Genomic DNA, 144,179 nt, shown 5'->3' with positions numbered 1-144,179 from the left:
AGGGTTAACAAACAGGGACCCAAACACCTGACCAGAGGACCAATAAGGAAACAAGATACTTTCAAATCTGGGTGGAGGGAAGCCTTTGTTTGTGGGTTTTGGATTTGTGCGTTGTTCTCTTGGGGTCCTGGACAGGACTAGAGGTGCAACCAGGTTTCTGCCAATCTCCCTGCTACAGTCTCTTTTCTATTCAGAATAGTTAGTAAGTAAAAAAGGCGGTTATAGTCTTTTAACTTGTTTTCTTATTTGCAGATGTGTACTTGCTGGAAGTAGCTTAAATTGTGTTTCTGCTGGAGAAAGCTTCTTTCTATTGTCTATAAGCTAGAAGAACCCTGTATATTTACCATCTTGATTACAGAGACAGTTTTTATGTTTTTCCTTCTTTATTAAAGTTTTCCTCTTTTTTTTAGATTCTAATTGATTTTTTTTTTTTGGTTATCTTTTGTAAGACTCCAGGGAAGGCAGTCTGCACTCACCAGGGAATTGGTGGGAGAAAGGAAAGGGAGCAGGGAAGAAAAACCTGCTCTTGGCGTTTATCTCTGTATCTCTCTCTGGGGAAGAAGGGAGGGGGAAGGGGTGATTCAAGGAATTGAATCACGGTGGTCTCCTAGGGTACCCAGGGTGGGAAAGAGCTGGGAGAAAGAAAGGAGGGGGAAGGAAAATGGTTTATTCCCCTTTGTTTTGAGACACAAGGAATCTGGGTCTTGGGGGTCCCCAGGGAAGGGTTTGGGGAGACCAGAGTCTATCAGGCACTCTACCTAAGTCCTGATTGGTGGCAGCCTATCAGATCTAAGCTGGTAATTAAGCTTAGAGGGATTCATGCTAGTACCCATATTTTGGACGCTAAGGTTCAGATTTGGGAATTATACTATGACTGCACCCTACCATCAGCCCCTTCTTCCTCTCTCCCCTCCCCCCGCAGAGCAGACAGGAGAATACTCCCTGTCGGAAGTGGCCAGGGGCGACGCCAGGGAGAAAGGCGGGGGTGGAGGATAGGAACAGCACCGGCTGCACAGGTGGAGCAGGGCGGAGGAGGAGCACCCCTGCAATGGAGGAATCACCTAGCTCCAATGGCTGGTTGTCCAACTGCCCCCTGCAGCTCAGCTCTCTCCTTCTCCCCCATGCTGCTGCTCACCTTCCTGCTGTGCTGCCTCCATCAGCCCAGCTGGCCTCTCAGGAGCAGGTCAGGTGGCAATCCAAACCCTGCACATAGTGCCCTTCGGCAGGCTGCCCTCAGTGAGGGCCCATACAGCTCACCCCAAAGGCTGGCCCTGAACAGACGGATGTGAGTCTGCACAGTCAATTACCCCAGCCCTTCCTCCTCCCATTCATCTGTGCAATCTGGCCTGGCAAAATACCCCGGGAGCCAGAAGGGGGTGTTTTGAGGGTGTGCTAGAGAGCGATGCCCCAGTCACCTCCCCAGATCTGCCGCATCTTTTCCTCAACTGTCTCCATCCCTACCCACTGAGTCTGATCAAGAGTCACCTTGGACCGTTGGATGCTAGAGATTGTGTCACTGTGCTACATCCTTCAGTTTATGGCCATCCCATCCTCTCACCACGCCCTTCTCCGTCCCTTTTCAGGGACCCTTCTCAGGAGCAACTCCTCATTCAGGAGGTGGATGACCTCCTACAACTGGAGGGGGTGGAGTTAGGTCCCTTAGGAAATGAGGGGGAAAGGTTTCTACTCCTGCTATTTCCTGATCCCAAAAGCAAAAGAGGGCCTACAATCCATTCTCGACCTGCAGTGGCTCAAGCACCTCAAGAAGTTAAAGTTTTGCATGGTATCCCTGACCTCCATTATCCCGTCCCTGGATCCAGGAGACTGGTACGCCACTCTCAACTTGAAAGACGATTATTTCCATATCTCCCAATGACTCAGACAGTTCCTCCATTTTATGGTGGGACAGTGCCATTTCTAGTTCACAGTGCTTCCCTTTGGCCTCTCCCAGGCCCTATGGGTCTTTACAAAATGTCTGGCCACTTACCTGAGGTGTTGTGGGGTCCAGATCTATCCTTATCTTGACAATTGGCTCATCAAGAACAGATCATGGGATCAGGTGCAGAGCAGCCTCAATCTGATGCACATGCTGGAACCTGGACCTGTTAATGAATGTAAAAAAACAACCCTCGTACCAGTGCAGCTGAAAGAGGGATAGAGTTCATCAGGGCTTTCCTCAACTCCACGTGGGCCAAGGCATTCCTTCCGGAGACCCATTTCTGATCCATGTTGGGACGTAATCTCCCATGTGAGGGGCCACTCACCCACCACCGCCTGCACTTGCCTAAGGCTGCTAGGCCACATGGCTGCCTGTACTTACATGGTCTGTCATGTCCAGCTTCACCTCTGGCTATCAATTAAAGTCCACTTGGCTGCTATATCAGCCTTCAATCCTCCATTCCAGGGCAGGTCGGTCTTTACGCATAACATGACGGTCCAGTTCTTAAAAGGTCTGGAGTGGCTTTACCCCCAAATATGAGACCCAGCTCCTCTATGAGACCTGAATCTGGTGCTTGTGCAACTCATGAAAGCCCCCTTCGAGCCCTTGGCATCCTGCTCTCTTCTTCTGCTCTCCAGGAAGGTGTCATTCCTGGTGGCGATAACTTTTGCCCTGTGGGGGGAACCAGGGTTTGCAGCTCCCAGTGGCTCCACTCCTGGTTTTAGTGGGGATTTCTACTATGGGTACCAGATAAGGGTTTTGTTCCAGTATTGGCACCTATTCAGTGTATTTTAGAGTATTTGCTCTTCCTAAAGAATAAGGGAATATCCATTCCATCTCCTAGGTTACGTCTGACAGTGAAAGGCTCTGGCAGCAGGGAGGCACAAGTGAAGGCCCCAGCAGCTCCCTCTGCAGCAAGGCGGCACTGGAACAGTACACTGCTAAAAATAGCAATGTAGATATGTAGAGAGTCCATGTAAGTGTTATACCCTTGGGGGCTTCAGACATGTAGGGCACTCTGCTCACCTAACCCATACCTCACCAGCAGCTACACTGCTATTTATACCCTTGGTACAGCGCATGCGGTGTCTGTACTCTACACACTTCTGTAAATGTAGACATACCTTTAGACTGCATTTAGCTGCAATAGCAGCTTTTCACAATCCTGTGGATGAAAAAAATCAATATTTTCTCATTATATTGTCAAAATGTTTTTAAAAGGTCTATTAAGAGTAAGAAGTCCACTAAGAGCCCCTATTTCTCCATGGGACTTAAGCTTTATGTTAATGTAACTCATGTGTCCACCATTTGAACATTTATCAGTTTGTTCTTTACTTCATATTTCCATTACAACAGCCTTTATTATAGCAGTTACATCACCTATAAGAATTATTGTATTTTATGCCTTGATGGAAGCTATAGTAGTGTGACCGTATGCAAAATGTTTACCTGAAATCATTTCTGATTTTTCGGTGTATTCGGTGCCAGTATTCATTCCAAAACCTCACACTCATAAGAATGAATCAAAGTTGCATTGTTTGGATGCTAAAAGAGTTTTATCTTGCTACTTAGGCCTGGTCTACACTACGCTTTTATACCGAATTTAGCAGCATTAAACCGAATTAACCCTGCACTCGTCCACACAACGAAGCCCTTAATATCGATATAAAGGGCTCTTAATACTGATATCTGTAATCCTCTCCAACAAGGGGAGTAGCGCTGAAATCGGTATTGCCATGTCAGATTAGGGTTAGTATGGCCGCAATTCGATGGTATTGGCCTCTGGGCGCTATCCCACAGAGCACCATTGTGACCGCTTTGGACAGCAATCTGAACTCAGATGCACTAGCCAGGTAGACAGGAAAAGTCCTGTGAACTTTTGAATTTTATTTCCTGTTTGCCCAGAGTGGAGAGCTAATCAGCACAGGTGACCACGCAGAGCTCATCAGCACAGGTAAGCATGCCTGAGAATCGAAAAAGAGCTCCAGCATTGACCGTACGGGAGGTACTGGATCTGATCGCTATATGTGGAGAGGATTCAGTGCTAACAGAACTCCGTTCCAAAAGACAAAATGAAAAAACATTTGAAAAAATCTCCAAGGCAATGATGGAGAGAGGCCACACCAGGGACTCAGTACAGTGCCGTGTGAAAGTTAAGGAGCTCAGACAAGCCTACCAGAAAACCCGTCACCACTACCCCACCCCTGACTGTGGATTCCGAGGCGGGGGTAATCTCAGCCAGGCCTGAGGATTCTGCGGATGGGGAACATGAGGAGGAGGACGAGCTTGCAGAGAGCACACAGCACACCGTTTCCCCCAACAGCCAGGACCTTTTCCTCAGCCTGACAGAATTACCCTCCCAAGCTACTATCCCAGACAATGAAGCCATGGAAGGGACCTCTGGTGAGTGTACCTTTGTAAATATAAAACATGGTTTAAAAGCAAGCGTTTTTAAATGATTAATTTGCCCTGAGGACTTGGGATGCATTCGCAGCCAGTACAGTTACTGGAAAAGTCTGTTAACATGTCTGGGGATGGAGCGGAAATTCTCCAGGGACATCTCCATGAAGCTCTCCTGAAGGTACTCTAAAAGCCTTTACAGAAGATTTCTGGGCAGCGCAGCCTTATTTCGTCCTCCATGGTAGGACACTTGACCACGCCATGCATGTAGCAAGTAATCTGGTATCATTTCATGACAAAGTCTAGCAGCGTATGGTCCTGGTATTTGCTGGCATTCAAGCAACATCTGTTCTTTATCCTGCTGTGTTATCCTCAGGAAAGTGATATCGTTCATGGTAACCTGGTTGAAACACAGAAATTTAATTAAGGGGACAGAGGTGGCCATTCCTACTGGGCTGTTTTCCTATGGCTGAAAAAAAACTCCTTCCCTGCGGTTAGCCAAGCAGGCAGAGAGGGGACGAGTGATTGGCGCTGAGCGTTTTTGCATTTGGCTAGCAGGGATCTTGCCTGATACCAGCCACGCGGTGTGGGGAGGGGTAAAGCGATCATCCCAGAGAACTGGATGGGGGTGGGGAGTTGGTTCTGCTGCTGCACGTTAACAGGAAAGACACAGCACTCAACGGGCTTTGCTTGCTATTTGGGAAAGGAGGGCACTGGATATATGAAGGCTGCAGAAACCAAAAGACAATGGCTTACCATGGCTGCATGCAAGCCGAATTCTGTTGCCCGGACCTGCGTTTGTGATCTCTAACACCAAAGCCACAGGCACTCAATATTAAAAAGATGCAAAATGCGACCTTGTACTGAAATCACATGTGCAATGTAATGTGAATAGTGTTGTTCACCGTGAAAGAGTGTAACCATTGTTCTGTAAAATGTATCTTTTTAAATACTTCTCTCCCTTTTTTCCCTCCCTCCTGCAGCTGCAAATTTTTCAAGCCTCCCTACTCCATTCCGAAGGCTATCTTTGATAAGGCGGCGGAAAAAAAATACGTGAGACAAAATGTTCTCGGAAATCATGGAAGTGACCCGCAATGAAAGAGCTTATCTGAATGAGTGGAAGGACGTGGTATCAAAGTACAGGAAAGATGCCAGTGACCATGAGGACAGGAGGGACGAATGGGAGGAGACAAGAGACAAACGGGAGGAGAGGAGAGACGCTTGAGATGAGAGGTGGCGGCAGGAAGATCGGAGGAGGCATAATGCAACACTGGGGCTGCTGCGTGATCAAACCGACATGCTCTGGTGTCTGGTGGAGCTTCAGGAACGGCAGCAGGATCACAGAGTGCCGCTGCAGCCCCTGTATAACCACCCTCCCCCCTCACCATGTTCCTTAGCCGCCTCACCCACCAGACGTGTAAGAAAGCGTGGGAAGGAGGCTCCGTGCACCCGCCCACTCCACCCTAATGGACAGCCCAACTAAAAGGCTGTCATTATTTTGAAATTTTTTTAGTGGCCTTTTCCTTCCCTCCTATCCTCCTCCCAAACCCCACCCAGACTACCTTGTCAGTTCTCTCCCTCTTTTATAATCAATTAATAAAGAACACATGTTTTTTAAATGATGGTGACTTTATTTCCTTAGAAAGCAAGCTGTGATTAAAGGGTGAGGGTGGGTTGCTTACAGGGAATGAGTCAATCAAAGGGGTGGGTTTTCATCAAGGAGAAACAAACACAATAGTCACACCATACCCTGGCCAGTGATTAAACTGGTTTTCAAAGCTTCTCTGATGCTCACTGCTTCCTGGTGTGCTCTTCTAATCCCCCTGGTGTCTGGCTGTGCGTAATCAGCAGCCAGGTGATTTGCCTCAGCCTCCCACCCCATCATAAAGGTCTCCCCCTTACTCTCACAGAGATTGTGGAGCACACAGCAAGCAGCAACAACAATGGGGATACTGGTTTGGCTGAGGTGTGAGCGGGTCAGTAATGTGTGCCAGTGTCCCTTTAAATGGCCAAATGCACATTCTACCACCATGCTGCACTTGCTCAGCCTGTAGTTGAACAGCTCCTGACTACTGTCCAGGCTGCCTGTGTATGGCTTCATGAGCCTTGGCATCAAGGGGTAGGCTGGGTCCCCCAGGATAACTACAGGCATTTCAACATCTCCCACTGTTATTTTCTGGTCTGGGAAATAATTAAACGGCTGCAGCCGTTTAAACAGAGTAGTGTTCCTGAAGATGCGAGTGTCATGAACCCTTCCCGGCCATCCCATATTGATGTTGGTGAAACGTCCCTTGTGATCCACCAGTGCTTGCAGCACCATTGAAAAGTACCCTTTGTGGTTTATGTACTGGGTGCCCTGGTGCTCTGGTGCCAAGATAGAGATATGGGTTCCATCTATCGTCCCACCACAGTTAGGGAATCCCATTGCAGCAAAGCCATCCACTATGACCTACATATTTCCCAGAGTCACTACCTTTCATAGCAGCAGCTTAGTGATTGCTTTGGCTTCTTGCATCACAGCAGCCCCCACAGTAGATTTGCCCACTCCCGACTGACCGGTAGCTGTCTGGCATTGCAAGCTTTCAGAGGGCTATTGCCACTCGCTTCTCCACTGTGAGGGCTGCTCTCATCTTGGTATTCTAGCGCTTCAGGGCAGGGGAAAGCAAGTCACAAAGTTCCATGAAAGTGCCCTTACGCATGCGAAAGCTTCACAGCCACTGGGAATCATCCCAAACCTGCACCACTATGCGGTCCCACCAGTCTGTGCTTGTTTCCCGGGCCCAAAATTGGTGTTCAATGGCTAGAACCTGCCACATTTCCAGCTTAATCTCCAATGCACCGGGACCTGCGGTTTGAGAGAATTCTGTGTCCATGTCCGCAAGAGGCTCGTTGTGGGCCGTTGGGAGCGAGTAACGCCCCCTCCCTCCGCGCCAACCGACCGACAGCCGCGCCGTTACTCTCTTGCTCGCTCTCTCACAGCACCCCAGGGGGCGGGGCTTGTTGCCAGGCGCGCTCGCGAGGCCGCGCAGGGCAACTAGGGCAAAGCCGCCGCCATTTTGGGTTCCGTGCGGGGCAGCTTCCGCTGCCGTGAAATAAACAAGGGGGCGGAGGGAGCGAAGGAACAGAGTGGGCGCCGCCGCGGGAAGCCTGTTTGGCGGGGGGGACGCTGCTCGCCGGAGCCGCCGATGTGGTGGGAGCGTGGGCGCCAGTGTGGCCCGGGCCCAGGTTAGCCTGAAACGCAGCAGGGAGCCGCCGCCAGGTGAGGGGCTGGCGGGCAGGCGATGGGGTGATGGAGCGGGCTTTTCTCCGCGCTGCCCGGGGTAGTGAAGCGGGTAGAGCGAGCCAGACCTCGGTGCTGGCAGCAGCCGCCTCTTCCCCGCGGGGCCGGGCAGTGTGAGTCCGCACAGAGCGGAGGCGCAGCGCTTGGCGCAGCGTAACTGGGACCCCCCCGGGCTCCCGTCCGTCCGTCCTGCCTTCAGCCAGAGGGACTGCGCGGGGCACTTGGCCGTACCCAGCGCGCATCCCGGTGGTGCACACGGACACCTGTGGGCGGCCAGCCCGGCGAGAAGAGGCGGGGCCCCTTTTCTGCTTATTTGCAAAGGCTCCCGTACGCTGATGCTGCTTCCTATTGAAGAACAACAATAAACTTCCTTAGCTGTAGTTGCAGGAGCTCTAAGAGATGAAGCCGCGGCGGCTTGTCGCGCGCGGACCCAGACGTTAGCGCGCCAGCCCTTCTGTGTCTCTTCCACGCACTCCTAATGCTTCGTCCCAAATGCAGGCAAAACAGCCAGCTCAGCCTCTGCTCGGTTTGTTGGTGTGAAAGAAGCAGTCGGGCATTTAAAATGTTAACAATCATTGGTAGACTTGTATTGTGTCCGTACCTTTCCCAACGTTCAAAACGTGAAAGTTTAAACATCTACTTATTTCTCATCTGAATTAATGACTGAACTGCATAATTGTTTTACATTTGCTTGCGTTGTAAGCAAGCCATTGTAGGATACCCCCAAACTTGACGTTTGGGAAAATCGGGGGTGCCAAATTAATCTGTATTAAGAAATCTCTTGAGAAAATATCTTGAATCAGATAAGCAGAAAGTATTAAATGAAGTTAAATCTCTTCTATAGCTGCACTTCGTTGTGGCTGGTTTTATACTGTATATCTTTTTCTGCCAAGTTCATTACAGGCTATGATTTGGAAAGAACTTGTCAGTGAGATATTGTGTTCTAGGCAAGCTGGAGAGTATTATTAGTAGGGTTTGGTACTTTAAGCATATGGAAAATGTTTATCTATTAATGTCTAGTCAAATGGTGACACCCATGTTGTGTTTTTTTTTTCATTGTGAAAATGTTGTCCTCTGTGTCCAGTGTTACCTTTCACTGTTTGCTGTTGTCTGTAACTGTGTCGGGATTCAATATGGTGGAATGTTTGGTATTTCAGAAACACAAGGCTGAGTTCGGTTAATTACCTATTTCAATTTTTTGTTCTTAAATTTAGTCTGCAGGAAGAATGGCCCCGTATTCTTTACTAGCATCCTCTTCGGATCTTTTTGTGGACAAATGACTTGTGTTGGGTTTTTTTGTTTTTTGTTTTGTTTTTTAAACTATTTTTTTTGTTGGAACTGGTCTCAATATTGCAGCCTACACTTAATAATAATAATAATAATTATAATTATTATTATTATTATTATTATTATTATTATTATTATTTATTAAGTCTTTATCTTGTGTAAAATGAAAATTATATCAGTTCCTGCATTCTATTGTTTCAAAAAATTATTCTTTTAATGAACTGTGTGCTCAAGTGCAAAATCATGATTACTGGCTATGTTCAGTTCTGTGTGTACCATAGATTTCAGTAATTGAGAGTTTTCAGAATTTAACTCATTTCCTTCTGCCACTCCTGTCTGTTGCATATAGATTCAAGGGTACACTTGTGGCTGGAAAATAGAGAACCAGAGCACCGTCAGCCCCTCCAGGGAGCAGATTGGCACTCAACAGCATTCTCTATATAGAGATACTGGGCAATCTAGTGGAAGTGCCCTGTTAACTATGTGATGCTTCTGTGGCAGTTAATCTAACCTTGATTGGACCTGAATTTTAATGAACCTGCCTATACAGTTGCAGAATGTAAGTTTTTGCTCCCCTATGGATTGGATGCAAATACGTTATTCATTACTATGCTGGTCCCTTTGCTTCCTTCTGTACAAATAAAAAGCCATCTGCAGCTTGGTCAGAAATTTCAGGTGAATAGCCTATTGCAGCATAATAGTAATAACTTTCTGCATGCTTATGTTCTTGAGTTTATGGATCATTATGGATAAATTTAAATAAGTACACACAATATTCTCATGCAGCGAGGCTTTGTCAAAATAAGCTTGTGCTGTGAATGCTGCCAGTTCTGGGCTAGAACAGGGACATTGAAAGGATAAGGATGTAGAAACGCTACTTGTCAGTCTGTGTTCAAATTTGATTATTTCATATTACAGACAGTGTCTGACCATACCTTCTCTCTGTTACTTTGACTCATGCTCAAAAATAACTATATGAATAATAGGGTTGTGATGGGGAGGGGAGATTAGCTAGGAAATGTAGTTAAGGGAGCAATGAATATTCCATAGAACAAAAGGATTCATAAAGTAAAATATGGCATCTAGCAACTATGTGAGATAAATGTTTCACTTTTTTGTCAGCTATAATGCTCTTCTATAATGCAGTTTGGTGAAATATTTAGCAAATGAAAGTGTGTTGGGAATTGCACAAGTAACTTTCCAAGCTTCAAACTGGCAATACATTATTGACCTTAGCCATATTACCTGAATATTCATTTTCTGAATGAAGATGTCCGTCTTTTTACAGAAAGTTTTGGGTTTGGGGTTTTTTTAGGTTATCAATACCAAGTTCTTCCTGTAGGGCTGCCCCTGTATTTGAAGGACTCGGAATGAGATATTATACGAGGCTGTGTCAGTTTACTGTGATCTCATGTTCCAAGTCTTTGAAAGACTGCTGAAGTCAGGACTTGATGTTTGTGACAAATGCTTGGTGTGGTTTTTTTCCCCCCAAACTTCGTTATGCTACCTTAATACATCAGAGCACTAAAGTAAAAGTAAAGGATTTATGGGCACAAACAGTTTTAATTTTGGTTTTGATGCTGACATCTCTAACTCATAGAAACATCCTAAATGTTATCTTCATTTTAAAATCTGACCCTGAATTTTATCCCTGTCCATAACAACTTATTTTCTTAATTTATTATTTTCTCCCCAGTAATAGGCAAAGTAGAACTTGCATAACACCATGTTTTAGAAGAAATGCATACTGTTGAGAATTGGGTACCTGTTTACCATATCACATTTATTCAACTTAATAGAATAACATTTTGAAGATCTAATTAGAATGTAAACTGTGATGCTCATCCAGATATTTAGCCCAAGAATTAAAGTTCACTACTATTCATGAAATTTAGCTATTTTGCAGTTTAGAAGTTATCACTAATTGTCACCCTTCTTAGTCTCAGCAAAGAAGGTGCCAATTGTATGGACCTGGTACCAGAACTATTTTTTTTCCCCACCCTAAAATGTGATGGTGAATTCAGGATTGAGACTCATTGATGTGGGAGGGGATCTGCAATAGCAGGAGCAATAGCTGTTGCTGATAGTCTCTTGTAGGATCTGAGGAAGAGTGCACACATGTCTTCATACTATTAGTGAGACAGAAAGTGCCACTTATCTTTCACAGAATAGGGAAATTGGCTATCAAACCCAGAATTAAACACTTGGAAAAGTTTTTTTCTTTTTCTCTAATCTTTTCATTACTCTTACATTTTACTTATAACAGTAGAAGGTACAATGCTTTCATATGGTAAGAGAATATCCAAGATGACTGCTCTTTCAGACTTACAAGAGAAAAGCATAGAAATAAGCTGTCACAGGATTGATAGCTCCTATTTTGAAAAAAAAAATTCAGTTTCACCTTTAGAATTTTCCACTTTCTTCAGTTTTGTCTTGGTATTGATGTGGGAGGAAACTATTCTCTTCTGAAAATTATATCCTGTGTTTTGTATTTTCATGGTGCCTGGGACCAGGACCCCATTGTGCTGTAAGTACTTAATGTCTTTATATTCTGTGGATGTATGTAGGGTAATACATTTTTCTTATTTTGATAGAATGAAACGAGGAAGGAAAAATAGTGAGGCCAACAATAGTTCATCAGAGGAGGAGGTTGGAGGAGAATTTAAGAAACAGAAGATTACAGATGAATCCACTGAAATCTCTCTGAGTCCTGATTGGGGTAACCTCCTTCCAGACATTATCCTACAAGTGTTTCAGTATTTGTCTCTTCTTGATCGTGCTCATGCATCACAAGTCTGCCGAAGATGGAATCAGGTGTTTCATATGCCTGACCTCTGGAGATGTTTTGAGTTTGAACTGAATCAGCCAGCTACATCTTACTTGAGGGCTACACATCCTGAGCTTATCAATCAGATTATTAAAAGACATTCCAATCATCTACAGTATGTTAGCTTCAAGGTAACACCTTTTACATTCTTATCTTTGAAAATGAGTAATTAAAAAAAATTGATTTGCATTTCAAGTAAGGTTTGACATTGAACAAGTTTACTGCAGTTCTGTTTAATTTAAAGCATTCTTAAAATTCCTTTTTATTTTTATGACATGGCTGAAGATAACAAAGTAGTATTTCTTTAATACTCCAAGATAGCTTTCACATTCTTGATAGCTTTCATAGTTATCCAGATAAAATTTATAGTATGAGTTGTAAGAGATTTCATTTATCCAAGGAGCAGTAATTGAAAAAACTTAGCATTATTAAGTGAACAATATATAGATAGTTGTGAACGAAGCATTTTAGCATAATGACGTTTCCTAACTCACTTAAAATAGAAGTTGCTCTTTTAAGTGCCTGTAAGTGCAAAGTTAAAAGACCATCCTAATCATTAATATAGTCAGTATAAAGTGATATGAGTTGTTGTAGAACAGACACAAAAATCACAAGGAAATGTTCTGAAGAAAGGAACATAATGAGTGGAAAGAGATTAATAATATAAAGTACATACTGACTTGTCAAATGAAAGATGTATTTTCTGTAGTGGTATTACAGGGAGGAGATTTGGTGTGGAGAATTGGCAAGGAATGATTGGTGGATTTATCAGAATTATGTATTTCCCCCCCCCCCCCTTTATTTTCTGGCCTTGCGGCCTCAGAAAATCACACTTGAGTTCCTGCATATGTTTCTTCTGGGACCCAGCCCAAGCAGGAAATGCTTGGACAGTAACAGAGATGCTGACCTATTGAGGTGGATGAACAGATGAACAGGGAAAGGAAGAAGCATATGACAGAATGTGAAAAGGAGGGTGGCTGAAACAGAAAGAAAAATCAGAATGGAAAAAGGAACAGAGTGAAATAGGAGATGTGGTGATAAAATGCAAAAATGAGTGAGAGACTGGCAGAAAAGGTGTCAGGAATGAAATATAAAAGAAAGGGGAAGACCTAGAAATTGGAGAAGTGAATCAAAAACAGGAATTACTTGGGGCTAATCGACACTGAAACCTTATATTATCATGGCTTAGTGTGAGAGATATGGAAAATCCACCTCCCCGAGACATAGCAATGCTGACCAAACCCCCACTGTAGACCACAGTAGGTCAACAGAAGAATTCTTCCATCAGCCTAGTTACCGCTCTCTGGGAGGTGGATTAACTACAGCAATGGGAGAACCCCCTGCTGTTGCTGTAGTGAGCGTCTACACCAGGGGTCAGCAACCTCTGGCATGCGGCTCGCCAGGATAAGCACCCTAGAGGGCCGGGCCAGTTTGTTTACCTGCTGCGTCGGCAGGTTCAGCCGACCATGGCTCCCACTGGCCGTGGTTCGCTGTCCCAGGCCAATGGGGGCGGTGGGAAGTGCTGCAGGCCAAGGAACGTACCGGCCATGGCTTCCCGCTGCCCCTCTTGGCCTGGGACAGCGAACCATGGCCAGTGGGAGCTATGATCGGCTGAACCTGCTGACATGGCAGGTAAACAAACTGGCCCGCCCCGCCAGGGTGCTTACCCTGTGAGCCCTGTGCCAGAGGTTGCCGACCCCTGGTCTACACAGCAGCATTACAGCAGTGCCACTGTAGGTCATGTCTACGCTACAACTTTTGTTGGTGTAACTTATGTTGCCTAGAGTGTGAAAAAACACTCTGCTGAGCACCATTAGTTATACCAACAGAAGTGCTGGTGTGGACAGTGCTGTGTTGACAGGAGAGCTTCTCTCGCCAACATAGCTACTGCTGCTCAGGGAGATTTTTATTATGTTGATGGGCAAACTCTCTCCTGTCGGCATAGAGCAACTAAACGAGTGATCTTACAGTGGCGCAGCTGCAGAAGTATAGCTGTGCCGCTGTAAGTTTGCTAATGTAGATATGTCCTAAGAGTGCAGCCTTAGTTTAGGGACGGAGATGCTATGGTTACTAAAGGAAAACTATCAACAGAAGACTAGCTGGGTTGGTAGCCACAAGAAACTCAAATCTTTTGCCTAAAATTTTGGCATATTTCTCTTCCTCAGTCCCATTCAAAAGGGCATGTGGATGTGTTTGTGTGTAGCTCTCCTTCTGTCCAAACAAATAAAATTAAAAACTTTGGCACTGAGTAAATTTTGATTTAGATTGGGGTAGTACCCAAAACACCAAAATCGGCTCAGTTCAATATTTGCAGTTTCTGCTATGGTATATGAATTGGAACATAGCACGGTTCCAAGTCAAAATTGTGATGTATTGGCAGAGTACCAGGAGGAAACTTGCTCAAACTTTGGCCATGTATCCCTGCTCTAGCCTGTATAACGAATTTATTACTACATATTTGGTCTGTAGTTTGTCACCAAAATGACAATTAACAGCCCCTCATATCTGAGTTTAATTTAAGTGGGGAAAAGCAACAGCCAGTGTTTTTAACTTGCGCCACTAATGTAGTCCATGATTATTTTATCTTGTGAGAGCCCAAGCTCTGAATCCATGGGAGATGCTGTTTTTCTTGCCTGCCTGCATTCCTTCTAAATAAGGCTAAGAAGAATTAAGGAAGACTAGCTAGCCTGTTGGACTGTGTTTGAAGCTGTGGCAGTAGCTTTGTTAAAGACTACTAACAGTCAAACAGTGAATGCAGAAGGGTCATCTAAGTGATATTCCAAAAAACAAAAATGTGAGATTAGTTGGAAAACTAGACAACTGGTGATTAGAATAGTTGCATTTTCAATAGACTTTTAAAAAAAAAAAAGGGTAGTGGGGGGAGTAGGCAATTCCTGTTTAGTTTTCCATTGTGTATCAATCTTGTCAGGCAAACCCAGCTATATCTTTGCTACGCTTCTCCAATTTAGAAGTAGCTAATCAGTCATGCTGAGTTAAAGTGACATTAGTCAATTTCAAGAAATTTGAGCCAATATTTAAAAAGTACTGAATGTGATAACCTTTAAATAGCACATGCTCATTTTGTTAGAATATTCTTTATGAAAAGCTAGTAAGAGCTTTTTTTTTTTTTTTGCTTCCCTAGCTATTTTTACAAGGTTATTGTATTGAACTGAATAACATTCAGGTCTCCCTATTCTTCTCCCTTCCCTCTGTTTACATGCTGCTGTGCTATTGGTTAAATATCAGTTTTATGGTTGCTGGTTAACACTACTTATATGGTCTTTCCCAGACCATATACAGTTCTTCTGAGAGTCGTGTATTAGCATCCTGGCAGGAAGTGCAGTTAACAATCGGCAAAAATAAAGGTAACTCTCCTCCAGTCATAGGGAGGAGACAGGTTGGGGAGTAGTAGTAGTTTGTAGATGGGATTTATGGCTTACTACAACATTAGACACTAAAAATCATGGACTGAATAGAGACAAAGTTATGAATTTAAGCTCCCAGGCTTGTCTTTCCTTTTGAGAATGAGGACTGAGAGATCAGATATAGAATGGTCTATGGCCGTGTCTGCACTACACAGTTTTGACAAAACAATGAAGGTGTATTGCAGTGCTTCTCCTGCTGATTTAACACTCCTGCTATGCTGACATTAAAAAAAACACCTGGACAAGTTTTCCCTGATTGTGCTGCAGGTAGAACTCATCTTTGCTCACCCCTCCCTCTGCAGCCCATGCAAAACTGCTTTCCATGCCCTCCCCAAATCACCACACATACTCCTTGCATATTTTAGGGCTGTTGCAGTACCCCATGCACTCCACCCTTAGGGACACGTTTCAGAACTACAACTGGACATATACCCAGCTGTGAGACCCTCATTTCAAAAAATGCTCTTCATTTTCATGTCCCTTGTAGAAAATAGAAATATTTGTATAGCTGTTATATTTTTATTAACTTAGAAAAAGAAAATGAATCTTTTTCTCTTACACATTGTGGTTGCCACTGTATATGAATTTCAGTAGCAATCGGTGTATTTGCAGAGTAAAATTAACACACATACAGCAGTCATTACAAGGGTCGTACTACAGTGCAAGAAAGCAATGCCTGGATTAATGCATTATAGAAAGACACATTACTGGGGCTCATTGTCAGAATGCTCCTTCAAAGCCTCCCTGATTCGAATAGCCCCCTGTTGAGGCCCACTAACAGCCATGGGATCTATCTGCTCAAAAATAGCCGCTAACCAATCTACCTTGACACTCCACCCCGTGAAACTTTTTTTTCCCCCTTAGCTTCACAATGTTATGTAACAGGCCTCTGTCAAAACCTGTCAAAAAGGCAGCACCAGTGACCCTTTAGTCTGCAAAAGGCCCATTTGACGGTAATTCTGGACCTGTTGAACCTGTTGAAGTGCTGCTTGTTGCAGTCAAGGTTTCTGATGTAAGGCTTCATGAGCCACGGAAGCAAGGAGTAGACTGGGTCTCATAGCATCACAATTAGAATCTTTTGGTCTGGAAAGTTCCTGCTTGCAGCTTTCTGTACGGGCCAGTGTTCCTGAAGATGCGTGTGTCGTGCATCTTCCTTGACCACCCCGCATTGATGTCAGCAAAATGACTATGGTCATCCACCAGCGCTTGCAATATCATAGAAAAGTAGCTCTTTCTGTGTAGCAAGGTGGTCTGGGGCCAAAATTGGGATCTGTGTGCCATCTATTGCATTCCTGCAGTTAGGGAATCCCATTGCCACAAAGCCATCCACTATTTCCTGTACATTGCTCAGAGTCACAGTCCTTCATAGCAGGAGGCAATTAATGGCCCTGCATACTTGCATCACTGCAACCCTCATGGTGGACTTCAAGTGATCAGTAACAGTCTGGAGTTGCCAGCTTCCACACAGTGATTGCCACTCGCTTCTCCACAGTGAGGGCAGCTCTCATTTTGGTGTCCTTGGGCCAGAGGGCAAGGGTGAGCTCGGCATACAGTTCCCGGAAGGTAGTTTTGCACATCTGAAAGTTCTGCAGCCACTGCTAATCATCCCATATCTGCATTATGATGCAATCCCACCAGTCAGAGCTTATTTTCCAAGCCCCATACCAATGGTCCACCATGTGCATCTGCTCCTTGAATTGTTTCTTTCCATTGCATGCAGCAAGGTAGATACCACTGTGTTGTCGTTGTAAGATTTGCAGCTCATGAAATAATGCAGGATCAGCTGCGTTGTGTTCATAATGCTCATCACAAGATAGGAGAGCTGTGCGGGATCCATGCTTTCAGACAGATAATGGGCATGCAATTTACTGGGGCTGTTGAAAAACAGCGCAAAACATAGACCCCCATAGAATGATGGGATGGAGAAAACTGCATCACAGAATGGTAAGCCTGCCCCCATGAGGCACTGTGATCCCTTCCCAGAGCATCCAGCAGCAGATGGTGGTGAATTGCGCAATGGGATAGCTACCAACAGTGCACTGCTCTCTCGATGCAAGGGCGCCAATGGTGGATGTACTCTGCCATCACAAAGAGCATTGTGTGGACATACAAAAGTAGTTTAATTACAGTGGTGGATGATCAAATTAAGTTGACTGAACTGTAGACATAACCTGTATCTAAAATCTTTGTTTGTTAAGGGAGAGGTTTAATGGTTATGCATCTCTTCTCTTTGTATTGGGGGAGAGGTTCAATGAGTGGGAACCCTCCTCATCTTTCTGTGTTTCTGTATGTTTTTCTAGTCAGTTTAAATTGCAAGCTCTTTGGGGAAGGACTGTGTCTTTTAACTTGTTTAATGTGCTTTGTAAACTGCCATGTAGGTTGGTGGCCTGGTATGCAAATAAAGATAAGTATGTATGTATGGATATATTTGTTGACCATCTTTGTTCAAAACTAGAACATAATAAAGTGATAGGGAATAGCCAACATGGATTTGTTAAAAACAAATCATTCCAAAAACCCTAGTTTAATTCTGAGCTGTATTAACAGGAATGTTGTATGTAAGACATAAGAGGCAATTGTTGCCACTCTGCTTGGCACTAGTGAGGATTCAGGTGGAGTACTACATCCAGTTTTTGACACCATGCTGTAAGAAAAGTGAACAAACTGAAGAGTCCAAAAATAAGAAGTTAAGAAAATATCTGAGGAAAAGTTGAGAGAGAACTGAGCATTTTAAGGCGGGGGTGTAGATAGGGGTTGGGGCAGTCGGGACAGGGGTTGGATAGGGGGTGGGAGTCCCAGGACAAGAAGCAGTGGGGGGTGTTGGATGGGTTGGAGGTTCTGAGAGGGGGCAGTCAGGGGGCAGGAAGTAGGAGAGGGTGGGGGGCCAGGCTGTTTGGGGAGGCACAGCTTTCCCTTCCTGGCCCTACATACAGTTGCGCAACCTCGATGTGGCCCTCAGGCCAAAAAGTTTGCCCAACTCTGGTCTAGGGTGCAGTAAGGGAGATTTAGGCTGGATGTTAGGAAAAATTTTCCAACTATAAGAATAGTTAAGCATTGCAACAGGTTACATGGGGTGAAGTCTCTGTCTTTGGAGGTTTTTAAGAACAGTTTAGGCAAACATCTGTCTGGAACAGTCTAGGTATAGTATCAGAGGGGTAGCCGTGTTAGTCTGGATCTGTAAAAGCAGCAAAGAATCCTGTGGCACCTTATAGACTAACAGACGTTTTGGAGCATGAGCTTTCGTGGATGAATACGAATACATGCATCTGAGGAAGTGGGTATTCACCCACAAAAGCTCATGCTCCAAAACTTCTGTTAGTCTATAAGGTGCCACAGGATTCTTTGCTGCTAGTCTAGGTATACTTGATCCTGCCTCAGCTGAGGCGGGTAGACTAAATGAATTGTCCTTTCCCTGATTCTATATTCTCCTAGCTATGAATAATGAAGATGCGTCTGATGTAATTACTTCTTTGATACTATTGCTTGGTGGGTGTAGCTGACTTAGCTCAGGCAACATGCAGGGATGGATAGGTCAGCACTTGTTTTTGGCTTGGTTCCTTCATGGCTGAGAGGTCCCAGGTGGTTGTATTGGGTAAATGTATGAGGGCCCTCTCACCAGAGGTGCCACAATTTTATCTTGTTACCACTCTTTTTTTAAAGTGTGTGTGTGTGTTTATATATTAAAAAAAATATAGGGCTGTTGAGAAGCTGAAGTATGGGTTAGTGTTTATACTCAACTTTGTCTCCATCTTGCTTGATCTCAGACGAAGGGGACTGAGTCTCTTACCCAGTGTCTGATGGCATGCATAAGAACAAAATGGGACTAATTCATTTTTTCTCCCCCAACCTATCCACATCAATATCTTATCTGAAAGCTATAGCTATAGTCTTATCGGCTTGTTTAATTTGAGGATGTGTGCCCATTGTTTTCCGAATTCTTAATTTTAAGAATTTGGTGAGAACAGCAGCTGCATTTAGATAATCCAATAGCAGTTGTGGCCAGGAGAGCTTTTTCCTATCTGCACTTGATCAGAGGATCCACTCTTCTTTCACACGCAGTTCTTGATATTATCTCTGTCACTTGGAAGTAAGATTACTGTAGTGTTCTCTAGATTGGTCTTACAATATGACAGTGTTTTTTCAAAGTTTGGGTCACGACCCAGTACTGGGTTGCGGCATGTAAGGCACTGGTTCGCTCTGGTCATCATCTCCAACTGGGACGTTAAAAGTCCCGTTGGTGGTGCTGCCTAGCTAAGCCAGGCTAGTGCCTACCTGTTCCAATACTGCACTATGCCCCGGAAGAAGCCAGCAGCAGGTCTGGCTTCTTGGTAGGGGGGCCATGGGGTTCCACATGCTGCCCCCACCCCGAATACCAGCTCTACGCTCCCATTGGCCGGTTCCCAGCCCATGGGAGCTGGGGGGCAGTGCCTACAGGCGAGAGATGCGCAGAGCCACTTGTGCACCTCCACCTAGGCGCCAGACCTGGTGCTGGCCACTTCAGGTGCAGCACAGTCCGAGTTGTCAGGACAGGCAGGAAGCCTGCCTCTGCGCCACTAACAAAGAGCTGCCGGAGGTAAGTCTGTGCCCCAATCCCCTGCCCCAGCCCTGAGTCCACCCCAAATCCCTCCATCCCTGGCCCCACGCTAGAGCCTGCACTCCTACTCCGCAGCCCGCACCCCCTCCTGTGCCTCAACCCCCTGACTCAGCTCAGAGCCCCCTCCCGCACCCCAAACTCCTCATCCCCAGCTCCGTTGGGTCATGGTTATCAACAGTTTTCTCCAGGAAAAAAAAGTTTGAAAACCACTACAATATAATTCTCTCCTTTGGAAGATGAAACTGTTACAGAATACAACTACCCACTTCCTGAATGGTGGTGTTGGCAGGAGGATTTGACAAGTATTATCCACACTACTTGCTAGCTGACTTTCAAGTATAATTTAAGTGTTGGATTTCATCCTGCAAGGTCCTAACTGACCCTGATATCTGCCCAATTGAAAGGAAGTCTTTTCCCAAAGCAATACTCCCACAGATGAGATCAGGAGAGGTGCTCAGACTGAGCACGGCGGGTTAAAATCGATTGCTCGGGGATCGATATATCGCATCTAGTCTGGACGCGATGTATCGATCCCCGAGCGCGCTTACATCGATTCAGGAACTCCATCAACCCGAACGGAGTTCCGGAATCGACACGGAGAGCCGCGGACATCGATGCCGCGCCATCCAGACGGGTGAGTACCTCGATTTTAGAAATTCGACTTCAGCTACGTTATTCACGTAGCTGAAGTTGCGTATCTAAAATCGATTTTAATACCCTAGTCTGGACGTGGCCTCACTCTCCTTTTGTAATCATGGGAGAGAGCTACCAGTAGGATATTCACGATGAGGCACGCCTTCAGGTTTGTAATTATTTTCCCTTTTTTGTGGCTCTAATCCCTGGATATGAAATAGCCCACATCTGTTGGACTTTGTGGCATGCTGTCAGGTGCATATGTTTTCTAGGAATTTCCATGAGGAGGAGAATATAAAGGAAATGGGATAGGATTTGAGGCTATATGGGTATTGGCTTGTTTATTACTTGATGCAAGTTGGATTTTGTAAGAGAATAGACTGGCTAGGGTGCTTTATTGTATTGAGTAACTTTGTATGTAATTTTTAAGTGATCAGTGGTTCAGTCATGCTGGAAGGGCATAATGAGTGGGGTCCCACAGGGATCAGTTCTGGGTCCTGTTCTGTTCAATATCTTCATCAGTGATTTAGATGATGTCATAGAGAGTACACTTTTATAAAGTTTGCAGATGATACCTAGCTGGGAGGGGTTGTAAGTGCTTTGGAGCATAGGATTTTAATTCAAAATCATCTGGACAAATGATCTGAATTAAATAGGATGAAATTCAATAAGGACAAATGCAATGTACTCCACTTAGGATGGAACAATCAGTTGCACACATAGAAAATGGGAAATGACTACCTAGGAAGTACTACTGCGGAAAGGGATCTGGGAGTCATAGTGGACCACAAGCTAGATATGAGTCAACAGTGTAATACTGTTGCCAAAAAAAGCAAACATCATTCTGGGACAGGGTTTCTCAAACAGGGGTCATCACTTCTGTAGGGAAAGCCCCTGGCGGGCCAGGCTGGCATGTTTACCTGCCCTATCCGCAGGTCCGGCTGATCGTGGCTCCCACTGTCTGCAAATCGCTGCTCCGGGCCAATGAGAGCTGCTGGAAGTGGCGCAGGCTGAGGGACTTACTGCCACCACGTTCAGCAACTTCTCCCATTGGCCTGGAGCAGCAGTTTGCGGCCAGTGGGAGCTGCGATCGGCTGGACCTGTGGACGGGGCAGGTAAATACCCCGGCCTGCCAGGGGCTTTACCTACGGAAGCGGCGACCCCTGTTTGAGAAATCCTGTTCTGGGATGTATTAGCAGGAGTGTTGTAATCAAGACACGAGAAGTAATTATTCCGCTTATTCCACGCTGATTAAGTCTCAACTGGAGTATTGTGTCCACCACATTTCAGGAAAGATGTGAACAAATTGGAGAATATCCAGAGAAGAGCAACAAAAATGATTTAAAGCTCTAGAAACACGACCTATGAGGGAAGATTGAAAAAATTGGGCTTGTATTGTCTGGAAAAGAGAAGGCTGAGAGGGGACATAATAGTTTAAGTACATAAAAAGTTGTTACAAGGAGGAGAGAAAAGAATTATTCCTCTTAATCTGAGGATAGGACAAGAAACAATGGGCTTAACTTGTGGCAAGGGAGGTTTAGGTTGGGCGTTAGGAAAAACTTTAACTGTCAGGGTGGTTAAGCACTGGAATAAATTGCCTAGGGAGGTTGTGAAATCTCCATCATTGGAGATTTTTAAGAGCAGGTTAGACAAACACCTGTCAGGAATGGTCTGATAATACTTAGCCCTGCCACTAGTCCAGTCCGCCTGCCATAAGTGCAGGGGACTGGACTAGATAACCTCTCGAGGTCCCTTCCAGTCTTATGATTCTATGACTGAACTTTTGATAAGCACCTTTTTTAAGAAATTGAGAACATTCAGTGTAGAATTAATGACACAAATGGGACCCCACACTGAGATTTTTACACTTTGCAGAGTAGAATTGCAATTAAAGGAAAGCTGTTCTGTTTGACCTCTTTATTGCAAAGTTTATTGGCTTGGTGTGGTATTTTCCTGGACTAATAAATGGTTTGTTTCCATTTAAGGTGGATAGCAGCAAGGAATCAGCAGAAGCAGCTTGTGATATTTTATCACAACTTGTCAATTGCTCTTTAAAAACACTTGGACTAATTTCAACTGCTCGACCAAGCTTCATGGATTTACCTAAGGTAGCTTGTGCATGTTTTGTTTTATTTATTGAATGATTGTAGTGGTATGTATGTTACTGATATAATTTAGAATGTATGTAGATTTAAAGCAGTAGGTTCTCTGTGGCTTCATCTGTTCCTGGGAGCTCTTAAAATGCAGGCACTGAGACACAGTACTTAAATTTGGCCAGAACTTTATTGATTATATCTGCATCATGTGGGTGTTTTCAGTACTTGCTTAACTTCCCAGATCTTTTCCCAACATACATTGGCTTCAGTGTAAAAATCTGTGAAATATTGTGTGTGCGCACAGTCTGTATATAAAATAGATCTAAGACCAGCAAGGAGCATTCTGATCATCTAGTTTGACCACCTGCATAATACAGGAGATAGAATTTCACCCAGTAATTCCTGCATCAAGCCAATAACTTCTGATTGAGCTAGAACATACTTTGTAGAAATAGATCTGATTTTTGATGTAACGTGAAACAATGGAGAATCCATTGCATCCCTAAGTAAGTTGTTCCAATGATTAATGGTCATCACTGTTAAAACTTTTCACCTTAGTTCTAGTGTGACTTGGTCTAGCTTCAGTTTCCAGCTACTGGATTTTGTTGTGCCTCTGCTAGATTAAAGAATGTCCATTATCGGAAATCTCCTCATCCATAGGGAGATGAGGGAGGGCAAACTACGGCCTGCGGGCCAGATAGGTCCCGTCAGGGCTTTCAATCCAGTCCACGGTATTGTCAGCCTAATGGTGCAGCGGGACTAAGGCAAGCTCCCTGGCCCTGTGCCGCTCCCACAAGTGGCCAGCACCCACATCCCTGCGGCCCTGGGTAGGGGTGGGCGGAGGGCTCTGTGCACTGCCCTTTCCTGCAGGCACCACCCCCGACAGCTCCCATTGGCTGGGAATGGGGAACCTTGCGCCCCTGCCCCCCCACACCCCTCTTACACACAACCCCTTGCCCTGAGCCTCTTCCTGCACTCCCTCCTACACCCCAGCCCTCTGCCCCAGCCTTACGTTCCTGGCCCTGCATACAATTTCCCCACCCAGGTGTGACCCTTGGGCCAAAAAGTTTGCCCACCCCTCATATAGACAATGGTCAGAATCACATCTTGGCCTTTTCTGAGAGAAACTCTTTAGTATGTCACTATAAAGTGGATTTTCAAGACCTTGAATCTTTTTTATGGTTCTTTTCTGACCCCTTTCCAGATTTTCAGCACCCTTTTTGAAGGGTGAACACCAGAAGAAGTGGACATAGTATTGCAGTGACCGTGTCACTAATACTTAAGGCTAAAATTTAGTCATGGGTATTTTTAGTAAAACTTATGGACAGTTTACAGGCAATAAATGCAAATTCATGGCCTGTGACCTGTCCATGACTTTTACTATAAATATCCCAACTAAGGTGCTGCTGCCCCTGTGGGGCCTGAATAGCAGCCGGTGCTGGACTGGTCCTGGGGTCAGCTGCGGCAGCCATGGAAGTCACGGCATCCATGACCTCCATCGCAGACTCGCAGCCTTATTAATGCCATATATAGTGATAATAACTTGTCCTTTCATCCACTCTTTATTCTCCTGCTGATACATTCACAGATCACCACCTATTTTTACCGGGAGCTTGTGTTGGCACCATTCAGTCTCATTCATTACCTAGATACAATCCCCCATCTTTGGGACCTACAATCTTTGGTTCCTAGATGTATAACTTTACATTTGGCTGTATTAAAACACGTGTTGCTCAGATGAGCCCAGTTTACCACTCAGTCCAGATAGCTATATAGAATCAACCTGTCCTTATCATTATTTACCCTCCCACACTAATTTTTGTTACTTGCGAACTTCATCAGCAATGGTTTTATAAATTTTCCAAACTGTTGATTGCTATTGAATAGCATGGGCCAACTACAGATCCTTGTGGGACATCGCGAGAAATAGCCCCATTGGCAGATGATTCTCCATATACAGTTACTACTTGATCTATCAGCAATTTTTTAATCCAGTATATATGGGTTGCAGTAGTAGTACTAACTTTTTTTTTTTAAATTGGAATGTTGTGTGTGACTTTACAGAAGTCTAAATATGTTATGCCAACTTTATCAACCAAATTTCTAACATCAAGTGGTATTAAGTTTAACAAAAGTAACTTTTATTTAAAAAATAAGTTTGGCATTTATTATGCAATCATTCTTTAATTCTCTGATTATGTACTTCATCAGGCTTTCTGTGACTTTGCCCAGGACTAACTGGCCTTTTTTGTTTTTACTGGAGCCATCCATCCTGTACACATTTTATAAAATACTGGCATTAGACTAGCTTGTCTCAGTTCCTCTGGAATTTTGCAAGAGTTTCAAGACTTGTTAAATATCAGCATCAATGAGCTGGAAGCGCCTCTGCCTAATCTTTTTAAAACTCTCTTGTGTCAAAGAAAAGTTAAATGTTTAACTTTGGTAGTTCCTTCCTACTTGCTTTCGGCAAAGAAAGTACTACTTTCTGACTGGTAGATGCGTGTACATCATCCTTCTCTTCTCTCCCCTCTCCCAAAACAAACATAACATAAAAAACAAAAAAAAACCCATATTCACATTATATACATGCATAAAAGGCAGAGGTGTTCAGTAGCTAAGTGGAGCTGATAATGATTCCTACATATAAAGTTGCCTAACACTTCTTTGTTTTGAACTACTATGTTTATTTACTTATAACTTTTGCCAAACTCATTGTTTGTTTTGGGATGAAAATATCCATGCTTGCTCTTCAACTGAATCTCTTTTTGAAAGATTCAACAAAAAAACTGTCCTAAGAAAGTTAAGGAAAAATACATAGTTTGGCTAAAGCTAATTTTTTTTTCCCCTGGCAGTTTCATTGTATGGGGTGTTAGCTAATCTATCCTTCCTCAGTGTCAGGTAGGTCTTCCTCTTCTGCATTATTATCTGGTTGTGGTGGTGCAACAGCATACTAAAAGTGATCTGAATCTCTCTTCCCCCCCCCCCCCCCGGCTGCTCAATAACAGCAGTGAAAACTGAGAAGATTAGTCAGTTTTCATCTGCTGCTTGATAACCAAAGGTACTGGAGCTGTCTGTCTGCAGATTTAGCAATACAGCACTCTTTGGATTATACCTGGTTCTTCAAGTGATTGCACATGTCCATTACACTTCAGGTCTGTGTGCATATAGTACACTGGAGCTGGAGATGTTTTTCACATTGATGTGTCCGAGTGGCACGTGTGCACTCAACACTGTTGTGTTACTAGCTGCAGCATAATGGAGTGTGGCCACCCCAACTTCCCTTAGTTCCTTTTAACCGCCCTTGATCATTAATTGGACTGCCTCTTCTTGTGTGCACAAGTTTCTCTCTCTGAACAGCTAATTTATATTTGTTAGTATAGTGGTACTCATAGTTTATTGTATAGTTTTTGTTTCCTGTCTTTGGACTTAGTGTCAGATCTCTTCTTACGAAATAAGGCACAAACACTTGGTACTGTTGGGGTATGCATCAGTCACCAGGTTTTAAGCCCTGTGCTGAAAGCAAGAAGTCCAAAGTTGGTTGGTGATACTCATTCTCTGTGTCTGGGTGAGGGCCTCTTTCTGACTAGTGCCAAGTTTGTAGCGATTTCAAGCCCCATACTAAAAAGGACAGAGGTAAGCCTTCACCACATCATAATGGAGGCTGTTTTGCATCCTCCCTCTGAGCCCATCCATTGATACACCCACTGGGTGGATCAACCTCATCCACGAGTGCTCCTGCAGACCATGCCATCTCTTCTCCTAGAATAATTTCTGGGAGGGGAAAACAGTTACCATTCCTTGGTGCCCATAAGAAATTAAATGACCACTGATCTTTAAAAGCTGGAAGACCTCCTTCTCTTAGATCTAGGGTCTCAGGTGGCATCTTTGAGCAGGAGGGAGCATACTGGGGTGTATAGTTCTAGCCTTTGCTTGGCACTCCCCAGCACCACATACCATAGTCACTGATTCCAGCAACTACCATCAAGACTTGCTCCTATGAACGTTCATGCTTCCTCAGTACAGCAGGATGAAACCAAGGATGCCTCTCTGTACCACAACTCCAGAGACTCTCTACCGCGCAATACTGGACTCTCCTTGTTCAGGATGTAAATTTATTAGTACTAGTCACCTCACAAGCTTTGGTCCAGCCTGTGTCAATTGGGGCATTCCATTCCACTCTGGCTATTGAGCATTAGCTCTCAATACTGATAGCAATCAAGGCTTTTTAGCACAGACAGCCCCTGGACATGCGGTGCCATCACAGATTAAACAGTGTACCAACTACATCAAATCAGAGATCCTAATTACTGGCACCAAGCGGTATCGCACAGCCTTGGCCATCGGACTACTCCATGTTTTCCTGGGAGTACCTAAGTCTGCGACAAGAGGCCTTACGTTCCTTTGCCCTCATCAGGAAGATTAAGATCTCACTACCCATATGGGTATGGAAGCAGATCTAGAGAAAGGAACCATGGAACAGTCTTAATTGAGATCCTATGTTGTATCAGTGGCCTTTCTGTAACCCAGGGATGATGCCACCCACATCATGTTCGATGCCAGTTTCCTCAGCTAACAGCTTATCTCAGGGGCAACATTGGAGGTCACCACACAAGGTGAACCCTGTTCCTGGGACTCGTCTCAATACCAGTTGAGATTCAGAGGTCCCTCACCAGGACTCTGTCCATCAGCTTCGCGTTCACATCCAAGAGATCCAGATTCAGTCTCCCATGAGTGTGTCCTCTCTGCCTCCATATGAGGTGACAGTGTTGGAGGCATCCTGTCTTGTCCAAGATGATTATAAATCTTAAGACTTGTTAGCTCTCTTGATATTCAAATCAAAATAGTTCAGGGGAGTTTGCGTAGATCAGTGGACATCTTGAATATAGCTGGGCCCTCTGAAAAGGCTCCTCTTATAAATGAGGAAATTCAAGCTGCCCTAGATGGGACTGACTCTGCAGCTAGAGTTATGGCATTTTGTGTTTCTTCCAGAGATGGCAGCACAGAATTCAGGCCCTGTGTTGTTTTATGGGAAGACAGATGTATCTGTCTTAACCTTTTGGGAATCCCACTTCTTAGGTGCCTAGACCCATATTACAGCTGATAACTGGATTCTAAGCACCGTGGAACTGAGATATACCTTGTAATTTCCTTCTTTCCCTTCCTCATCCCTCTTCAGGGTCCATTCTTGAGGCTACTCTTCTACAAGAGGTACAATCTCTTAAACAACTGAGAGCCACAGAAGAGGTTCCTCCTCCTCCTTATAGAGGGAAGGGTTTTTATTCCAATTATCTTCTGGTTCCAAGTCAAAAGGCAGACTCAGACCTATTCTGGACCTGGAAAACCTAAACAAACACACATTTTCTGTTCTTTAAGTATGGTCACTCTGGCCTCTGTCATTCCTTCCCTAGATCCTGGCAATTGGTACACTGCCCTAAGGCTGTTTACTTCCACATGGCCATCCATCAGAACCATGGGTAGATCCTAAGACTTGTGGCCATGATCCTTTATCAGTTTGCAGTCCTGCCATTTGACCTGTCTTAAGCCCCAGAAGTCTTCATAAAGTGCATGGTGGTGGTAGTACATTTTTCTCAGAAAAGCAGATGTAGAGGTGTTCCCATATCTGGATGACTGGCAGATCCACAGTCACTCCAAAAATGACTGGACATCAGTTTGGTCAGGGTTCAGTCTCTTTCATTCCTTGGGCCTGTTAATCAACAAGGACAAGTCAATTCTTGGTCCTGTTCAGAAAATAGAGTTCCTAGGAGTTGTACTCACTGTACAGCGTCAAGGGCAGCCCTGCCTCAGCTGAGATTCAAAGAAATTCGGGATCTCTCCGTGGACCTCAAGGCATATCCTCGCACAAAGGTAAGAAATTGACAGAGACTTTTAGGACACCTAGCATCATGCATGTACATGACTTAGCATGCCAGACTTCACCTCAGGAAGCTGCAGTGGTGGCTGAAGTTTGTTTATACTCTCTCATCATCTACTGGACATCCTGATTCATGTACCTGCAAGGACTTTATATTCTCCCTGGACTGGAGGATGGATCCTGCCAATGTATGTACAGGAGTCCCCTTCTCCCTATCTTTACCTTCAGTGACTTTTATTTAGAGCTGCTTCATCTTGGTTGGGAAGCACACATGGGGAACCTCTACAGACTCAGAACCTGTGAGCAGACCAAAAATCTTTCTCTCCACATAAATGTCTGGGAATTGTGGGGTAATTCACCTGGTGTTAGGCTTTCCTGTAGCACATCAAAAGAAGTGTGGTTTAAGTCCTCACAGACAATACAGCTGCGATATTCTGTTTGAACAGACAGAGTGACGCCAGGTCAGATTTGCCTTTGCCAAGAAGCTGTGGATCTGTGGGACTTTTGTATCGGCAATGCATTAACATTCAAAGCCTCCTACCTCCCAGGTGTTCAGATCTGCCAGCCAGTTTCTCAGCTGATCTTTCTTTCAGCAAAAATTCCAAATGGTCTCAGACTGGATGTCATCAAATTAATCTTTCAAACTGTTGTTGGGGTGAGGTTACCAGAGTTAGATCTTTTCACCCCTGGACTGATCAGAAAGTGCCACCGATTTGTGTACAAGTGTGAGTTCCTTGACAGATGTTTTCCTTCTATCTTGGGGAAGCAAGCTACTGTAGGCCTACCCCGATTCCAAAGGTGCTATACAAGCTCAGACAGGATCATGCCCACACAAGGTTCATAGTGCCAGGCTGCCCTTGTCAACATTGGTTCTCAGAAATATTGAGCCCTTCTGTCAAGAAAATGATAATACCTCAGGAATCTGACTTACTATCTCAAAGTCAAGGTTGGATGTTGCATCCCAACCCATCCATTCCATATGTGAGAGCATGAATGCTCAGTGGTTAATGTCTCAGGAAGCAGAGTTCTGTCTGGGTTCAAAACATCCTTTAAATAGCAGAAAACTGTCCACTAGATACTTAATTGATGATGTGGAAGCATTTTTCAGTGTGGTCTCAGCATATTTAGTTAACTTTTGCATTCTTCCATACAGTGTATTCTGGGCTTTTACCTAGAAGATCACCTGGCAGCCATGCTTTCTGCCTCTGGAGGGGGATGGTCTAGTTTTTGTTTTTGTCTTTCTTCTAACCCTATGATTATCCATTTTTGGAAGGTTTGGACGGGCTATATTCACGTCACAGAGCTCTCGCTTCTCTGGGATTTAATTTGGCTCCCATTAGAGTTGCCAGCACCAGTGTTGTTGGTAGCTGTTTCCTCAGCTGGGAGGATAAAGGCATTGAACGTGTTGGTTGCTGCCACCGCCCCCAAATACCTTATGTTTTATAAGGACAAGGACTATTTACACCCTCACTGTAAATTCCTGACTAAACTTAACTGACTTTTTTTTCCCCCTTAATTAAGCTATCTATTTGCCTTCCTCTTTTCCGAAGCCACATTCCCATAAGGAGGCAGAGACACTGCATACATTGGATGTTAGTGTTTTCCGTTTGGACAGAACCAGCCTCTTTCAGAGATCTCCTTAGCTGTTTCCTTTGCTGACAGGATGGAAGGGCCTTCCTTTAGGATTTCATCTTCTATTTGCATATGCGATGACATTGCCAAAGTCCCTGTGCTGAGCAGTTTTAGTGCACTCTACAAGAGCGCAAGATGCTTCGGCTGCATCGAATCATATCAATAAAGGAAATCTGTAAAGCTGCAACCTAGTGATCGATACATACTCTCACAAAACATTTATACTATCAGCATTAAAGGTTTGATGCCAAATTCAGACGTGTAGTTTTACATTCATTGTTCAGGTAGACTCTGAAACCCTTTTCTGGGCTGAATTGTTTGTGACTAACTGGAAGTGGAAAATCCCTTTTAAGAATCAAAAACTGTTACTAACCTGTTCTGTAACTATTGTACTTCAAGGCAGGTCCATTCCATGACCCACTCTCCTTTCCCTCTCTATCAGTGTTATCCAATAAGAAGGAACTGAGGAGGGCCAAATCCACCCCTTTAGACCATTGGCTGGCAGCATAAGAGTGTTAAGGGTTCATGTGCCACCTCAGTGAGTATCACTATGGGAAGAACATATCTGGCTCTAGCACACCGAGTGCACACGCACCTGAAGTGGAATGGATTTGTGAAACACATTTCAAAGAACAGTTACAAAACAGGTTAACTCTTTTTTTTTAAACATTTTGTAAGACTGTCTTCACAATTATAAGAGTGGCCTGTGATGCACAGGAGGTCAGACTATGTGACCTGGTGTTCTCTTCTGGTCTTAAACTTTGGCATTTTATTTTAATAATTTTTATTAAATTTCAGACTTGCGTTTTTTGCTAAACTTAGTCTTTGTATGTAGATAGTGTTTAGAACAGATTTTACATATTGCAGTTTACCCTCATGTCTGAGTCTGGAGGATGTTGCCTTGGAAGTGCACTTTGCAAGTAATCTTCAGAGCTTACTTTTAGGTTCACTAGTCAATTTGTGCACTTGTATAGGATATTTTGAATGTTAGAGCACTGCATTTTTTGTCCCAGTTCCTGAGTTTCTGTTAATGTTGGATATTGTCAATGACCGACCATAGACAAGGATTTATAACAAAAACTAAATACTTGATCTTTGCTTTTAAAAGACAAAAAAACCCCTGGGTCAAATGTTTTACTGTCTAGCTGAGATAAAATGGATGCAGTAGTGTTAACTATTGCAGTAGGTGTTAGACTAAAGGAAGGTATAGACCAGAGATCGGCAACCTTTGGCACGTGGCTCACCAGAGTAAGCACCTTGGTGGGCCAGGCCGGTTTGTTTACCTGCCGCATCCACAGGTTCGGATGATCGCGGCTCCTACTGGCCGCGGTTCACCACCCCAAATGAATGGGAGCGGCGGGAAGCGGCACGGACTGAGGGATGTGCTGGCTGCCGCTTCCTGCCATCCCCATTGGCCTGGGGTGGTGAACTGTGGCCCGTGGAGCCGCGATTGGCCGAACCTGCGGACACAGCAGGTAAACAAAGCGGCCTGGCCCACCAGGGGGCTTACCCTGGCAAGCTGTGTGCCAAAGGTTGCCGATCCCTGGGGTAGACTATCTATATGTGAAGATGTAAGGAAACACTGGTTTTGAAAATATATTTGGAATATTTCACATCCCTGTTTCACTGTTTACTGTTTTTCTCCTTTCTGCAGTCACATTTTATCTCTGCACTGACAGTGGTGTTTGTAAACTCCAAATCCCTCTCTTCACTTAAAATAGATGATACGCCAGTAGATGATCCGTCCCTCAAAGTACTAGTGGCTAACAACAGTGATACGCTCAAGCTATTAAAAATGAGCAGTTGTCCTCATGTTTCTCCTGCAGGTGAGCTACCCTGTGTGTGTGTTTAAAAATGTGTGGTGAATGTGTGTGTTGTGGGTGTGTTTTTGGTTTCACAGTGTGAACTTTCCAGCAAGCTTCTGAAAAATTGGGGGTTTTGGCTAGTATTTACAGCCTCTGACATCTTAATACTTGTTCCATTGTTTTTGTTTCATAAGAATATTAAAACTGTATGCCTAGAATTATTTTGACTAGTACTGAAACATATTTGACCATCATGGACAAATTAATTTTGAGCTGGGGGGAGGATGAAAATTGATTTTAAATTTTTTTTTAAACATAAGCAGTATCTGTTTGTTGCTGCAGCTTTAAAGAAAGTTAAACTGTCTAAGCACCTAAAACCAGAGTGTGTTGAAGTGCTAAACTGGCTTTTGACAGCGGTATCTTCTTCTGCAAGTGCAGAATAAATATTTTGTTTGTTCCAGTTTGTTCAGTTCAATGATTAGTTCATTCAGAGTTGAAAAAGCCAGAATTGTTTTCCTTTTCTAGTCTAAGAATAAAAACAAGGTGTGAGAGAATGAGATTGACTAATTCTAAAATCTTAAGACATGGTGACCAGAAACAGTTTAGTTCGTTGACTACAGATGATGCATTCTTTTGTTTAATAAATCAGTTTTTATCAAAAATATTTTGCATTTAACTTTATTTGTGTATCCATCACATTAAAGGCAGTTTCATTTAACCAATACAAATTTAAAATGCTTTTTAGTGCATTTTTAAAATAAATTCCAATTCCCATCCAAATAGAGCATGATACAAATAAAAAGTTAATCTAGTAAATAAGTGCATCGTTCACCATTTTCTACCATAAAGTAAAAATTAAGAATCTATATATGCTATATAATTGCTGAAATAAATGTGCATAGCTATAGGATCCTCCTGATAATCAAAAGTACCAAATTCATTGTAAAGTTTTATATAGTTGCAAATCAACATCTTTTAATGCCTACCAACTAATGAGAATAAACTTTTCTTTAGAAAAATAACAAGTATAAATACACAACAAAATTAAAACCAGTGATTTAAATCGAAGTTTTCTACTTGTTGATTTAAATCAGTCCACTCTGGAGGAGGCTGGGTGGGGGTGGGGGTAGGGTGTGTGTGGAAGAATCCTTTTTAAAGGCTGAATCCAATCTGAAGGCTTAAAATGGGTTGACAGCTCTCTCTTGTGCTTCACTGGAAGTAGAATACATTCTCAGGTATTTCAGAATGTAAGTTTCTCCAGAGCATTTCATTATGACTATGACTTGAATTATGGAGTGCCATGAATAATGGAGTGGCTGATTTCCTTGTTCTGAAAGAGCAATTTTATACTTTACTGGAATTGAAAACAAAAATATAGACAACACAACATCAAAGGGGTGGAGGACCTGAGCTGTACAACACATCTTCTGTCACTGACAGTCTACTTCTCTAACACAACGCAAGGGTGAAGCTAGTTTGTGCAGTAGACAGAGCAGTCTCAAGCTGGTTCAAGACTGTAGAACTTTCTCCTGCAGGAACTAAGAACTACCTTACATTTCACTGTTCCAAAAGCAATGCACGATTTGAGCTTGCTTTCACAAATAACAGCGCATCAGCTTAAAAATTACCCATTTTCCCAGAGGAAAAGAGAATTGCAGAACCCAAACATGAGATGCTATTCATTTTCTTTAATTTATCTTTGGAAGATAGATGGACACCAGGGTGATACATATAATGTAAAAACCTGAATGAAACAGTAATTTTAATAATGACATAAAATTTAGCAACACAATGCTAAGTGAAGATGTAAGGGAAACAGGATAGTCCACCTAGAATGACAAGAACTCACACTCTAATAAATTTACGTGGTGATACTTGGATATGTAGCTTTTCACAAATAAGGGTGTATATTGTTTTAACATGGAGAAATCTGTGGAGTGCTGGTATCTTTTTTTAAAAATTTTTAATCACAATTACTTTCAACAAGACATTGACTTGTACACTATCATAGCACTAAAATAACTGTTTTTCTTCCCTTCCCTCCCCCGGTTTACTGCTTAAGCACTGCTTAAGTATGTAATAGTTGGTATTTGACAATACTTTGCTTTCATGAACATAGAAAATCATCTTGTGTCAATTTATATTATAATGGCCTGGTTTAAATTTAAAGATTTTAGGCGGAAAATGGCATTTCCTTTTTAAGAAATAGAGCAAAACTACTGTTGTCCTTTTTTGTGAGACGGTGGAATGGAGCAAAATGAAATAGTGACAAAACAATGGGAAAAGAACTCAGCTGAGAGCCATAACTGAAGTCTGGTGTGGCTGGTTAGAGAGAAGAAAGACTGGAAATGAGCTAGCATGTAGACCAGGGGTCCCCAATATAGTGCGCGCAGGCGCCATGGTGCCCACAGGGGCATCTAAATGCACCCACATCCTGGCTGGCGGTCAAGAATCTGCCGAAATTTGGCAGCATTTCAGCAGCGACGCCTCTGGATGATGATGCTTGTCGGCGGCAAGCGGCGTTATCCAGAGATGTTGCTGCTGAAGTGCTGCCAAAAAAAGGTTGGGGACCACTTATGCAGACAGTTGGCCTCATGTTATGTTTGAGCTCCAAAGCAGGGAAACTACAATAGAAGCAAGAATATCTGGAAGAAAATAAGGAAACTTTGAGTACTCAGGCTTACTACTTTTTTGTGTGGTTGGTTGGGGTGTTTTGTTTTGTTGTTGTTTTTTGCATGGAAGTGTTCCACTTACCAGATTGCTATAAACTGTTGAAAAAACTTGAATTCACAGTGCCAAATTCCTTTTGAGCGTTCAATCCTAAGTGACTTGCCTAGAATCGCACAGGATGTTTGTGGCAGAGTAGGGATCTCCTACGTTGCAGGCTAGTGCTCTAGTCCCTGGACATTCCTTCCTCTCTGATTTTATTATGGAGGCACCAGTCACAGCTCTTCAGTTGAGTTCTGCAGTTTATATTGTTTGAATTACAGTGAGTTACCTGACCATCATAGTTACTAGTCACCTAGAGTTTTTATTATGATTTTCATATTTTCTTTTCAAAAATAATACTTCAGAAAGGATTACATTTCACTCAGTGCTGTTTTAGGAAACATTTTCCCTTTTTAAAAAAAATATGAACGTTTCTAATGTTACCAAGAACAATTCTTACTCCCGAGTCTTGCAGTATCTCTGTATGTATCACTTTAGTTTTTCCAAAAGGTTACTGGGGAAGAGGACACCTGACAACCTCTATTTCGGTGTGTAAATTGCATAATATTCTGGGATTCAGTAACTAAGCTTTTGGGTTTCTTTACTTTATACTCCAGTCTTTATGAAGCTGAAGAATTTCACTCAAGTTTGTCTTTAATCTCAAAATCAATTTTAAAATTAATGTTCATATTTACATTATTTTTACAGGAAATTAAATAGAAAAGACACTTTAGTTATGCAACACAAAGAATTAAATGGTAGGATATTGAAATGAATAACTGGTATGCAGTATTAAAGTGACAGATTGGAGAATATTGATATAATGAAAACAGTTTTACATTTAATGTTTCTGATCCTGAGGTAGAAAACACTTAAGTGTTTGTTGTTTTGTTGAAGAAATCATTACATTTTTAGGATCAATGTTTTGAGTAAGTAGAGCTTAAGTGAAAAAATTTTTAGAAGTTTGACATTTTTTCCAATTATTGCAAATTTGTGGCTTAATTTTTCCAGCTGAAATTTTCAGTTCTAAATCAAATGTGTTGTTTCTTGTAGGTAAACAAAATTGGACCATACCCAGCCTAAACTTTAGGCTACATTCTGTGGCATGCAAAACCCAGAAGGCTGTATATAGTGGGAATTAAAACAAAAAAAACCTTTACCAACTGTAGTAGTTTAAATTTACCATAGAATGGGACAGCAAATACAAAGTATAGGGAATACATCATATATCATGTGTTGGTGATAAAGATGTTTTCTATTGGCACTGTCTGCATGCAATTTAACCACTAGGCAAGGCTGCTGCTTTATAGGAAGAAGTGAGAACTCTGCAGGCACCCATCCCACCCCCCCCAAAAAAAAACAGTAAAACAGCCACTCTAGAAGTTGCTGGCTCCAATTTTCAGTTCCCTACTCTCTACACTGCTACACCTCCTCCAGGGTTGCCCAGCAAGACCCTGACTGCCAAAAATCCCAGGCCCCACCAAGGATCCTCCCAAACGGATACCACCCACAGGAGAATGAGACCCGCCCCCAGCACTTTCAGACATGACCGCGTCCCCTCAAGGTCCAGCACCAGTGCTTCCAGAACCTCACTCCCTCCCGGAAGATCCAGCACTGCCCCAGAGATACCGGGAGTTGCCCACTGTCCCAGCACGCCTGTCTCAAGATCCACCTGAACAGCACTCCCCAGTCTGAGACGACAATGCCACAGACCATCCCCGCAGCACCTGAACTTGTGGAGACAATGCAGCAGGAGGAGCGGCGGCCGTGAGTGAGGGTCACCACACCATGGCAATCGGCTTGGATGGAGGAACTGGCAAAGGCTGACAACTTCGAGAACTTCGACACCCTGATGGACAGACTGACCACAGAACTATCTGCGGAAATCACAGCTGGAAGGAGGGAACCCCAGGAGACCACACGGACCACTTGCAGATTCCTTGCACCGAGCCAAAACAACACTGCCAGAGAAGGCAGGAGAAGGGATGCCGACCGCCGCTACAATCCGGCAGCTGCATCCAGAAACTATACAGGATGACCCACCCAAAAGCCATCTGGAAGATCCTCAATGGGACCTCACCCTACTGTGCCATCCAATCTGAGAGGCTCTACTCCTACTTCAAGGAAGTGTTCCATCGCGAGGCCCAGGTCAACGTGCAACACCCAGAGGGCCTTCCCCTGCTACCCTGGATCAACCTCGTGGAGGACCTGGAGTGAGATTTCTTCCCACAGGAGGTGCTGGCGAGGCTAATGAGGACCAAAAACACTGCCCCTGGAAAAGATGGCATCCGCTACCACCTGCTGAAGAAGCGAGACCCCAGCTGCTTGATGCTTGCTGCCATCTTCAATAAATGCAAGCAGTTCCACCGCACCCCCTGCTCCTGGAAAACATCAGTGACCATGCTCATCCACAAAAAAGCGAATGAGACAACCCCAGCAACTGGAGGCCCATCTCCCTCTGCTTCACCCTCTACAAACTGTATGCAAGCTGCCTCATGGCAAGGATCACGGACTGGTCAGTGTGCGGGGGCACCGTCAGCTCAGTGCAGAAGGGCGTCATGTTCTGTGAGGGATGCTACGAGCGCAACTTCCTTCTTCAGACAGCCATCCAGGTAGTCAGGAGGTCCAAGAGGCAGTGCGCAGTAGCATAGCTCGACCTGACCAATGCCTTCGGGTCCATACCCCATCATCACATCTTCACCACCCTGGGAGAATTCCGGAGACCTTCAGATCCTCTGGGACCTCGACAAGGACTGCGCCACCACCATCCATGCCATGGATGGAGAGACAGACGCCATCCCCATCTGCTGCAGTGTGAAACGGCTGCCTCCTCAGCTCCATCATCTTCATCCTGGCCATGAAACCGCTCATCCGAGCCATCTCCAGCAGCCCGACCAGCTTCGACCTGCATGGCAAGAGAATCAGCATCCTAGGCTATGCAGACGATCTGGCCCTGGTCGCCAACCGCTCGGAAAGCATCCAGCGGATGTTCGACATCGCCAGCAGAGCCACCGAGTGGATGGGCCTTCAATTCAACCTCCAAAAATGCACCTCCCTCTACGTTGAAGGTGGTGCCAGAGCTCTGGTCCGGTCGACACAGTTCCTGATCCAGGGCGAGCCCATGACCTCCCTCGAAGAGGGAGAGGTATACCAACACCTGGCCATGCCCACATGAGTCCATGTCAGACAGATCTCCGGAGACACCCTTGCAGAGATCCTGTGGGACGCGGGCCAAATTGACTCCTCCATGCTCCCCCCTGGCAAAAGATCAGTGCCCTCAATACCTTCCTGATCCCCTGCATCTCCTTTGTCCTCAGGGGATCGGCCGTAGCCAAGGTGCTCCTGAACAAGGCCGATAGCGCCATCAGGCAGCTAGTGAAGAAATGGCTCTACCTTCTGCAATGGGCCAGCACCAACATCATCTACGTCTCCCACAGGCAGGGCAGTACCAACGTACCTCGGATGGGCGACCTGTGCAACGTGGCAGTGATGACCCATGCCTTCCGCCTCCTGATGTGTCTGGACCCGATGGTAAGGAGCGTTGTGGAGGAAGCCATATGGGAAATGGTCAGAAAACTCATTGCCAGGACTCCCTCCGAGCAGGACGTTGTCACTTACCTCAGTGGCTCCCTGGAGGCTGAGTTCGGGAGAGAAGGAAGAGACGTGTCCTCTCTCTGGTCCTTGAAACCCCTAGAAAAGAGGATCAACTGCCGCTGGAAGTGGTGCAAGGAGCGTCGGGAGCTGGGAATACTGGACCACACCATTGTCGCCCCGACCACCAGAACGATGCTGGAAAGGACCCTGAAAGACGCCATCCACTGCCACTATGCTGAGAACCTCAAGCAGAAGCTGGACCAGGGCAAGGTGTTCGAGGTATCCAGCAAGTAGGATGCCAGCAACCACTTCCGCCCTGGGGGCAGCTTCACCAGGTTCGCCAACTGGTGGTTCGTCCACTGGGCCTGACTCAGCTCCGTTTCCCTCAACGGAGCTGTCCACCACGGCAACCGGGACAAGCACTGCAGGAAGTGTGGCTACACCAACAAGACCCTGTCCCACGTTCTGTGCGGATGCAAACAACACTCCAGAGCCTGGCAGCACCGCCACAATGCCATCCAGAATTGGCTGGTGAAAGCCATCCTGCTGTCCCTAGGGAAGATCACCATCAACTCCACCATCCCCGGGACAGACAGCCGACTGCAACCTGACATCGTTGTAACAGACGCGGAAAAGAAGGTGGGTCCTCATGGTAGATGTCACGGTGCCATTTGAAAACAGGTCACCAGCCTTCCACAAGGCCCGAGCACGGAAGGTACTGAAGTACACCCTGCTGGCCGACACCCTGAGAGCCCAGGGCTACGAGGTCCAGACACAGGCCCTGGTCTTGGGAGCCCTGGGCGCATGGGACCCCCACAGTGAGCCGGTACTGAGAGCGTGCGAAGTCAGTCAATGGTATGCCCAGCTCATGAGACAGCTCATGGTGTCTGACACCATCAGGACACGGAAAACATTACACGACACCACCAGTACCAGATTGAGTAACCAAGAACACCAACCAGGGAAATAACCCACTTCCTTCCCTGACAAACAGAGGGACGCACCCCACCCATGTACTTATTCTCTACACCAATATTGACTTGGACTTTTAATGCATTCCATGGGTGGCGTACCTCAGCCCACTTAACCACTGGTGCTTTTAAAAACTCCCACACCTCAATCGGGATCTATGCTGGTTATGTGATATGTATGTATCTCATGAACCTTGTAACCGATACTTGCAGTCCCCAATAACTCAAGCCTGACAAGATGTACATACAGTACCTTCCCTCTTAACTTGTGTAAATTTGATTTTAAACATTAACTTTAATAATAATAAAAAAGTATATCCTTAGTGGACAGTGTGTGAAACAGGTGGCTTGCAGTGGGGAAAAAAAGATCACTTGATACTCTCACCCCAAATCCTGCAGAAAGCAGACTTCATGCCTCCTAATTGTCTTTCTAAAGCTGGTTGTGAGCTCCATATTACCATTTGTTTTTGTTTAGAATACTATCCCAAAACACTCGGTGATTGCTGGAGGTGATAGAGAGACTTCAGCCAACAAGCTCCTGTTACCTGGCTGACAACTGTGTAAACTAATAGGGAGGGTTTTCTCCTGGTGTTGATGTCTTTAAAGTTCTTTCCTGGTTAACATCTGTCTGCCTGGAAAGAGTCTTTATTTTCGCCCACCTCCACTGAGGGCATTAGGGGTGAATACAATGATCTCAGTGCTTCCTTCACCCTCCTCCTCACAACATACATCAATTTGGCAGGACAAAGTCAAGTTCCATGTAGAAATGCATTACTACTTGAGATGTCAGAGGCCAGGGAGAAGTGCAGTAGTCATTTCAGAGCACATGTTATGCAGCTGTGGACATCATTTTAGTCTAGATCATCCATCTGTTCAGACTTACTGTACCTCTTTTTTTCTTGAACTTTTGACACTGCATAGAGCAAACATCAGTGCATAATATGAATGCATTGGACACCCTGAAATTGCATGCTACAACAAAACACTGGTGTAGTAAAGAATGATTTGCGAGTGTAAAAGAAAACAAATGTTCATTCATTAGTGCATATATGCCTTACTGTGTATGTACAGAGAATACATTATAGTACAATCATGACAAGATTTTATGGCTGGAGTTTGAGATTAATGAATTACTCACAAGGATGCTTATCAGCATCCCATCTAAGATAATGTTATTTCAGTGTCTGTAACTCATAATATAGATATTCTAGGTTACTCTGGGTTTTGCACTTCAGAACTCCTGCTTCTGTTTGACACGCAAAAGCTAATTTTTGTTTGAGGTTAAATTCAAGAAAACTCGCTTTGATTTATAAGATATTTTCCATGAATACAAATTAACACTTTGACCTTTTTTTTCAAGGTATCCTTTGCGTGGCGGACCATTGTCATGGTTTACGTGAGTTGGCACTGAACTACCATCTCTTGAGTGATGAGCTTCTGCTTGCTTTGTCTTCTGAGAAACATGTCAGATTAGAACATTTGCGCATTGATGTAGTCAGTGAGAATCCTGGACAGACTCACTTCCACACAATTCAGAAGAGCAGCTGGGATGCTTTCATCAAGCATTCTCCCAAAGTAAACTTAGTCATGTACTTTTTCTTATACGAAGAGGAGTTTGACCCATTCTTCCGTTATGAAACCCCTGTCACCCACCTTTACTTTGGGAGGTCAGTAAGCAAAGATGTACTTGGTCGTGTTGGAATGACATGTCCTCGATTAGTTGAACTGGTTGTGTGCGCCAATGGATTACGGCCACTAGATGAAGAGCTTATTCGTATTGCAGAACGCTGTAAGAATCTGTCAGCTATTGGCCTAGGGGAGTGTGAAGTCTCGTGCAGTGCCTTTGTTGAGTTTGTGAAGATGTGTGGTGGCCGCCTCTCTCAGCTGTCTATAATGGAAGAAGTCTTGATTCCTGATCAGAAGTACAGCTTGGAGCAGATTCATTGGGAAGTGTCAAAGCATCTTGGTAGAGTCTGGTTCCCAGACATGATGCCCACATGGTAAAGTCCTTAGAGACTTCAGGGCATGTGAAATAGCACCTTACTTTTGAGAATACCATATTGCAACTTATCACAATCTTTTTTAATATTATAGTTTTTACTGTGATGTCACTGCTTTGATTAGAAAATTGATGTCATGTTTAGCACTAATTTCTGAAATCCACATTTTCTATGCTTAAACCTGGATATTCCAGAAAACACTTTCATTCTAATAAAATTAGTCTTTTTTAGGTTCTCACTTTGCCATTGACAATGACCCTAAATTTATGTAAATAAAATTTGAAAACATTGACAAATTTAAAAGTTGTGGTTGCAAAGTATTAACTACGAATTATAATATTTTATCTGTTACTTTGATATAGATATTAATAGTGAACAGACTGATTTGTATTGACTTACAAAGGGAAGTGAGATTGAATGCTTTTACTGCAGACTCTAGCAGTTACCTAGTGTTTAAATTACATGAACTGCCTGAACTACAGAATTTTAAGATTATATGGAGCATGAAACTCATACATTATAGTAGTAAATTAAGAGGCAAGACAACAGAAGTATTGTTTAGACACTTAAAAATATTAAATTTGCTACTTGTTTAATTTCTGATGAGTAATTTGCACACAATGTATTTTATAGATGAGGGTTACCAAAAACTTTTTTCTCTATGCATTTTTCTAATGTAAACTTGACATTTCTAGGGTCTTCAGAGCCATTTCTAAACTTGTTTTAAAATATTAATTATAGCTCAGAAAGCTGAAGTATTCTGGAAGAAATTGTAGATATACTATATTTTGACACTGGTTGGAACTGACAGGCTTTTCTCAAAAGTTAAAATCAGTCTTGCAGCATTTGATTAGCTGGAGTACTGCATATATTTCTAGATAAGAGGAAGCTGAAAACATGCAGAGAAATGTTTAAATGTAATGGCTGTTTAAGTAAAGAGAATAGAGCAGAGTGAACACTGAACTTTAAAAGGAGTCTAAGGAGCCATTTGACCCAAAAAAAAAATCTTGGGAGACCCATTAACTGCTTGCAAATTTAAGAGAAAAATGGCTTTGTAACTAAATTGCCTAAACTATATATTATTATTATTATTAATTATTTATTATATAAATTGCTATTCTGTAAATCTGGCTTCAGAAATGTTCATATATGAAGTGACTGATAGCTATCCATTTTTTATATTCCTTTATTTCAACTAGTTTCAGATCATTTCATATTTAAAACTCAGAGCATCAAACCTGTGTGAAATAGAGCAATATGCAGAAATTAGATGTACAATTTCACAAAAGTACGATTTATGAATTGTTTTGATCAAAGAAAATGTTAGCCTATAGTGAACTTTGGTGGCATGCTTTCCATTTTGGGGTTGTACAATTACCTCTTGTAATAAATTAAGTAGATTTTGTTTACTTCTAATGTTCATTTTGCTCCAAATGTATAGTTTGAGGATAAACTGTAAAATTTATAATATGGGCATATTTAACTTTATAATGTTTTTGAGCAAGCATTACTCAGTGGACTGACATCTTAACAGTAAAACTATGTTTCTGTAGAGGTTTGTGTTTAAGAATCATTTTATTGAGTAGTCAATTTTTTTTGTATTAGAATTTGTTAAAATATAGCACTAGAATTGCTTTTATTTGTACAAAGGTGTCAATATACTTAACATTTTCTTTTACAAAGACCAAGTTTGGTGTGTTAATACTTGATATTTCTTTGCCTTTATTTGTGTAAATGGTCTTTTGATACTGGTACTTCACATGGTCACAGTCTGAACGGTCATACTAGAATGCCATTACAAGATTTTCTAGGGAATAATTGTTACTAGTGATTACTTCAAGCATGTATGTGGCAGAATCTCTTCCAGTAATGTGACTAAAGCCTTGTTTGGAGAGGTGAGCGATGCAGGAGTAGGGCCAAATCCCACTAGTATTGTATGACTATGGTAAGCAGTATTGGCCACTACTTACTGCATTGGCTGAGAATACCTGTGTGTGGAAAGTAAAGCAATTAACTTACACCCTAGTCACCTCAATTGTTGCCTCATCACTAGGAATTTATCCATTTGCGCTTCATTGTTCTGCTTCATACATGCTGTTGACTATTGGATCCTGAGGAGAGAAGATGCAAATAGAGCAGAGGTAGGCAAACTATGGCCCGCAGGCCACATCCGCCTGGCAGGACCTTCCTGCCCAGCTCTTAAGCTCCTGTCCCCTCCCACGCCGTCCCTTCTCCCCCACAGCTTCACTGCTGCACAGGCAGCGCTCTTGGCAGTGGGGTTGCGCGCTCCTGCCTGGCAGCGCGGCTGGCTCCATCTGGGCAGCATGGCTGCCAGATATGCTGCTGTGAGCAGCATGCTAAGGGGGTTGGGGGGGTCAGGGAGCAGGGGGTGGTTAGATGGGGCAGTCGGGATGGGGGCGGAGGTTGGATAAGCATGGGAGGCCTGGTGGGCCCTGTCAAGGGGCAGGGGACTGGCAGTGGGGTGGGGGTGGACAGGGGGTGGGGGTCCCAGGAGGGGGTTAGATGGTTCGGGGGTCCTGAGGGGGGCAGCTAGGGGAGGGGTTGGGGGCCAGGCTGTTTGAGGAGGCACAGCCTTCCTTACCTGACCTTCCATACAGTTTTGCAACCCCAGTGTGGCCCTCAGGCCAAAAAGTTTGCCCACCCCAAAGTAGAGGGATGCTCTATAAAAGTGAATTGCCCCCAAGCGGAGTTAATTTTTCATCCTATGCAATTATAAAGAGAAGTGTGAAATTGGGAGGGTTAAATGAAGGTGGATAAAACAATGCATACAAAAACCACTCCAGGTAGTGTCCTATCTCAATCAAAAATCGAATCGTATTGGTATAAAAATGATGAATAATATTGTAATATCAACCTTAAAACAATGTTGGTTGAAAAAGGGAAACACTTTGAAGTAGACAAGGCCTTCCATTGAAAATGTTCAGTCCCCAGTGAGTGGTGACAAAGCATTCTCAGGGAGCCAGATGTGGCTCAGACATTTAGAGAGGATCAGACACATCAGTTTGGTTGTCTTCAGGCAGGAAACACTAAAACTTTTTAAAATGAAACAGTCTTTTCCCCCATAAATATGTGACTTTCATACTTACCCACACTTCTACCCCAAAAATACACCCACCTGAAACATCAGCTCATTTAAAAACAAAAAAAAACACACCATACCTCAAAGGGAGTAGGGCTTGTCTCACAGGAAGTCCATTTCAAAGGGAGTAGGGCTTGTCTCACAGGAAGTCCATTTCAATATCACTATTGATTTTATATTGAAGATGTTTATAATCTGCTTTAAGCAATATTGAGGCTCATTTTCTGCCACTTTCAATGTGACTACTTCAAACTTCTACCTCAAGTTTACTTTTTGTAGGAATTGACTTAAATGCTTCAGATGTTTAATTTACAAACAAGTTGCATATACTCAAATGCTAGCATATTAAGTAATCTAGGTCAATTTATAGTAACACTAAAATATCTCTTTCTTTGTCATATCGCTATCTGTAAGTTGAAGGTTTTGGACATGTTAGCTAAATTCATCAACTCCTCAACTGCTAGAACAGGGCCTCATCCTCCATGATTGAACTAACCTCATTATCTCTAGCTTGCCTGCATATATATATATACCTGCCTCTGGAAATTTCCATTACATGCATCTGACGAAGTGAGTATTCACCCACGAAAGCTCATGCTCCAAAATGTCTGTTAGTCTATAAGGTGCCACAGGATTTTTTGCTGCTTTTACAGATCCAGACTAAACACGGCTACCCCTCTGATACTTCATCAACTCCATTTACTTTGCTGAAATTAACAGCATTAAACTTGCCCTCTTTGTATTTTCGGTAGGTCTAGTTAATGACGTGAAGCAAAGCAAAGCTTTGGTCATTTTGGACCATCTCAGTAAAGCAAGCCAGCGTTAAAAACTTCCAGAGTGCAATTGCCATGCATTGTGCCAAATGGTGGCATGTGACAAGCTGGGCTACCTACCCACCCTGCATCACACTTTGCATCGACACAAGCACTCCTGGTAAGTACATACTGTGCGGACCCAAGCATGCACACCAACAAGCGCCAGACTAACTTTGGCAGCTGTACACAAATGTAACTTATATCAACCAAAGTTTGTAGTGTAGACATGGCCTGATACAGAGTGGTTAGACAGGGTCTAGGCTGTGGAAAGATCAGTCAGTGGCAGGGTAAAACCTGCCAACTGAGACAGTCAGATATTCCTCCAAAGCTGCCTAAAGCAGAGACACCCCACACCCCCAATCATGGATCTGTGGCCCTCCTTACATCAAGGGAAATTTTCATGTTCCCAACCTAACCTGCTCAAACCATACTTAATGAAAGGCAGGGAGGCAAGAGTAGAGTTTCAAACTGGTGAATTCCTAGTGTTTGTCTATAAACAAAATAAAGTATTCACTAAAGATTCAGTTCACTAAACATAAGGTCTTATCTAGCCTAATTTAAATAACTGGTGTAGCTGTGCTGCTGCTGCTACTTACTATAACAAACCCATGATCTTCACTGGCAGAACATACCTCCACATACCAAGCTTTCCTTGGCCAAGTATCTTGTTGGCTTTTGTTTAATTGATGTGTGCTTAACCTGGCTGAAAATCGTATTTGTTGTTTAGAAGCCTGTTTAGGCTCCCAGTTTTTTTAAATCTTGGCCTTTATCCACAATAGGGTTTTGCATTGATGCTTGTTCGGCACAGTATCAGGATTTATATGACTCATGGGAATATGCAGAGTAGTTACAGTAAATGCAACTGTTTTATCAAGGATATTAAACCCTCATGCTTTAGGCCTCAGGGTGAGAATGATTTTTCCAGGAAGCTGGTTATCCTACAGCTGCCTGCTGCAGGGTGTGTCTGAAGCATCTGGGACTAGCCTTTAAAGTGACAGAATACTGGATGAGGTGGACCACTAGTCTGACAACTATATTTCTGTTCCTGTATTGCTGAAATTAGTGCTACTCACCCCTAAGGCCTAAACAAAGGAGACAAATTGAAAGATCAAAGGAGAGGAAAGGCAGGGGTGGATAATGTGGGAGTCATCTATAACGTTGTTGGTTCTCAACCTCTTCCCCTCTCCTGGGCAGTTCCGTACAGAAGGAAGCCAACTTTTGCTAGAAGTTCCCTTACGTTCAGGCAGAGCCAGTCAACCTGTTCTCCCTGAGGCTCCTATAGGCTGGTAAGCAATGCAGCAGCCAGAGCTGCTGCTGCTCCAGGGAAGTGAGGAGAGATGGCTGCTGTTCTTCCCCATAGTAACACACCTGATTTAAATACAAGAGTTTAAAAGTAGTAGTGTACTGCTCAAGGAACACACTTTAAATTCATCCTTAAATACATATTTTCTTCTTAAAACTGTCACTCTCAGTGGACAATGGACTATATACAGCTACATTAAACCAAGTTATGTCCCACCTGATTGTGGCCTTCATGCTGCAATTTGAAAACACTATCTTATAGTTTAAAAGATAACCTTCAAAATGTTACCCAATGTAATTACTTCTATGTACAGCTTTAGACAATAGCTCTAAAATGTGTGAATTGCTCCTATTCATGCCAGAGTCTACTGAACATAGCTGGCAACACTAATTTTTATTTGCTGGTCTCTAGAGTAGAACCATCACGTTAACTGTACTATTGCTGGAGGCAGTGGCAAATACTAAGTGAAGCAGCTACTTTTGGAATCAACATGCCCTGCTCCAAACCTGCCCAAAAATAATAAGAAAAAAAAAAGTGGTGCTTCCATGTACCAAACATCATCTACCTTGGGCTTGCAACCTCCTCCTATGGGCCAAAAATTCTAGCTATCAGTCTCTAGCTTTTACTTGGCAAGTTCTGTAATACATTTTGCTGATTGTCTTAAATTTGCTAGGTCTTCTACAATTTAAAATATACTGAATGATAGGGGAAAGCGTAGTAATTGTAGCAGTAAGAGGGAGACAGTACTGTATAATTCAGGTCTAACACGGGCTCTTATAATCAAACCCTGGCAGCTCTACCACCACTGCTATGTTAACATATTCCATAGCAAAGTGTTCATTTACATGGAAGGAATAATGCTACTCACTGTTATTAGAATCAAAGTAAGGACTGGTAAGGCAAGAGCAGCCTTCTTACAGCTCAAGAACATCTGGAGCTCTAGAGAGCTGTCTTTGGCAAAAAAATTCGACTGTTCAACTCCAATGTGAAATCAGTCCTACTGTATGGAGCTGAAACCTGGAGGACAACCAAAACAACCATCAGGGAGATCCAGACCTTCATAAATAGCTGCCTCAGAAGGATTCTCCAGATCCGCTGGCCAGACATCATCAGTAACATCCACCTCTTGGAGAGGACCTGTCAACTCCCAGCAGAGGAAGAAATCAGAAGGAGAAGGTGGGGTTGGATAGGACATACATTACGCAAGCAGCCAACTAACAACACCAGACAGGCACTGTGGTGGAACCCTCAAGGCAAGCAGAAAAGAGGCCGTCCAAGAAACACCTGGCGATGTGACCTTCAGGCTGATAGCAAAAAAATGGGCTATACCTGGAACCAGTTAGAACGAATGGCCCAGGATAGACGACTCTGGAGATCTTCTGTTGGCGGCCCATACCACGATTGGGGTGACGGGCATGAGTGAGTGTTGTTAGACCAAATATTTTAATATTAACAATGTACAAGTTTTGATGTTGCTTCTGTAACCAGTCACTTGTTCCAAATGTTATGCTTATAAAAAGCACCCAGGACCTTTTTCAGGGGAAAAGACAATATGCTGTGTTTATTGGAGATACAACAATTAGCATATGCATTCAATCACACAGACACACACACTGTCCCACCAGTTGATGTTATCATTACCAGTCCAGAGTCTGGAGCAACCTAGCGGCCAGTTAGGTTAATCACGGGTAGGGAGGAGCCGAGTTCTGTTGGTCACGACATGACCCTCTGGATTCATCCTGCCAAGACTACCCCAAAGTTTCATGGCAAAGCACCCTGTTTATATAGTAATATTTCTTCATTAGGACCAATGAGTTTTGCATTATCTTGCTGTATTCAATTGCTCTTTGACACGTGCTTGTTTTCTTAAATTGTTCTCATCTTTATCTTGGTTCCTTCATCAGTCTCTTGGGGAGTTACTCCATGCTGGTTTTGATCACAGCTATCTTGTCCTGAGTGATAGGTGCCTGCTTCATCTTTAGAGTTATCAATCTGCCCTCCTTTGACATCTCAATAGGGGCATGTTGCAATCTCCTGGCACCTTTATATCTGTTCTTGGTTCCTCCCAAGACCATCTGGTCCAGTGATGGCCTTCACACTTTTCTTCTAACACACACTTTTCTCATTCACACACAAAACAGGATTGATTTGAACAGGAACATCAAATTGCAGTGCAGGAGAAAACAATCATTGCATTCTTTTACCTATTTCAAAAATGCTAATTTTAAACCTACAACAAAGTGGTGACCCTAAATGTCTCTTACTGCCTTGAAATCAGCTTCAGACAAGATTCTGGCTGACGCATCTTTACGAATGGCACACTAGGCCATTCGTTTCTGGTTTCAAAAAGGGTGGCTGGCAGAATATGATCAAATCATATCATACATCAATACATGCTTTATTTTTCATTCTAAATTATACAAAATACAACCATAAAATCCTAGTACTACACAGACAGACTGCAAACTCAAATTAGATGTGATTATTCCTGTTCCATCAATACCTGTCACCTCAGCAGGTTACCAGTAGCCAAGTGTTCAGCTGCTCACTCCCTTGAACCATAGTCAGACTTTGCACACTTAAAGAAGACAATGTAGCTGTGAGGTGTTAGACTGGAAATAGTGCCCTAGCTATTAAAGAATTACAGCTGAAAAAGCATCACTAAAAACTTCTCTACAGTCACTTGCAAATTCAGAGCTGCAGGGGACCCTACTGCTGGATATCCCAAAGTAATGATCTGTTCCCACTTAATACTTCACTGCTCTAACTGGAATGGTACCTTTAATGCGGATATCTGTCCACTGCAGCCTGTGGAGTCAGTGACATGCATATTAAGCAGGCTATTAAAAAGCACTAGTAACTTTAATGCTTTTAAAAAATGTTAAATTAAGATTATTAATACTTTAGCTAAATCTGGCTCCTACAGCTCTCTACAAGAGAATCCATCTCTTGCATATGAAAAATACGTAAGTATAATACTTTTTAAAAAGCCATACACGTGCTGTGGTCCTTAGGACTATGGTACATTGATATTGATTTATTTATGCCTAAATCAGGCTCTTTTTAAAGAAGTATGTTAGAATTTAAGTAGTAAGAGGATGCATCAAGACTTCTAGCAGTACTCTGACAGCCACTTTGTGCCTATTCTTGAAGGTGGTGTGGGTTCTTTTATAAAAATGAATAATGCTCTTTTGTTTCATATTCCTTCAACTCTGTGAATATGAATTTTTGAAGGCATCACAGCTGGCTAAATTCCTTCACAAACAGCAAGCTTAAGTAGAAACAAATCTCAAGCACTGACCTGAAAAATCTCATTTACTTTGGGTTAAGTTGAGAAGAAAATAATCATTACTGTAGCTCTTTGATGGTGAAGGTCCCTAGCAGGGGCCATGGTGTACCACTTAAAGTGTGTATGTGGTGGGGGTCAGAGATTTCCCCCTGCTCAGGTGTCCCTCCCCCTCCCGCTCCCCCCCCCACACCTTATCACACTGACCCCTGGATCCCCATCCTGTCCAATCTGAGTGAATAGCATTGAAAGCCTGTGTGTAAGGTCACAGCACCACTCATGTCAGGCCCAGCTACCTCTCCATTATAAGTGAGCGGAGCTGAGACGTGGCCACTCACGTTTGGTCTGGCCAAAGGACCAGCATATGGGCCCTACCATGATTTGTGTTGGCTAGTCAGTTCCAATACTTCTTTCATTTGTGTAAGAGACTTAAGTTGTATCTGAGGGGAGCCAGCCTTATCTATGCTTTCTTTAGTAATTCTGGTAAGGTGTCAGGCTGTCCAAAAGCAAAACACAAACCACCACCATCACCTTCTAACAAAGGAGTGATCAGCATGACAGCTGTAATCTACCAACAGCTCTCAACCCATTTCCATGTCTGCTCACTTCCTCATGTTCCAGGACAACTCGTCCCAGTTCCATCCTTTCAAATATGAAATGTACAGCGTTCCAATGAGTAAAAGGTACATCTTTGATGGAGTCAAGCTAGCAACCCACTGTGTCTGCTGGTAACCAGCTCCTGTAGACTCCTCTCTTTAAGGAGGAGCAGATGACTTGCAACCATGTGGCCAATGACAGGTCCAAACCCCTTGAGAATTCTGGGGCTGTAATGCTGCTAGCAAGAAAGGGGACTCTTTCTTCACCCAAGGCAGGGCAGAAGAGTCACTGAATAGCCATACAACCTACACCTAATGAAATAATTACAAACCAAGCCGTGTATTGTCTTCATTAGGTAAAGGGATCTCTTCATAAGTTATTTTGATGTAAGGGGACTTCACAGGTAAAAGCCAGTAGTCTAAGTTGTAAAAGAGGTAAAACTGGTGGTTCAAGACAATCTGATCTACTATTTTTAAAACATTCAAAAAGAACTCTTCAACAGACTGAGGAGGTTTGAATGGATAGTAGAAATCTCTTATGGCTGCAGCCACTGTTTTGTTTCCTAGAGGTCCAAAAATAGATGTTTCATTCCCCAAGTAAATGGGTTCTCCAGTAAACAAAGTAATGGTGGTGTAATTTGTTTGTATCTTATTAAATATAGCCCCTAAATCAGCCAACTTCTGGTATGTTCTTAATATAAATTTCGAGCATTCATAAGATTCAAACCACACTACCGCATGCTTGTCAGGACTTGCTCGAACTGTCCAGGTTTCATAGTATATCCCAGTTTCGTTGTCATATTGTACCCATTTTGCCATTTGGTTAAACATTGTTCCTGTAAAATATAGAAATAGGATATGTCCATAAGCATTATGGAAAACAATACTGACAAATGCATACAATTCATAGATTACAAGACTAGAAAGGACCATTGTGATCATCTAGTTTGACCCCGTGTATAACACAGGCCATAGAACTTCCCCAAAATAATGAGCATGCCTTTCAGAAAAGCATCCAAACACCCACCACAACCCTTGTTAAATTGTTCCAATGGTTAATTACTAAGGCTATGATTTTGTCATGAAGGTCGCAGAAGTCATGGAATCCTTGACTTCCAAAGACCTCTGTGACTTCAGCCCCGTCGGCTGGGAGCTGCAGGGTCCTGCTGCCTCCCGCAGCGGCGGGGAGTTGTGAGGTACTCTCACCACCGGAGGCAGCAGGTCCTCAAGCTCTGAGCCACCATGGGCAGTGGGGGTACCCTGCAACTCCCAGCTGCTGTGGGCAACAGGGGGACCCCACAGCTTCCTGCTGCCAGGGGTGGGTGGGAAGGGGGACCCTGCAGCTCTCTGCCCCACAGGTGGTGGGGTCCCAGAGCTCCTAGCCACCCTGCAGCTGCCCAGCCCCTTCCCATTTTATCATGGATATTTTTAGTAACAGTCAGGGACAGATCATGGGCTTCTGTGAATTTTTCTTTACTGCCCCTGACCTGTCCGTGAGTTTTACTAAAAATATTAATGACAAAAATCTTAAGCCTTATTAATTACCCTCACTGTTAAAAATGTACACCTTATTTCCAGCCTGAATTTGTCTAACAAACTTCCAGCCATTGGATTATGTTATACCTTTTTCTGCTAGACTGAAGAACCCATTATTAAACATTTATTCCCCATGTCATCGCTTAACTTTCTCTTTGTTAAGCTAAACAGATTGACTTTTTTGAGTCTATTACTATCAGGCACATTTTCTAATCCTTTAAACATTCTCGTAGCTCTTCTCTGAACTCTCCAATTTGTCGACATCCTTCTTGAACTGTGGATGCCAGAACTGAACACAGTATTCCAGTAGTGATCACACCAGTGCCAAATACAGGGATACAGACAGAGGTAAAATATAGGGTTATAAAAACCAAGGTTCCACTATGTATGCATTTGAGGATTACATTAGCTCTTTTGGCCACAGCATCACACGGGAGCTCATATTCAGCTGTTTATCCACCATGACTCCAAATCTTTTCTGGTGTCACCGCTTCCCAGGATAGAGTCCTGCATCATGTAAGTATGGCCTACATTCTTTGTTCCTAGATGTATACATTTACATTTAGCCATATTAAAACACACAGTGTTTGCTTGCACACACTTTATTAAGCAATTCAGATCAGTCTTCATTATTTATCACTCCCGCTATTTTTGCATCATCTACAAACTTTATCAGTAATGATTTTATGTTTTCTTCCAGGTAACTGATAAAAATATTAAATAGCATAGGGCCATGAACCTGTCCCTGTGGGATCCACTGGAAACACACCCACTCGATGATGATGATTTCCTGTTTACAATTATATTTTGAGACCTATCAACTAGACAATTTCTAATAATTTAATGTGTGCCATGTTAATTTTATATCATTCTAGTTTCTAATCAAAATGTCACGTGGTGCCAAGTCACATACCTTACACAACTCTAAGGGCTTGTCTTCACTACTATGCTAAATCGGCTGCCGCTGCAGTCTTGCCCGTCTCATATCCATTCAGAATGCTCTTGCAAAGACTCTTTTCCTAGCCTGTTCCTTGACCACACCACCACTCTCTTCCCTCCCCTTTCCCTATTGCATCAAACATAAGCTGCTGATTTTCACTTGTAAAGCCTTTAACTGCCTATCCCTACACTACCTAGCCATCTCTCATTCACTAGCCTCTAACTGACCCATGATGCCAGCATCCATCACTTGTTAAATTTTCAAATAAGCACCTGTGCTTTCTCACATGCTGCCCCTCCCCGTTTCAGTGGGGCACCCCATACACACCAGAAAGCCACTTCATTGTTCTCCTTCAAATCTTTCCTTTAAAAAAGCCCCTTTGCCTCAAAGCCCACAAAAAACTTGACAAAGGTTTGCGGAGACCACTCCCTGTCATACTGACCAATATTGTCTCACTGTTTCCTGGTACGCCCCTATCTGTCTGAATCCACCTGTTTTCTCCTGTTTGTACTTAGATTGGAAGCTCTTTGGGGCAGGAACTGTCTTTTTGTTCTGTGTTTGTACAGCACCGGGGTCCTCCTGAGCCATAACTGGGGCTCCCTAGCTGCAATACAAACAACAAAACAACAACCACCACCACTCAATTCTTTTATCACTGTTGGTTGAAATTTTGGAACTGCCTAGGATTCTGGTTCATAATACAGTCATAAATCCTGTATTAACAGCGACCCTGCCATTGTATGCTGCACAGAGAGGAATTTTAATTACACTTCATATTCTTGGGGTGTACTGCAGTGTATATCGTGGGATGGTGTTTCCCTCTCTTCACAAGGCTGGGATTTTTATCGTTAAATAAAAAGGGCTGCCGCAACAAACTTATTAAAAGATTATGCATGAACTGGGCATGCAATTGAAATTATAAAATTATCATCTTTACTTTTTTAATGTTTTAAAACACATGCCCTTACTAGCAACTCTGTGCCCCTTTAAAGTGATGTTCAGATATTACAAAATGTAAATCCCAAAACTGGCAGAAGTTACCCAAAAAATGTTCAAACCTACCCGCTGAAGAAATTCAGCCCACACACATTTCTTACTAAGTTAAAGTCTGAGGGAGTAAAAATGCCATGCAGTATTTTCTAAAGGTCAACACACTCCGTTGTCCGAGCAATGAAAAAAGTGATTTCCAGAGCATTCTCCTATCACAGTGAAAATACCAGAAAGCCACAATTGCACAAAAAATTCTGTGGTGTTAGGAGCCCAAAACTGCAGACTCTTGGTAGTGCTGATTTGCTTAGTTTTTGCAAGATTGGGCCCCAAAGTCATCAGGACCAAAACCTACAAGAAGGTCCTACAGAGGTCTGTCCTGGATCTGACACTGTTCAATATTTTCATTAATGATTTGAATGATGGAGCGGAGATTATGCTTATAAAATTTGTGTCTGGCACCAAGGGGGAGAGGTTGTAAACACTTTGGAGGACTGGATTAGAATTCAAAAATGATATTGACAAATTGGTTTGAAATCAATAAGATGGAATTATCTAAAAGACAAGTGCAAAGTACTAAAATTCACAACTCAAAATCACAAATACAAAAAATGGGGAATAACTGGTTAGGCAACAATAAGGCAGACAAAGATCTGGAGATTATACTGTATCACAACTGAATATAAATCATCAATGGGGCAATTGCAAAAAAGGTTACGTCATTTGGGGACATATTAACAAGGGTGTCATATACAAGACCCGAAAGGTAATTGTTTCAATCTACTCAGCTCTGGTGGAGCCTCAGCTGGAATACTGCTTCCAGTTTTATGCTGCACACTTTAGATAGATATGTACGAATTAAGAGAAAGTCCAAAGAGAGCAACAAAAAGGATAAAAGGTTTAGAAAACCTGATCTGTGAGGGAAGGTTGAAAGAACTGGTACTCCTGGGGGAGTTCTGCACAACTGCGAGCAGAAAAATCTGCCTCTCCCCCCCACCCTCCCCGGATTCCATTTGCCTCCTTGCAGAAAATGGTTTCTATGGCGAAGCAAAGAGAAGTGGCACCAGTACTCACTCATCCCTCCCTGGCAGCTAGGCAGCTCAGATGCGTCTGTTCTGTCATAGGGGGAAGGGGCGGACTGGGGATGTCCTGGCCACCCAGGGCCATTAGTCTCAACTGGGGGAGGAGGGGGGAGGATCTAGGTCAGATCAAACCCCAAAATCTTCCCCTGGCTGCAGGAAGCTCTGCACTGTGGATGGGTGTGTCTGGGGGTCGGGGTGGGGTGGGGGAGTCTCAGCAGTTGGGGATCCAGATGCACGGAGGCTGGGTGGACAGGGGGCACAGCTCCCTCTACAGTGAGCCCTCCTCCTACCCGTGCACCAAGAAGCCTCCCCCCACCGAGCCCTCTCCGCATCAGGAGCCCCCTGCACCCAGAAACCCTCACTCAGCTCCCCAAGCCCCTATCCCGCCAAGCCTCACCCCTGTATCAGGATCCCCCCACACTCGGACCCCCATCCCACTGAACAGCTGCACCCTGACCCCTCCACACCAAGCCCCGCTCTCTCTCCCCACACACACTGAGCCCTGACCACCTTCACCTAAATTCCCCTACAGAGTCCCATTCCCCCTGCATTCAGAACCCCGCATTGCTGCCTCCACCCAGATTGCGCCACCCAGAATCCTGGTGCTCTTGAGGGAATTCTGCACCAAATATTTTAAATTCTGCAATGTTCTGCATATGGTGCGGGAAGGATGGGAAGGAGACTTAGGGTGGGGAGTTAGGGTACAGGAGGGGTGCGTCAGGGGACTCAGGGCAGGGGGCTGGAGTGCAGGAGGGGTGGAGGTGAAGCAGGGGGCTCAAGGCAGGGGGTTGGGGTGCAGCACAAGGCTCAAGGCAGGGGGTTGGGGTGCGTGGTGCACGAGGGGTTCGGGGTGCGACTCTGGCCTGGAACTGCTTACCTTGAGCGACTCTGGATTGGCAGCAGTGTGCAGCAGGGCTAAGGCAGGCTCCCTGCCTGCCCTGGCCCCACGTTGCTCCCGGAAGTGGCTAGCATGTCTGGCAGTAGCTCCTGGGGGTGGGGCTTCACCACACATTGCCCTTGCCTGCAGGTACCACCCCCAAAGCTCCCATTGGCTACAGTTCCCCGTTCCCAGCCAATGGGAGCTGCGGGGGGCAGTGCCTGCGCACAGACTCCTCTGCTCCCACTCTTCCAGAGGCCGCAGGGATGTGGTGTCATCCGCTTCCGGGACCGGCGCAGGGCCAGGGCAGACAGGGAGCCTGGCTTTGCCTCGCTGTGCCACAGGGCTGGCAGTGCCACAGGGCTGGCAATCCCACAGGCCAGATTGAAAGCCCTGACAGGCTGGATCCAGACCGCGGGCCGTAGTTGGCCCTCCCCTGCACTAAGTAGTAATGACCATAATACAATTAGATTCAACATCCTAGAAAGGAATTGTCAGGGTTCCTTCCCCACTTCGAACTCTGGGGTACAGATGTGGGGACCCACATGAAAGACCCCCTAAGCTTATTTTTACCAGCTTAGTTTAAAAACTTTCCCAAGGCCCAAACTCCTTCCTAGCCTTAGTATTGCTGCCACCACCAAGTGATTTAAACAAACATTTAGTGAGGCCACTTGGAGCCCTACCTTGCCCAAATATCCCCACAAGCCCGTAAACCCCCTTTTCTGGGGAGGCTTGAGAATATTATCCTCACCAATTGGTACCCTTGCATCTTAAGAACAATGAAAAATCAATCAAGTTTTTAAAAGAAGAATTTTAATTACAGAAAGGGTAAAAGAATCACCTCCATAAAGTCAGGATGGTAAGAACTTTATAGAATAACAAAAGACTCAAGAACACAGAGGATTTCCCCTCTAGGAAAAACCTGTAAGTTATAAAAGAAAGGAAAGATAGAAAATGTGGCAAAAGAACACCTTGGCTTAACCACGAGATCTTGCGTGATCTAAAAAATAAAAAAGAGTCATATAAAAAATAGAAAATAGGACAGATTACAAAGGATTAATATAGGCAAAGAACACAGGAATGCAGGGGCAAGATTAGAAAGGCGAGGGCACAAATGAGCTCAAACTAGCTACAGGAATAAAGGGAAACAAGAAGACTTTTTATCAATACATTAGAAGCAAAAGGAAGACCAAGGACGAGGTAGGCCTACTGCTCAGTGAAGAGGGAGAAACAGTAACAAGAAACTTGGAAATGGCAGAAATGCTTAATGACTTCTTCGTTTCGGTCTTCACGGAGAAGTCTGAAGGAATGCCTAACATAGTGAATGCTAATGGGAAGGCGGTAGGTTTAGAAGATAAAATAAAAAAAGAACAAGTTAAAAATCACTTAGAAAAGTTAGATGCCTGCAAGTCACCAGGGCCTGATGAAATGCATCCTAGAATACTCAAGGAGCTAATAGAGGTTGTATCTGAGCCTCTAGCTATTATCTTTGGAAAATCATGGAAGACGGGAGAGATTCCAGAAGACTGGAAAAGGGCAAATATAGCGCCCATCTATAAAAAGGGAAATAAAAACAACCCAGGAAACTACAGACCAATTAGTTTAACTTCTGTGCCAGGAAAGATAATGGAGCAAGTAATTAAGGAAATCATCTGCAAACGCTTGGAAGGTGTTAAGGTGATACGGAATAGCCAAGCATGGATTTGTAAAAAACAAATCGTGTCAAGCCAATCTGATAGCTTTCTTTGATAGGATAGTATCAGAGGGGTAGCCGTGTTAGTCTGGATCTGTAAAAGCAGCAAAGAATCCTGTGGCACCTTATAGGCTAACAGACGTTTTGGAGCATGAGCTTTCGTGGGTGAATACCCACTTCATCAGATGCATGTAGTGGAAATTTCCAGGGGCAGGTATATATATGCAAGCAAGCTAGAGATAACAAGGTTAGCTCAATCAGGGAGGATGAGGCCCTGTTCTAGCAGTTGAGGTGTGAAAACCAAGGGAGGAGAAACTGGTTTTGTAGTTGGCAAGCCATTCACAGTCTTTGTTTAATCCTGAGCTGACTGTGTCAAATTTGCAGATGAACTGAAACTCAGCAGTTTCTCGAAGTCTGGTCTCGAAGTTTTTTTGCTGCCGGATGGCCACCTTAAGGTCTGCTATAATGTGGCAAGGGAGGCTGAAGTGTTCTCCTACAGGTTTTTGTATATTGCCATTCCTAATATCTGATTTGTGTCCATTTATCCTTTTCCGTAGAGACTGCCCAGTTTGACCATAGACTTTAAGGTCAGAAGGGACCAATGTGATCATCTAGTCTGACCTCCTGCACAAAGCAGGCCACAGAACCCTACCCATCCACTTCTATAACAAACCCCTAACCTGTGTCCGAGTTATTGAAGTCTTCAAATTGTGGTTTGAAGACCTCAAACTGCAGAGAATCCACCAGCAAGTGACCCGTGCCCCATGCTGCAGAGGAAGGCGAAAAACCTCCAGGGCCTCTGCCAATCTGCCCCAGAGGAAAATTCCTTCCCGACCCCAAATATGGCGATCAGCTAAACCCTGAGCATGTGGGAAAGACTCACCAGCCAGCACTCAGGAAAGAATTCTCTGCAGTAACTCAGATCCCATCCCATCCAACATCCCATCACAGAACACTGGGCATACTTATCTGCTGATATCAAAAATCAATTGCCAAAATTAAGCTATCCCATCATACCATCCCTTCCATAAACTTATCAAGCTTAGTCTTAAAGCCAGATATGTCTTTTGCCCCCACTACTCCCCTTGGAAGGCTGTTTCAGATCTTCACTCCTCTAATGGTTAGAAACCTTCATCTAATTTCAAGTCTAAACTTCCTAGTATCCAGTTTATACCCATTTGTTCTTGTGTCTACATTGGTACTAAGCTTAAATAATTCCTCTCCCTCCCTAATATTAATCCCTCTGATATATTCATAAAGAGCAAGCATATCCCCCCTCAGCCTTCTTTTGGCTAAACTAAACAAGCCAAGCTCTTTGAGTCTCCTTTCATATGACAGGTTCTCCAGTCCTCGGAACATCCTAGTAGCCCGTCTCTGAACCTGTTCCAGTTTGAATTCATCCTTCTTAAACATGGGAGACCAGAACTGCACACAGTATTCCAGGTGAGGTCTCACCAGTGCCTTATATAAACGGTACTAACACCTCCTTATCTTTGCTGGAAATACCTCGCCTGATACATCCTAAAACCACATAAGCTTTTTTAACGGCCATATCACATTGACGGCTCATAGTCATCCTGCGATCAACCAATACTCCAAGGTCCTTCTCCTCTGTTGCTTCCAACTGATGCATCCCCAATGTATATCTAAAATTCTTATTATTAATCCCTAAGTGCATGACCTTGCACTTTTCACTATTAAATTTCATCCTATTACTATTACTCCAGTTTACAAGGTCATCCAGATCTTCCTGTATGATATCCCGGTCCTTCTCCGTGCTAGCAATACCCCCCAGCTTTGTGTCATCCGCAAACTTTATTAGCACATTCCTGCTTTTGGTGCCGAGGTCAGTAATTAAAAGGTTAAATAAGATTGGTCCCAAAACCGATCCTTAAGGAATTCCACTAGTAACCTCCTTCCAGCCTGACAGTTCACCCTTCAGTACGACCCGTTGTAGTCTCCCCTTTAACCAGTTCCTTATCCACCTTTCAATTTTCATATTGATCCCCATCTTTTCCAATTTAACTAATAACTCCCCATGTGGAACCGTGTCAAATGCCTTACTGAAATCGAGGTAAATTAGGTCTACCGCATTTCCTTTGTCTAAATAATCTGTCACCTTCTCAAAGAAGGAGATCAGGTTGGTTTGGCACAATCTACCCTTAGTAAAACCATGTTGTAATTTGTCCCAATTACCATTGACCTCAATGTCCTTAACTACTTTCTCCTTCAAAAATTTTTCCAAGACCTTACATACTACAGATGTCAAACTAACAGGCCTATAGTTACTTGGATCACATTTTTTCCCTTTCTTAAAAGATAGGAACTATGTTAGCAATTCTCCAGTCGTACGGTACAATCCCTGAGTTTACCAATTCATTAAAAATTCTTGCTAACGGGCTTGCAATTTCATGTGCCAGTTCTTTTAATATTCTTGGATGAAGATTGTACATAGCAGAGGGGCATTGCTGGCATATGATGGCGTATATTACATTGGTGGATGTGCAGGTGAATGAACCGGTGATGATGTGGCCAATCTGGTTAGGTCCTGTGATGGTGTCGCTGGTGTAGATATGTGGTCAGAGTTGGCATCGAGGTTTGTTGCATGAATTGGTTCCTGAGCTAGAGTTACTATGGTGCGGTGTGCAGTCACTGGTGAGAATATGTTTCAGGTTGGCAGGTTGTCTGTGGGTGAGGACTGGCCTGCCACCCAAGGCCTGTGAAAGTGTGGGATCATTGTCCAGGATGGGTTGTAGATCACTGATGATGCGTTGGAAGGGTTTTAGCTGGGGACTGTATGTGATGGCCAGTGGAGTCCTGTTGGTTTCTTTCTTGGGGTTGTCTTCCAGTAGGAGGCTTCTGGGTACAAGTCTGGCTCTGTTGATCTGTTTCCTTATTTCCTCATGCAGGTATTGTAGTTTTGAGAATGCTTGGTGGAGATTATGTAGGTGTTGGTCTCTGTCTGAGGGGTTAGAGCAGATGCAGATGTACCTCAGTGCTTGGCTGTAGACAATGGCTCGTGTGATGTGCCCGGAATAGGGTGGTGTTATACCGAAAACCTACCAACCGCTATGCCTACCTTCATGCCTCCAGCTTCCATCCCGGGCATTTCTTTTTTGCTATTACTTACTATTTCTGCAAGACTAGATGCTTAGTTCAGATATACTTAAGAAGATGTAATTTCCTTTCCTGGTTTCTTGGCTGGCTCCAAGAGACACAGACCAAAACCTTCCCCCACAGATTTGAAAGTATCTTCTCCCCTTATTGGTCCTTTTGGTCAGGACCCAGGTTATCTGAGCTTCTTAACCCTTTACAGGTAAAAGAGGAATTAACCCTTTATAGGGTAAAGGGGGATTTTATGCTACCCTTAGCTGTATGTTTATGACAGGAATATTTCAATAAAAAGGAGGAGACTGGTCAAAAATGCCCTAAAGTCAAAAGTAAAGGCAGTTAAATCCTTAGATATGGCATAAGGAAACAATAGCAGAGTCTCAGAAGGAATGTATACCTCTGAACAAAAAGGAACAAGGAAAGTAAAAAGGCAACCAGTCTGGCTAAATGGCCAAGTTAGAGAGGTTATTTGAGCCAAATAGATCTTTCCAGATTTGAAATCTAATCCCAATGAAACCAATAAACACACACAAATTACAGCAAGCAGTATGTAAAATGGAAATTAGAGAGGCTCACATGGATTCTGAAAAGCAAACAGTTAAAAGGGATAAAAACAAACTGAAATTTTGTAAGTCTATTAGAAGTCAGAAGCCTGCAAAAGAACTGGTGGTCTACTGAGTCAGAGGAGTGAAAGGGAGCAATTAAGGAGGGACACTGCTGAGAGAATAAATGATTCCTTTGTCTCAGTCATCACCATAGAGGATGCCAGGGAGACAGTTACCTCAGACCTGTTCTTTTCTGGTAATACACAAGAGGTACTACCAGACATTGAGGTGTCAGAAGACAAGGTGATGGAGCAAACTGATAATTTACAAAGCACCTAGTCACCAGGCCCAGTGTACGTCCAAGAGTGCTGAGGAAACTTAAGTATGAAGTGGCACAGTGGCTACCAAAAACACACAATCATTAAAAAACAGCTAGTATACTTTGGACAGAAAGGTGATATCTATGTCAGGAGTTGGCAACCTCTGGCACGTGGCTTGCCAGGTAAGTACCCTGGTGGGCCGGGCCAGTTTGTTTACCAGCCGTGTCGGCAGCTTCGACAGACCGTGGTTCCCACTGGCCACGGTTCGCCGTCCCAGGCCAATGGGGGCAGCGGGAAGCCGCGGCCAGCACATCCCTCGCCCACACTGCTTCCCGCTGCCCCCATTGGCCTGGGACAGCGAACTGCGGCGCATAGGAGTCGCAATCCACCGAACCTGCCGACGCGGCAGATAAACAAACTGGCCGGGCCTGCCAGGGTGCTTACCAGGGTGCTGCCCCCAGCCCTGCTTACCCTGGCGAGCCATGTGCCAGAGATGGCCGACCCCTGATCTATGTTTTAAGAAGGCTCCAAGGCTGACCCAGGGAATTACACACCAGTAAACCTAACAGCTGTATTTGATTGAAACAATAATTAAAAACCAAATAATAAAACACTTGGAAGATCATGATACAATGAGGCCTAATCACAAGGTTTCTGCAGAGGGAAGTTGTCTCAATAATCTCTTAAAATTCTTTATAGGTCAATAAAGTAGTGGGCAAAGGAGAAAAAACTGACATAAATTATTGACTTCAACAGCCTTTCAAGAAGGTCCCTAACCAGAACCTACTAAAGAAGCTAATTAGCCCTGGGGTGAGAAGCAAATTAGTGTCATGGATCAAAACTAGTTAGCATACAGAAACAAGTAGACATAAATGGTCAATTTTCATCATGGCACAAGGTTAACAGTGGGGTACCTCAAGGTTCTGTGCTAGGTCCAGTGATGTTTACTACATTAACAATCAGGAAAGGATGCAAGTAAGATGCAAGAAAATTTGGAGACGTTATAGAGTTATTTAGGTTAGTCACATCCAGAGATGGCAGTGATACACCAAGATAAATAAATGGAAAGTACAACTGCAGACGAAGGTCAGTATTGGTACATCCAAAGTAATGCACATTGAAAGTGGGGAAATTGAATTACCTAAGGGGTTTCAAACGCAAATGACCACGAGGGCCACATGAGGGCTAGTTCATTGGTCCGAGGGCCGCATCACTGACAGCCCCCCCTGCTGCCCCCGGCCCTGCCCCCACTCCACCCCTTCCATGAGGCCCCACCTATTCGCACCCCTTCTCTGCCCCTATTCCAACCCCTTTCCTGAAGTCTCCACCCCAACTCTGCCCCCTCCCTGCCCCCAGATGGTGCATGAGGGGTGTCGTGGGGACTCAAGGCTGGGAGTTGAGGTGCAGCAGGGGGTTGGGGTGCAGGCAGGGGGCTCAGGGTGCAGAAGGGGTGTGGGATGCAGCACGGGGCTCAGGGCAGGGGCCTGGGGTGCAGCAGGGGGTTGAGGTGCAGGCAGGGGGCTCAAGGCAGGGGAATGGGGTGTGGGATGCAGCAGGGGGTTGGGGTGCAGGCAGGGGGCTCAGGCGAGGGAGTTAGGGTGTGGGATGCAGCAGGGGGCTCAGGGCAGGGGATTGGGGTGCGAGATGCAGCAGGGGGCTCAGGGCAGGGAACTGGGGTGCAAAAGGGGTGTAGGGTGCAGCAGGGGGCTCACGGCAGGGAGCTGGCGGGTGGGGTGCAGGAGGGCTTCGGGCTCCATGGTGGCAGCGGTGCATACCGGGGCCAAGGCAGGCTGCCAGCCCCAGCCCCGCTCTGCTCCAGAAAGTAGCTGGAACCATGTCCTTGTAGCCCCTGGGGAAGGAGGGACGCAGGGCTCCGCATGCTGCTTGCCGCACCTCCAGGTACCTCCCCCGAAGCTCCCATTGGCCACAGTTCCCTGTTCCCGGCCAATGGGTGCTGCGGGGGGAGGGGGCGGTGCCTGGAAGCAAGGGCAACACATGGATGGAGCCCTCTGCTCCCCTTCCCCCCCATCCCCGGCCACAGGGACATGATGCCAGCCACTTCAGGGAGTGTCGTGGGGCTCGAGGGGGGCAATCCTGCGGCTGTAGTTTGCCCACCCCTGGCCTGGAGGTAGGCTGCAGGAAATAGCATCAGCGTAGACAGATTCATGAAAACCACTGCTCAATATGCAGCTGTGTTCCAAAAAGCAAATAAGGTTTTAGGATGTGTAAGAAATACTATACCACTATTAAACACTGGTGTATCCTCATTTGGAATATCATATGCAATATTGGTTACCCCACCTAAAACGGGGCATTGCAAAATTGGAGTGGGTTCAGAGGATGCTGACAAGAATGATTATGGGTGAGGAAAAATTATCGTGAAGAGAGATTGAAAAGATTGGGACTGTTTACCTCAGGAAGGAAGGTAGGAGGGGATCTGATACATATGTATAAGATAATAAAAAGTCTAGAGAAGGTTGATCAGGAATTTCATTCTCCATGTCTCACAATACAAGAACAAGGGGACAGTCAATGAAACTGAGAAGTACCAAATTCACAGCTGATGAAATACTTTTGCATACAATGAATAATTAAACTGTGGAACTCATTGCCACAGGATGTCACCAAGATGAAGAATTTAACAAGAATTAAAAGAGGGATTAGGCATTTACAAGGATAACAAGAACATCCAGTGTTACAACAATCAATGCTAAATATTTTTGGAAGGGATATAAAACGACATGCTTCGGGGCTTAAGCCAATCTCTAATTAAGAAGTAGGAGGCAATCATGGGGGTTAGATTATCCCACATCTCCCTACTGTAGTTTTTTTTCACCTGCTTCTGAAGCACTTGTTGCTGACCATTGTCAGAGACAGGAAATTGGAGTAGATGGACCATGGACCTGATCCTGTCTGGCAAGTCCTATGCACACCCAATTTGCACATGTACATACGATTATACAAGATACATGGTAACAGAGATTCAGGTCAAAGATGTATGAGTGTCATCAACATGCTGCAGCACTACAACCCAAACCATCTGACTTTCTCCCCAAGCAGATTCACATATGTGCCAGAGAATAGGGAAAATGGAACAGAGTCAAGGATTACCCTTCACAAAAATCCCTTGGGAAAATGAGCAACCTGCCAAAACGACACTACAGCATCTCCCCAAGAGGAAAGTGCCTCACAAGCGATATTCTAACCACTCCTGCTAGGACCCACAGGAAAGGTCAAAAATACATTATGATCAACAGTACCAGAGGCTACCAACAGATATGAAAGAACTGGTGTGGATGTCTAATCAATATGGAGGAGGCCCATGTATTTAATAAATTAAGGCTCTGTTACATTATATGGGCTGCTTTTTATTGAGCAGCATCAGTCAGGTGGAATCTGCAGACTCCAAGGTTGAGGTGCCAAACTGATGAAAATGGAAGGGAACTTAGGTAGAATAACACATCACAGTAGCGTTTGAAACACACAGGTCTGTAGTTTTAATCTGATTTTCGCTGTTTAGAAAGAAAAGCAGCCTGTGCCAGAGACTTAGCAAGCTAGGTGTATAGAAGTATTCAGTATATTCATTTTATTTAAAAGGCAGCAGATTCTTGTACGACCTTTGCATGCAATCTGTTTAGTATTTGTTAAGGAGAGTGTTATTTTTATCCTAGCATTTCAGTTTCACATTGAGGAGCTGTGATGAGCCCATAACGTAGACTGAACCAAGAAGCTATTTTGGTGAGCTATACAAAAAGACTAATTATAATAAATACACCACTTGTCCTGCAATATGTGCTAGATAGGCCTGTTACTGCTACTGGGATTATTTGCAGTTTTATGATACAACAGTTGGGGGGAAAAAAAAAAAAAAAGAGATGAGTGACTGTAGCTGTTCTTGAGAGCATTTCCTTTTATGTCCTACTTATTGGTTCAAGAGCACAACACAATTCTCTCAATTTTTCCATTTAAAAATTCATCTGCCACTTCACAGCAGGAGGCTGTGTTCCAGCACAAGTGTATGAAAAGAGGCCAGAATGGTTCAGCTGTTTTGCTATTTTTACACTCAAAAGACTCCACTATTTTTGCAGAAGTGCTCACGTGACATACTAAGCAATTCTCACTTAACAGCATCTTTTTAGCATAGCTTGTTCAAAGGACAGTATTACCATATCACTTCCTATATTAAGAAAATTAGAAGAGTAATATTTCAATTTCAAATTAACAGCTTTAGTCACCCTGCACTGCAAATGACTCACAAAAAATGAGTGGAAAGATACTGTCTGACATGAATGTGAGCCTGTCTTAATATATTATGGTATTAGTGTCACCACAGGATTCTGAAATCTACCTGATATAGCGGTCACCAGAACCAAGGTCCCATTTTCCTTCCAGTGTACATCATCTATTCCTTCATAAAAGCAGGCAGCTCCCTGATTACACCAGAACGGTGCATCCACGTCAGGCCGGAGATGCGGAAATGTGCAGTTCCCAAGTTGGAAGAGTTCATACCATTCCATTGTGTAATTTTTGCCAGTTAGAGAACTCTTGAAGCCAACAGCATCATGCATAATATTCTGAGGAAAGATCATGAACACAAAGAAAAACAGTTTTGTAGTGCCAACTTCACTTTCCATTACTTATCTACTGTATAGTAGTTTAGAAAATAGGGTTCTGTAAAATGGGATGTACCACACTAAATTACACAAATACTGATTCACATCATACTTGTCTGTATCCTGCACTGACTTCCATTTGCAGCTTGTAGTAGTGGTAATTACGAGTTAGCTATTCAATCAGAGTTAGGCATCAAACTTCCTCTTATCTCTGCATATCCCCCCTCCAATACCCCAAATAGTGGACCAAACATCAACAAACGAAGATCCTTTTGTGGACCCAATCCTGTACAAAGTAATGTAAACCATTTGAAAACTTCAGTGTTGCCATCTACAAGCATTCAAAAGTCATGAGTCAGGCCCCAAAATCATGGAATTACCTCAAAATTCATGCTGTTAACAATAAGTGTTGGATTCAGTCTATTTGCCTTCTCATTTTTTACTCTCTAGAGCAGTGGCTCTCAAACTGGGGCCACCGCTTGTTCAGGAAAAGCCCCTGGCGGGCCGGGCCAGTTTGTTTACCTGCCATGTCCGCAGGTTCAGCCGATCGCAACTCCCACTGGCCATGGTTCGTCGCTCTAGGCCAATGGGGGCTGTGGGAAGGGCGGTTAACACGTACCTCAGCCTGCACTGCTTCCTGCAGCGGCGAACTGCGGCCAGTGGGAGCCGCAGTCGGCCAAACCTGTGGACGCAAGCAGCGGCCCCAGTTTCAGAACCACTGCTCTAGAGTACACATATTTAAGCTTCCCTCTGCAATCATAACAGCTAGAAATTTACTTTAAAAAAAAGCAGCTGAGATTCTGTTGCATTCACATGATTCCAGGAGCTGAGGCTTTAAGAGAAACACCATATATTGTGAGACTTGTAATAGAAGTCGAAAGAGTTGGCAACACTGTTAGCGAGTGATCCACAGGGCAGACTGCAGCTGGTTATTCAGATCAGAAAGGTATCCATGTTCATACAAAATTTAATTCAAATCAGACTTTGTTTCTGTGAGATCTTATTTCTTTATTTAAAAAAACAAAGCTATAGATGTATAAGATTAACAAGATCTTTCCTACAAACTAGCCAGATATTTTGTTATAAAGGACCAATTCAAAGTGTTCTTTGTAAGTGATGTTAAAGTCAATGCAAATAAATATAAGTTAACGCACACAGAATACATTTCCAATCCTTGGTATGTAAGGGCAAAAATACCACATTGTGTTCTTTTCCTACTCTGTCTTGAATTACTTCCATAACTCTTGCTTTCAAGGTTAGCCGTTTTCTAGCCCATAGCCTCCAATACTCCACACAACTATGCTAAAATATTATAATGAATTAAGTCTTACTGTTGACATTTGCTGCTGAATTTAACTGATTTGAAACTAATACATTTTTGTTAAATGAAAACATCACCCTACCAAATGTCCAAGCAGATCCCCATATTTGAATTCCCACACTGGAGCTTGTAATCGATAGACTTCAATGACATCCTCATTCTTCATTACTGGAATGGGACAGCCAGTAGGACAGAAAGTGTAACGAGCTTGACAATAGGGATCTGTTTTCGGACGGTAATCAAAACGCCTATGTTTAAAAACAAAAGCATGGAAAACTTTCAGTGTAGCTTCAGAAGAAAGGTAGCATGCCACAAAAGACACTTATAAGAGCCACTTTTCAGAACAGCCTCTAATGGCCAGATTTTTAGAAGTTCTGAATACCTGGAGCTCCCCTTAAAACCAATGGGAGCTATGAGTGTGCAGCACCTTTAAAAGTCGTAAGACCCCAACCCCAAAAAACACATATACAAATGAGTTCATAGGATTACTCAGGTGCACGTTTGTAGGACTAAGGCGAAAAATTGTACCTTCAATATGTGAGTGCAAATAATAAAATTTAGATGTCTAATATGGGAAAAAATGTTAATTGCACTGTAATGTACTTGCACACACTACACTGTGGCCACAAGATTAAAGGTTGGTTTAAGATCTGTTTCAAAAATTGGTCCCAAGGGCTTTTCTACACAGGAAATAGCTATTCTGGAATAACCATTCAGCAATAAATATTCCAGAATAGCACCCCTGCAGACACTATTCTGGAATAAAAGTGACTTTACTCCAAAATAATTACTCTCCTCACAAAGTGGAGTAATTATTCAGAAACGAGATCACTTTTATTCTGAAACAGAGTGTCAATAAAAGGGAGTTATTTTGGAATAGCTATATTATACCTCAACAGCTATTCTGGAATAAAGATGCCAGTCAATTTCCCCCATATAAAGACGGCCTAAGAATCTGAAATCCACACATTTCTTCCAGAGATTTTCAGCTCTTCCAATAACCTCATTCTAGGTAATCACATCTTGTTTTCACAATAACTGAAAAACAGACTCTACATCAGGGGTCGGCGACCTCTGGCACACGGCTCGCCAGAGTAAGCACCCTGGCAGGCGAGGCTGGTTTGTTTACCTGCCGCGTCAGCAGGTTCAGCCGATCGCGGCTCCCACTGGCTGCAGTTCGCCGCTCCAAGCCAATGGGGGTGGTGGGAAGCGGGCGCAGCACATCCCTCGGCCCATGCCACTTCCCACCACCCCCATTGGCCTGGAGTGGCGATCAGCCCTGCGGACGCGGGAGGTAAACAAACTGGCATGGCCTGTCAGGGTCCTTACCCTGGCAAGCCACATGCCAGGGGTTGCCGACATCTGCTTTACATGTATAGTACTATCAATATAGAACATAAAACCATGATTTCTCCACTGCAAAAGTTCTCCAACGACCTTCAAATTCTACTCTAACTCATTCACTATATTTCACTTAGGTCCTGTTCCTTCTCACATTAAATTATAAACAACATCCAAATCACACAATTTAAATATCCCTCCCCAGATATTAAATATGCTTATTTCAGTAAAGGTATGAGATGATCAAGCCCTTATATGCTTTATGAGGGTTGGTTTTGCTTCAACTAGTTTGAAATTATAGGGCCTAATTCTGCGCCCACTGAAGTCAACGGCAACCCCCCCACTGACTTCAGTGGAGGGAGGAACAATCCCACAGTTACTATGTGTTTTGTTTCCGTTCTAGCATTCAGTAATCAGTCTTTGATACTATTTCTATGTGATGTGCTTTGATACTATTTCTCCAATCCCCCATACACTCACTAGATGTGGGACAGGGTAGAGTGAGGTGTTAACTATTACAAGTCCTTCCCCACATAAGTCAGACAAAATTTCTACACATATTACTATCCCTTCTCCCAAAATCCTCCGACAATCACATACACAATTCCATTTGTTTATTAAATGTACAGGCTATGGAGCAGGATTTAAACTTCCTACCAGACATAGAATTTCATCTGTGTTCAGTAGTAAGCTCCAGCTATAGAGGAGAGGAAAGAAATACAGAATTGAATACTAAATATTCTTCCACTGTGATTTTGATTGCTGAGTTTCTTTGGGGCTTTTGTATTTGTTAACTTAAAATAAAAAAATAATCAACCAGATTAAAATTTGTTCTGTGGACTGCATATAGCTTAATATAATTAAACCAGTGAAACAACTCCTGGCATTAAAGTTAAGCATGTGTGCTTGCAGGACTGGAATCTTATCTACCTTTAATAAAATTAACTAGCTGACATGCATTAGAGAGAGAGAGAGCATGTGTGTGAAAATATTAAACACATTTGGTTCACCAAAAACAGCTGCAGATCTGAGAGGACAACCTAGGAAAAACAAAAAGTGGCTATGCAAAAATATCACCTTCAGCAGATCAGCTCCCTGTGTAAATTCAGAATCTTATCTTCTCACTTTATAACACTGAATATTTAATTTAAAGAAAAAAATTCTATGGTACAATTAACTTCTGTTAGCACTGAAGATTCCATACAACCATAGAACAGTGAGCAGGACTCCATATCAGTTCATGCATCAATAACGATTGTTAACTAAATTACAATTACAAAATATTTTGACCTGATTTTCTGAGGCCTCAGTCACCTGCAGCTCCTGCTTACAACAATAAGAATTAAATTATAAGTATCACTAAAAGTTAGGGCCCTTATTACTGTTTGTGGCCAAGATCCACCAGTTAGAAAGAACACAGCTTGATTTTCAGATTCCAGGTCAAGTCTACAGGACCTATTCTCTTACTTGTAAATTGAGAATTTGATAGGATGTCATGACAAACAAGGAATTACTCTGGATGACTTAAAAAAGAAGTCTCAAACTTTAAATTATTTATTTATTTATTTTTTTAAAAGGTTCAGTTGCAGCCAGTAGGGAATCATTAGTACATATTTATAGTCTCTCTGGATATCTGAGTTTTAAATGGAAAGCATGTCAGGTGCTTTAACTATATCACTATTAACACTTCATTATGTACAACAATGAAATGCGAGGATGGACTCTACCAAACTAAAATAGGTATCAGAAAAAAGGTGTCTCACTTAAACAGTCCGTTGGCAAACTAGATTTATTAATGTACTAGAACTAGTAAAAAATTACTAAAATGGTTCAAGGAGTCCTGACACAGACGCTCCAATTTTTAGGGAACTTAAACAACACCCTTAGAAGATGGAAAATCACTGTAGAAAAGAAATCAATGGTGACCTCAACATCTTTCAGCACTCTGCAGTTTTCAGGCTTGCTCTTGACTCATTACAAAATTCCTCAATCTAGACTGCAATTTTGAAAGCAAAAACCAAAAAAGCCATCTTAATTAGTTACACAATATTTCACAAAACTTTTTGCCAACTCAAAGCAGTGAAGCCCAATGACTTCCTGGAGTTATGAAACCTGTTTTCAGAGACTGCCCCTGGTTTTTTGTATTTGTTTAAGAATCTACCTTTTACAAGCAGAAAAAGGGAAGCAATTGCAGTTTCTATGCTTAAACAGTTCAGAGATGGCTTGATTTATAATGTGCTGTACATAAGAATGGCCACACCGGATCAGACCAATGGTCCATCTAGCCCAACTAGCTCATTCCCTCTGAAGCATTTGACACCAGCCACTGTCAGAGGACAGGATGCTGGGCTAGATGGACCATTGGTCTGACTCAGTATGGCCATTCTTAAGTTTTTTAAGGCTTTGACCAAAACTGCAACTTGCAAAATGTTACTCACTTGTATAGTCCCAAATGATACAAGTCAGCCCTTTGATTTCAAAAAGAGCTACTTGGCCAAACAGATACTTCTCCTGGGATTAGCCACTTCTGCAATCAAATCCAGGGGGTCACTGTAGTGCTACAGGCTGACACTCAACCTACGCCTTTTTAACCATGTGATCCCCCTGAACAAGGAAGCTTTAAATTGTCTGGTTTACACACACTCACCCAAAGAGGAGAGGGAAAGAGGCTCTGACTTAAGTGTCTAAAACCCCAAAGTGGGAGTGATACACACACAGTGAGCCAGCCTTGCTTCCTGTGCAGACCACCAACTCACCTGTAAGGCACAGGCCACGTGCGCTGCTGCTGGGGCTGGGATCCTGCAAGGGAGGCAGGCATCCCAACCACTAGCAGCAGCAGCAGCAGCAGCAGCTCCCGGTGGCAACCGACCCTCATCCCTCGGCGCAGCCCCCGCCGGGAAGCCCTGGCCGCTGCTCCAGACGCCCGACCGCAGCGAGCGGTCCCGGGTGGGGATGAAGCAGCTGACTGGAGTCTGCCCGTCACATGGCCGCCGTGACTCAGCCCTGGCAAGGGCGGGGGGACGCTACTGCCTCGATTTTCCTTTCGCTTTCGGGCTCCTTTCCTTCCTCCGGCCGCGCCTCCCCGCCGCCCTCTACTCGTCTGCACCACGTGGCCGGCTCAGGGAGTCGCGGGGCGGGGCAGTGGTTTGGGGACTGGAGAGAGCAGACTGAGCAGAGCGGGGGGTGGGAGTGGCACCGTGCCTGTGCCTGTGCCCTTGCCAACTTGGTCAGTCTTTGGGCCTCCAGGCTGGTGGTGCGGTGCACCAGCCGGGGGGTCCGGTTGTGTTATGGCTGTACCTTGCGTCGGCCGGGCGCCAATTAATTATTATTATTATTTGATTATTTATTTTGTATTTTAGTAAAAGCTCAGCTGTGTGTGGCTCCCTCCTTGGTGTTGGGGTGCATCTCTGGTGGTGGTGCACGTGCACCAGTGGGGGCTGCGAGGGGGGGACAGTTGGGGGGGTTGTGTGGGGGAGGGAGCAATGAGAGGTGTCGCCTGAGGGGGACCTCAGAGTGTGGGGGGGGGCCGGGGAGGGGATATGGAGGCAGAATGAGGAGGAGGGGTCCTGCCCCCCCCCAGGCAATGTAATGAGGAAAATCCCAGGGAAGGGGCTAAAGGATCCTGTTGGGGGGGGGGGACTCTGATTAGAATCTTGGTCTAATGAAGGCTGTAGTTGGGGTATCTACATTTTGAGGCAATGTGGGGAGGGGGCTGGGGGATGGACAGTGCAGAGCACTGAGGGGATTACCTGTGGGGGTCTGGCTGGGCATTGGGGGGTTTATGGTGGCCCTAGCCGGGGTGGTGGGCTGTTAAGAGTTCAGTCAGCGGTGCTGCAGTGCAGAGGCAAGCTAGTCCCTACCGGTCCTGGCTCCACGCTGCACCCTGGAAGCTGCTAGCAGCAGGTCCAGCTCCTATGCAGGGGGCCACAGGGCTCTGCATGCTGTCCCCGCCCCGAGCACTGGCTCCACACTCCCATTGGCCAGGAACCGTGGTGGTACCTAGGGGGAGAGCAGCGCACAGAGTGGCCTGTGCCCCTCCGCCTAGGAGCTGGACCGGCCGGCTGTTTCCAGGCACAGCACGGAGTCAGGACAAGCAAGAAGCCTGCCTTAGCCCCCCAGGACTGGGAGCCACCGGAGGTAAGCCTGCACTCCTGCCCCAGTCCTGAGCCCCTTCAAACCCAGAGCACCCTCCCACACCCTGAAACCTTCCCCACCCCCCAGCCTGGAGCCCCCTCTTAAACCCCAAACCCTTTGTCCCTAGCTCTATCCCAAAGCCTATACCCCCAGACAGAGCCCTCACCACCCCTACAACACCCTGGATCTCCTTCCCACACCCTGAAGCCCTCATTTCTGGCCCCACCCTGGAGCCTGCACCCTCAGATAGAGCCCTCAGTTGGGGGGACATGGGGGTCTGGCTAGGAAAGTGGGGTGGAGGAGGCACATGGGGCCCTGGCTGGAGCAGTTGGGCGATGTGGGGGACATTGGTTGGAGGAGGCATGTGGGGCCCTGGCTGGGGCAGTTGGGGTGAAGGCGCATGGGGCTCAATAGCAAATGAAGTGTCTGGCGCGTCTCACCCCTTCTCATATGGGGGGGGGGTTAATTGGAGGTTAATCCAAAATAGCAAGCAGCGCAGAATAACAGGGAGCAGGGTTGGCCGGTACTAGATTTTGCCCTCCATTAAAATAGCTAAAAATTCACTTTGAAAGGTGCATATCAGCGAAGCAGCAGCAGCACAGAGCCAATGTAGGGCTGCAAAGCAATAGTGATTTCCTCTCTCATGCAAAAGGCTGAGGATAGTTTCCTGGTCGGAAGACGCCAGGAGCTCAAATGCACCTGCAGGCTTGCTCCACCCCAGTACTTCCAGCTCCAGCTGCTTGGCTCAGGCTCCTAACTTGCCTGGGGCTGCTCACAGGAGGCAGGCTCTGAACCGGCATCGGGAAGAGGCACCCGCAGAGACAAGGCGATGCTGCACCTGGCACAGATCACATGCAAACAGCTTGTTGACCCTCATCGGCGACGCCCCTGGCCTACCGCCCCAGTCCGAGCCAGGCAGACAAGTGTCTACACTGGCAATTTACAGCGCTACAACTTTCTTGCTCAGGGGTGTGAAAAAAACATACCCCTGAGCGCAGCAAGTTTCAGTGCTGTAAAGTGCCAGTGTGGGCCATGCTCCCAGCGCTGGTAGCTACGCCTCTCATGGAGGTGGGTTTTTTTGAGCACAATGCCGCGACTACACAAGCCACATTAAAGCGCTGCCATGGCAGCACTTTAATGTTGCTAGTGTAGACTAGCCCTCATCAGGATTAAGTGCTCATCGGTGGTGGGGCACTATATGAACTGGCATTGATGGTGAAAAAATAAAAACACATGCATTCCCTGTACCCCCAGCTGCCTCAGCCAGGGCTCCTGTGCACACCTCCCCCATGCCAACTGCCCCAGCCAGAGCCCCCGTAAGCTTCCTTCATCCCCAGCTGCCCACTATATGCTTACCCCATCCCCAACTGCTCAAACCAGGGCCCCTGTATGTGCCTTCCCCTCAACTGCCCCAGCCAGGGCCCCTGTGAGCACCTCCCCTACGCCAACTGCCCCAGCCAGGGCCCCCATGTGCCTCTCCTCCCAATTGCCCTAGCCAGGGCCCCTGTTGCCACACCCCCCCCACTGCTCCAGCCAGGGCCTCCATGCACTTCCCCAACCCCAACTGCCCCAGCCTGGGATTCCATGTGTTTCCCCCATCCCCACTGTCCCAGGCAAGGCTCCTGTGCACCCCACCCCCAACTGCCCCAGCCAGGGCCCCATGTGCTTCCTCCATCCCACTTCACCAGCCAGACTTCCATGCCCCAAAAACTGCCCCAGTCAGGGCCCCCAACTGCCCTTGCAACATAACCTTGTTGCTAAAAGCTGCGTAGTGTAGACAAGTCCACAGTGACTCTAGCTTTGCCCATTCTAGAGTCTGCAGAAATGGCTGGGTGAACTGCAGGCCTCATGAGCCTGAGTCCAGTGGCCAGGCCATTTCAGTCCTTGGCTTCTTTAGTAGAACTGTCAATTGGTGCTGCTTGCAGTGGTGTTGTAAAATGGACCCTTGTCTATGAGGACCCACAAGGACACCACCAAATCTCTTCACATAGACCACCAAAGAGCCATCAGATGGTGACAATTTAGAGTGGCTACTAATTTGGGCTAAATTTAAATCAGCAAATTATAGGTGAAAGGGTCTGTATCCTATAACTGGTCCCCAGATTGATCTGCCTCTATAAAATGTTCAGATTTCAGAAGGCTGTCATCATGGCACATTGATTTTATTTATAGTTTTATACAGACATATTTAGGTTGATACCAGTTTTACTGTTAGTGTTTTAATATTATGTTTTTAATCTTTATATCTGTATGTGTTTTATTGTGGAGCTCCTGTTTTCCTATAAATAAACTGTTCTTTTATTCAGATTTGTTTCCTACCTTGCATTTAGTACTGTAATATTGAATGTTAACTCCTTTGTCCAGAAAGGCATGTATTTTTACTGAATGTACTAATTCCTAGCTTTTGTATAGCACTTTTCATCTGTAGATCTCAATGTGCTTTACAAAGGAAGGTGTAAGCATCATCACCCCATTTTGCAGATGGGTAAACTGAGACACAGAGGTGAAGTGACATACCCAAGCTCATACAATGGGTCATTGGCAGAGCTAGAAATAAAAAAACCAAAAAAAACTAGGCTCCTGATTGAGTCCATTGCTTTATCTACTAGACCATACTGCCCTACAGTAAGTGAGCATGGATTGTCTACAAATAAAAATAATAGCCAAGTGTAACATTAAAATTAAGTAAAGACATGGCTCCTGAAAGTGTTCTTAAAAAACAACTGTAAGATGGCAAGACTACTGCACATCTTATCCAGCAGCAGGACTGTTACACAGAATGCATTGAAGTCAGGTCCAAGACAACATTGACAATTACATGCTCTCCCTTTTCATGTATGTACTTTACACAATATTTTAATCCAAGAATTACAACGTTAATGAATTCTGGAATAAATGTCCATGGCTACTCCTGAGTCTGCAGTGAACTCTAGTTAATTAGTCTGAACCTAACTGAGGGCCCCATGCAACTCCCCTTGACTTAAATGGAGTGGAATCGGGTCCTCTGTCAGCAGACAAGCAATGCAGAAGACCTGGAAGCAGCTGTAGAGATCAGCTTCTGGAAGCTAGTTAGACTGCTCTTTTGATCTCAGACTCTGGAAGTGTCTATACAATTTAAAAAATTTTGTTGAAGAAATTCTAATTGATGCTCTGTGACTTATCAATACAGATCAGCACCTTTCCCATTTCTGCATGACAGAGGGCCAGAGGCTATAAGGAATAAAAAGAAAAAAAGAGGAAAGATAGAACTTCTGCAGCAACTGAATCTTTAGGTGAGGTGTGACTGTATAAAGCTGGAGGGGGGAAAATGCATTACTAATCACAGAGAAGAGACTCTTGATAAGGAAGCAACAGCTGCTATGTTATTAAAACTGCCTTTGCAAAAACATCTCTGCATGGTACTTATGTTCAAGCACACATCTGTCAGCATATAAACAGACAATATGCCATCCAATCAGAAAGTTATGAGTGTAGCTGGATCGCAGCTGATGAATCTGCTATCCAGTAGTTTGACTGCTCCCATCATCTTATACTGAAACAGAGACCTTTTTAGAGATAGTTCCATGGGAGTTGATTCAAAGCTCAGTTGGATTCATTTTGGAAAATACCACAACAGCTTCTACAGCTATATAAAAGCAGATCTAAGATTCCATGAACCATGCAGATTACAAAACATTGTCACTTATAATACTGAAGTAATATAGCAGAGGAAATAATATGTGCTTGTTTGCATTTGGTGCTTGTTATTACTGTTCCCCAAGTGAGTAATTTAATGAAGGATGAGACTTCAAGTAGCCAGATAAAAGAAATTAGAGCACTTGTGACAGGCTCTCACTGGAAATAAATAGTCCAAAAGTAGAAGAATGGTTCCAAAACATATGTGAGGTGGTTGTTATAGAAAAACTATTGCAGTGGTTACATACCCAGCAAAATAGAGGACAAATAGATGCTTAGATATGTGTTTACCATTTATTCAGTACTAAAAGTACATTTTCCTTCAAAAAAAGAGAGCACAATTGTCCAACTTTTGTTAATATTAACCTTTGATAGACATGCCTGATTTGATACATATGAGTGGAGTCAATAGTTTCACTTGGTTTAATAGAATCAGCAGAAACAACACATCATGCATGGGGTAAAGAGGCTCACTTTGTAATATGGTTACACCCCATTAAATAGATTAGATGATTATATTACCAAATCATGTTTCTTGAAACAAAAAGATAAGAGTCGCTCTTGTGATGATTATTGTTTCGTTTCTGATAGTTACATGGCAATGATTTATAAAACCTGTTATTACTTCCTAAATAAATAAATAGTTTGTAAAGAAATGAGAGAACATGGAAAGCACAGAAAGCACGTTGTCAAAAGAAGGCTCCATGTTTGCATGCTCAGGGCACACAATTTTAGGTTAAAACAAAATTTCACTGTTCTTCACTATAATACACATTCTGCATTTTCCCAGTCTCTCACCTTTTCTATGGTGTCTGCACTTCATGCCAGAGTCTTGACAGCTTCTTGCTGCTGATCCAAAATCCTAGCACTTTGCTGTGGGCTAAGTTTTCAGTACCTAGCCTCTAAATGTGCATACAGTTCGGGGTGACCCTATTTTACTGAACTATGAAATTCAGTATTTGCATATGCATATCCAGCTGGTGTTTGCAAAGCCCACTCTACAGACAACTTTTGCCTTAGTGAGGGCACAGTCTGACAGTTTCTCCTCCTGTACCTATGTGTTATGTCTGCACAGTGCTTCATATCTAGAAGGATGTCTGACAGGGGCAGGTTGGGGCATTGCTCTAGCAGGGCAGAGTTAAGGTTATGGCACGGGGTTGTTGTGTAATTCCTGGTTTTGAGAGGTTTAAATTTGTTTTACCTCGTAGCTATATCTCAGAAATAACCTCTAATTTGGGCCACTATCCCTACCCCAGACCTCAAGATGCATCACAATTTTCAAGACAATCCAAATAATAATATGGATTTTACAGCACCTAGGAAAACTGGCTAAAAATTGTTAAAAGTACTCAGCCTTAACTCTGCTGGTGCTACCACTCCACTGTATTGAGAAGTTTGGACAAGGAATGCAGAATAAATAAGGATGGAAGTGTTTCTCATATAGAACCAAAGGAACAGGTATTCCGGAGCTATTCAGTCCTAGTTGCCAGTGACATTTTATATTAACTCAAACTGAACTGAAATTAGGAATCTATGTTTTTGGTAGTGGAACCACCCTGGAAAACACTTGAGTATGTACATATTATAGTAATGTAAACTGCTCATGCTAATCAAAATACAAATCCTTTAGCCTTTTGTGTATATTGTGATAAGCCAAACAAAGAAAGAAAAGAAAAAAAAATGAGGTATATTTACAGTGCATGAATCATGCACATTATTATATACATAGTTTTATTCAATATTATACTGAACATGGTCAAGAGGATTAGAACGGTTTGAGCAAGTGTGTTGATTTACCATGAAGAGTATGTCTGCCAAAGAAAGATGATTTAATTTATAGGCAAATTCCCTACTCAATACATAGTAGGGGCTAGCAACCTCTGGCACCCAGCTCGCCAGGTTAAGCATCCTGGCAGGCCGGTCCAGTTTGTTTACCTGCCGCGTCAGCAGGTTTGGCCGATCATGGCTCCCATTGGCTGCAGTTCACGGTCCCAGGCCAACGGGGGTGGTGGGAAGCCCCGGCCAGCACATCCCTCGCCCGCGCCGCTTCCCGCTGTGCCCATTGGCCTGGGATGGTGAACTGCGGCCAGTGGGAGCTGCGATTGACTGAACCTGCCGATGTGACAGGTAAAAAAACTGGCCTGGCCCGCCAGGGTACTTACCCTGGCGAGCTGCATGCCAGAGGTTGCCGACCCCTGATATATAGGCTACAAAAAGAACCCATAAATTGACAATACTGATAAACCCTTTTATGCGTTTAATTGCCTCCTTCCAGTCATACATTTAAGTTGATTCAGGTAATAGTTTATCATACTGATAGAGTTATTCTATAAGTGTGAACATAAATGTAATGGAAAAGAGCATAATTTATTTTTTTCTTACAAAAAGCTAGATTCATTCTCTATTCTCACTCATCACAGCAGGTAGAAAAATCATATGGTAAGAATTATTTGTTGCCATGTGTAGAATGGAAATTTAATTTTTCTACAAAGTCTGTAATTAAAGGTATAATATTTCAATCCGCCGGCATAATCTTAATGAAAATTGATGTCATGTCAGACACCAGCACCATGGCGGCTTGGGGTTAAAGACTATAAACTAGGTTGCATTCTGCCTTAATTCTAATTTTGTAACCAGGAAAAGAACTTTGGGAGCAGATTTGTAAAGGATTTCTCATTTACAAAACTCACTCTTTCACATGCAAAACCCATTTGTGGTGTAGCAGATCAGGCATTCAGGTACCTGATTTATAACTGGAAAGATCTAGTTTTGCACATATAGGCCCTAATCCTGTAAAGTTTCCTGTAGTCCTTAATTTTAAGCACTGTGTAGTCTCATTGAAATCAGTATGAGCATAAATCTCTGCAGGATCAGGGCCATATGAACATGGATTGTATGTGCATGGAAACTGGAAGCCCTTTGAAAAATGTTCGCTTATGCATGTTTACTGAGGGAACAGGTTTGCGTAGCATGAGACAGAGACCATACAGCGCCCAGAACACTGTTAAGGGCCACCTGTTGAGCACCGCATGACAGCTGGATGATAAGCTCTCTAGGGTAGGGGACCAGCTTCTTTGCTATTTTTCTGCGCAGCACTTGGCAGGATGGGGCCCTGCTCTCTGGCGTTGCTCGCTGCTTGAGGAATACAAACGATAATGTGATTATAATCAGAAGCGGATGAAGCACTTTACAGGCATATCCCCGTTAGCGACACTATGGTCAGACACTATGGTCGGTCCTTTCGTATTGACTTGACTCCAAATCAACAAATCCCCTTTCCCTGCCCGTCCCCTCAACCCCCGAGGCTCCGATTGGAGGGGGCCCTGCAGCGCTCAACAAAAGGGCCGCTGGGCAGCAGCGCTTGTACACGGCGGCGTATAAGGGCCCTGCTGCTCGCGTTGCGGGGCGTGTCCTCCCAAGCTTCCGGCGCCCGAAGCGGCCCGCAGCGGAGCAGGCGGCCCGGCAGCTGTGACCGAGCGAGGCATGGGGAAGCGGGTGGCCCTGGTGCTGGCCGGCTGCGGGGTGTTCGATGGCAGCGAGGTGCACGAGGCCTCGGCCGCCCTGGTTCACCTCAGCAGGGGCGGGGCGCAGGTGAGAGCGGAGCCGCGCTGCACGGGGCAGCCCCCGACTCTGGAGCAGCCCCGCAGCGGGGGAGGCCGCGCTGCAGGCCGCAATGACCGCCGCCCCTTGGCGGGGCCTGATCCCCACGGCAGCCCTGGGACAGTGGATGCTGCTGCTGCTGGAGCGCGGGGGGGACCTTTCGTGTCTCAGTCCAAAGTAATCGCTGGCTGGGACCTTTGGCGCGGGGACCCTTCCCTGCACGCTGCAGACCCTCAGCTGTGGTGAGTCAGGAGGCTGCAGTGAAAGTCACCCTGCCTGTCACCTTCTCTAATAGCCTCCTTCACAGCCCAGGGACAGAAGGAGAGTGAAAAGTAGAGGTGGGCCTGCGTTTAAAAACTCTGATCCAAATACCTGCTTCCCCCTGCCCCCCAACTTTGGATCTAGAACTAGATCCAGATCCAATTTTTGCTGCTAGCCTGTGTTTTTGGTTAAGTCAGATTTATTGGGACACATTTGAACCTGATCCAGATTTTGTGCCTGGGCCCCACCACTCTATTCAGATAGTAGAGACTGGTCCCATCTCAGTTGTGCATAACAGATGATAAAGTGCCTGGCCTAGGCAACAGCACTGGGAGTCCATCACAATCCGGGGCCTGGGTACAGATTTGAGACTTACTGATGGACTAAAAAATAGATATTTGCCACAGTTGTACAAAATGCAATAATTGCAACTGATGAAAGGTGTAAATAGAAGTGTGAAAAGCATGTTCCATAGCAGTTCTGTAACAGTTATATAAAAATATCAACTATGCCACTTTTTTTGAGGCTTCATGGTTTTTCATGTTGACTTCTAAAGGCTTGTTGAAGAAATGTGTTTCTTTTTAAAACCATTTTGTTCTTTCTCTTTAATCTTTCAACAAAAAGAGAGGTTGCTGGATGAAAATGCAATTCCCATGACAGTGAGCTATGACTGTGAGGTAGAAAGCACATTTTCAGACAGAGAAAAGCAGAAAAATATCAGGCAATAAAATTGCTCATTTTAGAAATATTTTTAAAAGCTTTCTCTAATACAGGGATTGGCAACCTTCGGCGCACAGCCCATCAGGGTAATCTGTGGGCAGGCCATGAGACATTTGTTTACGTTGACTGTCTGCAGGCACGGCCCCCTGCAGTTCCCAGTGGCTGTGGTTCGCTGTTCCTGGTCAGTGGAAGCTGCAGAAAGTGGTGTTGCTATGTCAGCAAAGTGCAGCTATAATTTCAACAAAGTGAGACAGGCACCTAAGCTGCTTCTGGGAAAGGATTCCCAACTGTGGATCACAAACAGAGAGACAGCTCCCTAAAGCCCAGAGTTAGGTACCTAACTCTGAAAGGGTTGGGGCTTTGGACACACCCCTGTCCTTGGCATCACCCATTGACTATTTTAGGTGTTTTCCCCACCTAGCATGCTGGCTTTTGTGGTCCAGTTCTCAGACACTCCTCTCTCCCAATCCAATATTCTTGGGTAAGTGTTTCTAGTTTGTTAATGATGTTATTGAATTGCTAACTGTGGCTTTGCAGCTATATTACGTTTTCCTAGTCTTAATTTGTTTCTGTATACAACCTATTTTGTTCTGTATCTGTATTTTAGGTAAGGATATTTGCACCCAACATAGAGCAGATGCATGTAGTGGATCATTTCAGAGGAAGTCCAACAGAAGAGAAGAGAAATGTGTTAGTTGAAAGTGCCAGGCTAGCAAGAGGCAACATTGAAGATCTGGCTGAACTGAAAGTTGGTGAATTTGATGCACTCATTTTTCCAGGTGAGTTTTGTTTTAAAAATAATCAGAAAATGCCCCACCTCCATACACTGTAATTACAAGTAACTATTTTAACTTTCTGTAGCTAATTTTTTTACAAAACCCTTTAAATAAAGGACATTCTGGAGCTGTCCAACTTGAGAATCTTTCTTATAAACATGAATTTTGAAGAGGGTCTTAAAATACTTTTAAATAAAAGTTGCTTAACAATGAGGGCTATATAGAGTGAGTATTGTTATCGCAATGTATAGGTGCCAGGATGCTGGGTTTAATGTTGGCATACATGTTACATTGTTCCTTCCTTCTCCCTAAAAGTCTTGTAAACCACCTATTCCCTACCTACAGACAAGAACAGAGGAAGAGCAAAGCAGTGATAGAACTTGCCATTATACATCACTTGCTGTATTCTAGTGACTAAAATGGTTGCCAGAGTGTCTGTGATTGCAAGCTGGATGACATTCCCTGTCTGACATTTTGTTGAAATTATAGCTCCACTTTGCTGACATAGAAACACTTAGCACTTGTATAACTTCTTTCATTCATTAATCTTAAGGTGCTTTACAAATATGGGTAATTATCATTTACAGTTGGGGAAATCAAACCACACAAACACTGTGACTTGCTCAAGATCACTTTCCAGAATCATGTCTACAAAATTTAAAGTATTAGCTCTTCAATTGGCCATTAGCAGCATTTATTTTTAAATTGTGATAGTGGTTTCTGCAGTAGAGGGAGCACAAGTATAATACAGTACAGGAGAAGCTGTTTTAGCTGGCACTTCACCAAGAAGAAAGCTCTATAAAGCGGCATTTCTGATCTTCATTGAAATTCTGGTTTATAGTCCAGTTGGCACTGGGCCAGCAGGGGGTTGGGGTGCAGCCCTGGGAAATGGGTTTATTAATACAGTAGAAGCTGTTTTGTCTGGCATGTTGGGAGAATGGGGGATGCCGGTAAGTGAAAAATGCTGATGAACTAAGCGGGAAGAAGTTTGGGTGCAGGAGGGAGTGTGGGCTGGGGCGCAAGCTCTGGGAGGGGGCTCAGGGCAGCGGGTTGAGGTGTGGGAGGGGGTGCCGGATCCTGGGGCACTCACCTTTGGATGGCTCCGAGCTAGATCCGCACACTACCTCCGCAGCTCCCATTGGCTGGGAACCGTGGCCATTGGGAGCTGCGGGGGCAGCACATGCAGGCAGAGGCAGTGCACAGAACCGCCTGCCACGCCTCTGCGTAGGTGAGTGAACCACAGATCCTGCACCCCAACTTGCTGCCCTGAACCCCCTCCCAGAGCTTGTGCCCCAGCCCTGCACTCTCTTCTGCACTCAAACTCCCTCCTTCTTAGTTCATTGGCATGTTTCACTTACCAGCACCCCCTATTCCCCCAACATGCCAGACAAAACCGCTTCTACTGTATTAATAAACCCATTTCCCAGGGCTGCACCCCAACCCCCTGCTGGCCCAGTGCCAACTGGACTATAAACCAGAATTTATAGTTAAATTAAACCCATTTCCCAGGGCTGTGGTGAGTTGGTAACATCATCACTGCTGCAGGTGCATAGGCAAGTTAACAAAATCCATATGAAGTTATTGCTCCATTAGAAACCTGGTTCAGGGGGCTGAGAAGAATGTAAACAATTGAAACTTAAGATTAAAATCTTATTTTGGAACTTCCAAAATAATATTCAAAACAGTAAGTAATGGGAATAGGCTGAAAGCAAGAAATTAAAATATTGTCCCTTAAAATAGTTCTTGCAGCACTATCCTCATTTATTATAGGAATGCCAATGGTTGTATGCATTCCACAAGGAATCAAATATCACTGGCTGATTACACTTGGTAATAACTTCGATAAATTAAACTAGTGTAAATCCAGCAAATTAAATTTTACTGCAATTTCATCTGTTTCTACCAAGAAATGAGGATTAAGTGCAGACACAGGGTTGCTTATTATAGCACATCTCCAAAGATGCAGTCTTTTTTTTTTTTTTATAGCAAATTGCTTTATAATTCACAAGAGAGACAGCCAAAAGCTCCTAGTACTGCAGTGTCTTTAAAAAAGTGAGACATACTGGGTTATCTCAATAAAAACTATAAAGGCCAAAAAGAGTTCAAAGAAAAACATTTTTTTATAATTGTTTATATCTTGAACTAAAACTTCCAGAAGAAATTACTCTGAGGGAGAAAATATTGGCTTCATCAATCTCCATTTCCTTCATCTGGAATGTCTAGAAGACTCATGCTGCTCATACCAAAGAAAAGCAGCAGGGAATGGGACAGAGGATTCCTGCTTCATAAAGGAGCCTAACCCACAACAAGAATGCTTAATCATATTTATAAGCTGAATGAAGGCTTGATTTCCCGCTACACTCTTGAGCTACATAAGTATTGCCCAATTTTTGGTTTAATGTATCATCACTTTTGTTTTTTAGATCCTTCTTGTGTGTTGGTAGATGCAGATCAAGTGATAAAACCTAGTGGTGAGAGGCCTCTGTTGGGTGGGTCTGAAGATTAAATTGTTCTCTCACGTCCTGAACAGGGTTGAGCCTCCTGCCTGGGACGTGGGAATGCTTGCATGTCTGCTGCCTATACAGTCCAGGATTTCAATTGTTAATGTAAATCCATCATGCTTTGCACACTGAATGGTTACAGCCCACTAACTTAAAAAAATGTAGATAGACTATGATTAAAAACTCTTTGGTTTAAAAAAAAAAAGGGGGGGGGGTACAGTGTCCTTCTGGTGCTGTAGCAGCTAGCTAATTACTCTTCAGACTGCATTAAATGTGAAGGTATGCCCTTTTCCTCCCCCCCCCCTCCCCAGGTGGATTTGGTGTAGCAAAGAATCTGTGTTCCTGGGCAGTGGATGGAAAGAACTGTACTGTCAATGAGCTTGTGAAGTCCACTCTTCAGGCTTTCCATAGTGCGAAGAAACCCATTGGCTTGTGCTGTATATCCCCAGTGCTGGCAGCTAAAGTCTTCCCAGGTTGTGAAGTCACAGTTGGCCAAGATAAAAATGTAGATGGAAGGTAAGAAAGGGTTAGACACTTTATTTTGTTATGTGCACTAAAAAATCACAGGCCTACGATGTCAGCATTGCCCAGAGAATGCACTATTCACATCCTTTCTGATTATGCTGTCCATTTCATAATAGCGGTAGAAAATGCACATTTGGAGCAAGAGGGCTGAATGTGTGAGGCTGGTTGGCTTGTTATGCACTGGGGGGAGAGAGGGGGAATAGTAATTTACCCCAACAAAGAAATACACTGGCCCAGTACTTGTCTGCTAACAACATCCATAGTTGCGTTATACCGGGGTTTTGTTTGTTTTTTTTTGTTGTTTCTTTTAAATTCTGCCTAGGGGATATATGCTTCAGAGCACAATCAGATTACTAGGTGCCTATGGTAAGACAGCAGCTTCCCCTCTTGGCATGGTATTCCAGAATTGTCCAGTTCATATTGGTCCTTGTGTCTTCACTAAAGCGCCTGCTACTGGGTCACTGCTGGATTAGATGACCATTGGTCTGATTCGGTATGGTGGTTCTGTGTTTCAGGATGTTAAACTTGGCTGCTGGCAGACCATCCAAATGATAGCACTAATCTTAGGCCCATGTCATGCCTTTACCATTCTCCTTGCTCCCATTGTTTTAATGGAATTGCTCTTTCTGGCTGGATGGTTTTAAGGCATGGGCAGGTAGCAGCTGAGAAGGAAACCTAGCAGGAGTTAATGCTGCTTCAGGTAATGTTAACTATGGATAGGATATCTGAATGGAATTCTATAGAGCCAGCCATGACTACTGATGGGCAAACTAGCTGTTTCACCCCTCTCCTTAGAACAGAATCAGTTCCCTGCAGATGTAGTGGAAGGTCTTCTAGACTAAAAGAGCCCAGAAGAAGATCTAAAGTTGCTGGGAGCCTAACGTTTCCTCCAGGCCCCTCAGGAGAACGTACTTCTGAGTGCTAAACGTTGTTATGGTTGGCATCTCCTCATAAATTTATCAAAAGATTGTTAGTTTTGCCGTTATTCAGATCATGGATTTGTACTGTAGATGGCAAAACTTCTTGATTCGGCAATATATCAGATCAGTGGCAAATAGGGTGTGGGGAGGGAGGGAGTACTTTTCTGTGCTGATGTCTCTGTAAATCTCAAATCTAACTGTCCAAGATCCCTTCATGTCATCACTAAACCTAAGATTTTTATCATGGATATTTTTAGTAAAAGTCATGGACAGGTCACAGGCAATAAAGGAAAAATTAATGGAAGCAGTGACCTGTCCATGACTTTTTTTTACTAAAAATATCTTTGACGAAATGGGGATCTGCAGTTCCCCACACTGCAATGGAGCCACTGTGTGGTGGCTAGGAGTTCCGGAGGCCCCCACCATGGCTCGAGTGTCAGAGTTCCATGGTCCCCTGCCACCCATGACTGGGAGCTGCTGGGCCCTCCACCGTTTGTAGCAGCAGGGGGCTGCAGGGTACTCCTGCTGTCTGCAGCTCCAGGGGTACCCCTGGGGCAGCCAGGAGCTACAGTGCACTCCCACCAACTGCAGCGGCTTGGAGCTCTTGGAGCCACCAGGCAACACGGGTACCCTGCAGTTCCCTGCCCCTCCCCTTGTCTTCCGCCCCCCCACCCCCTACCTGGCAGTGGGGGACCCTGCAGCTCCCAAACGCCGCAGGCTGAAGTCTTGCTGGAAGTCACGGATTCCATGACCTCCATGACTAAATTGTAGCCTTGGTCATCATTGCTAGAAGTTGTTTGACTGTTTCTGTAACTCTCACTATTAGGGTTGCCAAAATCGTATGACTGTTTTTCTGTTTAATCTTAACAGGTTTCCTGATGCTGAAACAGCATCTGCTATAGTAGAACTTGGATGCAAGCACATTTGTAAAGATGTTGCTGAATCCCACGTGGATGCCACCAACAAAATAGTCACTACTTGTGCTTTCATGTGCAAAGCTCCACTGCATGAAATCTTTGATGGAATAGGAACAATGGTGGCAGAAGTCCTGAAACTCAGCTGAGGGTACTCTGACATCTGCTATCCCCCTGCAATGACGTGACTACCAGTAAATATAAAACATTTACCTGTACTTAACTATATTAATAAAATAATGCAGTTAGTGAGCTTCAGTCTGTTTTTTAAGTTCTACATCACACCACCATCTCTACAACTTTTATCACTTTTTTCTCCCTTTTATTTGAAATATAGGGAGCATCTCTTGAGTTTTGTTGAGAGTCTAAATGTGCTCAGACTTGGGTAGGAATCCTCCTTGCCTAAATGGGTTTTTGTAAACCCCAAGTATAATGTGACAGCAGAAAAGATGAGTGAATTACTCATCTAGGTTGAAAGTGTGACAGACAGATTTAAATCAAGAAGAATTAAATCAGTATTGTAAAAACAGGGAAATAATCTGGGATTTGTATTCCTGTGACTCTTTAAACAAGCCAGAGCTAATATTTGTTACACCAGTTAGACCAGCAGTTCTCAAACTGTGGGTTGGGACTCTGAAGTGGGTCACAACCCCATTTTAATAGGATCGCCAAGTCTGGCATTAGACTTGCTGGGGCCCAGGGCCGAAGCCTGAGCCTCACCTCCCAGTGCCAGGACCAAAGCCAGAGAGCTTCAACCCTGGGTCGCAGGGCTGAGATTACAGGTCCCATGCCTGGGGCTGAAGCCCTTGGGCTTCAGCTTTGGGCCCCCCCCCCCCAACCCGGGAGGTGGGGCTTTGGGCCCCCTGCCTGGGACGGTGGGCTGGGCAGGCTCAGATCTTGGTCCCACCTCCTGGGGTTGTATAGTAATTGTTGTCAGAAGGGGGTGGCGTGCAATGAAGCTTGAGAGCCCCTGAGCTAGACAAACTAGCTTCATGTGTCGATGGTGTGTTTGCAATTTAACACCATTTATTTTGTTGAAAGTCATCTTTTTTTTTTTTTTTATAATCAAGTTACATTGTCTCTGCAGCTTTTAAATGAAATAGTGAAGGATTCAGTTAGGAAGAATTCAGTTATATATTTTCACATACAAATTGCAATGGCAAGGCTTACTCAACCAAGTAGATTATAAAAACTCAAAACCATCTGTTTTCATCTAAGACGTGGGGGCAGAAGTTAGCATTTCTTATCAGCACAATCCTTCAGGAGATGTTAACTTCAGTAGGAGTTGAGGGCATTAAAAACTTGACAGGATTGGGTTCCATGGCCGCAATCCACAAAGGTGCTTGAGTGCCTCAGTCTCATGTTTAGGTTCTGGTGCAATCCACAAAACTGCTGTCAAACTCTCTCAGTGCCTAATTTCCTCTAGCACCCAAGCTTTCTGGTGAAAGTTCCCTTGACACCTAAGTTTCAGTTTCTGAGCATGCACGCTTACTAATTCTAGGTGTTTGGACTCCTATATCTGGCCTAAGCCCTAGAGCAACCCCCTAATTGGGGAAGATTGGCAGATGATGCCTATCTCGTGGGTGGGGCCAAGCCAGGTGTGATGAGAGGCCACCTACCAGATCAGCACCTTTCACAATCTGGCTGGAGGAGATGGCAGTGCTCACCTTTATACCTTTTAACCCAGTGGTTAAAATACTTGCCTGGGATATGGGAGACAAAAATTCAATTTCCCCCTGTACCTGACAGGAAGAAAGTATTTGAACAGGGTCTCCTAACTCACAGGAGAGGGCTTCTAATCACTGAGCTAGTCTGATGTTGCTCTCCTTCAATCTCATGTTAAAGCTGTTTTGGATAAATAATGAAAGAGTGATTGGACAAGGAGAGGTGGGCAACCCAGGGTCCAGTCCCCATGTGAGTGCCCTAACCACCCCTCTCTCTGCTCCAATTACTTTTCCTCTGTGGATAAATACAATAAAAGTCATTAGGCCACAGAGAAAGAGGCAGAATGACTTTGTAGCCTGGAGGTAGGGGTACCCAGCTGGGCCATGGGAGAGCCAGGATCTAGGCCCTCTGCTGCAATTATTCATTATTCACAGAGGAACAGCTTCACTAAGAGATTGAAGGAGGCTTGTGAAAAGTATTGCAACCACGTGCAGTATCTTTGGGGGAAGGTGGTTGTATATTGTAATACTGTGGGCTAGGGATTATTTGAGTGTTTTACTCTCTGGGAGGAGGGTTACTGCAGCTCCCTCAGGGACAGAAAGAGTGTGGTGGAGGGGGAGATTAAGGCAAATCACTCACATTGTAGACACCCCAGAAGGTAATACCTCCCAGTAAAGGTTCACAGATACTTGTTCAAGCTAGATTCCCAGAGACTAGAATTTGAAGAAAGGGCTTTTTCCTTAAAAAGGCCCTGCTTAAGCATACTCAGAACCTTCTTTCTGATCCAGCAAATGGACAGGACCTTCCACCCAAGAGTCCCAACCTTTGCAGAAGGGTTGGAAGGCCAAAGGCTTTCCAACCACTCATAAGACAGACTGGTAACCTCTAGTAAGCTTTTAGCATGTGTATAGAAACTTCTGTTTAATAATTTTTTTCTGTAATGCTTCTCCCTTAAGAACAAAGGTGCTTGCTTAGAAGGAGCAGCATGGTCACTTGTAACTGGCTGGCACCACCCTGTTCATAGCCCTCAGAGAAAATAACACACAGGCACTGGCCGTTAAACAGAGTGGCTTGCTGGGCACATCATGGTATGAGGTAGGGAGCTGTGCAGCCTTAAAACCATGACCAGGCTGGAGAGAGGTGACAGCTGGAGCTGGAAACCTTATGTGGGCACCTGCCAGAGACAGAGGGGTCACACAGGTGCAGTTACCCTGAAGCTGTAACAGTAGCACCACAGCAGACTATCTGACACCTTGGATGCTTAGAGCACTGTACTGGAAAGTGGGATACCTGTGTTCAAATCCTTGCTCCCCATGGCAGAGAGGGGGCAGTTGAACTAGGCTCTCCCACATCCCAGGTTAGCTCTCTAACTACTGAGTTATAAGGTGAGAGATGCTACTGCTGCTTCCTCCAGCAAAGCAGGCACCTCTCTCATTCCTTCAAGAAACTGCTTAGGCACCAAAGCCACCCTATTCCAGAGACAGGTTCCTGGAATGGGTTACTAAGCAGAGATAGATGCTTCCCTCTGAGAGAGAGGAGGGGCTTAGGTCATACCTCTCATTGCCATCTTGCCTAGTTTAGGCAGCTCCTGGCTTAGTGTGCTGGCTTTTAAGGCTTGTGTTCTAAGGTTCCCCTCTCGATTCATTGTACAGGGAGCCCAGGTGCCCAGCTTGGGCTTTGTGGATCACCGTGGCGTTCCTGTGATTCTTTTTCTAGGTGCCTAAAAGGTGCCACAACACTCAGTGTTGAAATGCCTAAGTCCTTTTGTGGATCCAGGCTTATTTAACTAGTGATGTGCGCTGCCCTTTGTATGGTGCCCTGCAGAAGTCACTCATCTAGCTGACCTGACTGTAGATACACTGAAGCTAGTCATTCTTTCAGTATAGTAAGTTATTAGATTCTAATTTGGTGGTAGCTATGCTGAAAGGCCTCTACTTAAACACAGGCTTTAATTCCAAAAGGCATAACATCATGAGTGATCAGTGCAGGCTGGATATGAAAGTGGTTGAGGGGTGGAAGAGATCTGCCCCTATGAAGAAATAGCTCATATACAAATGTAAGCAGAGTCAGGGTGGGCTCTGCCCTGACATCTGGTTAATTGTGGGGAGTGTGGAAGGGAATTTCAGCTATTTGCATTGGCACACCCACCTCGCCTAGAGTGGTCCGCGGCAGCCTGGGATGGTTGTTTTGACAGCTCTGGGATTCCCAGTTTCTTTGTTGTTGGGGCAGGAGGAGTGGAGTGTTGTCGCCCTGGTTGTGTGGATGAGGAACTGTGGGACTGCTTTGTGACAGAGATGTCTCACCATCAGGTCGGTGGCGCATGCTAGACAAGGGACATGGGCACCAACTCCCAGTGAATGGAGAGAGGTTGGGGGTTGGTGTGTGTACTTGATGGTATGGGTGCCCTTTGAGGGCTTGGAACACCAATTACATATTCTTCTCTCTCCACTGTTGAAGAGCAGAGCTAATTTTGAATCCATTAGGAGTCCATCTAGATGCTGCTGAGCTGAATTCATGTTGGGCCAATGGTGCACCAGCACCTGGGCTCCCCTACTACAAACTGAAATCACTAAGAGCTGAAATCACTAAAAGAGCTAAGCTTACTGAGCTGAGATCACTGAGTGCTGTGTTAACTAGTGGGAGAGCCTGAAGACCTATCGCTAAGCGGCTGGCAGAGCAGAGCAGTTTGCAGCACATAGGAGCAGCCCACGGAACAGTGAGCGGAGTGGTTTGCGGGAGCAGCTCACAGGTTGGCTGGAGGAGCGGCACAGGTGGAGTGGAATGGAGCTGGTTGCGGTGAAGGCTGCAGCAGAACTCCACGGAGAGGCGGAGCAGTTGGCCCCTGGCCCATGTAAGGTGCCCCTTAACACCTCCCCCAGGCTGTGGGGGGAGGGGAGAGAAACTCTGCAGATAAACTTTTGAACCCTGGGGTGGTACTGACCAGAAACAGAGACTTTTGGGTTGTTGGACTTTAGGGTGATTGGACTTAAGACCCTAAGGGGGAAAGGACATTGCCAAAGGTACTTGGATGTGGGTTTTTTGCTTATGGTTTGTGTTATAATTCTGTTTGTGGTGTTTCTCCAACATGATGCTGCATTGTTTCCCTCCTTTATTAAAAGGATTTTGCTACACTCGGACTCCGTGCTTGCGAGTGGGGAAGTATCGCCTCCTAGAGGCACTTGGGGGGGTGGTATGTAATTGTCCCAGGTCACTGGGTGGGGGCTCGAGCTGGTTTTGCACTGTGTTATTGAAACGGAACCCCTGGATACTGAACCCGGCTCTTGTTGCTGCCAACTCAGAGGGGCAGAAGGGTTACACAAAATTGAAACATCACAGAAAATATTATATTTAGTAAAAGCATACAAATAGTTACAGCTTTTAAAAGTTGTATTACTATAGACATATTAACATCCACATCTTTTCAAGATGTAACAGTAAAGTGAAGAGCGTATCAAATATTCCTCCTAAACTAGGCTGATTTTAAAATGTAGATACCTAAATATGCAATCTAGACTCAAATGCTATTACAGGTGCCTAAATATGGCTCTAAATGCCTATTTTTAGATTCTCAAATATGCAAATTAGTCCCTTAAAGCGGAAAATAAATGGTGCACATGACTTCCACAGTAAAGCACAAGCTCCATTAAGCATATGAACCAAGATATTATCCATCAGCCTGCATTGTCACGATTACTGACTTAAAATATACATTTCTATACGGGAGAAAGACAAATCTGATTTGATAGACTTCAGTGTAAAATGTGCAAGGATGTATTAGTAGCAGTGTTGTTAATTTAAAAATATTTAAATCTTGATTGTGTCCTTTTAAAAGTGAAAACCCCCTCTAAAACTTTCCCGTTAAGTCCCTGTCAATGATGCAAGTCTTGTGTAATGACAAGGGAAGCATCCTAAGGATACATTCCTTAACAAGTCTGGTCAGCTACACTGTGGCTGGAGAAATGTGACTTGACTGATGTTAGGGAAAGTATAGAGAAAGCAACCTCAGAGTTACAAAGAGCCAGTGCCACATAACTACGAAACAAGAGTGTAATTTTCAGCTACAGTAAGAAACAGATTGTCAAGAGTGAGTCCTTATGTTTTTAGAGCAGCCAAATATGGAAACTAAAGGAGTATCTTATTGTTTACCTTTGATGTAATTGTCAACCTGGCTTATACAAGACCAGGTTTGATGGGGAAATTGTGATGTTTCTTGGAGAATACCAAGCAAAACAACTTTGGTGTCAAGGGTTTTTTTTTGTTTGTTTTTTTTTTTGCATAGATGGAATTTTTATATATTTTAGCTATAAATTGCTTATTCTCTACCTGACCTTCTGTCAACTGCTGCCTTCCCAGAAGCAGTGACTGCCCTATCCCTCCAAAATTCAGGTCTGCACTACCAAATCCTCTAATAGAAGCAAGATATTTAGAAAGAGGCTTTTGTTTCTGGCACCAGGATAGCAGAGAACTTGGTAGCAGGAATCCTACAGCAGCAGTGGTACTTTGTGGAGCCTGCAGACAACACTTTTCTACTAATGGTATAAGGATAATCAAGGGGGACACTGCTAGCACAGGATCTTCCTTCCGCCTGGGGCAAGACACAGCTACAGCAAAACACAATCTTTGTAACTAAAGCCACAATACTGGACTTAAAATGCTGCTTATGTTACAGGAGTGCAATATGATAGGAGTTCACTATTCCAGATTTGTTTTAAGCGCATAGGAGTAACTGAGGATATATGTCAATAAATGTCAATTATTTTTCAAGGTAAGCACATTTTTGAAAGTACTTTGGTTGACTGTGTCCCTTTTAGAAATGCACTTAACACAAAACAGTCTTCTACTTTTTCTAAATTATCCACAGTCTCTATAATGCCTTCTGTAGCTTCCACTGAGAGCACACTGGAAGCATTGGAGTGAAACTTTTTCTTCAGATCTTCTGTACTCAAGGGTTTCCTCCAATGTCCATAGAATGTATCACAGCGTTCACTAAACACCTTGCCATCCTGAAGAGTGACATTAACCTCACAATAAAGGTTATCAAAGCTAGGCTTGTTATCGGCAGGATGCTCTAGCTTGGTTTTGCTGAGCAGCTCCTTTAACTCTGGCCTAGAAATGTTCTGATCGCTGAATGACTGAATGGAGATACTGCCATCCAGCAGAGCAGTGCATGCAGCAAACTGGAAAGAATGCCGGGCTTCATGTTCAGAGTTAGGGAAAGGTCTGTTCACGTATCTAACATCTGGGACTTTGACAACAATTCTCTTAATTCTACTAAAGGGAACTGAGTCATCACTCTCCACAAGGTACTTCCTCAGGGAAGAGGCTGCATCTGCCACCCAGTGTGTTCCAAGATGAGCAGGAAAGCGCTTGATGGCCACATCTTGTTGATCCAAGAGCCAGGAATAAGATTGTAAAGTTGGCAGAAACCGGGGGTTATAATCTGTATAAAAGGCACCCAACCCTGACTCCATGTCCAAGATCTGTTTGTTTCCTTGAAGGCCCAGTGACGTTAAGCAAGTTGCTTCCAGGCCATGCCTAGCTGCATTGCCAATGTGGAGGGGTTTGGTTTGTGTTGCTGCATTAGCCATTGGGGCACCTGCATAAGAAGCAGCAACAGCCAAAGCTGCTTTACATTTAAACTGATCAAGTGCTAACAATTTAGCAGTAGCTGCTGCACTCCCTATGGTACCAACCACAGATGGTGGATGAAACCTGAGAAAACAAAAAACAGCTCTTCATTACCAGATTTCAGAGGGAGAGACATGAATTTTAGGAAATGACTCCTAAGCACCTCACCCAACTCCTACTACCATCAGTAAGAGTTGGATCAGACCATAAATCAACATATATTTAAAAGCTCAGGGTCCAGTCCAGAAGTCTAACTCCAGAGAAGCTCTATTTTGCCTAGATGTTGAACGAAAATGCTGTGTATTATTATTAATGCAGAGGCAAAGCTCTTCAGAACCTTCAAACACTGTGGAAGGAGTGAAGTTCTGTTGTGGGGTGGAAGAACACAAAGTCATTAGGGCAGACTTAATGGCTTTGGACTAGATTCACCAAGGTACTGAGGTAGCTAGCTGCCTCTTTAGGCATCTAACCAAAATTGAGGACCACTGGCATTCTCAAAAAAAATTCTGCTCAGATGTCAACTTACCTTGCAGGCATCTAAATTTCCACTGGCAGGCATGTGAAAAGCCAACTAAGTCCTGACACCACCAACAGCTAATTAGCTGCATGGAGCCTTAGTGCAAGCAGAAGCCCCAAGGCCCTGAAGCAGACTTCTCAAATCAGGTCTGTCCCCCCATACAATCTTGCCAATGGGGTCCAATTCTGTAGGCATTCTCAGAACATGCCTACAGGCTTGGATCTCTCACGAAAAAGTGTGTCCATCTATGTCCAGAATATCAATAGCCCAGTGCATAGGGCAACACCTAAGTACCTGCGTGAATGTGGCCCTTTGTGACTGCTTTATCATACACCACTAACTCTCCTACTCCATGTGTAGTGAGCAGCAAGAGAACTCTAAGGCTGTGGTAGCAACAGCAAAGCATACATCCTCATGGAAGGGAATTTTTTGTTCCTGAACTGCTTTGAGGCCATCTTCAGTCTATAGCATGTTTACTCTGGGATTATACTGAGCCCAAGGTTTGTCCTAGGGAGAGATGAATCCTCATTTGTGGGAGCAAGCGATGGTCTTCTGTTTGCATATTAAGACCTGATGAGATGCATTCCCATGTCCGATTAAAACTGACAGACTGAGATTTTTCCCTCTAGCATCGTTCTTTTTTCACTATTTTGAATCAATATAAACGCTAATGGAGTCTTTTCAAATGTCACACTGACTGCACAGCAAACAGTGCCCCCACACTAAAAAGACAATGCCATTTATTGTGCTTCTAAAAGGCAAAAATTACAATAGAGTGTTTTTGTTTTGTTTTTAAAGATTGGCTTCAGTTCTTGTTTTTTGAATTTCTGGTTGGAACTGCATAGAAAATGAGATTAGCCATGCAACTTTCATGACTTTGAAACCTGAAGTGGAAAAGATGATAGTGACCAGTTGGCTCTAGCTATGAAATAAATTAGTTTATTAAGACTTTGACAAAAGTGTCACAAAAAGGCAGTTCGGGAGAGGTTTTTGATAGAGTAATTGGAGATTGGAAGTGAGCATTGTTTTCACCTCTTAATCTTAATTATATTAAAAAAATAAATACATACAGCATCTCCATTTAATCCAAATACTATATATCAAATATCCTTTACGTACCTTTTTGGAACATAGCTGGCTTCGTTGGAAAAGCACATCAATCTGCCTTGTACTTCAATCCCTACATTGAAAGCTAAGAGCAGGTCAAGGCCAGAGAATTTTTGCTTTTGAGGAAGGACTTCTGACAGAGCAAGCAGAGCAGGAAGCACAGCCCCAGATGGGTGTGTGGCTGGATGCCATGTATCATCAAAATCCATTGAGTGAACCTTGTGGGAAAGAGAGAGGCCTTGATTTGTAATCAGAGAGTCACTGTCTGCCTGACAAGATCAACTAATCCCAAATGAAAAGATTTTAACTAAATATAAATAAACATTGAAGAATTTAATTTTCTTTCAGGACAATTCATTTTTACTTATGCTTTCTTTGTATTGAGCTATGCACAAAAGTGATAATGAAAAATTAGAATATTATAATTATACTTTGTGGAGAAGGGAGCTTGATTTCACCAACTTTAAAACAATATAACTCTAAAGGTTTGTCTACTCTAGAAAGCTTTGCCGGTTTAAATATACAGGTATAATTTAAGCAGAAAAAAAAATCTTTGTGAAGGCATAGTTATAAATTACTTATACTGGCATAGCTTATTTTGGTTCAGGAAGTGAAATAAGCTATGTCGGTATAAGGATGGGATCCACATATACCAGTATGAGCTCTAGTGTGCAACAGTTATATCTATAAAAACTCATAACCCTAACTGACATAGCTATGCTGGTAAAATGTTTCTAGTGTAGGCCAGCCCTAAGTGACAACAGAAGTAGGCTTATGAATGCAAACATGTAATATAAATATTACATACCAAAATATTATTTCCATTTCAAAACACTTGAAAGTTAGGAAACGTCAGATTTACAGTTGCCTGTGTAATCCTATTTCTGTCCCTTTGTGAGTTCATTCTGTGCACTGAAGGAGGCAGAGTTCTGGTAGGAGAATAGTATGTGACCATGCACTGGAAGACTCTATCATTTTTATGAACAAAGGCTAGAATTAAAATGGCATGGGCAACTGTAAATCTGGCATCTCCTAGCTCACAAATGCTTAGCTTTGCATTCAAACAATGTAGCTTTTTCTGTGTAATTGCTTAGGTTTTGGGAAAAGGAAAAGGTGGAAAAAAAAAACCTGTTATGTGTAACTGTAGCAACCTCCCCAACTTGTATCATCAGTGGGATTTCAGCTCCTCACAACAGATTTCAACCACTTGAGCAACAGCTAGTACCAGGAGAAGGCTGTTATCCCAGTGTTAGGATGGGCCACTGGCCCCGTAGGGTCATGTGCTGCATCCATGAGGGCATTTGGGGCTGGGGAAGGTCCAGCACAGTCTGGCCTGGTTCCTCAACCCCACTCCAGCTGCCCTGGCAGCTCACAGGTGTTCCCAGGTACAGTTTGTGCTGTTGCTGCTGCTTGCATGAGTCCTGTACTTTAGAATGTTTGTGTCGTCAGTTGTTATTCTGGCAGGCTGCCAAAGTTTTCCCTCAGGAACTTCCACACATGGAAAGGATGTTTTTAATATTTTATATCTCAGCAAAACCTGGATGGAATATAAGGGACAAAAGACACTTTTCTTGCTTGTGGGCTGTTACCTTGCCACATTCCAAAGGCCTGCTGCAGACAAAGGCTGTATTAGCCCATCTCAAGAAAGGTGGCAAGAATCTTTTATAATGGAATATGTCAGGCAGTCCAAATACAGGGGTCACTACCAATGCCCCCTATCATTATGGTAACACAGAGAGCCTGTCAGGTCCTTGTTGTGTTACAGTAGACATTGTAGACATTGTTCCTGCCCTGAAGAGTTTTGAGGTCAGCTATGAAAATATCTTGTCCTAATGGGAGCTGAAGGTTATGCCTTATGCTACTGGTAAAGCAATTTTCCTTTGATGTTCAGTGAGGTCTTATGTTTGACCTATGACCTTGATGAATGAAGGAATTATCGTATATAGGATTTGGATGTTCTGAATGTATTAACTGTCAGACTTGAGTACTTTCTAGATCAGTAGGGGTGCTAAGTGTCATTTCAAAAATAATTTTTCCTCCATTTCAAGTGAGAGGTCTGATTTGACTTATGACCTCATTGTCACACTAGTTTGGGCATTCCTAATATACCATTTCCCCAGATTGGCATCTTCACTAGCTTTGCATAATTCAAAATAGGTCTAATTCAAATCTGGTATAAGTAGAATGCCATTAATTTCAGACTGGGTCTGAATTTGGGCTAAATTTCTGAGGAGCCAATCATTACTTACCGATAAAATGAAGTATGTACAAAATATATATTTTTCTCAACATGTGTGACTAAAGATTAGGATATTTTCTTGTATATATTTGTGCTTGCTATGATACTGTGTGTGTATATAATGTATTTCTATATTATTGCCTGCTATGTGTGAAATCTGGATCTCACTGAAATCAATGGGAGCTAGATTTTTTTATGTGTGACATGTAAGTACAGTGCCTAGCACAATGGGGTCCTCACCTTTGATTATGGCCCCTACATACTACCACAATACAAGTGTCATAAGATGGACACTGAAGTATCCTACTTCACCCTTAAAAATTGGTCCCTGGAATAAAGTTGAGGCACATTGGTGGACAGTCTAGGGGAGTTTTACAGTGGCTGTAAATCTAGCATCAGCCACAAGGATGAAGTAAATTAACAAATGTAGTGAAAATAAATGTAAAATATCACTGCATATAGCATATAAAAGCAGATGTAGAATAGAGAAAGAAGATGTTTCTTACAGCTACTCCGTTCACAAAAGCTGCATACAGAGGAGGAAGTCTGAAATCCGAGTGACCCCAAACTGTGCTGGATGCATCTGAATGGTAGATCTGGGAGTAATTTGATATAATTTACTGCAAAATACTGAACTCAAGCATAAGACAATACATTGTGCCTCACTTTTACTGTTTTCATTATTTACAAGGCAATTATCTTTACCAGCTGTTGAGATTAAATCCATGGAATAATCAGAATAACCAAAGGGTGCAGAAACATAGGGCCAGATTTTGATCACAGTAACACTAGGGTACACGCAGAGTAATTTCCTTGAAGATTAGAGGTTTTTTTGGTAATGGCGTTAGTTTTAGTAATGTAGTTAATCTGCATCCATACTGCTGTAACTAACATCAGAATCTGACCTTTTGGGACTGAATTTGCACCCTCCCATGGGAGAGAAAAGCCCCAAGAACATTGCCTCATTGTGACTCCACTACAGTGTTCCATCAGGAGATGTGGTGAGAAAGTTTGCTGTCCTGCAAACTAAACAGTGGGACCCACCCTTCTACCTTGTAGATCTCAAGGGATCAGCAGGAGGCCAGGGCCATCAGTATGTAAATTCTGTGCCTCCATAGTGTCTCTAGTCCTTGATATCTCCATCAAGCTCCACTGCCCACAACTCCCATGGTCTTTCCCCATCCCCTTGAAAGACATTCCCCCATGCAAAGAGTCTCTGGGAAAAATTAGAGACTCAGGCTTTTCCTTGCAATCTCCCCTGGATGCTGGGGTGAACAATGTGTGGCCTCCTGCTTCTGGACAACTTGCACCACCCTTGGCCCATCAAGTCCCTGTCCCTCCCCCTACATGGATCCCTGAACCACCAGAGAGACCTCCATGGGATTCAAGGAAAGGACAAAGTGCCAGAGAGGCAGCTAAGCGCCAGTCAGCTTGAAGGTCCTTTCTGCACACAAACTTCTGGAACACAATCCTAACTCACCATGGTCTTCTAAAATAAAATAGGTCCGAACCACCTCTCATTTATGCTAGGAAGTGAAGTGCAGTGTTTCCCTTGTGTAAGTGAAAGGAGATTGGAGGGGAACCAGAGCCAAAGTTTCTATACAGCAGAATATTATGTAATAGAAATGACTTTAACAATGTTGTGTATTTAATATTCCTGTATACTGTGCATTATAACATTTTAGAACAGTCTTCTTAATATTGTTTGTTTTGCTATCTCAGATGTGAGAGAAAGGACCTGGTAGGTTATCTAGTCTATGCTCTGCTTGCTGTGCAGGGATTTACCACATAGCATACTTTCTAGGGCTTTGTCCAGCATAAGTTTAAGTAACTCAAGCAATGGAACTTCTCTACCACCATCTAATAGAGCTCACCACTGGGAATTTTTCCTTAATATCTTAAATTTACTTTTTCCTCAATTTTCTTTTAGCCACAACTTTTCTATAATGTGAAGTTCAAGCATCTTACTTTACTGTATTGTATAACTTTGTGGAAGACCTCTGTGCTGGTACCCAGCAGCCCCACTCCCAGAGTATCCAGGATCATCCGTTTGCTTCTCTGAATGACTAGATCTGTCAGGTGACTCGCATTCAAACCATGGATAACATTAGCAAAATTTTCAGTGACGGTCTGGGGAAAAAAATAGAGGTCTTAATTTAAAAGAAAACATTAAACATCTCCAACATTTTATTTCTACTAAATTGTTTTGCTTTTATTCTTTCAAGTCTAAAATATGGCACTTTTAATGTTCTGGCTTTACTCACCAGTAATTTATATTGCCTCCATCACTGTGTAGATGACGGACTTACACAAATTACATAAAGTCAACCAAAGGTTTAAGTTAGCTGAGCTTTGATTCACTTCCCCTCTTTTCCAGTGAGCATATGGGAATGTGTTTATTTCTCTTTCTCCATCTCCTTCCAACACCCACTCTTGCTTCCTTCTTTCGCTCATTGTCAAACTTCAATGTATGTTTGCAGTGTTGTTGTAGGCATGCATGTCCCAGGATAATAGAGACAAAGTTGGAGGAGGTAATAACTTTTATTAGATCAGCTTCTGTTTGTGCAAGTTTTGAAGAGCTCTGTGGAGCTCAAACGCTCATCTCTTCCACCAACAGAAGTTGGCCAAATAAAAGATATTACTTCATCCGCCTTGTCCCTTTCAAATCCTTTAGTTAGTTATTTTTATTAGGTGATGGGTTTTATTGTGAGGAAGTTATGGAGAAGAAATAGAAACGTAATCCTTGAGGAGATGAGGCACCTGCTTTCATTCTCAGTGCGCCATAGTGGTTAAGAGAACCAGTTGTGATGGCCACAGTGATTCATGCAAAGTCTGGATCTGTCAAACTAGAACATAGTTGCTTGGCTAGCTTTAGATGGAAGGAGAATTTTCTAGTAGTTGTTGGTCTTTGTACATCTAAGAACAGAGAGTCTGTAAGCCTGTGTGCCATCTTTAGGGCAGACCTTTCAGTTGAGGGTGAGATTATGATGTTGGCTGGTTCCCCCCCTGCCACCATCCCAGAAATTGGTTCAGTTCTCCCCTGTGCCTAAGCAAAGCTCAGGTGCAGGACAGACTGTCAGGGACTGACAGGGATCTGATGTCAGCATCCTGATTTTGCTCTGTCCTACCTCGGCATAACTTTAGGCTGCAGGGGGAGTAACTTTAACAGAGAATCAGGTGCAACAGTACCTCACTCCAGCATATCTCCTCACCTGACCCCTTTGACCTACACCTTACCTGCCCTCAGCCAACAACACCTCTCCTGCCCACAACATGGCCCCTCCTCCATTTATGCCAGACAATGCAGCTTTGGTGGAGAAAGTGTCATTAGTGGGTGGTGGACCCTGTGCAGGAGACAGCAAAGCCCCCTCTGCCTGCTTTATACCAGCTGGAGGTTCTCCCTACACCTAGTGAATTCTCCAGAGGGTTTCTCTGGGGTGTCTAAGTTCACTTTGCACTGCATAAGCAGAGTGGAGCTTCCAGTCCATCATCTCTATCTTGCCCAGGTTTAATTTGAGTCTTAATTCAGGTGTTAATCTGGTTCTAGCACTGGGAGAGGTAGGAGTTGTTTGCATTTCCTTCAACATCCCAAGCAGAGATTGGCTTCATCCAGTTATTGTTGGGACTGAAATCAGTGACACTTCACAATCTCCCCCCAGTGTTAACTTGGATTGGGGTGAGGATAGAACCTTGCGTGATACAAGAGGTCTTGGCATGGAGGTGCAGCTGCCCATCAAGAGCCACTTGATCAAAAGCATCTCAATGCTATTTCAGTACTTCAGACAGACATTCTCACATTACGATGTACACTTTTCATAGCAGGATCAATAGTTCTGAAAAAATGCACTTTATCAGAGGGACAGATGCTCTTCATAGTTTCTCTTATACCCAGCTGCTTACACTGCCACAGATAGAGTGCAATGGAAGCTAGTGCACACATGGCCGCCTGAATTAGAATTTACAATGCTGGCTGCAGTATAGACAGACCCTAAGTCACTCGGACATTGTAATGCTGAGCAGAGCAACATCTCAATACCTTTAAAAATCTGGGCCTTAGTCTCTGTGCTTCAGTTCCCCATCTGCAAGTTGGGATGAACAGCACTTCCTTACCTCACAAGGGTGTTGTGACGATAAATGCATTAAAGACAAGTGAGGTGCTCAGATACTCTGGCAACAGGAGCTATAACTACCAGAAAGATGTGAAACTAGTTTGGTGGCATCAGTCCAGATCTTGGAGGCCAGTTGTCTGTATCACAGGAACCATCATGACAGTTGGTAGGAACTGAGCCCCTGTTGGTCGGTCTTAGTAGAAAAGGCCAGTGATAAAATGCACAGACACTTTTCAACCCTTGAGGTGTTCTTTCCAGAAAAGGAATGATATTGTGAGGGTGTTGTGGATGGGCTTCCATTGCTACTGTCTGTGGTGACCTGATGTTTTGAGAATAAATAGCATACTTCATTCGCTGGGCTGGTACCTTCCCCAACCTGGTATCTCCCAAGAGTTATAATCACTAAAAATACTTTTAAAAGGAAAGGTGAAATATAATGCTGCAAAAAATAGTTCTGATTTGAGTTCTTTGTTTTCCAAGATGGGTCTAATTCACAGCACAATGATTAAATCATTCAGTTGAGCAGAATTCCCCAATATACCAACAAAGCAAAATCCCCCAACAGCCGCAGCTCCCTGATTACTCCTCTTACCCATGGTCTTTTCAGAAATCCATGTCTTGGAATAACAGGATTCACTCTGGCTAATATGTTGATGGAACAAAGAAGGAGAAAATCACAAAGATTTGATACACAAGTGTATTCCATCTTTTCTTTTCTTTGTTAAAGAACATAAGAACCCAAAAGCAGATGAACTACAGGCCCCACAACAGCCTACTGAAGAATGTACAGTAAAGATACAAAAGGTTAAAATGAAGACACAGACTTAAAATGCAGAAAAACAAAGCAATACCTTTGCCCACATGTTGCAATGGATGACAACTAGTCCCTGGAGTGAAGCTATCAAAGGAATGGCAATGGGAAAGCTAGTAGGAAGCTCTCTCTCTATATAAGCAGCTCTGGGCTTCTGTACTTGTCACCATGACCCAGCCACTTCCTTCTCTACCCAGAAATTCCCCCCTTTCATAACCTCCAGCCTTCCTTGACTAACTTCCTCCACACTATAAATTGCTGAGACTCCTGGTTACAGCACTGTGTGGGGCAAGTTCATTCTTCATGTGCAAATTGGCATATGTTACATTGTTATATGGGCATAAGAGTATAAATTGTGGTAATTTACGCTTGGAGCCCATGGCAGATGTCAGTTAATGTGTGTCGGCCTTATCCTGATCTCACTTCCACCAGCATAAATCATGAGTAACTCAACTTGAAAGTAGTGCAGTTACATTACTGTCAAACATGTGAGAGGAGAATCAGGTCCTGTGTGTGGCACAGTCATAATTTACATAATCTTGCAATGTTTTGTCCTGCTATATTCCTCTGTCTTTGTACTTTATGTAACTTGGTACTGTGAGCTTTGTGCAATTAGAAGCTCAACCAGAATGTTGGATTAAGACAGCTGTTTGCATTTAAACTACCCTTTTGCAGATTGAGTCATCACAGTGAGTGCAGTGGGGATGGGTATTACTCCCTTGCACCCAAGTGGGCTGCTGCACCCCAGACAAGGATTCCTCTCCCCAAGTAAGGGCAGGCATTGTTCATTCCATAGATTCATAGAGGTATAGGATTGGAAGGGACCTCAGTAGGTCCTCTAGTCCAGTCCCCTGCATTTAAGGCATTTAAGTATTAACTAGACCATTCCTGACATCACCCCCTTCATAGGTTCAACCTGGGTAAGGATCTCCAAGTTTCTACAGGAGTCCTGCTAATCAAGGCTGTTCAGAAGATGGCTTGAATAAAGGCATCTCTTGGCTGCCCTGGCCAAACCAACCAGTCTTGCTGACTTTCTAAGCTGCACTAACTGGTTCAATACCAGTGAAAGAGGATGGCTGCTGGCACCTTGTCCTCCTGCAAATCTTGTCCAGTGGCTTCCAGCCATTAGGAATCCACCACTTGACTGCAACATTTATTTACTGCAGTATTCATTATCATGTCTGTGTGTGGCATTTATTTACTGCAGTATTCGTTATAATGTCCAGTGTTATTACAGTTTATGAAGCAGAAGTTTTCAGACCATCCTTTCTTCAAGTGGAGTCAGAAAATCTGAACCACAGTGGAATACAATTTGTTTTATATGGGGTACTTGATATGATGTGGCATTGCAAGTTAAAAAGGTTTTATAAAGTAATTAAGGTGAACACCCCAGGACACTTTTTATTACATTACAAATGTACAATGCTGAGCTATAATGGTATTATAAATTACTAGAAATCATTAAAAAAGCAACAATACTGAATGGTGACACTTAATTGAAACAAATATGGTTACAAATAATTTCTGAACAAAACGAAGACCAGACTCTTTCATAAACAAAACCCTTATTTCTACTAATTAAAAGTATAGGAAATTTAAAGTGAAGTCTTGACTGATATATATATGAACCATTGCTGGGCTCATTCATGTAGGACTGATGAATATATTTGTGATGGTCCATGCCCCTAGGGTCAGGGCAGCATGGCATAACAGCCAGAGTCTGTAAAGCAGCCCTTTGGTGCAGGCAGTGTGGCCTGGTGGCCAGAGTCTATAAAGTTGGGGTGTCCACCAAGTGGTGTGGTGGCCCTGATAGGGGGGCCCAGACCCACCCAGCTCCTCTGGGCCCCAACCTAGGACCCTAACAGTGGCATAACAACTTGCCACTGTCTCAGCAGGGGGTCCTACTGAAATACACTGAGTTTTCCCAGGTGGGAGGTGTAGTAAGAGGAGGCCCTAAGATATAAACCTTTGTATCAGAGGCCTGGTATGAGGCCTAAGGCCTGAACTAAAGTAATGGTCAAGACTTTGCTAACATAAAGCAAATGAAGCTGTGAGCCAGAGGCAGGCCCTGCTCACAGAAGCTGGCAAGGAAAGGGCTGATGCTGCAAGAAGATACATACCTAAAAGGTACTGAACACTAGATATCAGAACATTCACATACTTGTACATTCCACACAGATAATAAGGAACAGACTAACCCATCCCAATGATGGGGGCAAAAGGGTAATATGATGGATAGAGTTGTTTTGTTCCAACCAGCATGTACAAGGTGAGAGGCGGCACCTTACTTCGTAGTGGGGTTGCACCTCAAATACGTCAGGAGTGATGTGTACTGTTTGTACCTGTGTATAAGAATGCATCCTTGGGGCGGTGTCTTTGTCCGGCCGAGGGAGCAGTGGAAAGTCCCGCCACTGACTGAGCCGAGTCCATTGCCAAGAGGCACTTTCTCGTAGTATGCCCTGAGTTGGACTAAGAAATCCACAGGGAACTGCAGTTGTGTCCATAAGGCAATAAATCTGGCCGACGTGCCTTCATACCTTACTAGACTCTGTGGTCATTGGGGGTTCTCTTCGGGTCTGCTGCATCAGCTATCTGCGCAGAGCTGGGGCAGCACACAGAGGGAACACACGCATGCAGCCGAGTGATACCAACAAGGAGAGAGCGGAGCACCACACCGGTAGCATCTGACAACATTTCTAACAGGAGGTACCACTCCATCACCCTCCCTGGGCCACTTCTTACCAGAGTCTGCGTTAGGGTCTTCCATGAGATGTTGGGTTTTCTGTGGTCAGCAGGGCCGGTTGCCTCTGATGGCTCCTCCAGTCACCAGGGTGAAGGTGGCCCCACAGCAGCTCTTATTCCCAGTGCAGTCAAGGGATGTGGCTGATCCTCCACAGGTACTTCCCAGACAAGTCCTTCCCCTGCAGCCTCCAGCTCAAAATGAGCTGGGCTCCCTCCTTGTATACTGCTAGAGCATTTGGAGCATGCCCAGTCTCGCCAGGGAGGTGGGACTTCCACTGTCAATAATATGGGCTTAACCCTGTCTGGGCCAGTGCGGAGTAAGCAGACCCCATCACAATATTCTTAGAAAAGTGTAGCAAGTTTTGCTTGAAGTCCTAACTTATGCATCATGTGCAAGGTCAGTGAAATCTGGGACTGCTTTTGTTCTAAGTAACAGCAGTGTGTTTGATGAAGGAATATAGTTTGTTAGTATTTTTTTTAGGGCTCCAAACGATTAAAAAATTAATTGCAATTAATCACAGTTTTAATTACACCATTAAAAATATTTTCACTGTAAAAAAATGTAAACAAAATATAGTGCAATCTACAAGTCGAAGCATGAAGGGGCATATGAATGTTTAGCATATCTGGCATGTAAATACCTTGCAACGCTGGCTACAACAGTGCCATGGCGAACGCCTATCCTCACTTCAGGTGACAATGTAAATAAGAAGGCAGGCCGCATTATCTCCTGTAAATGTAAACAAACTTGTTTGTCTTAGCAATTGGCGAACAAAAGCAGGACTGAGGTGGACTTGTAGGCTCTGAAGTTTTACACTGTTTTGTTTTTCAGTGCAGTTATATATATAAAAAAATTCTACATTTGTATGTTGCACTTTCATGATAAAGAAATTGCATTACAGTACTTGTATTAGGTGAATTGAAAATACTCTCTTTTGTTTATCTTTATTACAGTGTTTATTACATTATTTTTGTAATAAAAATAATATAAAGTGAGCACTGTTCACTTTTTGTTCTGTATTGCAACTGTAATCAATGTATTTGAAAATGTAGAAAACATCTAAAATATGTATAATACATTTTAATTGATATTCTAGTACTGTTTAACAGTGCGATAAAACTGATGAATTGTGATTAATTTTTTAATTGAGTTAATTTGTGTTTCTGTTAATTGTTTGAGATAACTGTGATTAATTGACAGCCTTTTTTCCTCTCCTATACAAAGAACACATGACTTTCTTTTGACTAAAGGGAAACAACAAAACAAAAGAATGAATACATGTAAAGTCACAACAGTGTGATGTCCCCTCTGTAATGCAGTGCATCACTTCGGCCCCTATAAAATGACAGCTGCCTCTGTAGGACTGAAATAAAAAGCCAGAACATTATCAGCCTAAACACACCAGAGTACACCTCAGTCCTCCATCCGTCCCATGGGCAGCGGCAGCTCCAGCACCAGTGCTCCAAGCGTGTGCCTGGGGCGGCAAACTGCAGGGGGTGCTCTGCTGGTCCCTATGAGGGCAGCATTCAGGCTGTCTTTGGCGGCCTGCCTGTGGGAGGTCCACCAGTCCCGTGGATTCGGTGGTAATTCGGTGGTTGGTACGCCGAATCCACGGGACCGGCAGACCTCCCGCAGGTGCGCCGCCAAATCCGCAGGACCGGGGACCTCCTGCAGACGCGCTGCCAAAGGCAGCCTGCCTGCCATGCTTGGGGTGGCAAAAAAGCTAAAGCCACCCCTGCCCATGGGCCACTGAATATGATGAGGAGTCCTTACAATCCTAACATTGTACCTTGCAAATCACATCACCCTACTTCATCTAACTGGACCAGTCTCATTTTCAAAAATTAACAAAAATTATCAAGCCAAATGGTAACAAAGAAATTCTGTCAGCTATTCATGGTGGCAGAAGACTGAAAAAGGGGGTGTTATGAGGATTAAATTAACACAATCCACACCTTTCTTCCTCTTTCAATTCCCACTTTCCTGCCAGGAATATCCAATAAAATGTAAGAGCTTGAATTAAATAAAAAGGTCATTAAATTTAAATGTGTGTCGTTCTTTTCTTTCTTTTCCTTTTGGCATTTTTAATCCCCATGCTCTTATCTCATTTTCATTCTTTCCATCTGGGATAGAGTCTGATCTAAGTGAAATTCTAGCTTCCACTATGGCCCCTTTCTGGCCCTGTGCCAGCACAAAGGGTGTTGACTAACAATAAAAGCCTCACAGCCACATGCGGGAGAATTTCCCCAGTGCAGTCACTGGGCAGTTCTCCTCATGACTCCAGTGCAAGGGCATGCCATGGTCATGAAGGGAATTCTTCATACTGAACTCGGATGACTAGTCCATAGGAAGCCCTGGGCAGGAGAAGACCATAAAGTAGAGCCACTCCTGACTGTTCTCATTTATGCTAGGGAAGTGGTGTGCAAACTTTTCCAGTCATGTCCCCCATTATCATTGATACAATTTGTCATGCCCTTCCCCTCTGGGACTGGATCCACAGGACCTGCTGCCAAAATAGTGGGAGTAGGGTAAAAATTTCAACAACGTGGGAGCGGGTATTGCGGGGCAGGATGGGAGCAGGATTAAAAAATATGATCCTCCCATACCGCTAACAACACAAATGCTCTGGCCAGCAGCCACTGTTCTCCAGCAGCCACTGTTCTCCAGCTGCACAGCTCTGAAGGCAGCAGTGCCGAAGTAAGGGTGGCAAGGGGCACTAGTAAGTGCTGTGAAACATACAAATATCAATTTTGTTTTTTAAAAGGGACAAGGTCTTATATTTCTTCATGGCCTCCCCCCCTCAAGAAACCCTTGCCCCCCCCGCCCCCTGAGGGCATGCCTCCATTTGTTCACAGCTGTGCTAGGGAACAAAGCCCCAAACTGGGATGGTGTAAGAGTGTCAGCCACCATTGCCCCACTTCCCGGTGAGCTGCATCTTCTGTGCGGTGTCTCTAGGCAGCACAGCACAGAATCCCAGCTTGTGGATGTATACTAAGTGTAACTCTATAGACTCTCAGAAGGATTTTACAAATGAAGGTAAGTATCATAATCTACAGCCTATAAGGCAATATTACTGCACAATACTTTCAAACATCTGTCATTTCAGGCAAAGGGTGAAATTTTTCCCTGTGCAGAGGCTTGTACAAGGCCTATACCCACTTAAGCTCTCGAAATAGGGTTTAAATGGGACTTAAGTGGAGCATAAGCCTTGTGCTAGCCCTCTGGCACAGGGTAAATTTTTTCACTGGTCTCCAGTCACACTGATTTCTGATATAACTTACCTTCCTTCTGTAAGATCACTGGTAGGATACATTGTTGAACACTTTGAAAATAATGACTTCAGTGGAGTTATACCAGGAACAGATTTAGCCATTTATGTGAAATGGACTTTTAAACCTTAAGTGGCACTGTGCTATATAAAAGTAAATTACTTGCAGACTGACAAAGGCAATCTGACATAAAGGAAACAGTTCTGAGTTTTGATTGAAAATTGCTAACAAGTAAACAAACAAGTGAATTAAACTGCACTAGTTTAATTTCAGCTTTCAACAGCTATACATGAGTCACATGCTAATTATAGACCAGGGATCTGCAACTTTTGGCATGTGGCCCATCAGGCTGCGGTATGCCATTCCAGGCCAATGGAGCTGCGAGAACGGCATGGGCAAGGGATGTGCATGGTCTCTGCTTCCCACAAAACAAACCAGCCATCATCCTAGCCCTCTTACCTGGGGTTCTTCAACCCAAAGACTCTTGTAACTTTTACTTGTGCGAGGAGGTGTCAGGAAATAAATCAGGGGAGACCACGACCGTCCACCGATAAGATGGCTGGCACAAACGACAACACAAGAGTTCTTTCACTGAAAGCTAAACTTACTAATTCAAGCACTGACACACATCCGCAACAAGTAGTAAAACACCTCCAACCCCTTGATAATTACCAAAGCTGAGTGTGGCTTAGAGTGACACAACCACTGCCCATCTGCCCTGGGGAACAGAAGATGCATCCAGAGGGAGAGACCAGACCCAAAGAGTCCCCAAATGTGTCCCCTTATTTATACATTAGTAATAGAATGACATGTCCCTTAAGAAACCTATTAAGTAAGCAGTTTCAATGATCAAGCAAGAGGCTCCTTCTGATTATTCAATAATCAGATGTGAGTTTTCCAGAACTTGCAGCCTTGAGACCTCAACAGATATTCCTGGGGCATATCCTACTCTTTTAAAACGCATGTATCAGCAACTTCAACACAATTCTTATCAGAAAGGATGCGGGGTCAAGCTGCCCTTTTGGTGACACCCAAACACACTCTCCCTCCTGCCTTGGTCAAGCTGAGATTGCTGAATGGCCAATTTACAGCTTGCTGACTAGGCCATCTTTAACAATAAGCCATAGTGGTTCAAGCACTTAGCTGGTTTGCCAAAGTCTCCCCGTACAGCCCGAGATTGGATTCCCCTGACGGGCTGTGTGTGAAAAGTTGCCGATCCCTGTTATAGACAGAGACTTTGGGCTGCCCATGTCCCATAGTTACACGTCTCCTACTGACATATATTTTTCTTAAGCAGCTTACTCTTCATTTTACCACTGCTGACTTAGGGCTGAACAATGCTACCAGTTACAAAACGTACAGTCAGTGGGAACTGCATGTAGATAATAGAGGCAGAATCTGGCCCCTGAATCTTATGCTGTAACAGGGTCCTCTGCCCACCCCTCTTCCTGGGGCCCACTGTCTGCCCCAATAAAGCACAGAGAGGCTTCTCCTTCTGCAGCACCTGTGGCTTTATTTACACCATGTTCTCCCACCACCAGTGATATACTATATACAGCTTGCAGGTCTGACAATCTCCTCTCCTACACAGAGTCTACCCTCAGCCTGGAGACTGACCTTCCCCTGGTCATTCCCCCTTCTTCTGGCTGCCAGCCAGCCTTTATCACCCTTCAACCCCTCAGGCCCACAGGTGCAGCCAGTTCTAAAGGCCAGGCACCAGATTTCTGCCCAGCCCCAATCTCTTTCCCCTGATTAGGTGCCCTTGCACCAGCACCCTTATTTTACACAGTCAATTTTGCTTTGCCCCAGGACACCTACCTATAGGGTGACAGATGATAACTCCAAAAATTGGGACGCCTGCAGGGCGAGTGCCTTTTAATTGTTACACTCACCTGGCATGTCAGTGTCTTGGACAGCATTGGTGGCAGGCCCTTTAGTTGCTGATGGTCTTCAGTGGCCTTTTGCAGCAGCTAATAAATCTTGCTGCCAAAGAAAGAAGTACTCACTGCTTTGTGAGGACATTTTAGCCATGGTGTAGGGGTAGGAATGTTGCCACGCTTAGGCCTTCTCCTCATGTACAGTCTCTGTGAATGATCTAAAATAGTTGTATTAGTCTATAGTTAACAAACTTACAGCTATAAATCCTTGGATTCTTTAATTCATATCACGACAGGCCTTCCGTTTTCACAGTAGTACAGGAGAACATGCTGAGTTAGCCTACTCAAGCAGACAACCGCAGAAGGGAATAGCAAAAGAGGCACCCGCCCTGATTACACCACAAAGGACCACCTGACGTGTTTAACTTTTGAAATCATGTAAAACGCTGAAGGGAAAATTCCTCTGCTTGTAGCTCTGTTACTCACTCAGTTGCGAAACTGAAGACAACTGAAACAAAATCTACAAGTTATTTGCAAAATCTGAATTTCCCATTTCCAACTTCTTCAAAACAAATATCAGAATCACCAGGCCCTATACCAGTAAGTGTTTACTGAGGTCAGTGCAATAAATCCAGGACATGTTCTTCTCCTTCCTCTTTAGAAATAGCACATATGTATAAAGAGGTAATCTTTCAAAAAGGATTTAAATTTACAGCTAGCACTAACTATGAGATAGCGAGTGCTAATTTACAGATGGGCACTAGATGTGGCTGTAACATTCTGTGCATAGCATCTTGCCCAAAGGGGACTGAGTAATAATCTCAGCAGATTTAAGACGGTATCATGAACTGGATATCTGGTTCTCACTTAGGAATAGAGGAGTGTTTGAGATGAGCCAAAGAGTGCATTGTTGGACTAACAAGAGAACCCATTTAATGCTGTTTATGGAACAGTATGACTTGCCTTGAGAGAACAATGACTGACAACAAAAGGTGACACCACAATTCCATGAAATTCCAACCCAACCCTGTGAAAATCTTACCTAGTTAAACTGTTGCACCTGATCATAATAAATTACTTCCCCAGTTTCAGCTATGTATATGGCCTTTTCTTGATCTTCTCTAAAGAAGGTGCAGATAATTAATGTTAATTAGGCCTAACTCTCTTTGAATCAAGTCCTAACTCTTTGTTAGTCTTAAGAAATACACTGACTAGTATCAATAGTAGGTACATTGCTGAAGTCAGTCTTTTAACGTATGCTCTAGGTTCTGGTCCACTGAGGACAACAACAGTTATTGAACATAAACATTTTCTCAATGAGATGCCAGAAGCAGCTCCATGTACAATATACAGCCTAACACCATAAAAGCATTACAGGCACTGTACATTGCGGTCTGTCCAGGGACACTCAAGTAATTTGAGAAAAAGAAAATTTGTTGCTGTAACCATGTCTTTGTGGGTCACAGCTGAGAACACCAAACAGGACAAACTGTGAGAAATAGGGCAGCTACATCCCAAAACTGGCAGTTATTTTTCAATAAGATATACCAAGCCAGCAATAAAAGTAAACTTCTGTCTCACCACACCGGCTAACAAGAAGTCATAAAAGCAGTTTCCTTAGGCATTCCAGTCCTTGTATCACCCCCCCAAAAACAATGGATTTAAAGGTGAATGGTTCTTTACAATGAGTCTCATCAAATAAAAGGTTCTCCTGTTCCCAAAGGACCAGCCACACACCCAGATCAATACACAACTCAGATCTTACCCCAAAATCATGCTCTTGGTAATCCTTTAGTATCTAAAACCTAAAGGTTTATTCATAAAAAGAAAGAAAGAGAGGTGAGAGTTAAAAGTGGTTAAAGGAATCAAATATATACAGTAATTGCAAAATTCTTGGTTTAGGCTTGTAGCAGTGATGGAATAAACTGCTGGCTTAAGTCAAATCTCTGGCGGCTTCCAAAACATTGGAAGATCCTCAGTCCATTGGTTAGAATGCTCCCATTAGTATAAGTTCATAGGAAAAGTTCAGGAGAAAGGCTGGAGCAGGATAGAGGCAAAATGGAGGAGTTTCCAGAGCCTTTTATCTCTTCTGCCATGTGGAGGGAAACCCATTGTTCTTACTATGGAAAAGTCCAGTAACAAGATGGTGGTTGGAGTCACATGGACAAGTCACATATCCGTGCATTTTGCCTAGTCACAGCAGGAAATTCCATTAGGTGTAATAGGCATCTCCCATGGTTCATTGTCAGTTAAATGTTCTTTTGATGGGCCACTCAATTTGAATAGTCCCTCCAATATGTACTGGCTAACTACCTTGTGGGCGTTACCCCAGGAGCAAACATTTGAAATCCAGGTATAGAGCCAATACTTATAACTTCAAACACAAAAATGATACATGCATACAAATAGCAGAATTATATTCAGCGAGTCATAATCTTTCCACAGACACCTCATTTGACAACCTTTGTACAAGATTTGTTGCAAATATAGAGGAGTGGTTGCAACAATGATCTGTGGTCATATTTCAATCAGATAACGTCACAGTTGCATTTTGGAACTATATATGGTATGATGGTATGAGGCAATGTATATGACTAAGGGTACGTCTACACTATGGGATTATTCCGATTTTACATAAACCGGTTTTGTAAAACAGATTGTATAAAGTCAAGTGCACGTGGCCACACTAAGCACATTAATTCGGCGGTGTGCATCCATGTACTGAGGCTAGCATCGATTTCCGGAGCATTGCATTGTGGGTAGCTATCCCGTAGCTATCCCATAGTTCCTGCAGTCTCCCCCGCCCATTGGAATTCTGGGTTGCGATCCCAATGCAAAAACAGTGTCGAGGGTGATTCTGGGTAAATGTCATCACTCAATCCTTCCTCCGTGAAAGCAACGGCAGACAATCATTTCGTGCCCTTTTTCCCTGGATTGCCCTGGCAGACGCAATAGCATGGCAACCATGGAGCCCGTTTTGCCTTTTGTATACCCTGAAACACCAGGGAAAATGTTTTTGACCCTTCAGCATTGGGAGCTCAGCCAAGAATGCAAATGCTTTTCAGAGACTGCAAGGACTGTGGGATAGCTGGAGTCCTCAGTTCCCCCTCCCTCCCTCCATGAGCGTCCATTTGATTCTTTGGCTTTCCGTTACACTTGTCACACACCACTGTGTTGTGGCCTCTATCATAGCTTGGAAATTTTTTCAAATGCTTTGTCATTTCATCTTCTGTAACAGAGCTCTGATAGAACAGATTTGTCTCCCCATATAGCGATCAGATCCAGTAGCTCTTTTTGGATTTGGGACTGCATCGCCACCTGTGCTGACCAGAGCTCCACGCTGGGCAAACAGGAAATGAAATTCAAAAATTCGCGGGGCTTTTCCTGTCTATCTGGCAGGTGCATCCGAGTTCAGATTGCTTTCCAGAGCGGTCACAATGGTGCACCGTGGGATACTGCCTGGAGGCCAATACCGTCGATTTACGGCCACATTAACCCAAATCCGACATGGCAATACCGATTTCAGTGCTACTCCTCTCATCGGGGAGGAGTACAGAAATCAGTTTAAAGAGCCCTTTATATCGATATAAAGGGCCTCGTTGTGTGGACGGCTGCAGGGTTAAATTGGTTTAACGCTGCTAAATTCAGTTTAAACGCGTAGTGTAGACCAGGCCTAAGGTACTAATATCAGAGGCCTATATGTTATCAGTCTATGGATGAGTATAAAAGTGCCCCAGGCAATATTTGCTTTATTTTCAGGTCGTTTTGTGACAAGATTGACAGTGTGAGAGATATAGTTTAATAACATGACATGTCTTGGTTGTTATTAGGAATAGACTAAAGAATTAGTGTTGCATATAATAATTCACACTATGGAAAGTCTTAGTCACACTAAGTATTAATTTCTGAAGAGAAAACATTCAGCATTAGACAAATATTTGCATAATGAAGAAATAACTGCTAAAATTAGAAGGAAGGTTACATTTGATTCAAATACAGTAGAGCCCCATTTATCTAAGCCTCCATTATCTGGCTCTGTATTAATCGAACGAGCGCACACACAGGATTAAAACTTTGTTCCCCTTTTATATTTACCATGTGCATGAACCGTTACTTCTAGAAAAGAGTATCAGATTTTTAAAATGCAGAAATGATAAACTCAAGCAACTCAGGTAGTATTGGTGTTGTTGCAGTTTACAATGATCAGCCCTGCTGATCATTATGTTTTGCATTAATTGTTAATAAGATTCAGGAGAAGATACAATAGAAATATGGTATCTGCTTTCTTGAGAGCTTGATTTAAGCCACAAAAGCAGGAGAGTTGGAATGTTTTGGTTCATTCTAGAACTCCATCAACAGAAATACCACTGCAGGATATTGAGTAACAACCCTCAGTCCATGAACCATGCAACAGGGATATTACAATTGTTAAAGTCACTCTGATGAGTTGATCATATCTGTGAGAGGCAGAGCATGTCTGCACTAGAAACTGAAGTTGACCTATGTTACCAGGAGTATTTTCACCCATTGAAGAGGGGCAGTGTAGCTCCTCATTTGGTCCCCACTGGTAGCCCAGCTGCCGCCCTTGGTTCCCTGTGGGGAGCTTTGTGCCTGGAGTCCTGGTGGCTCCTGGGCTCAGTGCAGCCCAGCTAGAAGCTGGGAGCCTGGGAGGCACCTTAGCTCTATCTGTAGCCCCTCGACCTGTGCCAATGACAGCCCGGCTTTCTTGTTAATTTCATGGCTCCAGCAGGTAGGCCAGGTTCTCTGCTCTCTGATCACTAGTGATCAGATTCTGATGCCAGCAGCACTTCTTGTGTCCTCACATTGCTTCCCGCCATATCTGTATGCATGCATTGCCTGATCATTGTACTCTGCCAGATCACTAGAAGAGTATTCTCGCTCAAGCAGCTCATATTGCAGGAGATGTTTCCTATTTTGAAGCTCTCTGCTGGATTCATGGATACTGGGGCCCATGATGTAACCCCACTTGATTGTCATGGCACTAAACTGGCCAACTCCAGCGTGGAATAGATTAAGGCAATGCCATATAGTCCAGGGTGATCTGACCAAGAGGGTAGGTGTTCAACTCATGGAAGCCAGAGTGTACAGGCTACAGGGTTGCTCTCTACTCATTTGCCAAAACTGAATCCTTGTCTGTTTGGGTGAGAACATTAGAGGTTTAACAGTGGCCAGAAAACTTTGACATGACTTCAGTTGACTCAGCATCGGTGTTACATCATATAGCGGATATCTTGGATTTGTGCATTGCCTTATGTGCTCTACTCTACTAGCAATGTCCTGACATATATCAGGTAGAACAGTGCCTACAAAGATGCAGAGGCTGTAGACTTAAGGAAGCCTGTAATATATCAGCGGGCTGTGTTAAGTACAGGGTCAAGCTTCTGGAACCTAAATACTTCAGGGGTCTTAAAGCTTCATCCCTGTAGCTGGTTGCATAGTAATATTTGTGTTACACTGTGAGCCTAGAAAGAGTTCAGTTTAGATTTAGGGCTGCCTCTGTGCTTGTCATAGGCTACACTACCAAATAATATCAGTGTAGTTGCATGGTAAGCTGAAGGGAAGTTGAGAAATCACGTTCTCCACCTTGATTGAGGTATGTTTCAAATTTTTTACTTTGTCTTAAATTAAACTGAAAACCTTGTAATTAGATGAGCACATGAGCAGGGACACAGGAAAGATCACAATATTAAATCATGAGTGAGTCCCATATTTTAGCTAGCTTTTCAGGATGGCACACACCCATTTACATGCCTATCTTGTGACCACCGTTATTGCACCTGCATGCATAACCACAGTAACTGCATACACAAAGTGGGCATGCAGATGTCTGCAAAATTACACAAGAACAATTGTGGAGCTATGGATGCTTATGCTCTCTCCTGGATTATTCATGTTCATACAGTTGAATACATAACAAGTTTTAAGCATTCCTCAATGCAAATTCTCCCCCATTTTACAACAAAACATTGCACTTCTATAGTGCCTTCCATTTGAGAATCTCAGTACATTTAATTAAGTGGTAGAATGTTCCTGTAAAATAGATGTAGATTAACCCCATTAAATAGATGGGGAAACTGAGGTGCACAGTGGTTAACTGGCTTCCTTAGGGCCACAGAGAAAACTGGTATCATAATAGGTATATAATCCAGATCTCCCGACTTTCAGTCTTGAGCTCTAACCAATGAACCAATGACACAAGAAGCAATGGGCTTAAACAGCAGCAAGGGAGATTTAGGTTGGACATTAGGAAAAAGTTCCTAACTGTCAGGGTAGTTAAACACTGGAATAAATTGCCTAGAGAGGTTGTGGAATCTCCATCTCTGGAGATATTTAAGAGTAGGTTAGATAAATGTCTATCAGGGATGGTCTAGACAGTATTTGGTCCTGCCATGAGGGCAGGGGACTGAACTCGATGACCTCTCGAGGTCCCTTCCAGTCCTAGAGTCTATGAATCTATGAATCTATGACTCTTCCCCTCTTCTAAAATTTGCCAATTATGAATGACCTGGAAGAAATGCTATGCCACATCATTACCCTGTGACAAATGGCTACTTCCCTAATCCTAAGAAAATAAGACAGCAGCTATATGGAAGACAACATAAGTGCCTACTCCATGGGTGCTCTGCGGCTGGAGCACCCACAGAAAAATTTGGTGGGTGCTGAGCACCCACCAGCAGCTCCCTGTGGCCCCACCCTGCCCTCCTGCTCCAGCTCACCTCTGCCTCTGTCTCCTCCCTGAGCACACCCCTGCATCCTGCTTCTCCCCCCTCCCTCCCAGCGCTTCCATTGTGACACAGCTGATTCGTGGGGTAGGGAGGGAGGGGGAGGAGGGGGAACACCGTGCATTGGGGGAAAAGGCAGGGCCGGGTGGGGATTTGGGGAAGGGATTCAATAGGAGAAGGGAAGGGGTGGAATTAGGGTAGGGACTTTGGGTATGGGGTTGGAATGAGGGTGGGACCGGGGCGGGGATGGGATGAAGCTGGGGCGGGGCCAGAGGCAGGGAAAGGGACAAGGGGCACAGGCACCCACTGGCACTGAGAAAGTTGGTGCCTATGGAAGACAAGATAAAAAAATCTAGAACTCCTAGAACAAATCAGGGCCTACTCTGCGAAGCTGCCTACTTCTTAACAGCAACTGAATCTGTTAGTGGTTATTAGTTTTTTTATTAATATCAGTATCCAAATCTCCTCCAGCTAAAGAAAAAAATATTTTAGGCCAGGACAAAAAGAGACACTAGTAGATTTCCCTCATTAAACTGTGCATTGGACTTCTGAACAAATGTTTCATAAGCTACACGGTATACATAAGAGCTTGATTAAGATGGATTGGTTTCAATTTAATATTAAAAAGTAATAACGTACTGCAAAGTCAAGAAGGAGACCTGAGAAACAAGGCAAGACTATAAGAAATCAGGAGAGAACATCATTAGTGCCATTTTCAGTTACTGGCTCACAGATTTTGCCCAGTTTTCACCTGCCTTTAATTGGTAACAGTTTGTAAACTTCTACAAAGGAAAAGTTTGTTTAGCCACACAGCATCATGGTTCTGAGAAATTTAGTTTTAGAAGTGGTGAGAACTTTATAAAAATTGGAGGCCCTCAGCTGAGATGTTTTTGCCATTTAAAGAGTTCTCAGGCCAGAGAGAGAGAGAATGTTACTCTATAGACTGTGATTAGGGCACTCACCAAGGAAGTGGGAGACTCAGAGTCAAGTCTCTTTAGTCCAGTTATTTGTTCATTATTTATCCATAGTAGAATAGCTTCAACAGGAGAGTGCAAGGAAGACTTACAATATCCCATTGGTTAAAGCATGCTTCTGAGAGGTGGGAAGTCACTGTTCAAATCCTTTCCCTCTCCCAGGCAAAGGGTGGGAATTGAACCTAGGTCTCCTGCATCTTGAGGGAGCGTACTAGCCACCAGGCTGGAAGCCCTAAGATGGGCCCAATTACCTCTTCCTCTCAGTGCTGTTTCAGGTCCAGTGAGGCTAACTCATTTTCACAAGAAACACTGTAGGCACCTAATCTGCCTGACTTCTGGCAACGGATTCCTGGCTGGGGATCAAGCAGAGATAGGCACCTCCCTGTGCCTGAAATTAGGCATCTATCTCTATGGTTCCGGGGGATGGACAGGACACAGGGACTGCAAGGAGCAGCAGAGTGTGTGAAAGGTGGATGGGAAGAGTGAGCAGGAGCTGGAGACAGATTTAGGGGTGCAGGGAGCTATGGGGTGCAGGAGGGAGGCTGAGTGGGCATAGAGGACAGTGATGGGGTAGGTGGGAGATGGAGGGAGTGGATGGCATCTCCCCCAGCCTAAGGGTAGTGGTGGGAATGGGGCGTTTCCTCTAGGATGATCAGATGTCCTGGTTTTATAGGGACAGTCCTGATTTTGGGGGCTTTTTCTTAAATAGGCACCTATTACCCAGCACCCCCATCCTGATTTTTCACACTTACTATCTGGTCACCCTAGTTCCCTCTCAGCAGCCAGGGAGAAGGCAATGTTGCAGTGCAAGAAATGATCTTGTGTCACAGGATTTTGGTGCCTGTGGGAGGAGTTGTAACAAGACACTGAAAAAAAGATGCATATTCTAGGATTTAAGGTTATCTCTTTACATAATCAGCCATTTTAAAAAAATCACATTGTTGAATGGATTAACCATTAGTGGCAGTTTCCCTGTTGAAGTCAGCAGGGATTGACTCAGGCCCTAATTTTGCTATTTAACCAATATTTGTGAAAGACAGCTTTAGCCTTCTATCCACAGGCTCATTTTCATAACCTGCTTCATACACTGAAACATTTTCTGAATTAACTAGTGTTTAAACAGAGCTCTGAGAAAACAAAGGTCATGCTTTCCAGTGTCATTAATATAGTATACAGATCACTGATTTTCACTTCAGATGCGCATGCACACGTGCACGTGCGCACACATACACACACACACACCTCTTATCCAGAAATGACATGCTATAAAACCAGTGGAACAGACTTGGAAAACATTGACGTTAATTTAGCTTTTTCATTCAGTAAGTGCCATTATCACTATCGTAGAATCATAGAATATCAGGGTTGGAAGTGACCTCAGGAGGTCATCTAGTCCAACCCCCTGCTCAAAGCAGGACCAATTCCAAATTAAGTCATCCCAGCCAGGGCTTTGTCAAGCCTGACCTTAAAAACCTCTAAGGAAGGAGATTCCACCACCTCCCTAGGTAACCCATTCCAATGCTTCACCACCCTCCTTAGTGAAAAAGTTTTTCCTAATATTCAAGCTAAACCTCCCCCACTGCAACTTGAGACCATTACTCCTTGTTCTGTCATCTGGTACCACTGAGAACAGTTTAGATCCATCCTCTTTGGAGCCCCATTTCAGGTAGTTGAAAGCAGCTATCAAATCCCCTCTTATTCTTCTCTTCTGCAAACTAAACAATCCCAGTTCCCTCAGCCTCTCCTCATAGTCATGTGCTCCAGCCCCCTAATAATTTTTGTTGCCCTCCAGTGGACTCTTTCCAATTTTTCCACATCCTCCTTGTAGTGTGGGGCCCAAAACTGGACACACTACTCCAGATGAGGCCTCACCAATGTCGAATAGACGGGAAAGATCACGTCCCTCGATCTGCTGGCAATGCCCCTACTTATACAGTTCAAAATGCCATTAGCGTTCTTGGCAACAAGGGCACACTGTCGACTCACATCCAGCTTCTCGTTCACTGTAATCCCCAGGTCCTTTTCTGCAGAACTGCTTCCTAGCCATTCGGTCCCTAGTCTGTAACAGTGAATGGGATTCTTCCGTCCTAAGTGCAGGACTCTGCACTTGTTCTTGTTGAACCTCATCAGGTTTCTTTTGGCCCAATCCTCTAATTTGTCCAGGTCCTTCTGTATCCTATCCCTACCCTCCAGCGTGTCTACAACTCCTCCTAATTTAGCTATCTTCTTAAACAACCAAACTTTGTACAACTCCCCTGTGGGAAAATCCTAGGGTGAAATGCTGGCCCTACTGAAATAAATGGCAAACTTCAGTGATGCCAGGCTTTTACTATATAGCATATGTAGTAGATGCATTACCAATAGTGATTTATAGACATGTAATAGAAGTCTATACACATTAATTTAAAATTCATATATTTAATAAATTATACCCTTTCTATAGATTTTTTTAAAAAACACTCTATAGAATTCTACAGCAGGGATAAACTTCCTTATTTAATTCTGTTGCTTTTAGGGATGCTGTGATTCAATCTATGCTGATAAATGTGTTGTAACATATGTGTGTTGGACTGATTCCTGAGTTAATTCCTACCTCCCCAAAGACTCCAGGAGGGATCTTCACCTTAAGGCAAGGGATGTGAGTTTGGAACTAACCAGTTGCCAGAGAGGAGAACCAGCAGCATGATGAATGCTGTTCAAGGTCCTAATTTTTTAAGTAAAGAAAAGTACAATTAAAAATAAAATTAATAAGAGTATTATAATATTTTCCCTTTTTAAAAGTTGAAGGATCCTTTTCTTACTCTCATCCAAATAATAAAAACATACAAAAACATTACTTATTGGAGCAAAAACATACTATAGGTATCACTGGTTAAAAGCATTTATATAGTTCATTTATATACCCTCCGAATTTGGAGGATATGTTGACAGCTACTCCAGGAAATCTTTACACTACTTGTGGGCAGAAGTACCTATGATTGCTGGAACTTTAGCTATCTAGCATATTTCATGAAATGGCTTCTCTGAGCTGTGATAGTTCAGTGCTTTGACACTTGGGAACAGAGACAACACTGCCACCTACTGTCCTCAAAAAGCATCGGTCTCCCTCTTACCAGGAGACCCGCAAGTTAAACAATCTCCAGCACAGACAGTAGGAGTCCCTTATCAGACTTTAATGATTATAATAAATATCAACTATGCCCATTGCCAAACATCCTGGGACAAATTATACATCAGGACAGTCCCTTATAACATTTCAAAAGTAAAATAGTCAGCTTCCCTGTCTCTTATTTTGTCATTTAGAAATGCACCTAGACATTAACATTTTTTGCTGGTGCAATGTGTAGTCTTTCAGGGGCAGTGCACTCTCAACCCTATCAATGGGTTTTGAGTATGTTCAACACCTCCCAGAACTGAGGCTCATGGTTTATACTGCTAAAACTATCCCCAAAGGAAGATTTGATGGACAGTGCCAGAAAAATGTAATTTTGCCAGAAAGGAAGAAAGTACAGAAGAAAATCAAGATAATGTTATAGTAGGTGAACAAGCAGTGCAGCTTGTGCCTTAAGAATCTGCAAGCCTGGTTGTATCATAAGTCAGGGTGAGAAATTGCTAATTCGTATCCAACCTTTCTAGTATTTAGGCTTAGTTTGTGTTTTTGTTTATTTACTAGGTAATCTGCTTTGACCTGTTTGCTATCACTTATAATCACTTAAAATCTATTTTTTTGTAGTTAATAAACTTGTTTTTGCTGTATCTAAACCAGTGTGCCTTTTAGTGAAGTATCTGGGGAAAAATCTCAGCTTGGTTAACACAAGCGTATGGTGTATATCCTTCCCATATCGAGGGGAGGGTGAACTTTATGCGCTTACATTGTACAGATCCCTCTGCAGTGCAAGATGGTACAATTTTGGGTTTATACTCAAGCAAGAGTGCAGGGTGGAGGAACTGGGAAATTGGTCATTGTCTCCTGCCTGTCTTTGAGTAAGGCACTCAGGTAGTTCAGTTTGGATGTGTAGTGTCGCCAAGTGTTGTGATGGGTGACCACAGGACCTAAAGAGGCTGTGAGTCACTTACAGAGCAGTGTAGGAAAGGCCAGCCCAGCTGGAAGGTTAGAGTGGTTCCTATGGCTCCCAAACTGCACCCCAGGGGTGACAACCTGTCACAGGATACATACACCCCATGATCGGGTGACACTAGTAACCTTCATGTTAGTCAAAAATATAATAAAAACCTAACAATGTGACTCTCTTAATATAGCTAAAATTACTAGGCCTTGCCCATCTCTCAAAATGCACATGAAACAAAACAACCCCCCCCAGGGGCGGCTCCAGGCCCCAGCACGCCAAGCGCATGCTTGGGGCGGCATGCCGCGGGGGCATTCTGCCAGTTGCCAGGAGGGCGGCAGACGGCTCCAGTGGACCTCCCGCAGGCGTGTCTGCAGAGGATCCACTGGTCCCGCGGCTTCGGTGGACTTCCCGCAGGCGTGCCAGTGGAGGGTCCACTGGTCCTGTGGCTTCAGTGGACCTCCTGCAGGCGTGCCTGCAGAGGGTTCGCTGGTCCTGCGGCTTCGGTGGAGCCATGAGACCAGTGGACCCTCCGCAGGCATGCCTGCAGGAGGTCCACCGAAGCCGCAGGACCACCGAAGCTGCGGGACCAGTGGACCCTCTGCAGGCACGCCTGCAGGAGGTCCACCGGAGCCACGGGACTGGCGACTGGTAGAGCGCCCCCCTGCAGCATGCCGCCGTGCTTCAGGCAGCAAAATATCTAGAGCCGCCCCTGTCCCTGCCCCCCTGATCCTCCCCCAAAACCAGAAACCCCGAAAGCACTGAATACGTGATGAAGTGGTAATAGGAAATGCGACTATGAAATTCAGACTTGCAGCATAGAGATGGAGGGATGGAAGTTAACACACCAGTCATGCTTGTTAAATTACTGAATGTTCGTGTGCAGCACTAGTAGGCAGAATGTATCAAGCACTTTCATGTGTTTAGGAATATGTTATTCTCTCACTCTCCAGTAGAACAGCTTGAAGGACCACTAACAGACTAACAAACAGAAGACCCTCTTTTAGCGTAAGTGACAGAAGCATATGCTTTAGGAGCAGAAATTAATTAATTACACTCTCATGCTATGCAAGAGTTTAATAGTAACTATGGCATCTCTGCATTACACAATCAAAGATTCAGAATTTCAAACTGTTTAGTGGATTTAGCTACGTAGCTCCCATTAATTTCGGTGGGAGTTGTGGGCCAAATCCCGTAGTTGACTTTGAAAATTTCAAATTAAGTTCATTACAGTGGCATGCCACTGTTTATAGCATCAGGTATTGGTGTCTGGGGACAACAGAAAGGCTGAATACTGAACGGTACAATAAACGTTTAAATCCTGCAGGAAAACCCAAGATAAGGAACACAAACAGAAGTGCCAGAAAGGAACTACACAGGAGTGTTAATTTAAGTTGGTGATCCATATGGTTTAAACACTAAATATGCTTATTGACATTACTCAGCTTTGGGTAAGTGAGGCAAAATGTTGTTCTGTAGAAGTGCAATGCTGGCAAACCTGTGGCTTTGTTCAGTGGATGGTAAAAGGGTTACACAGAGAGAAATAGTCCTGTCCAGCTTAGGGAAACTAGCCATATAGTGCATTTTTTTGCTACCAAATGTGGCTTATAGAATCAGCCACCATAGTTTCTATATATGATATCACCCTGAAGGATCTCAAATTGCTCTGCAAACATATTACTGACATACAAGTTATACATCACTGAAACACAGCCAATCCATAGCAGAACTCACTTTTAAAAGTTCAAAACTCTTCCTATTAATAACATATTAAAATATATATTTTTTCTTTGAATAGCTGTCTAAAGGACTTCCCTTTCACATCTAGCTCTAGGGAGTTCTCTGTTCCTGTTTCTGTGGACCTTCTTGCTCCTTACTAGTCTGGCTGCCTGAAGCATACCTCATTCAGCACTACTACAGACAAGGTCACTAGGCCTAAGAATTGACCTAGTGTAGTGGTCTCAGGACCCCAAAGTGGGTCTTGACCCTGTTTTAATGGGGTTGCAAGGGCTGGCTTAGACTTGCTAGGATCTGGGGCCAAAGCTGGAGCCTGAAGGGTTCAGCCCTGGGTGCTGGGGTTCAGATTACAAGCCCCCTGCCAGGGGTTGAAGTCCTTGGGCTTTGGGTTTGGCCCCCCTGCTCAGGGCAGGGGGGCTTGGGCTTCGGTCCCCACTCCTGGGGCCATGTAGTAGTTTTTATTGTCAGAACGCGGACATGGTGTAATGAAGTCTGAGAACCCCTGACCCAGTGTACTTTAACAACTGATACCCATTACATAGCATTCCTCTCCCCCTCCATCATTCCTTCTATGGGAATTCTTATAATCACTTATTATATCCCTACTCTGCTCTAAATGACGAAAAGCTATTTTCACTATAAAAGCAATGAGGTATTTTCTCTAATAGTGTCTGACAAAAGTAAACAGTAAGTTTTAACAAACATGACCATTACTTCTATCCAAAGACAGTGAGCCAAGTTCTACCCTCACATACGTATTCACTTTCTGTTAAAGTCAAGAGAAGTTTCATATCCATATATAAGGGTAGAAGTTGATCCTTAAAGAGGAACAGTGAAGGAGAGAGGTCATGTGTTTGGGCTATTTTTGTGTGTCCTGCTCTTTAAACAATAAAAGTAATATGAAGCAGCCATAAGAGAACAATGAGATTGAAATACTATCTTTGCTAACTATATACAGTATGCAAGACCTGTCTACGTACGTATACTGTTGTTCTGGCAGGGTTCTGGTGGTTTTTGAAACATAGAAGATGGTGAAAGCCACTAGAGGGCTTGCTAACTATTTAAGGAGTGTGTAGCCTACATGCTACAGTTATGCTGCTGTTTCTATTTTATACATTCTGTTTCTTTTCTTCCCTTCTCCTCCCTCCATCCTAACAAGATTTGTTCTCAACTGTTTTGTTATTAACTTTTCTTTTTCTGGCTCTGACAAGAGGCTCTTTGTTATCCCTTGAGCTTTTAGTCACTTTTCTTGCAGGCTTCAGTTACAGGCTATGCCCTTTAGATAATCTTCCTTTTTACCAGAAGCCATCCTGCAATCTCATCCTGTCTCTGTGTGACTTAATGTCCCTAGTCTGTTTCAAGGCTTAAGAAGAACGGATTTCTCTTTTTGGTTTATTTGTGCGCATAGCATAATTTTTTAAAAATGACATTAAATAAAAGATTCCATTCTCCAGAGCTGTCAGTCCAGCATTTACATAAGCACAACATTCACATAAACATTTTAAAGTTAAAATAAAACAGAGTCTTTCCCTTAACAGAACACCCTCAAGCTAATAATAACCTGTAGCAGTGACATACAATCAAATATTTTATGGCACATATCACAAGCATGAGTATGTGCACGTATATATAGGCATGAAGAGTCTGAGGCCATGTCTACACATACAGCACTGCCGCGGTGCAGCTGTGCCACTACAGCACATCTGATGAAGACACTGTATGCCGACCTCCTCTTTGAACAGCAGTTCTGTGAACGACAGAAGCTATGTTGTTGGGAGAAGTTCTCCCACTGACGTAGCGCTGTGCACATGAGCACTTATGTTGTTGTAACTTATGTCACTCAAAGGGATTGTTTATTCACAACCCTGAGAGACATAAGTTATCATAAGCTGTAGTGTAGACATTGCTTTATTTTCAGACTAGCCTCAAACTAGCCTCCCTTTTTGCACCTGCAACTATTTTCAGGTGCAGCTAAGACAGTTTATGTGCCTCACTGAGTGAACCCACATATCAGATAATTGTATGTCCAAGTGATCTTAATTTTGTCATCAACTTGCAGGTGCTAGCTAGCCAATGGAAATGAGAGGTGTTGGGGCCTAACTCTGTTTGGGATTCGTAATCTGTACCTTCTCCTGGAGTTATGAGTCTAAGATGTTCTTTTGTAAGAAATGCCATAGCAGCAGCAACAAGTGTAGCCCAATGTTTACAGCACTGTAAATATAGAAGACTTGGGTTTAGTTCCCCCTCTCTGCCTGCAGTGGAAAAGGGATATGAACTTGAGTGAATGCCCTCACTGGTGGGATATCCTGGTATGGATTTCTCAGTCTGTCCTGTTGAAATTGTTCCCCCCGTGCATAAATAATTATGCATTGCGCTAGCAAGAGTCTGAGTGAGTCTGTAGTCTGGTGGTTAGTGCACTTGCATAAGCAGTTGGAGATCCCTGTTCAAATCCCTTCCTTGCCTCAGGTGGAGGAATGAATTAAACCTGAATTTGTGAGAGTATATCTACACTGCTGGTGGAAGTGAGCCTCTCAGCAGACAGATGTGTCATACAAACACCACAGTGGAGACTCTGGCTTGAGAGGCTGAACTTCAGAGCTGGAACACGTGGATTGCTATTTTAGTACGCTAATTTGAGCCCCTCTAGCGCAAGTCTGTCTACTCAGGGATGGAGGCAGGCTTGCTCCCAACTGAAGTGTAGACATCTCCCCACATCCTGGGTGAGTGTGGTGTAAGCACTGGGCTAAAGGTTTTAAGGCAGCCTCCTCACAACTCATCTGCTAGATTGGGCCCCAAAGGCAAGATAGATGAGGGAATGCCTAGTTTGCAAATCTCACTGGGGCCTGGGAACTGAGTTCCCATTCTGTGGGGTGGTCACTGAGGGTACTCAGAGGGAGTTAATACAACTCTGAACTGTGTTAACTGCTGACTAGAGTTTCACACACAAAATCTGGTGGGTCTGTATGGGAAAATGATTCAGAGAGGGGCTGGATGCTCTCGGTACTACCCCGCAGATTACTGATTTCCCTCTCCTCCCTGCCATTGGGTTCTGAAAAAAGCTGATGTTCCAGAGGTGACATCTCCTCTCCGCATCGGCAGTGGGAGCTCTACCTATGGAGGGTAGAGCTCCAGACCACTATTAAGTTCTAGGAGATTGTCATTTGTGACAAAAATATTTGGGGTCTGTTTAATGCATGACTTGTGTCAAATATTTTTTCATAATGTCTGGCCTTTTAACAACATGCCATCAGATAAAGATGACTTTTCTTTATTGACACACAAAGGATGAATATGCAGATAACTTCAACTACTACTCCGGTGAAATCTATAAACACTCCCACGTCAGCTGTGGAGCCATATAAAGCATTTTAGGAGGGGGTTTGCAAGAAGTGATCTATTTTGTTTTTGTCTGGTTCAGATAACTTATACTTCAATTTTTTTGCCACCATATACCCAACACTTGGGTACAATGTGAGAGATTTTATGAACAGCCTACTTAATGGCCATCTGTGAATACTATCGATCATGTTAATGTGTTATTCAGCTAAAGATAATGGGCAGTTTTGACTGTAAAAGTCAAACCTATAGAACTTCAAACATTTCAAGAGCACAGATACGGTCAGAACCATCAAAATACAAAATTCTAACAATCCCCAAGCTTTAGGAATTCAATTGTGCACGTTTTCAGTTACTGAATGAACTGCAGGAGATAAGGGAATCCTTATTGTCACCCCCATCACTTCATTCTTTAACCATGCATTGCCAACCTTAAAAAGTGACACTTGATAAGCCTTCAGTTCAGAAAATAGCCCTATTCATCTAGTGGCATTTTCTGTAGTTAGTAAAAGTTAAATAGTTTGCTTCAGAAGCAATTTAAGCATATTGAAAGGTGCCATCTGCTAATTAAAGTAATATAAATCAGTAAAATCATACACAACATGTCTTTATTTGTGAAACATTAGACACTAATCTCATATTGGTATAGGAGCAGAGGGTCAAGTTTATTTTTTGTCAGTTCTAATGGGGAAAACTCTGGATGTTGTTACACTAGCTAATTTACAGCTATTCTTATGATAAAAAGGTTTAATTTTCTCTTTACTATAGCTGTTCTGTTGTCAATGGTTTGGAACCTTTGAGCCAACTTCCACTTTGGCTGCAACTTAAATCTCATTCCACTAGGTGCTACCCTTTCTCTATCATAGGTGAATCTGCTTTATGAAGAAGACTGTTTTGAATGAAAAACTAATCTTGAGTCCTAGTTTCCCCTGTGCTATCTGAATATAATTAGACTTCTGATTTTTATTAATGATTATTGGTGGGAAACATGATGGAAACATCCTTCTAAGCTCTGATACAAGGATTAAAAAACTCCAACTAATAAATATCCCTTGACATAGTGTTACATCTTTCCTCTAATGTAACCAGTAAAATTATTGGAACACAGATTAAAATAGCACAAATTCATGCACAGACAGTCCTGATACGACACTAACAATAACAAACAAAAATACTTGCCAGTCTTCTTTCAAGTCACTGTTACTCATTTGGAAATGACAGGTCACTATACAACTAAAGAAGGTCACAGACTTGCTTATCTTTACAGAACCCAGGCTGTTCATTACTCCATATTTAGCTCTTTTAAATTATGATGCATATTTCCTAATAAGACATTTTGTTCCAAGTGTAGCATTTTGAGTGTTATATCTACTAATACTCTAATTGTGTCTCCTACGTAAAATGAAATGAATGTAAAACACTGAGATTACGGTAGTGTTGTGTAACCGAGTGACTGAATGTTTATCTGCCATATCAATGTGATGTATTTATTATCCATTTTTAAAATAGCTTATCTGAAGTGGAATCCAATTCCATTTCATGGAAATGTATCAAAGTGGGAGAGAAGAGATGGAAAATGATGATACGCCATTCCTACTCAAGGTTCATCAGCTTGAACTAGTGAAGAGAATGTCGAAATAGCTACTGTCCCTTTCTTTGCAGGATGTATTAGAACAACCAAAAGCAATCCCACTTGGAAAATACACAGGGTATAATATTTTTGAACAGACATTGCTTTACAATTGTGTTTATAGCTCTAGATATCATGATGTGAAGCATATATATCACATAAAACAATTGCTATTTCACCGAGACAGGCTTCAAACACAACTTGTATCATGGTCCAGTGTTTTGTGATACAGTCTGTACTAGCAGAGGCTTCCCCTTAGAAGACTCTTTCTTCACTTTATAGATATCATACCATACTCCGCACATGTCCTGGTTTATACTACATTTTACTGTACCTTGTATCCAGAGACAGTTAGCCTTCTATGGCAGGGATATGGATAAATTTATTTGGCACAACTTCCATCCCTTAGTGTGCAGTGCCATGTACTCAAAATAGTTCTATATAATGATACAGTGAACCAGTCAAATGCTGTTTCCTAGCAGATGCTAGGTTTGGAAACAATGAACATTTATAAGGGGTAGCATGTGAGGGAGCAATACAACTTATTAATGTGTGCAACTGCTAGATAAATAAGCCTAAAATTAGTTATGCACTAGCCCTATTAACCTAATAAAGAGGCTGCAATATGCTTTTGTTAACATATTTTAAAACCCACTTGAACATGGAGAAAGCCACAGTTTATTGAAAGGTAAACTGAGCACCCATTTATGCTGATTCAAATATTTGAAAATCTATATATTCTATTGTTAGCTCTGTTATAAATCGTAGATCTTGCCAGCATTATGTGTTCTCACTTTCTGGATGCATAGCTCAATTACAAGGTTCTCAATACATTGCCTACACTGGGGAAGATTAGTTTAAAATATGAATTAGTGGGAATCTCTAGAAAGCCACCTCAAAAGACTGAGGGTGCAGTTGTAGGAAGATACTAGTTTAAGAGAAGGAGAGCCAACATCAACCATCCGCTAAAATGGTTGCTAGTTAACCATAATCTGAAAATCTAGTGTACATATATTCAAGGTCAAATGATTCTAATACAATTAAAGAAAAAACCCTTTCTAACCAGCAAACAGATACAATAAGTAATACAATTCATCTTTTTTTCCTCATAAAAAACAATGCCCAAACCATTTTACTGTTATATGGGTAGCAGTTCAGTTCAATCCAAGGTTTTTTTTCCTGCTTTTGCCATGACAGTGCTATCAGACCAAAAACCAATAGCTAATTCATTATTTTAAAATAAAATGAGATGAACATTTTGCATTGTTACTCACAACAATGAAAATTTATTGGTGGTTTAATAACCTTTTGGTAGCCAACTTTTTACCAAATAAAGTCATAGGACAGCCTTTAAAAAAAAGTTTCCTTTGTTCAATTTTTTCTTTCCTCAACATTTCCTGTCTCAGTTTTCTTCAGACTAGATTTGTTATATGTTCACTTCAAGTGATGGTTTTGCCAAGCCTATTCTTGATTCCTTTCTTAGTCCAAAATACCTTTTCTGATTCTCTGTCACTTCAGCATCTTCCTTGTCAGCCAGTTTTTCCATTAACCATTCTTTCTGTATATACCCACCTGTTTCTTAACTGTTTTTCTTTTCCTTTGTAAAATGCCTCCCTTTTGAGCTAACCTCCCCTAAACATTCTCTTCTCTTAAGCCTTTCTAAAGTCTCTTCTTTCTCCCTGCCCCTCCCCACCTCCAAACCTATGATTGTCCAAAACAAATTTACATCTGAGATACCTACAGAGTGTATTGGCTGCTGCTAGAACACTCCTCAGACTTTCGTGCCCATTCAGTTATTCTCTGCTGAAAGACAGAAAGAGCACTTTCACTCCCAGAGGAGAACAGCTGAGAAGCTGGAAGCAGTGACTATCTCTGCCCTTGCTTGCAATGCCCAATAGGTATGAAATTCAATGGTAATTTACAATCAAAAGAAAAACAAAGACAAACTTCAACCAATGCATTTAAAATATATATGCATGTTTTGTACAAAAACCTAATCAAATGAATCAAGGTTAAATCAGAGCTATAACATCACCTGATTAAACAAATACATTCACACAGCCCTACATGTGTCATCTTGTAATTAAAGTACTGGTTTATGTTTTCTACCTCTACATGATGGAATATATCAGACATACTCAAATGTTGATCATTTTGACACTGTCTCACTCTCTGACTGAATCCAGGACTGACATGAGGATTACCCCCATCCCGTCACAGCTGTCAGCCAAGGGAAATTCTTCACTCATTCATGTGGCAGAATGCTATGCATTAGAGAAGAAGATTGTAAATTCTGTTCCCTCTGTCATAAGACTGGCACCTTTGGTAACTGTATGTTCGTCACCACCATTCATGAATAGAACAAACATGCTGCAGTACTGAAATTCTGTATTGGCCTTCTTGGAACTTGTGTACATGACATTAAGGATCAATGTGAAAAAATACAGAAACTATCAAATAATTTATTTGTTGAACAACGTGGTGAACTCCTTTGTGGACTATATCCTGCTTCAGCACCGATGGTACAACAGTAAGTGTTTTTACAGACTCCACCATTTTAAAGAGCAATAGACATTTATTATGAAAATGACAACAAGTCTTTTAACTCCACAGAAATGCATTGGACTAGAGAAAAATACATGAAAATAGAGACTACATGTTCATGTGGGAAATAAATTTTCTTAAAAAAAAAAAAAGTGGGTGGCTGAGGAACGTACTTATCTGTCAGGGCCCCGGGGGAGATACAAGTTTGGACAAAAGCTTAAAAAAGACTAGTGCAGCAAGCTCCCTTAACGACGAGGGATTAATCATTTCACCATCATTAACACTTTTAATTTTATTTTCACGATTTTGCATTTGTGATGTAAATAAATTAAAACGAAAAAACACCAATTGTGTGAAAAGGAGATATATTTGACTCTGCGGGATGTCCTTCATCAGGAGAAGATGCGAGGCATTGAGTATAAGGATGTATGGAAACAGCTTTGACCAGTGGGAATCATTATTTGCAGTACCAGCCCAAAATAAATGTCTGAAGTTTATTCATAACATTTAGGAACTTTGCATTACATTGTGCTATACATATCCAAAGTACTGTACAGCCATTACATCCTGATTCCTGCCTGCGCTGTGTAAGGTCAGCGGCTAACTACTTTGATGATGTTTAGCTGGAGGAGCAAATGATCCCAAGTACAAACATTTTCCCAGTGAATCTCAGGCTGGAGCCACATTTGGAAAAGGGATCCGGCTTTGCAATGGATTAGGAAAGGGACACAGGGGCTCTGTCGTCTCCCTTGTAATTGGGGAAGGGAGAGTACGTCAGTGTAAATCCACCTCCTTTCGCTCCGTCTGAGTGAGAGTCTCTGCTCAGCTCTGCCTCCCAGCCACCCTCCCACGCCTCCTGCGAGGTGCAGCAGCGCTACATAAACACAGCCCCACTGCTAGCGCAGGGGACTCGCCTCTCCGCCCGACCCAGGAGGCTCGCCCAGCGCCCAGGACAGGGGAGATAAGCGAGGCGAGGCGAGGGCTCCTTCAGCGCTTGGCGTGAGGCGCGGCGGCAGCTCAGCCCGCGCCCGCAGAGAGGGGAGGGAAGGGGCCAGAGGAGCCGCTGCCCGCGCCCGCACTGAGCGGCTCTGCCAGCGCGGAGCAGAGGACGGCGAAGGCGGCCGAGAGGCGGCGGCTCTTCCCGCGGCCGGCGGGAGGAGAGGCGGCTGCACCCCGCCACCCGCCGGAGTAGGGGCAGGAGGCGGCAGCGGGCTCGCTCCGGGATGGCGCTGGCGGACAGCGCCCGGGGGTTGCCCAACGGGGGCGGCGTGTCCCCGGCGGCGGGGCCGGGCTCGGGGGCCGCGGGCTCGTCCGCCTTCCCGGAGATCGTGGAGCTGAACGTGGGCGGGCAGGTGTATGTGACGCGGCGCGGCACGGTGGTGTCGGTGCGGGACTCGCTGCTCTGGCGCATGTTCTCGCAGCAGCAGCCGGGCGAGCTGCCCCGGGACAGCAAAGGCCGCTTCTTCCTCGACCGCGACGGCTTCCTCTTCCGCTACATCCTGGACTACCTGCGGGACCTGCAGCTGGTGCTGCCCGAGCACTTCCCCGAGCGCAGCCGCCTGCAGCGGGAGGCCGAGTACTTCCAGCTGCCCGAGCTGGCGCGCCGCCTGGCGCAGGGCCGGGGGGCGGCCGGCGGGGGGACGCGCCCCGCTGCCCTCTACCGCGACGGCTCCCTCTGCGCCGACGAGCCCCCGGCCCTGCTCGGCTACCTGGAGGCGGAGCCGCCCGAGGCTGGCGGCGCCGCCTCGGCCCCGTCGCCCAGCTCCAGCCGCAGCCCCTCGGGCGGCCCGCTGCTCACCCCGTCTCAGTCCCTGGACGGCGGGGCGGGGCGGCGCTCGGGCTACATCACCATCGGCTACCGCGGCTCCTACACCATCGGGCGGGAGGCGCAGGCCGACGCCAAGTTCCGGCGCGTGGCGCGCATCACCGTGTGCGGCAAGACGGCGCTGGCCAAGGAGGTGTTCGGCGAGACGCTGAACGAGAGCCGCGACCCCGACCGCCCCCCCGAGCGCTACACCGCCCGCTACTACCTCAAGTTCAACTTCCTGGAGCAGGCCTTCGACCGCCTCTCCGAGGCCGGCTTCCGCATGGCCGCCTGCTCCTCCACCGGCACCTGCGCCTTCGCCCCCGAGCAGGGCGGCCCCGCCGACGACAAGATCTGGACCAGCTACACCGAGTACGTCTTCTGCAGGGACTGAGCCGGCAGACAGGCCGGGGCTGGCCGCCCTGTGCGCCCCCGGCCCCTCACACGCAGCGCCCGCCATCAGCCTCTGCCCTACACTCCCCCCATGCCCTCGGCTGAGCGCCAGCCCTTCCTCCCCCACTCCCCGCACAGGAGATGTTTGAAACTCTGCCTGTCCCCTCCCTACCTCTCAGACCCAGGGGTGAGGGGAGCTCGGGACTCTCTTCCCAGGAACTGGGCACCATACCCCACTGAGAAGGGGGGAGGGATACCATGCCCATGTTTTAACTTCTCCTCCCATCCCATTCCCATGTTTTAACTTCTCCTTCAGCAACCTGGCAGACTTATAACTGCCCACCCAACTATGATGAGTGGGACAGCTGTCTGGGATGATCTCTTGCTCATGATTTTCCTCCAGGAAGAGTGTGTGGTTGGAGGCTGCAAATGACTGATCCTCCAGGACCAATTACTTCCTTATTCCTTCCTACTCCATCTCCATCCTTCCCCAAAGCCCTGAACTTAGAAGCTCTTGAACTGGATCAAGTGTGTGTGGCTGATGAAGAAGACTGATGGCCAAGGACAAGTATCAAACCAAGTACTCTGGATTACCAACCACTTAAACTGTTAAATCAACTTGGAAGAACAATGTCTATCCTCACTAGATATAAAGCAACAATTTCTTGAAAACTTACAGTGCTTGTGAATTATAACTTTCATAGGTGATGTAAAATCCTTAGTGTCACAAAGTTACCATATACAGAAACTACATAAAAATCCATTGCACATTCCTTAAACTCCTTTAAAATGGATTGATGTGACATAAACCAGGCTGGTCAGAGAGGAGGTAGAGTGCCTGTTTCCTATGAAAGTGAGATTTTTAGATGTTGAAGTGATACAAGTTTACAAATCCAAGTAAAAACAAGTGAATCCTGCTTGCTACTTTCAGTGTTGTCACTTTAGCACTATATAATTGTTGAAGTTGACCGAAATGCTTCCTCAGATGGCTTTCTTAACAAATTAAATACTGATTTTTAGTTTTTTGTAGCAGTATTATCAGAGAAATCACACTGCTGAGTAACATTTCCTAGGCATAATAAGTACTTTCTCAAAAAAAGGTACAGAACTAAAGGCAGCTCCTACAAAAACAGGAGCAACAATCATTCCTTCAATGGGAGTTAACACTCCTTACTGTAGTGCTGAACTTGGTCTATATAAGCTAACAACTTATAGCCATAGCATAAGCAGCCATAGCTTTCTGTGGAAGAACAACATACTATATAAGCACATGCTTTTGTAATAAATGAAGGTTTAGCCTCCCTTTCTAATAAGCAGCTAAAGTTCTGAGTACAAAAGCACTTCACACTTCTTGAATTTTAATACATGAGTATTCTATTCAAGCTTCAACAACAACAACAAAAAATTACACCTTTTTAACCATCCTAAACATTCAAGGACTTTAAAGGTGCATATTAAAGTTTGAAGTTACAAATATAATACTGCAGTTTAATTGATTGTCCTGACTCTTGTATTTAGAGAGATTACTAGCATTTACAATCTAACCAAAGAGTTTCACATTGGGATTTCATTTTTAAATTTTATTTCCTCTTTACAAAGCTATAGCTTCAGATAATATGAAACCTTTTTATTTAAACAATGTTCATCAAATTGAGTTTCAGTGCTTTCTCTCTTCTCACCACCTAGTCTTTAACTAAAAGCATGCATGAAAGTAATACTGAAAATAATTTGCAGACTTAGTTTTTTATACATTAAGATAGAGTTTATTCATGTGATTAAGCTGAAAATGTACATGAAAGCACCAGGCATTGTCTAGTTGTAGATAATTGTAAAATATTTTTAAAAGTGAAATATACATTTCAAATTAGATGAGCAATAATAACATAGTAGTGGGAGGCCAGTGCACCAGAAAACAGAATGAAAGCTGGTTGTTCTATGCCTTATTCAAGATGATTTATTTGTGAATATTTTATCTATACCACAAGTGAAAGGATATTGATTGATCATAGCTACTAAGTATTTACAATGTCATTCTTAAGTCAAGAACTGTCTTTTTCTAGTTTCTGTTAAGTAACTTTCTCTGAAGTATGTTTTTTAAAACTTTGGATAAAATGGGTTTTCGGTAAGTGTTTAAATTAGCTCCAGCTAGGTTTTTTTTTTTTTTTTTTTTTTTAAGAACCTTGTACGATGGCTTAATAAATCCATCATAGGAGTTATGAATGGAGGACCGTTACATTGAATTTGAAGTTTAGTGTATATACACTATATAAACATTTTACACGAATCATTTAGTTTTTTATTCATTTTAGTGCTAAAAATTTCATAAAGTATATCTAGCCTGAACACTTGCATATTACTCTGTATATAATATGGTAATGTTTTGATCCATTTCTTATACCTGTTTCTATGGAAAAAACTAAGTATGAATATCAACATAATTGTAGAACTAAGTTTGTCTACACTTATTTGCCTGAATGTGAATTATAACTAAACTTCCTGTTGGCTAGATCCCCCCTTAAAATGAAGATACTTGTATTTTGATCAGTGTCTAATTGCTAGCAGATGACCCAAAAGTGCATATGATTATTTTAAAAAAGAATGGGTGTAATAAAATCAGCACAAACTAATATTTTTTTCTAATCTTTGTGTTTGTGATATTAAAGACTAGCCAGTGACTAGTAGTGAGATATGGAACCTTTCATTTAAAGGTCACTGGTTCTAATCTGGACACAGGTTGGTGGTGACCTAAAGTAATTAGCTGTTTGATAGCTACCATAGTTTTTGGTAGTCTATGTAAAAAATGTTTTGGTAATTGCAGTCAAATTCCTAGTGGGCAATCTTCCACTGGACAAGTTACTGACTCTTGTTGTTTCCCTGACAGCCTAAGGAGTGAGTGCATATGGTTGCCTTCAGAGGTAGTCCCTCTCCAGGTTAATGTGGAGGTAAGCTAATGGAGCACTGTATACATTTCTGGAATTACTGTTGCTCACCCTTTGCCTGTTCTGTGAATAAATACAAATCTGATACTATTAATGAGCACTAACTTTTTTTTTTTTAAAGGCAGTCTCTTAATTAGAAATAAGGCACAGGTACCATACTTTTATCAGTCATGTGTGTCATAGATGGTATCTTTACAACAAATGTTTGATAGGATGTTTATATTTTTATACATGTAGATAATTAGCAATATATTCATCCTTTTTTCACATTGTATAGTGTTGGATACAGACATCCTTCTAGGAAGATGTTACAGACCAAATTAAATTCTTGTTCTTTTGATACAAACTTAGTCATGTTATTTATACTGTCCTTGCCTCTAACAGGAGTAAAATCTGCATGATGACATTACCCTTACTTTATATTTAACAGCATTAGGGGGAGATTTCTATGTTGTGTTCCCAAGCAGCACAGCATACAATTCTCATCCAAAGAAGTGGGTGGGCTAAAATAGCATTAAGTTACTTTTACGCTTCCAAGGGACTGGAGAGGCTCCTGGCATACAAAGTCTTTGGGGTCCTGTCTAAGTTACAGTAGTCTCCCCGTGCTGCTCATATCTCTGCTGCCTAACTCTATATCAGGGCTTATGAGGGGGTCCTTGGAGGGCAACCATGCAACTGTCTGCTACAATGTCTGCAGTGGGGGAATCTATCAAATAGGGGCTTTTAAGACCCTTCTATGCCGCTCTAACCTCTTTTCACCAAGTAAAAGGGCTGGAGAGCAGTTGAGCATCTCATCCAGGTCAGTATTTCTGCAGACTGTCCACTAAGCACCAAGCTTTCATTTATCTCTGTGGTTGACTCATCCGTTTTTTTAAGAGCTTCAATTTAGGCCTCAGTTTTCTTGATGCAAATGCTAGTGTTTAACTTCTGCATTTGTACGAGTCAGTTAAGTTTGCAAATACTAGCATTTTAGTTCTGCAAAATTAAAGGATATGTTTATAAATTGGTCCCAATGGGTTTGTCATGCTAGGTGAGTACAACTGAGCCTAGATTTCTAGCCGTGAGTTAAAATTATGGTAATTTAAATGTCAATACTACTTTCACATCTAATGTATGGGAACCATGCATATAGTCCATACAGTAAAGTTAATCATATATAAAATTAATCAAATTCTCTTTTGTTTGCTCACATAAACAAGAGGCTAGATCCACAAGGGGTTTAGGCACTTAATTGCCACTTTAGGTGCCCAAGTCCAAAATGTAGATATCTGCTCAGCTGCCACCTGGCCCTGTAGTCTCCTAAATCTGTGTTGGTGGGTATGCGCACAGCCACCGAAGTCTTAATGCCCGGTGCTTAATCCCATGCCTTAGTCCCAGCTGCCCCTTGAGGGGCAGGGCTTAGATCACACCTAGTTCCTTCGGACTAGCTTAGGTGGTTCCATAGACTCACAGAGTCTATGGACTTATAGACTCTAGGACTGGAAGGGACCTCGAGAGGTCATCGAGTCCAGTCCCCTGCCCTCATGGCAGGACCAAATACTGTTTAGACCATCCCTAATAGACATTTATCTAACCTACTCTTAAATATCTCCAGAGATGGAGATTCCACAACTTCCCTAGGCAATCTATTCCAGTGTTTAACTACCCTGACAGTTAGGAACTTTTTCCTAATGTCCAACCTAAATCTCCCTTGCTGCAGTTTAAGCCCATTGCTTCTTGTTCTATCATTGGAGGCTAAGGTGAACAAGTTTTCTCCCTCCTCCTGATGACACCCTTTTAGATACCTGAAAACTGCTATCATGTCCCCTCTCAGTCTTCTCTTTTCCAAACTAAACAAACCCAATTCCTTCAGCCTTCCTTCATAGGTCATGTTCTCAAGACCTTTAATCATTCTTGTTGCTCTTCTCTGGACTCTCTCCAATTTCTCCACATCTTTCTTGAAATGCAGTGCCCAGAACTGGACACAATACTCCAGTTGAGGCCTAACCAGCGCAGAGTAAAGCGGAAGAATGACTTCTCGTGTCTTGTTTACAACACACCTGTTAATGCATCCCAGAATCACGTTTGCTTTTTTTGCAACAGTGGCACACTGTTGACTCATATTAAGCTTGTGGTCTACTATGACTCCTAGATCTCTTTCTGCCATACTCCTTCCTAGACAGTCTCTTCCCATTCTGTATGTGTGAAACTGATTGTTCCTTCCTAGGTGGAGCACTTTGCATTTATCTTTATTGAACTTCATCCTGTTTACCTCAGACCATTTCTCCAATTTGTCCAGATCATTTTGAATTTTGACCCTGTCCTCCAAAGCAGTTGCATGCTTAGCTTGCTGGTGTGAATATTGGGGCTGCTCAGTAATGGAGTTCAAACCCTTAAGGCAGGGATCTGCAACCTTTGGCACGTGGCTCACCAGGGTAAGCACCCTGGCGTGCCACGCTGGTTTGTTTACCTGCCGCATTGGCAGTTTCGGCCAACCTTGGCTCGCTCTGGCTGCAGTTTGCTGTCCCAGGCCAATGGGGGCAGTGGGGAGCGGCACGGGCAAAGGATGTGCTGGCCGTGGCTTCCCGCCACCCCCATTGTCCTGGGATGGCGAACCGCAGCCAATGGGAGCTGGGTTTGGCTGAACCTGCCGACGCAGCAGGTAAACAAACTGGCCCAGCCCGCCAGGGTGCTTACCCTGGCGAGCTGCATGCCAGAGGTTGCCAACTCCTGTATTATACCTCCGTCTGCTACACCAAAGAGCCCATTATCAAATTTTGATCCCCATACAGGTATTTATAACCTGCGCTCAAGGCATCCCTTAAGCTTTTTTTTTGTTAAGCTAAATAGATAGACTCAAGGAACACAATCTCTAAGCCACGTTTTCCAAGACTTTAATCATTCTTGTGACTTCTCTGAGCCCTTTCCAATTTCATAGAATAAGATTATTAGGGTTTGACGGGACCTCAAAAGATCATCTAATTCAACCCCCTGCTCAAAGCAGGACCAATCCCCAAATGGTCCCTTCAAGGAGTGAGCTCACAACCCTGAGTTTAGCAGGTCAATGCTCAAACCACTGAGCTATCCCTTCTTCCAAACAGCTGTCTAGTTATCAACATCTATCTAGTATTGGTGACACCAGAACTCGACACAGTGTTCCAGTAATGGTTACACCACTGCCAAATACAGAGGTAAAATAACCTCTTTGCTCCTACTCAAGATTCTCCTGTTTATACATCCAAAGTTCTCATTAGCCCTTTTGGCCACGATGTCACATTGGGAATTCATGTACAGCTGATTATCCAGCTGATGATCCTCCAAGTCCTTTTTTTTTTTTTTTTTAAGAGACATTAATTCCCACGACAGAGTCCCTCATCCTGTAAAAAAGGCCTGCATTTTTTGATCCTGGATGTATAGCTTTACATTTAGTTGTATTAAAACACATTGTTTTCTTGCTCCCAGTTTACTATGTAATCCAGATTGGGGAGACAGATCTTTCTCCCAGCTGTGAGAGGGGGTTCAGGGCCTGTTTTCCTGGCCTGCTCCCTATGCAAGTCCTTTTAGTTCAGGGCATGGCCCCACCAGTCCAGTTGCCTGGACTTCTCTATAAGTTCCCTTTGGCTGGGCAAGAGTTACTTGCCTCCAGTGACTGTGTTGGCAGGCAGGCTGCTGGTCTGTGCCTTCAGGCAGGCATACAGAGAGCTCCTTCCTCTTTGCCAGGCGCCCTTCTTTTCTTCCCTCTCCAGGCCTGGCATTGGCTGCAGGTATAACAGGGCAGGGTTAGCTGAACCCACAGGTGTTCTTTAATCCCTGCTGTGCCTGGCTGTAGTCTTCCTTCACACTCCTCTGTGAGGTCTGACATTAATCTCAATGCTTTCCTGACAACGCCTTCCCTGTTCCACCCCTCAGTTTCTTCATGCTGTATTGTACATTGTGATACTGGCACACCAGGCGCAAGGCCCCAGGCCTCACTGAACACTGACAAATAACAACTATAACAGGGTTCAAAAAAGAACTAGCTAAGTTCATGGAGGATAGATCCATCAATTAGTATTAGCCAGGATGGGTAGGGAGGGTGTCCCTAGCCTCTGTTTGCCAGAAGCTGGGACTGGGAGATGGGATGGATCACTTGATGCTTTCTTGTTCTGTTCATTCCCTCTGGGGCACCTGGTATTGGCCACTGTTGGAAGACAGGCTACTGGACTAGATGGACCTTTGGTCTGATCCAGTGTGGTCATTCTTAGTTTCTTAAATGCATAACATTGGCCTGCTAAACCCAGGGCTGTGAGTTCAATCCTTGAGTGGCCCATTTAGGGATCTAGGGCAAAAATCTGTCTGGGGATTGGTCCTGCTTTGAGTAGGGGGTTGAACTAGATGACCTCCTGAGGTCCCTTCCAACCCTGATAATCTATGAACTTGAAACCAGTCAGGCTGACCTGTGGGTTGGTATAGTTAAAATACTTCTTAGTGTTATAAGAATGTGTTTAGTGTTTAGACTTTATGAAATGCTGGTAGGATGCTGCATATATTAATCTTACTTATAATATCAGTATCCTATGCTATAAGGCAATACCTAAGTGTTTGCTCTATAACTGTAAAATGTTTATTCTGAAATTCTGTAACTCACCAAACAGGAAGAAACCTTCACCTAATGCAAACTACTGAATTCCTACAGAAGATGTTATCCCTGGCCCATAGGAAGGACTATTGAATCCAAATGGGTCATTGTGGAACAAAGAGTTTGTTGATTGCTTCCCTACCCATCCAGGAAGAGGTTATGTGTAGAAGCACTTGTTCCATTTGCTTAAACTGCAGGAAGTGTGGGTGGGGCAGAATCCATGACCAGAAGGAATTGGAGTCTGTTTATGCTGTTTGGACTCTATTTCTTCTAATTGTGTTTCTATGGGGTCCGGTCAATGGGAGCTGTGGGAAGTGGCGCGGGCTGCAGGGACATGCTGGCCACCGCTTCCCGCCACTTCTTGCAGCTCCTGTTGGCCAGAAACAGCAAACTGTGGCCACTGGGAGCTGCAGGTGGCAGTGAAAATGTAAACAAATTGTCTGGCAGCCCGCCAGTGGATTACCCTGATGGGACGCACGTTACCCACCACTGGTGTAAGGCTTTAAGAGGGATGCTTTGTTCAGGAAGGAGTTTAGACTGAGATTTTCAAAGTCAACTAAGGGATTTGATCTGGATGTCCAATTCCCTCTAAAAGTGCAAGTCCAAATCCTCATGGCAGCTTTGAAAAATCTCATCCTTACTGGACAATATACTAAAGCACCAATGGAAGCATGTCATGTGCAAAAAAGAAAAAAAGTAAGTGGACAAAGCCTAAGACAACATGGTTTGCCACAATCCAGATAACATCAGAAAACTAGATGGATCCATGTTTCTGTTGCTCACAGACATTGCAATGGTCAGAGCAGGATTTCTTCAGTTAGCTGCAGAACAGAAACTCTGCTCTGTTGGAAATGGGGACAGACTGTCACGGCCTGTTGCACGCCCAGAAAAGGAAATCGATAATACCTACAATCACGAACCCCCTCATTAGCTCTAAATTTTGAGGAGCTCATCTTAGAACAAAGTGGCTTTTGTAACAAGGTGGCTTGTGTATATTACTTATTTAATAGAACTACTGGTATTTGTAATGTGCAAACAGGACTCAAATACTCCATATTGGGTTAAATAGAAATGATGTGAAAATGAGAATGGAAATAGATACAGAGACCCCAGAAATATGCAAATAAATGTTGATTAATCGTAAACCAAGAGAAACTGATGTAGCTTTAGGAGAAAGACAAATATTAGAATGCCTGCAGGTCACTGTACATTACAAAGGTAATTTCTCACCATGTCTCTTACCTTTGACTGGAAGAAATTGGCTGAATGAGCTCACTTTGGAACACTGTGATTCCAGAAGGGAAATTAAAAGTGAAATATAAATTTAATACAGACATGTAGTTAATAAGGAGGGTAATGGCAAAGCTGCACATGGTTGAAAGTGCAATTTCTAAAGGCTTATCCTTTAACCTTACAATGGAACAATTTTAGAAGGAAAACGCTTCCTCAAAAGGCTTACTTTGTCTCAGTATGGATTCCCTCTATTATTTTTTGTAACAATGATGACTAATGTAAATATATTTGGAATGAGTTTTCCATACATGTTCAGCATTGCCAAAAATAAATATTTTTGGGTACAGCCACATTTTCAAAATGTATCTTTTTAAGGGTTGCATCTGTGCTAAACCCCAATAAGCCAAACAATTTATTTCTAGAAGAAAGCCCACTTAACTTAAACCTTATTTCTGCAATTCTTCAGAACATCTGAGAAAGTATGTGTGTGTATATATATATATATATATATATATACACACACACACACATGATGTCTTCCCTTAATGTTTTGTTTCCATATTTTTAACTGCTCAGATATAGTGTCCATTGGTGTATATTTGTTTCACCTTAATGTTAACTATCAACTTTAACTTAGGGGCAACAAAGTGCTGTTACTTTTCTTTGCTTGCTAGTTTCCCAGGTTCGTTTCATCAACACATTTTGCCTGTTAAAGACAGCTGGTCTGCTAGTTGTGGCCATTTACATATATTAACAGCAGAAGGCCAAGCACTCACTGGGATGCCTTAGAATGCTATCTCTGAGTTAGACAAATGTCTGTTACAAGAAGTTACAGTGAGAAATAGTCTCTCATATTTTAAATTACACATATTTCCTTACACTTAATGCCTGTTGCCTCATCCAAAAGCTTAGTCCTTAAACAGGTGCCTGGGGTTTTGAGTTCTGCCAAAATCATCTTGAAATTCAAATTATAACATGCATGGTGGGTGGCAAGACCTTTTAGGTACATGTTATAAGGAGCTTACAAAAGAGCAAATTCTATTTACCCTTTCACAGTCAGCATCAAGTAGAAAAGAAGTTCACATTTATGGCAGGTATTAATGTTAGAGATATCATTACAACAACAGATAGGGAGAGGATGGCATGGCAGGTCTGATGCTAGCATGGGACTCTGAAGACAGGTGTTTAATACACAGTTCAGTGACAGACTTCCTATATGACCTTGGACAAATCACTTAGTTGCTCTCTGTGCTTTGGTTCCCAGCTTTAAAATAGAGATAATAGCACTCCCCTACCTCATAGAAGTGTTGTGAGGACAAAAACACTAATGATTGTGATGGTATTCAAATATTATGGTGATGGAGGCCATATAAGTACCAGAGCTAGATACTATAAAGCTGAGGGTCTCTTCATTTAGTCAAAGTGGTTCTGAGACACTCCACAAGGATGAGTGAAAGTGCTATGCTTGGATCTTTCCCAAGAGCAAGTTTGAATGAGTTTGGCATGGAATTACTTTTGTTGAGCACTTTGAGATCTACAGATGGGAAGTGTTATATAAGAGCCAGGTTTCATTATTATCTTCCTCATCAATACAGCGCTCCTAACAGGGAGCTAAGATTCTCATATGAACAAGAATAATATACCACGTAGTAGTTTGAGGT

At 43.7% G+C, this 144,179-nt stretch overlaps 5 protein-coding genes across 13 annotated transcripts; 3 read left to right on the top strand and 2 right to left on the bottom strand.

Annotated features, from left to right (window-relative positions):
* Positions 1-7,389: 7,389 nt before the first annotated feature.
* On the top strand, positions 7,390-42,789 carry FBXL3 (F-box and leucine rich repeat protein 3). 4 transcript variants are annotated; one of them, XM_030566860.1, is made up of 5 exons: positions 7,390-7,564; positions 11,501-11,864; positions 22,371-22,496; positions 31,640-31,811; positions 40,425-42,789. In XM_030566860.1, the coding sequence occupies exons 2-5, from the start codon at positions 11,502-11,504 to the stop codon at positions 41,066-41,068; spliced, it is 1,305 nt and encodes a 434-aa protein (XP_030422720.1). In that variant the 5' UTR covers positions 7,390-7,564; position 11,501; the 3' UTR covers positions 41,069-42,789. The 4 variants fall into 4 exon arrangements, with proteins under 4 accessions (XP_030422720.1, XP_030422731.1, XP_030422715.1 ...); XM_030566871.1 differs by having other exon boundaries at positions 7,390-7,598; positions 22,371-22,493; XM_030566855.1 differs by having other exon boundaries at positions 7,390-7,598.
* Positions 42,790-48,334: 5,545 nt separating this feature from the next.
* CLN5 (CLN5 intracellular trafficking protein) lies at positions 48,335-71,489 on the bottom strand. Its single transcript, XM_030566882.1, has 4 exons — positions 71,287-71,489; positions 67,272-67,437; positions 65,604-65,829; positions 48,335-51,000 (listed from the first exon to the last, which is right to left on the bottom strand). Exons 1-4 carry the CDS (start codon positions 71,403-71,405, stop codon positions 50,489-50,491), a joined length of 1,023 nt encoding a protein of 340 aa, XP_030422742.1. The 5' UTR covers positions 71,406-71,489; the 3' UTR covers positions 48,335-50,488.
* An 8,269-nt stretch (positions 71,490-79,758) lies between these two features.
* LOC115653462 (glutamine amidotransferase-like class 1 domain-containing protein 3A, mitochondrial) lies at positions 79,759-86,814 on the top strand. 4 transcript variants are annotated; one of them, XM_030566822.1, is made up of 4 exons: positions 79,759-79,930; positions 81,528-81,699; positions 84,509-84,713; positions 86,513-86,814. In XM_030566822.1, the coding sequence occupies exons 1-4, from the start codon at positions 79,823-79,825 to the stop codon at positions 86,703-86,705; spliced, it is 678 nt and encodes a 225-aa protein (XP_030422682.1). In that variant the 5' UTR covers positions 79,759-79,822; the 3' UTR covers positions 86,706-86,814. The 4 variants fall into 4 exon arrangements, with proteins under 4 accessions (XP_030422682.1, XP_030422696.1, XP_030422689.1 ...); XM_030566836.1 differs by lacking the exon at positions 79,759-79,930 and adding an exon at positions 80,084-80,181; XM_030566829.1 differs by lacking the exon at positions 79,759-79,930 and adding an exon at positions 80,189-80,277.
* A 4,729-nt stretch (positions 86,815-91,543) lies between these two features.
* On the bottom strand, positions 91,544-110,806 carry ACOD1 (aconitate decarboxylase 1). 3 transcript variants are annotated; one of them, XM_030551453.1, is made up of 5 exons: positions 110,537-110,806; positions 99,681-99,842; positions 98,219-98,308; positions 95,486-95,691; positions 91,544-93,933 (listed from the first exon to the last, which is right to left on the bottom strand). In XM_030551453.1, the coding sequence occupies exons 1-5, from the start codon at positions 110,561-110,563 to the stop codon at positions 92,982-92,984; spliced, it is 1,437 nt and encodes a 478-aa protein (XP_030407313.1). In that variant the 5' UTR covers positions 110,564-110,806; the 3' UTR covers positions 91,544-92,981. The 3 variants fall into 3 exon arrangements, with proteins under 3 accessions (XP_030407313.1, XP_030407322.1, XP_030407327.1); XM_030551462.1 differs by lacking the exon at positions 110,537-110,806 and adding an exon at positions 102,673-102,747; XM_030551467.1 differs by lacking the exon at positions 98,219-98,308.
* A 21,969-nt stretch (positions 110,807-132,775) lies between these two features.
* On the top strand, positions 132,776-136,782 carry KCTD12 (potassium channel tetramerization domain containing 12). Its single transcript, XM_030566811.1, has one exon. It carries the CDS (start codon positions 132,776-132,778, stop codon positions 133,748-133,750), a length of 975 nt encoding a protein of 324 aa, XP_030422671.1. The 3' UTR covers positions 133,751-136,782.
* Positions 136,783-144,179: the final 7,397 nt, after the last annotated feature.

This window comes from Gopherus evgoodei, chromosome 1 (genome assembly GCF_007399415.2).
Source record: "Gopherus evgoodei ecotype Sinaloan lineage chromosome 1, rGopEvg1_v1.p, whole genome shotgun sequence".
In the NCBI taxonomy this organism is placed as follows: Eukaryota; Metazoa; Chordata; order Testudines; family Testudinidae; genus Gopherus; species Gopherus evgoodei.
This window is presented reverse-complemented; position numbering and strand designations above follow the sequence as displayed.

Bases quoted from the DNA above. Each gene is read 5' to 3' on its own strand.
- FBXL3 (XM_030566860.1), top strand. From the start codon at position 11,502: ATGAAACGAGGAAGGAAAAATAGTGAGGCCAACAATAGTTCATCAGAG. The intron at 22,497-31,639 runs GCTTGTGCATGT...TCCTTTCTGCAG, and splicing joins TCATGGATTTACCTAAGGTA to TCACATTTTATCTCTGCACT. The intron at 31,812-40,424 runs GTGAGCTACCCT...TTTTTTTTCAAG, and splicing joins TCCTCATGTTTCTCCTGCAG to GTATCCTTTGCGTGGCGGAC.
- CLN5 (XM_030566882.1), bottom strand. From the start codon at position 71,405: ATGAGGGTCGGTTGCCACCGGGAGCTGCTGCTGCTGCTGCTGCTGCTA. The intron at 67,438-71,286 runs GTGAGTTGGTGG...TTTTAAACATAG, and splicing joins ACGTGGCCTGTGCCTTACAG to GCGTTTTGATTACCGTCCGA. The intron at 65,830-67,271 runs GTAGGGTGATGT...ATCTTTCCTCAG, and splicing joins GGGATCTGCTTGGACATTTG to AATATTATGCATGATGCTGT.
- LOC115653462 (XM_030566822.1), top strand. From the start codon at position 79,823: ATGGGGAAGCGGGTGGCCCTGGTGCTGGCCGGCTGCGGGGTGTTCGAT. The intron at 79,931-81,527 runs GTGAGAGCGGAG...TCTGTATTTTAG, and splicing joins TCAGCAGGGGCGGGGCGCAG to GTAAGGATATTTGCACCCAA. The intron at 81,700-84,508 runs GTGAGTTTTGTT...CCCCCTCCCCAG, and splicing joins TGATGCACTCATTTTTCCAG to GTGGATTTGGTGTAGCAAAG.
- ACOD1 (XM_030551453.1), bottom strand. From the start codon at position 110,563: ATGCTGTCCAAGACACTGACATGCCAG. The intron at 99,843-110,536 runs GTGAGTGTAACA...TTTTTTCCCCAG, and splicing joins CCAAGACACTGACATGCCAG to ACCGTCACTGAAAATTTTGC. The intron at 98,309-99,680 runs GTAAGATGCTTG...AATTACTCCCAG, and splicing joins AAGTTATACAATACAGTAAA to ATCTACCATTCAGATGCATC.
- KCTD12 (XM_030566811.1), top strand. From the start codon at position 132,776: ATGGCGCTGGCGGACAGCGCCCGGGGGTTGCCCAACGGGGGCGGCGTG.